We start from the raw sequence: 143374 nt of genomic DNA on the forward strand, positions 1-143374 counted from the left end.
CCTCGATTCAAAAAGGGTTATCCTATTGGGACAGCCAAAGAACCCTTTCGGAACCCTTTTTTTCTGAGTGTAGCATGTTACATGTCATCTGTGTGGCACACTTTTGCGGGACCCTCGACTTTATTTTATACACAACAGTCATCCAAAACGGGTCTGGTCTGTTCCACAACTCAACTGTTTGGGCAGCCAGGTGAGTTAGGGGATCTCTCTTACAGTGTTTGGCTATCTCTCTCTGCAGCTGTGCTCATATATTGATTTTGTGTGTGACTGTGTGTGTGTGTGTGTGTGTGTGTGTGTGTGTGTGTGTGTGTGTGTGTGTGTGTGTGTGTGTGTGTGTGTGTGTGTGTGTGTGTGTGTGTGTGTGTGTGTGTGTGTGTGTGCGTGTGCGTGTGCGTGTGCGCGTGTGCGCGTGTGCGCGTGCGTGTGTGTGTGCCTACCAGACAAGACATCTTGTCATTATCCCCAAAATGAAAACAAATCAGTTAACTGAAACCAATCAAAACATGACAGATGAATGTATATGCAAATGTGGGCATTTTGGATACTAAGAAATAGAAAAGTCTATTTGAAGCTTTGGATGAAGTTAGATGGGATAGGAGTGAGACTATTTTCTCAAGGTCAGCATGTCCTAGTTGCACAGTCTGCTCTACTTCTCGTTTGTTCATTGTTGTCGATGTGATGTGAATATATTTCAAACACCTCAACTTTTCTGTTTCACTGTCATAACAGACACCATACCCACTGATACAAATTCAGTATAGGCATTCTCAGTGTCGCCTTGATGCAATTTTTCCCATAGTTGTGATCTCAAAGGAAAAAACTTGCAGTTGCATTCTAAAATTACATGGTTTCTGCCCACATTGTCAACCTGTTTTGTCACATGATGATATCCTCAGGCACCAAGTGAAAGAAATACATAGTCACCTTGACAGTACCAGTTAGCAATGACCAAGATATACTGTGTAGTCAACCCCAACTTCTATCTTCTAATTCAGTCTGTATTACATTCAGTGAGTTTGTATTACATTCAGTGAGTCTGTATTACATTCAGTGAGTCTGTATTACATTCAGTGAGTCTGTATTACATTCAGTGAGTCTGTATTACATTCAGTGAGTCTGTATTACATTCAGTGAGTCTGTATTACATTCAGTGAGTCTGTATTACATAGGTTATGGAGTGTTTGGTGTCAATAAAGGGAAATTGTTGACTTTAGGCTACACATAAGTTATTGCTCTCATTCAAATTAAATAACTTGGATCTAACAGCTAAGTATTGAGCTATACATGTTAAAAGTTCAAACTTTACACTACAGCGTTTGCTTTATTTTATTCATTGCAATGGCTGGCAGTCACGAGACGGTTCTGCTGGTTACCTTAGCAACCATTTTATCTCCACGCCAGATTGTTTTCAGTTAAAGGATTTAGATTTGTGGAACGGGGAGTTAGGCGAACCAACGCACGCACGCACGCACGCACGCACACACACACACACACACACACAAACACAAACACACACACAAAGGCTCTCCTTAAACTTGTTACAGCGCGAGAGTTATAAAATCACTACCTACTACAGAAAAACTGAAAGGCCTTCTGTTATATCTTGCAGTAGCACGTGCCTCTTTGATGTCGACTTCCATGTTAATATGATGACTGTACAGAGTACAGACTAGTGTTTCCATGCACTCCATCTCCATTACAGAAGAGATAGATTCAACGTGGAGGAGGATGCCTCGTCTAATCAGAGGCATTTCTCAATGAGAGATCCCCTGAGCATGCACCTTTGATATGACTGACTCGCAGACAGAGGGAAGGAACACAGAAAAAGGGAAAATAGAAGTGAAAAATGGAGACGGGTGGGTGGTGGAGGTGTGGTGTGGTGGGGTGGGAGGGATAGTGAGAGGCAGAGAAACAGCACAGAACAGAAAGTCTCTGTACTATCCATAGTCAGTGTACTAAACTAACCTGGGGTGCCGTGGCCGCTCTCCTGTCATATTGTATATCACATGACATATGTCAAGCGGACCACGTCCCTGCCCAGGGCACAACTCACAGGATGTGGTTATGAGGAGAAAAGCATGGAAGAGGAAAATGGGTTTTTGACACTATTTAGACAGTTTCCATCTACTGCCCTATTAAAGAATACGCTTCCTTCAGCTGATCACTGATGAATGAATGAACGAACAGGACACATAAGTACAGTACTTATGTACTTGATACATTCATGAAGGTCAAAATTCTCCTTCGATTCAAGGTGGATTGAGTACTATTCTATCATCTGATCTTAAAAACAAAGAAACGAGGCCAATAGGAGGATTGTTATGAAACTATAACAGGATTGCCTATGAGTTGTATAGATAGACAATGGATTGTATTTAGAATATTGAGAATAGCATGGGTTTGTCTGAGTGTCACTAATCCTGATGTCAATTTCCATTGATGTGCTTTGATGTTGTGGTTCAATACAGACCCTTAGCTAAAGACACAAGGTGAAACAGCCTGGGAGTTCACATCACAGTGTGAGGGAGTTCTCTGTGTGGGCAAGGGATTTATCTTCCTGGACTCTGTACTGTTAAAATAGAAAGACTCAAAACACTATCATTGTGTAGTAAAACCATAGATAGTGCACTTAAACTGAGATCTGGGGTTTGGAGGGTGTTTGAATGTAAACGCAATATAAGTGTTCTGATACAATTGATTTCAAAACAGAATGGAAGCACCCTGAAACACCCAAAGTGGTTCTTCAATCTGAGTAATTGTGTTTAAGAGGGTTTTGTTGTGTTTTTAAGAGTGTTGTGAAAACCCTTTTTTGTGTTTCAGTGCATGTAAAAGGCAGCATTAAAACCGAAAAATAATGTTTTGTTAGACTGTGTCTCTCATTCAATCAAATAGTTTTACATGTTTAATTTGTTTATAGCATAAATATTGACTGATAATTTTCAGTCAATATTTTGTTAACATTTTAAAGAAGACTGTGAAATGAAAATTGTTCCTATATGGTAGACTTTGGGACTTGTTATAGGCAATAGTTGCCAGGCCCATTGTGAGATTATAAATAATGTTACAATCAAAATGTTTAGGACTGTCACGCTCGTCTGATGAAGAAGGAGTGTACCAAAGCGCAGCGTGGTACGTGTTCATGATAATTATTTAAAACTGAACACTAGAACAAAAATAACAAAGCGAGAAACGAACAGTTCTGTAAGGTAACTAAAACTATACAGAAAACAACTACCCACAAACACAGGTGGGAAAAAGGCTACCTAAGTATGATTCCCAATCAGAGACAACGATAGACAGCTGCCTCTGATTGAGAACCACACCTGGCCAAACACAAAGAAATAGAAAACATAGAAATAAAGAAACTAGAATGCCCACCCTAGTCACACCCTGGCCTAACCAAAATAGAGAATGAAAGCCTCTCTATGGCCAGGGCGTGACAGTACCCCCCCAAAGGTGCCTGACTCTAAAGGGGAGGGTCCGGGTGGGCTTCCTTTACGGCGGCGGCTCTGGTGCGGGACGTATACCCCCCTCCGCCTCTGGCTCCCCCCCACTTTGGTGGCGCCTCTGGTGCGGGGACCCTCGAGTGTGCCCCGGACTGGGCACCCTCGTAGCGGGCCCCGGACTGGGCACCCCGGACTGGAGACCGTCGCTGGAGGCTCCGGACTGGGGACCGTCGCTGGAGGCCTGGTCCTTGGAGGAGGCACTGGATGGACCGGGCTGTGGGGGAGCACTGGAGATCTGGTGCGTATCCCTGGCACCACTCCTCCCGGCTGAATGCCCACTTTAGCCCGGCACCTCCAGAGTGCAGGCACAGGTCGAACCGGGCTTTGGGGGAGCACTGGAGATCTGGTGCTTAACACGTGCACCTCTCCTTTTTGCTGCATGCCCACTTTAGCCCGGCACGTGCGCGAAGCTGGAAGCGGCCGCACTGGGTTCTCCTGGAGAACAGGGGATCGTAGAGCTGGCGCAGGATAACCCGGGCCGAGGAGGCGCACTGGAGACCAGGTGCGCTGAGCCGGCACCACCCTACCTGGCTGGATACCCCTCTTTACGCGGCAGGTACGGAGAGCATGTACTGCACGCACCGGGCTGTGACTTTGTACTGAAGGCACGGTGCGTAAAACCGGAAAACATGGCACTGGAACCGTGACCAACTTCGCTCGCCCCGCTCGCCAACCCGTGTGCCCCCAAAAAAATGTTTGTGGGGCTGCCTCTCGTGCCTGCTTCGAAGACTTGCCTGCTCATACCGTCGCCTCTCAGCTTTAGCTGCTTCCAGTTCCTCTTTCGGACAGCGATATTCCCCAGCCTGCCTCCAAGGTCCTTTCCCGTCCAGGATTTCCTCCCAAGTCCAAGAATCCTGAACACGCTCCACCTTACCACGCTGCTTGGTCCGCTTGTGGTGGGTAGTTCTGTCACGCTCGTCTGATGAAGAAGGAGTGTACCAAAGCGCAGCGTGGTACGTGTTCATGATATTTATTTAAAACTGAAAACTAGAACAAAAATAACAAAGCGAGAAACGAACAGTTCTGTAAGGTAACTAAAACTATACAGAAAACAACTACCCACAAACACAGGTGGGAAAAAGGCTACCTAAGTATGATTCTCAATCAGAGACAACGATAGACAGCTGCCTCTGATTGAGAACCACACCCGGCCAAACACATAGAAATAGAAAACATAGAAATAAAGAAACTAGAATGCGTGACAAGGACTATGTAAGTTATAGCAGAGGTAACACTGATATTCATGTGAGAAGGTAGATGTGGTAGAAGGTAGATATGAAACACTGCCTTAGTTAATTTTAACAGTGTGGGAGGTTATATGAGATCAAAGCAGGAGGACTGTGGGTTCTTTCAATGGCTGCAATGAACCAGGAATGTCATTTTATTGTGGTTGTTGGAAGGTTGTTTTTGGTTTGGAGGGGACACACAGAATAAGTGGCTCAGTGGTTGGGATAAGACTCTTTCACCCTTCATTTATTTTTCTCTCATCCTCTCCATCTTAGTTTCACAATTATTACATGTGTCACGCCCTGACCTTTGAGAGCCTTTTTATGTCTCTATTTGGTTTGGTCAGGGTGTGATTTGGGGTGGGCATTCTATGATCTTTATTTCTATGATTTGTGATTCTATGTTTTGGCCGGGTATGGTTCTCAATCAGGGACAGCTGTCTATCGTTGTCTCTGATTGGGAATCATACTTAAGCAGCCTGTTTTGCCACTTTAGGTGGTGGGATGTTGTTTTTGTTAGCTCTGTGTAGCCTTCAAGACGTTACGTTTGTTGTTTTGTTTGGTGTTCGTTTTTTTAATAAAGATGCACGCTGCACCTTGGTCTTCTTCCGACGAGCGTTACAACATGATTCCACTTCTTTAATTTGCAATTTAAGTAATAGATCTCAAACCAATATAGGAAAATAACACAGCCATCTATTCATCCACAATTACTCTGGGATGAGCTAATGAGTGACAGATTTGATCAGCTCCCTCTTTGCCTTTGAATGTCAGTTCAAACACTTTCTCTGATGCCTGTTTTCAAACTAAAGTCATCTCTTCTGCAAGCAGAAGTCCACCTCCACCTTCACCCACACCCCTCCTCCCTCCCACCGCTCAGGCTCAACCATGACAAACAACCCATGTTAATCACACCCTCTCGCCATGTTTCGGAGGGTGCTTACAGTTCACACACACACACACACACACACACACACACACACACACACACACACACACACACACACACACACACACACACACACACACACACACACACACACACACACACACACACACAGAACCAGAAGACAAACAATCACACAGCATCAGAGAGAAAATGTTCATCCTCTGTGTGACTGGATAGAGGAGAGGATGCTGTGGGTGGAAGGTGGTGGGGGGGACTGGTCGGTTCCCACCTATCAAAAGGTGACCTTTTGGGGGACGGCCATGTGATTCACATCCACGTCAGCCATGCTGAGAAGTGGCGGCATCGGCGCAGGCAAGAAGCAATCTCACACCATCTTGGCTCCCAGAGTCCAATGAGGAAGGGCCTGATCAGTCTCTGCCTGTGACCATTGTTCGGAGGGTCTGATAAGTGTGGTGTTATTTCCAAGGCCTATTTCACGTCGACAGCCCCTCAGCAGGCGCCCGGCCGGCCGTGCACTGTGTCCTTCATTGATCTTTTCCCGGAGAAGACAAATATAGAAAAAGAGGAACACGGTGGTAGGGTGAAGACGGACGGTTCTGAAAGGCAGAAGGAGTAGAATTGTTAGTTAGAGACCATAGAAACGTCGGGGACATCGACATCCAAGCTCATTACCATGTCAACTGTAACATTTCCCTTGGTGTTCAAGCAAGTGTGTTAACTATGACCCTGGTGTTCTTATTTGTCAGATGGAACAGCAAGATCAGTTCTATTTTGAGAACGATTACTTCTCAGAAGCATTGTTATACAGTTTCTTACTTTTCACGAACAGTGGTATGCATTCTGACAAACCATCATAGTACTGTAGTAAGAAACTGCATAACAATAAACTCAAGATACAAACTTAACAAAAAAGTAGTTTGGTATTAGTGCCTATACGTCACGTGCCAATACATGACTTTCTAATCAAATCCATAATTTGCCCCAAACAATATTGCCCCATACTAACCCATCCAGCCCACAACAACCACTGAATCTCCTGAGAGGGCCTTATTAAGAAACACAGAGACATTATAGTTGGTATCGTTCCTCTGATCTTTCCCATGCCATTATAACAGGTTGACATGGGAGTTCAGATTCACATCGTCTTGTTTTAATTAAGTGTCTTGATGTTGTGTGTCTAATAAACTGTGCTGCTTTGCCTCATCAAGGCTGATAGTTCTGTTTCCTGGGAGAGAGATGAGCACTTCCACATACAGTACATAACACAACGCTTCCTTCCTTCCTTCGCCCGCCATCCCGCACGGCTCCTAACAGGACTCCTCGGTAGTTAATGCTACTAATTAGTGCTCCTCTCTCCTGTGGATCCCTCTGCAGTCTCACAGACACGGGGGGTAGGGGGAGGGAAGATTGTGTGTACCCTGATCTCTGCAGATCGAAACATTTTGTTACTCACCACAATCACAATATATATTGGGTGCATTTGAGTCCGCCTGTCCAACACTCAATCTATATTGTAATCCATTTGATTTGATTTGTTTATTTGTATCCCCATTAGCTTTCACAGGGGCAGCAGCAATTCTTCCTGGGGTCCACAAAAAACACAAAACATGATAAATAAGAAAACACTGCTACACTAATAGACAAGGACAGTCACACAAATGTAAAATACATCGATATACAAACAATACAACAACAACAAAAATAATGTATGTGTTAGAGTGTCTGTGTGTGTGTGTTGGTGTGTCAGTCCCCTCATTTATAGTGGTGTTGTCTCTGTTGTTGTTTTTTAAGGCATATACAAATGTAATCATATCAAACTTCTCATTCACTGTATGAGTACACACAAAACCACTCCAGCCACATTGTCTCACGTCAGATGGCGTCACTTCTCCGCGACGCTCGTCCCTCAATCCGTGCAGGTGGAATCGACGTGCTATCTGATGTAAGACAATGCACCAGACATGCAAGTAGCTATAGAAACTAACATAAACCCTAACCTGAACACACATCCTACCCAGAGGCACTTTTCAAGTTTCTCCTAAAGATAGAATCAAATGGACATTAATAATATAATTCCTCTCTAAATCTCTCCACTTCTAAATTGTCCCTCATCTCAACCAATAAGTAAAGGTCAGCTGGTTACCATGGTGATGGGTCAGGGGACTTGCCTTGCCATTGTTGGAATGAAAAGGAACAGCAGAAGTAAGAAGAATCAAGGGACTCAGTCACAAGGCTCAGATCCACAAAAGGAGTGAGAGCACGGAGGATGTGAAGACAAATGTATCCAATAGCCAATATCTAATGTAACAGGTTGTCTGTGTGAGCCTATAGTACAGAGAAATAGTGCCTGTCTGCTCCTGCACAGTGAGAGTGGATGGAGGAGAGACCAGAAGCCACGAACAGGTCTCTTTTTAGATACATTTTGAGAAAATTAATCTTTTATACATTCTCCTTTGGCACAAGAGAGACTTATCTCTGTCCCATTAGCATTTTTGGCGCTGAAGCAATTTACATTTTTATAGCATAATTAATGAACAAGAAAGTAATTTACATTTTCGCTCCATTCGCCGGGCACAGTCTGGAGCATATTTGATATTTGGAGGGGGCCAGTATTTGGGAATGTGTGGGCGAGTTGGTGTGTCAGTGTCTCTGTAATTGTGTGTTTCGATCAGTGTGTCAAGCAGTGCGTGTGTGTGTGTGTGTGTGTAGTGGAGGAGGAGTGTGTGTGTGTGGGAGTTTTCAAGGAAAAGATGGAACAGAATAGGACCTAATAAACAACAGGGGAGGAATAAAGGAGGAGAGGTGTTTTCAGGTGCAAATTGAGGCCAGAGGCGACCTGTCTTTTACTTCAGCTAGTGCTCACATCAAAAGGCTGGAGGCAGTCCTTCACAGCAAATTAAACCATTCAAGCAGTTCAAAGGGAAATATAATTCATACAAGTGTCATACATATTCCCGACAAACATAAAAAGAGAAACTGTGTCATTATTGTTTTGCTTTGTTCTCTCTCCAAGTTGATGACCCTTGTGACAGTTAACCCTGTAAAGCCTGGCTCTTATCTTTTGAAAAGGGCTCTCACGTTGATAGTGGTTTTCTGGCTTAAACATTAAAGGGAAGTTAGAATAAGGAATATCCCATATGACATTAGTGTATATCAGTAAAAGACAGTGATCCGGCTCCAAGTATTTTACTGGTTTGTGACTCACTGACATCGTCCCCTGGTTAGAGGGGAATAAAGCAGCCCAAGAGTTAACACACAGGAACTTTATTTAAACACACTGAGGAAGATTAATATGGGGATGCACATAAAGTGGGAAAGATAGTGAAATGGTACACTCTTAGAAAAAAGGGTTCTAAAAGGGTTCTTCGGCTGTCCCCATAGGAGAACCCTTTTGGTTCCAGGTAGAATCCTTATTGGTTCCAGGAAGAACCTTTTGGGGTTCCATGTAGAACCCTCTGTAGAAAGGGTTCTACATGGAACCCAAAATGGTTCTACCTGAAACCAAAAAGGGTTCTTTAAAGGGTTTTCCTATGGGGACAGCCGAAGAACCCTTTAAGGTTCTAGATATCAATTTTTTTTCTTAGAGTGTAATGGTTCTGTAATGGACAGAAACAGGGGTAATTAATACACACATACCGAATGAATACACCAGGGCACAAATGCATAGATATAGAATATAGCAGTAGTAAATGTGAAAGGACTGTATAGATTGCATATGCCATCTGCAGAGTATCACACAGCACAGTAAACTCAGAGGAGTGACATACAACAGACAATCATAGCAACTAACTATGAAGAACAATATACAAATGTCACACAACTCACTTTGGACACCCACACCATCCCACCAGTCCAGAGATATGAGTGAGTCCAGTTGTTGATGGGCAGAGACAGATGTTGCTCTCTGCCACTGCTTGAGGGAGACTGACAGTATAGTGTAACCTGCAGAGTCAAGACGATGGGCAGATGTCCGGACCTCTAGTAACCTCCCTAGCGATCTATCAGGGCACAGGTCACACAGGTCATACAGGTCAGAGATAGTTTGAGGGGCAGGTTTTTGTTACCCCCTAGAGTCTAGACTCTCAGGCTCCGGTCATGGGGGATGGGGAGTGGAGTGTGGAGCTTAGAGTTGTGAGTTGCTGATAACAGTCACCGGCAGGGAATTCGTAACAATCATCTTTAGTTTATTTGACCCTGCAATGAATGTGATTTATGCATACCTGTGGTCTAAATTATGAAGTGTTTTGTGGGGTAAATTCTCTGTTTTGAAACTGTCAACTGCACCAAGACAAGCAGCCAGGATGTGTTATTTTCTCTTCAGCCAGGCTTCAAGCCAGACATGTGATATAGACGTCCATGGGACGTCTTCCATTGAACTCTGTGACACTGCTATGTGTGTGAGCGTAATCTAATCAGATCTATACAAAACCTGAAGGCACAGAACAGAACAATAGCCTACATGGTGGCAGAGGAGAGGTTTCGGACAACCTTGATTAAAGAGCCCTGCCAACACTGCAGCCAGCTCTGTCCCCGTACTGTGGCTGTAAATCTAATCAGGTTTCCCCACTCACAAAATGGAGGTGTTCCTAACACATTGAGGTTCTGTCAACGATGGGTGTAGCTGGTGCATAGAAGTCAGGCGCAGGAGAGCAGAGATGAGTGAACACGAAGTACTTTACTGAGGCAAGTAGTAAGACCAGAACGCAACAGCGTCACCAATGCCAAATGCCCAAAACAAGTAGGACAGCACACAGTACCACAAACAAAGTATAAAGTACCGGCTGCCACAAAACACAGGTAATACATAAAACCTGGCGCTAACCAGCCGGCAGCGTGCCAACCTCGACAATAAACAATACCCCACACAGACATGGAGGGAACAGAGGGCTAAATACACATAGTAATTATGAGGAGATGTAAACCAGGTGTGCAGGAAAACAAGACAAAACAAATGGAAAATGAAAGGTGGAGCGGCAATGGCTAGAAGACCGGTGACGTCGACCGCCGAACGCCGCCTGAACAAGGAGAGGGACCGACTTTGGCAGAAGTCGTGACAGGTTCATTGTATTTTCCAACATCAAATACAGTCAAAAAGTAATCCAATGTGTCACAGAACAGCTGAGTTACTCTCACAAGGTGCCCTACCTATGCTTATAGAGAGTGACAGAGGTTTACTGATGTGCCTGGCTACCCTTGAGTGCACCATAGCTACTCCATAACGGCTGTCTGTCACAAACTGTATATAGCCTCGTTATTGTTATGTCATTTTGTTGTGTTACTTTTAGATTACTTTTTTTTAAACTTTAGTTTATTTAGTAAATATTTATTGAACTGCAGTTGGTCATTCGGCGCATGTTGCAAATACAATTTGATTTGATTTGATCCCAAAAAATGGCATTACTGAGTCTGCTGGTGGTAACACATCTAAACATGCACTCTAAGCAGTCTGACTGGGGCTGAAATATAATTAATTAAGACTAAATCCATTATCATAAAGAGAGAGAATCTAACTTGATTACTTCCCCTTAAGGCAATTCATCTCCGGCACCTGCTTTGATTTGATATGCCTTGCTCCTGGCATCCTAAGGGGGATTTCATTGCCATCTTATGCTTGTGTAATTACCATCAACTGGTGTGCACACAGACTCACCCTGAAGAGGCATTTGAGGATAATCAATGGATTGACTGGTTCTGTTGAATGAGCACCAATTATGGGATTATTATACCTTCTCATAGAAAGGATGAGGTAGCGACAGGCCAGGAATCACTGATGGTGTGGCCGGGATTTAAAACATTTTTTTGTTGTTGTTTATTTGCAGATTTATACCCAATTATTTACTATAATATAGGTTTATTGTTTTAAATATGGCTGAACAGTCTAGCATGGGAGCCTTCCCCTTCAGGACTTCTTCTTAGCAAGGCCTTCTGGTTTGTAGGGCTTCTTGGAGTAGGGGCGAAGACAAGTTGGTCCTTGAGGCTGATCTGGGAGAGTTTAGCATTTTCCCCATTAATGGGGTCGGGGGAGGGGAAACTGATCCTAGGTCTGTACCAATGGGAAATGTCACACTGGAAGGGAATTCTCCCAGTCCATTGTCCAGCGGTGCTGAACTGTGGAGTTCATGGGTTGCTTTCCGGTTCAATGGTGCTGAATCTCGAAACCGCTTTAGCACCATTGAACATTTTACTCTTTTGACAAAGTCCAAATTTGAGTCATAAGGAGACATATTTTCCTGCATCACAATTCATATTAGAGGCTTTGGGCATAGGGACTCAGTTGGCCAAATAGAAAGCAATAAGGATGATATGTTTTGACACAATCATACATTACACAATAACTTATCCGTCCCAGGGTTGCAGATATCCTACAGGGAGGGAGGAAGAGGGGAATGCCTTGTGTTTGCGCACAGCATCTTCCACCCACCCTGTCCCTGAAGCCGCGTCACGCATTAAGTAAAGAGAGGCGCTAAGGTTGCTGTGCATGTTCCCAGATAGGGCGACTCCTGCTTTTCTTCCTCACACACCTGAGAGAGCGAGAGAGAGAGAGAGAAACTACCAGGGTCCTCACAGCACACCACAGCCTATCTCTTGCAAAGTAGCGCCCAGGAGCAGTTTGGCAAGAAGCCAGTTACTTTCAGAACCAAATCGAGGGAGGGGGCGCACACGCACCGTGTGACGGGCAACTGACGTTTCCAACTGTCCTCTCCGGCAACGGAAGATGCACACTATGGATGTTTGTGTACGCGCTGGAGACGGCCGTTTTCTGCATTTTATTAACGACGGACACGCCTCGTCAGTTGCCTTGCATCCCCAAGGAACATCATGCGAGTAGGAGCAACGCACCCAATGCCATGCTGAGCAACTCCCCGACTTTTCTGCTGGCCCTAACCACGGTTGCCGGACTACTCCAGCGGTGCCACGGCTGGAGCGACGAGGACCTCCTGTTACCCCCCATCAACTCCACCAACAGATTCTTGGCCAATTTGGAGGTAGACGTGCACTACTCGAAGAGATCCGTGGAGGAGAGCGAAGCCTCCTCGTCAGACACTTCGTTACAGCCGTTGCCACAGTGCAACGTCAGCGTGCAGAGACTTTTCCCCACCTCGCTGGTGGCTCGTTGGGACAGCAACTTCGGTTTCCAGTGCGATGTGTTTATATATACCGCCAATAACAATGGAAGGGCTTTTTTCTCTGCTGCTATCAACAGAGCCATCTCACCTGTTCTCATCGAACACCTCGGAGTCACCGGCGGCCAGCAGGAGTTTAGACTGTGTGTTGGATGTGGCATGTCACGATACCGGCGATTCGGCAAGTCAAAGGCTCAGCAGACGGGGGATCCCATCAATTTCTGCTGTGTTGACTTCAGCCTTGACGAACTAAATGGGGACAAAAGTTGGAGATTGAACCGTAAACCCATCGAGTCAACTCTAGTGGCTTGTTTCATGACTCTAGTGATAATAGTGTGGAGTGTGGCTGCCCTCATATGGCCGGTGCCTATTATTGCAGGATTTCTGCCCAACGGAATGGAACAGAGAAGGCCGAGATAAAGAATTCTGGAGATAAGCCCCCAAACCAAGAGGCAAAAAATACTGTAGAATACATATTTAAAAGTTTTTTTCACATTCTACCCGTATGAAAGAATGTCCGTTTCCAATTTTACCGTTTAGAATGAAAGAGTGCTTTTTGGTTTTGGTCTATTTCCTATTTATAGGCCTTCATTGTAAGAAGACCAATAGTTTTAAAGGTAGGCTGTGTTATTGTATTACATTGGCTATAGAATAGGTGCATATGTAGAGTGTGTTAACAACATTTCACTGTGAACAGTGTTTGTATGGTTTTACATATTTGTAGGATTATTGCCTATAGGCAGTGGTGTAGTGGTGCCTGAAGAATAGGTATACTATTCATTTTGGCAAAAATGTCCCAAACGGCCTGCCCGGCGAAGGAAAGGCGCTCTGTGTGAAAAATTCTATGAGAAACAGTGACATTCAATCTGTATTACCTAAAATTATAAATCCCATATTGGTCTTTCACAGTCAGGCCAACCCAAGCTGTACTGTGCAAGTAGGCGAATAGTAGGCGTACTATTGAAACAGATAAATTAGGCTGTCAACTAAATCAGAAATTCAAAAGTTTCAGATGTATTTTTTCAGATTTTCACTTTCAAAATCATACTTTGTTTTATAGAAAAACAACCAAATTGGATGTTCTAAGTCAATAAAAATCCTTAAACCACATCAGGTCTGGGAAAAATCTAAGATAAAACTATTTTTGTGTAGTTACTCTTTAATTCCAGTGTGACGGCACCTAGCACTGTTGTTTTGTCAGTGGTGTTTCTGTAGCACATGAGATGGAGTTTGCAAGACAAATGGCCACTGGATTAATGCAAAGAATCATGATATCATTCTTCCAGGTAGGCATTGGCTACTTTGTAGCTAGTTAACATTTAATTGACAAGGTTTTTGGGAAAGCCTTTCCATCTACCAGAAGACGGTTAGGCCTATCATTAGCATCACTATATTTTTCCTGTTCCTTAATTGTTTGAAACCTGGACATTTTACTTCATATTATGAGGCATGTCTTACCATTGCATAGAAACATGGAGGTAATAATTTTATAAAGACTTCCTCATATGCGTTCTCCTGTTCTACTGGTTTTCTTTCAACTTTATTTATTTGTCTAGCAGCCAAATGCATTATCCTATTCATATTAGCAACTGATGAAGGTTGTTGCATCTTTAGATCTCCCTCATATCTAATTTCCTTATGGATATTTCAATCGCCATCCATCAAACCTCTCACATATGCTGTGCACATTTTAGAATGGTGTTTTCCTGCTAATTGCATTTTGGAACATAGGCCTACCGCCGTGTGCCCATTGCTGCATCTAAAATGTGAAGAAATAATAGTTTATCAACATTTAAGCTAAACATTAAGAAATACACGCAATGCCCACTGAAAAAGAAGTGGGTGTACGGTGTAAACCTGCGCATACCCTCCGCTACACACACCACTGAGGCCTGCTATTTGTTGTGTTTATGTAGAGAGAAATTGCAGTTTTTCTCATGAACTTGAGTTAAAAAGTGTGCTGTAATACGTGGTGGGTATATCTTGTCAAGAATAAATGCATAAATGTCATAGGCCTACCTGAATTTATTTTGGATGTTGTATCAAATATTTTGACGTATTGGCAACCCCTCTCTGATATTGTTTAATATTATTTATAATGTTAGATTTAGATATATAACACAATTAAAACTAAGCTGATAACATATTTGTATTTATTTGTATGAAATAACATGAATGAATAAATAAATAAAATGTATTTGTTTTATATAATACGGAGGTGAGGAGACCTATTTATTTTTAACTAACTGCTTAGTGACCAATTATGCAAATAGACTGGGTCGGTGAAATGAGCTATGGCCTGTAACTGAAAGAGAAACGATAAAGCTCCATTCTCTGTTTGAGAAAGCTTCAGGGAATAGCAGCTGGGAATTTGTATTCATCTTTCAAATGTGAGTAGGCAATGAGAATATTTAGGTAAGCAAGTTGATGTGCTTATGTGTTTCTGAGTAACACACAAACCACTGTGTACAAACTGGTTGAGTTTGTCAACATATGGTGACATGGAATCTACAGCTATTGTTTCAATTCAACTCAGGGTTCAACAAAAAATAGACCATACATATAGGCCTAGGGTTTCAAGCTTTGGTTGAGTTCAAATTTTATCTTCAAGTTAATCATTGAAATGTTGGACTCACGTCTCCATCTCAACCAAAAATCATGGTTAAAGAATAGGACTAAATCAAACTAAACTTTATCTAAAGTGCATTTAAACTTTGATTAGATGAGGTCTTATTATTTAACTTAGATTTTTGTCTGAGATGGAGACATGAATCCAACATATAAATGATAAATGTTTATACAAACTGGGCATTGAATTGTGTTTGGTTGTCAACGCAACCAAATATCACCATTTGAAGGAGATGTATCTTCTACTTGGATAGTTCCATCTGTGCCACTGAATAAGTCTGCATTTAATTCCAATTTGTCTAAAAATTAATCATTGATATGTTTGATTCAAATCGTCATCTCAACCAAGAAAAGTTAAAGAATAGGACTAAATCAAATCAAACATTAAATGCACTTTAAATAAAGTTTTATTTGATTTAGTCCAATTCTTTAACTTTGATTATTGGTTGAGATGGAGACGTGAATCCAACATATAAAATATTAATCTGTAGACAAACTGTAATTAACGCCAGACTGTCAGGGGCACAAAATATACATCTCCTTCAAATAGTGATATTTGGTTGCGTTGACAACAAAATACAATTCAATATCACTTTTGCGATACAGTAAATAGCCTATTAACTTGTCGACAAGTTAACAAATTGTTTGTTGGATTCACGTCTCCAACTAAACCAAAAATAAACGTTAAAGAATAGGATTAAGCCACTGGCTCAGATGAAACTATCAAAGCATTCGATATCCTTTAAATTTTGATATTTGGTTGCGTTGTCAACCAAACACAATTCAATATTATTTTGTAATAGAGTAAATAGCCTACAATTAAGTATATCTTACAAACTAATGTAATTCAACCTTAAAATGAGTAACACATCCATGGTCACAACGTGAAGTTAGCCTACTGTAGCTATAAATGGCTTCTTATGTCATCATAGAAAGTGTGCATGTTCAAGATAGCATGCAAAGGTCGCAGGTCTGTGGAGATCTTCACAACTGCTATAATAATCTGTGCAGAATCTCGAAAAGCATTGATCACTTGCACTATGTACTTTCATGTAATCTCAACTGCAATCCAGGTAATTTGGTTGTGCTATGAGATTAAGCATATAAATGTACTTTTAAATGGTTGAAAGTGCAGTGATAACACATTTAGATGACAACTAAATAACTCATTGGAGTTTGGTTGTGCTTTTAAAATGTTTGAAAGCACAGTGATACATTGGGAATTCAAACAAATTATGGCTGTCATTTTGAGTGGGTGAATAAAGATTGAAATCTCATTGATCAACATCTCAAACAAATATGACCCACATTTCCACGTTGAAATGACATGGTGTGCCCAGTGGGAAGCATCCTTGTGTTAAATTATGTTTGTGAAAGGAGAGAAGAATCTCTCTCAACAAGCTCCTCGCAGCCCCTTTTGTTGATCCTCCTTGCTGCTCCTGTTCACAGTCATTATCCCCGTCATTGCTTATCCTCGCAGGGAACAGTCCTGCATCTCAGGCCCTCACCACCATCTATCTCTCTGGTGAATTCACGGATGGTCCATCACATTGTTTGTTCAATCTTGTTTCTTTCACTGTCAGTCCCAATCCCCAGAACTTTAGCTATTGCATTGTCTTGGTGAGTCAGGTAAATTCAGCACATGGCTCTAATGCGTAAATGGTATGTGTGCTATATTTGCCATGTGTGCTTGGGTGTTACAGAAAAAATGGCTTCTGCTCTGCTGTACAATCTAAAATGGCATTATTGAGTTATTACATAATAACAAGTCATTGATTTCGACTTTTGAGCACCAAGTAGTCTAATGATGAATCACCCTATTTTCAGTTAAGTTTAACTTGTTTGGTAAAGAAAAACAACAGTTCATGGTGTGTCCAAATGATATGTGCCATTGGTCCAGGGAAGCTTGCTACCGAGGTCTAAAAGGCTAGATTTGACTAAATACCTATCAGACCCCGGTCTGTTCATTTTGAATTACAGTAAAGCTTATTTTCCTAGAAACGTTTTAAAAAACGTCACTGAGTTAAAATATGTTGCAATTCTTCAAGCAACAACTCACCTGTCAAAATGACTGCAAAGGGGAACGCCTTACCTGAGAAGTGATGTCACACAGCAGGACATAAAATGTAGGTGTAACCCATTTTACTCAAAGCGAAAGAACTACACGGAGGTCCAAGGCCATAAAGTCGTGACAATTTTAGTTCCGTTAGATAGCTTATCGTTTGAGATACCGACGCTGAAAATCAAGGCATGACTTTATCAACGGTCGGCTGTGCTCTGCAGCTTTTGGGGATCGCGTCCGCCGTTTTCGTTCTATCAGGTAAGTCAGTGCTTAGCCCTTGATCATACTTTCAGTTCCATTACATCACACATAATAGGGGACTTTTGTTCATTAAGAGCCGCGATGCTCGATTTGAACATTAACAAGCGTCGCTTGCGGTATGGTTTTGGAAGCATAAGGACCTTGTCTTTCATTTCGGCTAAATTGATACTCATCTTTATAGGGTTAGGATTCCCACACAGTCATACTTCCCTGTTATAGATTGAAGACATAGTGGACTACCTGTGCTAATTAACTATCTTCTCTGAACACCTGTGTGTAGATGGAAGACAGATGCCACAAACATGTTGTCATTTAAAAATACTGTCTGCTGCAACTGTGTTTAAACCAATGAAAACTGTGTACAGTACAGTAACTTTGTATTTTGCATTTGTGAAATTATTTTAATGTGATATGAAATTAGAGGGATTTATGTTTCTAGAACCGTACCGTAATTGAGATTCGATTCACGTTTAGATGGAGTATTTGGCTGTTTTTGCTTCCAGAGCCAATTCACCCATTAAACAGAACATGTAAGGTTCTTGAACTAAGGAGTAATGTTAGGCTCCTTTAGTCCAATATAGGGCTAGTCACTGTTGAGTGTCAGTAAACAGAATTATAATTTTAAGATTTTGGTAATTTGGTAATAGTTTTAAACATTTAGAAGTGAACCCTAATACATTTGTGATTATTATGATTCTGTAAAAAAAAAAAAAAAAAATGAAGAATAGGGAAATTATTTGAATTCCTTTTTATTTCATGACTAGGTCATTGCAATTGTCTATAAAGATTGAATTGTAGATATGTATACAATGATATGTTCTATGAAATGTTGCCCATGATAACACTTACTGATAGACACTAACAGTATTATGAAGTTGCAGGGATATTCTTGAATTGGAAGAGGATGTATTCTATAGGTAGACTGTGCATTAAATAATTGTTGTTGACACTGGCACAACCACACACAGACCTTTGAAAGGCCAGTCAGTTTCCTAAAAAAAAAGTGTGTAGATGGGATTCAAATGACAGACAACATAGATGTTGACTGGCCCATGTTGTGCTTTATGAATAAACATAGGAAAACATCTTTAATGCATCAGTCTGGTTCAGTGGATAAATAGGAATGATGGGAGGACTGTTGATGCATTGGTTCTATCCAAAGGCCAACTAACTCTTGAAAGAACTTCCAACTCATCTAATATTTTGTTAGGAATCAGGTGGAACAATGGCTTATCAATTTCTATATGTACACCAGGGCCACTGAGCTTGCATTGAAGATTACAGGAGGGAGGGCAGTATTTGCATAGGTCAGACAATACTGTAGGATCAGCATAAAAAAACAAGGAGGACGAGGACCAGGCACTCTTCATATATTTAAAAGGCCTTAGAGTGCCTTGGTCCTCCTTGTTTTCAGGATGACCAATTAACCCCTTTATCAAGAGCACCTTCAATTTACAAATAACTACTATTGTATTCTAGCAGCACTTCCCTTTGTTCTTTTTTCTACAATCTGTAGTAGCAGTTTGGTTTGTAATGATATAGCTAGGTAGGCAGAATAATGTTTAGTCAAGCACCCAGAAGTTGTGTCTTACACATCTTATCCCAGTGTCAACAGTGACAGCTGGACTGTAATAGCTGTACATGTAACAGCGAGGGACAAACAGGGCTTCCCAGTAACATCTCCATTGTCAAACAGTCACACAATCAGATTATATCTCGGCTATGTTACTAGGTAAGGTTTTGGGGAAAGCATAAGTCAGACAGATAGAAGGAGAGGGAGAGAGCGCTTGTGTGTGTGTGTGTGTGTGTGTGTGTGCTTCAGAGAGAGAGGAAGAGGAAGAGAGTGATTGTCTAAAGATAAGGACATTTATGGATACAGCATCACAGATATATGGCAGTTTGAACTGTTGAACGGCCAGGCCTATGTTTGTTCAGTAGGCCGTAGCTCACAGACGTGGAAGTGGAGTCAAGCTGTTGACATCGACCATCTCCCTACCCACTCCCTCAGTCATAGGAGTCTTTTCACACTGTGGTAAAAAAGGACTTCTGGTCAGGCTGAGAAAAACATCAGTTGTCTTTTCTGTCTGCTGAGTAGTAGTCTTCATTGACAGTCAGAGAAAAAAAGGACATTGTTTTGTATTCTAAGACTCTTGTCTATGTTTTGTACAAATGAATATAGTTTTGACAGAGGTGTGGTTATGTAAAATACCCATGTGGTATAGAACAACCCTGCCTCCTCAACTGATGCCACTCTTCTACCATAATTCATCAATCCCTTCCTTGGTTGTTGTTCTTTCAGAGGGTGTGACACTGACCCTCACCCCTGACCAGGGCACTACTCTCAACATCAGCCAGAGTTCAGAGCGCAGCAGGGGGTCAAAGTGTACTGTATGCACCGGTACAGGCTTGATGAAGTCCTGCTCCAGGGCTGGAATTGATTATGTGGTGCTGCTGACAGACCCCAAAGCTGCTGTGAACATGGAGCTCACCTGCCCCAAACCAGAGGAAGTCTTCACTGTGGAAGTGGTCAGGGAAATAGGTAAGAACTCTATGAAATATATAATGGTTGTGGTCCCATGGTATTTAGAATGTCCATAGTGTCCTTAGAGTGTCTATAGCTTGTCCACATGGTACAGAAATACAGTGTCATTACAGTATAGGCACATTGTGCACTGTAGTTATATTGCTATTACATAGTGTTTACAAGTGGGATACCTGTGTGCATTTTCAAAATACATAGTCCATATGTGACTTTGTGTGTGAGCATACCTGTGTGTGTGTCTCTGTATTGACTTCCTCTAACTCCTACCCTCCTTCCATCCGATTGTACCACAAGGTCCTGTAATGGAGACATCACCCCCATTGAGTCTAGAACCGGAACGCTTCCACTCCAGAACTTCAACCGTACCTTTATCTGGAACCTGAAGGCCCCGGTACCACGGGCGTTCCATTTGGACTTCACCCAGATGGGGCTGAGACAGATCCTGCCCTCTGAGAGATGTCCAGACCAGCACTTGCTAGCCCTCCAGAGGACAGGGGAGGCTGCCATCGGGACGTACTGCAGGATTGGCAGCGTCTCTGGGGCTCAGGTCTTGAACCAGGGCAGGCTCTCTCTGGAGGTCACCGGAGGACGGAAACTGAACCCCACCATGTTCAACGTGTCTGTTGGAGAGGAAATCAAATGTGAGTTGGTCAGACAGTGGTTTCAGACAACTGACGTGAAATCACATTGTTTTCATTAATATAAATGGATTACTTATGTCTGTATGTTTTTAGTCATGGCCACAGACATGATTTAATGGACCTGGTTAACCTTGTATTTTCTGACACTTCATCAACATATCATTGTCCCTCAGCACTTGCTGTCCTCAAAGTGACTTTACCGGAAGGGACGTCGTCTTCGGAGTTGCTCTCTCCAAACTACCCGAATAGTTTCCCTGACGATGACCTGATGGAGTGAAAGTTTGTGGTCCCTCCCAAACACAACGCTACGGTTGTCTTCCTGGGTCAGACCCAGCCGCAGTGCCTGAAGAAGGAGCCGGCCGTGGAGTATCACCATGGTAACAGGCGGTTCACAGTGGTGAGGAAGCTGTCGGACCTCCAGCCGGCCAAACGCCGGGACTCCTTCTCCCTGATCCTAAGGAACTGTGAGATGAACAGGATCGGAGAAGGCTCCACTGGTCTCTCCCTCCGCTTCAAGGTTTCAGCCAAGAGGAAGAGTCTTCCAGGTCGGTACAGGACACTGATTACAATAAACTAGATGGCTTTAGAAAAGTTTTTCCAAAACCATCCTTGAGTATCCCCAGCAATTTGACTGATTTGATATTTTCCATTACCAGCATGCCTGATTCAATTGGTCAACTACATCAAGCTCTTGATTAGTTGAATCAGGTGTGCTGGTACTGGAATAGGGAAGTGGAATGGCTAGGTGTGCTCCAGGAAAGGTTTGTAAAACACAGCTTTAGTAAAAAAGGGAAGAAGCTGAATCATACTGTATGTGAGTTTGTGGAAAGCCCTGCTCTTTCCCTCTCAATTCCTAACACAAATGAACACAGAAGGAAATCTGGGTTAGGAGATTAGACATGGTATGACTGCAATCCATGCTTTGGTTTAGTTTCCCTTGCTCTGTTTTTAAATGCTAACGTTTAAGCATGTGTCACAAATCCCATGCAAGTCATGCAGAGGAGACTGGTGGGAGGAGCGATAGGAGGATGGGCTCATTGTAATGGCTGGAATGGAATAAATGTACCAGTCTAAAACACAAACATATGGAAACCAAATGTTTGACTTGTTCCATTTTTCCATTCCAGACATTACATTGAGGCAATCCTCCTATAGCTCCTCCCACTGAGCCTCAACTGAAGTCATGGTACCTACAGTGCATTCGGAAAGTATTCAGACCCCTTCACTTTTCCCACATTTTATTACATTACAGCCTTATTCTAAAATTGATTCAATTGTCCCCCCCCCCCCCCTCATCTATCAACACACAATACCCCATAATGACAAAGCAAAAACCGGTATAGGCGATTACAGCCTTGAGTCTTCTTGCTGATCCTCTCAAGTTCTGTCAGGTTGGATGGGGAACATCCAACCTGAACAGCTATTTTCAGGTCTCTCTAGAGATGTTTGATCGGCTTCAAGTCCGGGCTCTGGCTAGGCCACTCAAGGACATTCAGAGACTTGCTCCGTTCATCTTTCCATCAATCCTTACTATTCTCCCAGTCCATGCCGCTGAAAAACCTCCCCACAGTATGATGTCTCCACCACCATGCTTCACCCTAGGGATGGTATTGGCCAGGTGATGAGCGGTGCCTGGTTTCCTTCAGATGTGACGCTTGGCATTGAGGCCAAAGTTTCATCAGACCAGAGAATCTTATTTTCATGGTCTGAGAGTCCTTTAGGTACCTTTTGGCAAACTCCAAGCAGGCTGTCATGTGCATTTTACTGAGGAGTGGCATCCGTCTGGCCACTCTACCATAAAGTCCTGATTGGTGGAGTGCTGCAGAGATGGTTGTCCTTCTGGAAGGTTCTCCCATCTCCACAGAGGAACTGGAGCTCTGTCAGAGTGACCATCGGGTTTTTGGTCACCTCCCTGACCAAGGCCCTTCTGCCTCGATTGCTCAGTTCAAGGCAGACCGGTGGGACCTGACATAGACAGGTGTGTGCCTTTACAAATCATGTCCAATCAATTGAATTTCCCACAGGTGGACTCCAATCAAGTTGTAGAAACATCTCAAGGATGATCAATGGAAACAGGATGCAGCTGAGCTCAATTTTGAGTCTCATTGCAAAAGGTCTGAATACTTATGTAAATAAGGTATTTTAAAAAATGTAAAATGTACAAACCTGTTTTTGCTTAATCATTATGAGGTATTGTGTGTAGATTGATGAGGAACACATTTATTGTAACCATTTTAGAATAAGGCTGTAACTTAAGAAAATGTGGAAAAGATGAAGGGGTCTGAATAGTTTCCGAATGCACTGTATATTAGCATTTTTTGCTCATCTTGTCCAAATTATCATAAAGTATCAAAGGGATGGGTGACTATCCCTTTAAGGCCAATTGTTGTGTAGGGTCACAGGTATTTAGATTATGTAGTAGTAGTGGTAATAGCTACTATAGTTGTACAGATCCAACATACTACATACTCCACTCTCAAATCAAATCTTATTAGTCACATGCGCCGAATATAACAGGTGTAGACCTTACAGTGAAATGCTTACTAACGAGCCCCTAACCAACAATGCAGTTGAAAAAAATGTGGATAAGAATAAGAAATAAAAGTAACAGGTAATTAAAGAGCAGCAGTAAAATAACAATAGCGAGACTACATACAGGGGGGTGCCGGTACAGAATCAATGTGCGGGGGCACCGGTTAGTTGAGGTAATATGTACATGTACTGTAGGTAGAGTTATTAAAGTGACTATGCATAGATGGTAACAACAGAGATTAGCAGTGGTGTAAAAGAGTGGGAGGGGGGACAATGCAAATAGTCTGGGTAGCAATTTGATTAGGTGTTCAGGAGTCTTATGGCTTGGGGGTAGAAGCTGTTTAGAAGCCTTTTGGACCTAGACTTGGCGCTCCGGTACCGCTTGCCGTGCGGTAGCAGAGGGAACAGTCTATGACTAGGGTGGCTGGAGTCTTTGACCATTTTAGAGCCTTCCTTTGACACCGTCTGGTATAGAGGTCCTGGATGGCAGGAACCTTGGCCCCAGTGATGTACTGGGCCGTACGCACTACGCTCTGTAGTGCCTTGCGGTCGGAGGCCGAGCAGTTGCCATACCAGGCAGTGATGCAACCAAATCTTTTCAGTCTCCTGAGGGAATAGGTTTTGTCGTGCCCTCTTCACAACTGTCTTGGTGTGCTTGGACTATGTTAGTTTGTTGGTGATGTGGACACCAAGGAACTTGAAGCTCTCAATCTGCTCCACTGCAGCCCTGTCGATGAAAATTGGGGCGTGCTCAGTCCTCTCTTTCATGTAGTCCACAATCATCCACTCTGTCTTGTGGTTAATGTTTACAACCACAAAAGGGGATTACTGTAGATCACATATACAGCTTTTAACAATGCAAATTGTCACTGGGGCAGACTCTTGGTAGTCTTCTTCCTAAATGTGAAATCCTTGTCTTAATTTTGCTGTGGGCCTGCATGAGTTATAGTAAGTGGAAGTGGATGTGCAGCTACAGTTGAAGTCGGAAGTTTACATACACTTAGGTTGGAGTCATTAAAACTTGTTTTTCAACCACTCCACAAATTTCTTGTTAACAAACTGTAGTTTTGGCAAGTCGGTTAGGACATCTACTTTGTGCATGACACAAGTAATTTTTCCAGCAATTGTTTACAGACAGATTATTTAACTTATAATTCACTGTATCACAATTCCAGTGGGCCAGAAGTTTACATACATTAAGTTGACTGCCTTTAAACAGCTTGGAAAATTCCAGAAACTTATGTCATGGCTTTCGAAGCTTCTGATAGCCTAATTTACATAATTTGAGTCAATTGGAGGTGTACCTGTGGATGTATTTCAAGGCCTACCTTGAAACTCATTGCCTCTTTGCTTGACATCATGGGAAAATCAAAAGAAACCAGCCAAGACCTCAGAAAAAAAATTGTAACCCTCCACAAGTCTGGTCCATCCTTGGGAGCAATTTCAAACGCCTGAAGGTACCACGTTCATCTGTACAAACAATAGTACGCAAGTATAAACACCATGGGACCACACAGCTGTCATACCACTCAGGAAGGAGACGTGTTCTGTCTCCTAGAGATGAACGTACTTTGGTGCGAAAAGTGCAAATCAATCCCAGAACAACAGCAAAGGACCTTGTGAAGATGCTGGAGGAAACAGGTACAAAAGTATCTATATCCACCGTAAAACGAGTCCTATATTGACATAACCGAAAGGCCGCTCAGCAAGGAAGAAGCCACCGCTCCAAAACCGCCATAAAAAAGCCAGACTACGGTTTGCAACTGCACATGGGGACAAAGATCGTACTTTTTGGAGAAATGTCCTCTGGTCTGATGGGAAAAAAATAGAACTGTTTGGCCATAATGACCATCGTTATGTTTGGAGGAAAAAGGAGGAGGCTTGCAAGCCGAAGAACACCATCCCAACCGTGAAACACGGGGGTGGCAGCATCATGTTGTGGGGGTGTTTTGCTGCAGGAGTGACTGGTGCACTTCACAAAATAGATGGCATCATGAGGTAGGAAAATTATATGGATATATTAAAGCAACATCTCAGGACATCAGTCAGGAAGTTAAAGCTTGGTCGCAAATGGGTCTTCCAAATGGACAATGACCCCAAGCATACCTCCAAAGTTGTGTAAAAATGGCTTAACGACAACGAAGTCAAGGTATTGGAGTGGCCATCACAAAGCCCTGACCTCAATTCTATAGAACATTTGTGGGCAGAACTGAAAAGCGTGTGTGATCAAGGAGGCCTACAAACCTGACTCAGTTACACCAGCTCTGTCAGAAGGAATGGGACAAAATTCACCCAACTTATTGTGGGAAGCTTGTGGAAGGCTACCCGAAACGTTTGACCCAAGTTAAACAATTTAAAGGCAATGTTACCAAATACTAATTGAGTGTATGTAAACTTCTGACCCACGGGGAATGTGATGAAAGAACTAAAAGCTGAAATAAATAATTCTCTCTACTATACTTTGCAGTGTTGTGCAACGTGGACCTGAGGAAAGAGCAGAGTCTTTCTCTCCATATTGAGAAGACCACCCCATGTCTGACTGTGAGCTGAAGCTGAACTCTGTCATCCAGGAGAAAATCAATGTTCCCTCAGGGAAAAACTCTCAGCTGTCCTTCCAGGACTGCCCAAGTCAGGAGCTGCTACTGACCGCCATCAGAATCATAGGTAACTAAGGCCTAACTAGTAACTAAGGTAACTAAGGCCTAACTGCTCTGCTCTGAGTTATATAACCATAAGCATTATTATTAACACTATGCTGCTCGCCCAGTCACTAACCTCTCATTGTGTTGGTCTGGCTTGATGTCGCGGAAGAATAACATGATATACCGTTCAACATGTGTGTGACTGTGGCCTTAAGCCCTAACTAAACAATCACTGCAATTCAATGCTACATTTTTGGCTTCCCTTACACTTGAAACAATATCTGGAGTGTGATAATTAGGATGAACAAATACTTTGTCCTTCTTTAGATCCTAAGGCACCACAAACTCATGGTATATATTCAACTATATTTTGGTTTGTATCCTTTACCTCTTCTCCATTTCTCAGAGTGCCGTCACTGGAGGGGCTGCCCAGCAGCAGCAGCCCCTGTCCCTCTGACGGCGCCCGTCCTGGAGAGGTGTCTTCCCGCTCCCCTGGGCAGTGTCACCTGGATCCTCCGTCCCCCTCGGCATGGCACGGTAGAGCTCCTGCCCACTACTGGCAGCCTCAGGCAGTCCCTGCCAGAACAACCCTGCAACGGCTCTGTCACTCTCACCGTGGCCGAGGACGATGACGGCACCACCGTGGGTCAGTTCTGCCCTCAGTGAGCCATACCCAAAGTCCAGGTCCACACCAACGTGTCCATCACAGCTTCAGCCTCGACAATGGGAGGGAAAGAGAGGTGGCCATTCTCTCACCCTTTACTCAACATCTTCACCAGGGAGATTGCAGGTAATATGTTTTAATTAAAGGTGTAACTGTGCTGTTATTGTGAAGTGGAAACGTCTAGGAGCAACAACAGCTCAGTGGTAGGCCACACAAGCTCACTGAACGGAACCTCATAATGCTGAAGCGCGTAGCGCGTAAAAATCGACTGTCCTCGGTTGCAACACTCACTACCAAGTTCCATACTGCCTCTGGAAGCAATGTCAGCACAAGAACTGTTCGTCGGGAGCTTCATGAAATGGGTTTCCATGGCCGAGCAGTTGCACACAAGCCTAAGATCACCATGCACAATGCCAAGCATCGGATGGAGTGGTGTAAAGCTCACTGTCATTGGACTCTGGAGCAGTGGAAACGCGTTCTCTGGAGTGATGAATCATGCTTCACCATCTGGCAGTCCGACGGAAGAATCTGGGTTTGGCGGATGCCAGGATAACGCTACCTGCCCGAATGCATAGTCCCAACTGTAAAGTTTGATGGATGTTGAATAATAGTCTGGGGCTGTTTTTCATGGTTCGGGCCCCTTAGTTCCAGTGAAGGGAAGTCTTAACACTACAGCGTACAATGACATTCTAGATGACACTGTGCTTCCAACTTTGTGGCAAAGTTTCAGCATGACAATGCCCCGTGCACTAAGCGAGGTCCATACAGAAAAGGTTTGTCGAGATTGACGTGGAAGAACCTGACTGGCCTGCACAGAACCCTGACCTTAACTCCATCGAACACGTTTGGGATGAATTTGAACGCCGACTGCGAGCCAGGTCTAATCGCCCAACATCAGTGCCCAACCTCACTAATAATCTTGTGGCTGAATGGAAGCAAGTCCCTGCAGCAATGTTCCAACATCTAGTGGAAAGCCTTCCCAGAAGAGTGGATGCTGATGGTTCAGCGAAGGGGGGACCAACTCCAAATGAATGCCCATGATTTTGGAATGAGATGTTCAGCAAGTGGGTGTCCACATATACTTTTGGCTATAAAGTTACATCTTTAATAAATTGTTTTATATAAAAGTAGTACTGTAACTGCAAATATGTTATTCTCCCCCTGATGTACACACAAGAGATACATCGTCACGGTATGCCCAAAGCAAGGAGTACCGACTCTCCTGGCCACCCCTAGTTGGCCTGTGGGTCCTACTACACTGTGTCCTAGATCGTCGATGTCCCCTCCAAGCTGGAAGCCCACCTCATGTTCGACAACATCAGCCAGCCCAAGTGCAGCAACCGCCACACGGGCATCAGGTAAAACCAGAAGAGGATGGGGTACCCCTCTGAGACGTCCTCTCTAGGTTTTTTCATTCTAGGGAGTTTTTCTTGGTCACTGTGGTCCTGCTTCTTCCTTGCTTGGTCTTGGGGTCCAGGCCGGATTACTGTAAAGCACTTTATGACAAGTGCTGTAAATAAATGAATGTGATTTGATCAGGGTGCAGATCCTGGGCTCCCTGGAGGAGATGTACAGCCGGCGGGAGGACGAGGAGGCAGGCAGGAAGATCACTGTCTCAGAGAGCTTCTACCTCAAAATGTCCAACTGTATGCCTGAGAGAGGAGACTTCAGCGTGCTCACACAGATCACACTGCACAAGGACAAGAGTGAGTGACAGACCGTGTGGAGCATTCATCATGATAAGCAGTGTTGTTCTATCTCCTCTCACTCCCTTCTTCCTCTGGCCCTCTCCATAGGTTGTTTGTTTAAAGTGAATTTGAAATTGCAGTGAAAATCTAACGCTCCATGTTTCTCAGCATTTCTCTATACCATTCTGAAATTTTGTTCATTCTGGTCTTACTACACTGAGTATACCAAACATTAGGAACACCATCCTAATATTGAGTTGCACCCCCCCATTTTGCCCTCAGAACAAACTGAATTCATTGGAGCTTGAACTCGCTCATTAGGTAGGATTAGGCAGCTGCCTATGGCGACAGATTGACGAGGGTGGCATTTTCTGAGGTAAACTGACCATTTTATGAGCTAAACTGACCAAACAATTACCATTTTTCTCAACCAGTGGCATATGGGATTTTTAGGTGAGCGTTGATGCCACCCTGTGATAAGCAGTGCCCACTTTGCTTGTCCATTCCCAGTGAGTTTCTCCAGGGTTCTTTTGGAACCCTGGAGGCTCTGCATCATCATTCCGTCAAAAAAATTATCTGACATGAGTCATGTAGCAGATATAGGATATGGTAGAAAGAGTATGTGGCCTTTTCTGTAGCCTACAGACTGGAGAGAAAATGTATGATAATGTAATGTGACGGACACTTTTTACATCATGCAGGTATCTCCCATCAAATAGCCTAACCTAAATGGCTCTCAATCAACAACAAAAATGCGCTGTAATGTTAATTAACAACATATCCTAAAAACAGGACAGGTCAAAGTTAAATGGACAATATGAAATGGACAATCACAACTGTTTTCCAGGAGTTTCAACCCATTGTCGTGATCAGTGGTTTCAAGTTTGTATCCCTCCATTTTTGACAAGCTGATCATAGCGAAAAAGTACTTTTGCATTTCACGCTGATATTCAGAGCTTGCATAGCCAAATTGATTAGTCACAGGAATCCGTACTAATAAAGCCAATGCAACGGCCTGTTTTACAAACAGTGGGCCTAGTACATGGATGGGAATTCATCAAATTCCATTGGGGGCCACATGGTAGGCTACACCCCAGTAAGCACGAGCCGCTGTCTTTTGGAAGTCTTTTTTTTGGTCCTGTCGTCCTTTTTTGTGTTTTACAAACGGTAGGCTTACCACAGATGGGCATTCATAGAATTCAATTTCAGGCAACACCTCAGTGAGCATGGAAGCACGGACCAGCGCCTTTTGGGTGTCATTTTTTGTTGCAGTCTTTAAAAAAAAAAAAAAAACACTTACTGGGAGTATTCTAGTTTTGCGGCAGCAACATTTTTTGGTCTCGCCTAGGGCGTGTGGTGGAATTATTCTAATCAAAGGAGAGACTTTTAGATTTCTTCAAACAAATTTAACTTTATTATTTAATTAGTGCAGTAATGGAGTTGGTCAGTAACCACCCTGGAGGTGATCCCTGAGAACTCAACCAGCGGGACTAAGCCACAGCATTTCATAGAAAAGTCCATCCACCTGGATGTTTATGACAAATCACAGATGAGAGAATTTATACAAAGGTACATTGTGCTCTCATGCAACAGACATCACGATTACATCGCAACAGGTTTCTGTCTCAAGGTCGTTTACTGCTTGTTTATACAGAAATACTAATGTAACATAGACACCAGGTCATTCCCTCAAATGATTAAGTTCAGTGTTCATCTGCCATATGGGAGAGAAAAAGGAGATTGGGTCTCCCTGGCACCGACAGACAGGCACACAGACACTAATCATGGAATGGAATGTCTTATTACCAAGCCATCGTAAATATACTGTCAGCGTTAAAATCTCAGCGGCTCCTCTCAGACTCAAGAGTTCTAAGAACACTATTCTGTTGCCTATTAGATATGACAGTCTGAATGTACTAATATAGGGATACATTCTAATATAAAAGTAATGTGATTAAGATGTTGTAATTCTACGACAGGCGGCAAGGACCGGCCCTGGTTGAGTCAAGTTGGCTGGATGTCCTTTGGGTGGTGGACCATTCTTGACAAACAGGGAAATTGTTGAGCGTGAAAACCCCAAGCAGCGTTGCAGTTCTTGACACAAACCGATGTGCCTGGCACCTACTACCATACCATGTTCTTGCCCAAGGCTTAAAAATCCTTCTTTAACCTGTCTTGCCCCCTTCATCTATACTGATTGAAGTGGATTTAACAAGTGACATCAATAAGGGATCATAGCTGTCACCTGGATTCACCTGGTCAGTCTGTCATGGATTGTTCCTAATGTTTTGTATAATAAGTGTTATCAGCCTCCGGATTTGAAACATTATTATGTGAGTGGGTTGATAATGGGATATCAGTGAATACTGACCTGTGTGTGTTCCTGTTCCTAAGACCTGCTTCTGACCAGCATTCTGAGTGCGGTGGCAGCTCTGCTGGTTCTCATGGTGGTTGTGTTGGCTGTGGTTTGTGTGGTGATCAAGTAAGTGAGCTACCTTTTCTCTAGCCATTCATGATAAATGTTGGGATGGTTTCTCAGACAGATTCATCTCCAAGAAAAAGAAGTAGCAGGAGCGTATTCCAAAACAACCACAAGTGCTCTTGCAGAGGAATGTTAATGCAAAAGCAAAAATTATAACCACAACTAGGGGCTAAGGACACCCTGATGAAGGCCTAAACCAATACGCGTTGGTGTATTTTAATGTTTTAGCCCACATTGAAGGCTTTTTAACTTTCAAAGTGTCTGGACTTAGATTTTTTTATGCCACTTAGCACATATTTGTGGATATAATTTTTCCTTTTAAAATAGAGATTAATATCAATTGAAAGTGCTTTTTAGTCCAGGATTAGGCTTAATCTTTGTCTGAGAAACCAGCCTTTTGAGTAGATATGGTAACTATGCATTAGAAGGTACACTCTCCTTTCAATAGTTTATTTGATATAAAAAAAGAAATTTCCGTATACACAGACTGCATTGGGCCTCACTCAGGCTTCCTTTACTAGGATATGGAACTGGAGCATTTTATCAGAGTGATTTCTTCAGCAAAAACTGCTGTAGTGTTTTAATGAAGTTTGATTACGACAATATAGGCTACTTCTCTCTCACGTTCACATTGTTTTTACAATTTCAAAATAAAAAAGACTGCTTGTAAAGGCTCAGGCTGCAGGTCATAGGCCCAGGTCAGGGCAGTCTTCAATTTTCAATACTGATCAAGAGTACTGGTGTGAGTCCTCATATGCAATGTCAGACCCTGGCGAGTATCGAAACGTTCCTTACACCCAAGACAGCGATACAGTTTCAGTTTGTGATTTCTCATATGCTCTTCCAGCAAAACCTCCTCATTCTCTGTGAAACATATACCACAGATGTAACAAGAAAGTGATCCTGTACTTGCAACATGAAAATGTAGATGTTCTTTCAAACTTTCTACAGACTCAAAGGTTCTTCCGCAGATACCACACCGAGATAGCTGTCTATGTCTATGGGCATGAATCACTAGACGTCATCGTGATAAAAGGTTTTGCACATATTCTACAATGACGAACAGCATTACTGGGGATAGGGGATTTCAAATGGGACAACTCTGTGGATTCTCTGACATTAGTACAGGCATGGAAGCTTGGTCCAACTTCTGTCTGTGTTCTCTTTGACTTGAGTGGAGGTTCTTCACTCTCCATCCAATCAACACTTTCACCACTCTCACTCTGAGTTTCAGACCAGTCTGAATTGACTGCAGATGGGGGCTGAGAGTCACTGTTATTGACATTTTCTGTTTTAATCTGTTCAATTTGCATTGTGGTGCTGGGTAGCTCATCCCTGTCTGTGTTTACTTCACGTTGGGTTAAAATTTGGTAATGATGTGAGGACTGACTTGGGTTCTGATTACAGTCACCTTTTACTCTGGCAGTAGATATGAAGGCTTCTGTATCAGCAGAATCATCAGTATAATCAGTATCATAATCCATCGCTTGAAGCTGCTCTCGTCTCTGACTGATGACCCATAGTTCCTCCTGTTCCTCTTTAATCTGGGAAGGGTCCTCCTGCCCCAGACCGGGACTACACTCCTGCTGCTCAGGAGAAACCTCTTCAGAGATGGAGAGAGTGAGCTGCTGGAGGTCTGTGGGGAAAAAGAGCATGATATATTTAGCTAGTACATTCTAATGCTGAGATGCTGGCTTACAAGAAATGTGTTCTAGCCAGATGTAACTTTTGAGCTACATAGTAACCACATTTCCAGACAGTTTTATGCAAGTCATATCATATATATAACACGATAGCTGTGATGGAAACTGGAAGTTTCGGTACAGTTGTATAAATGCCTACAGATAATTTGTTCGTTCGACATAGTGTGATATTTTTGTGTCGGTAAAATAAGTGATGCGAGAAAAGGCGATGCAAACACTTTAATGCGCAAATATTGATATAATAAACATCACATCTATGTAAATTTGGAGTCACGAGATTATATGGTGTATGGTCGTCTATGACTCGTGAAACCATGCAGTTTATTAGGCAACAGATGAAATAAATTATGAATTTCACAGGGTGGTGTATAATATCGAAGATCTTATTCTGATGACGGATGCTTGACAAATAAAAATATTCTCTCTATTTTTCATAATAATCTCATGTAGACTATATGAACTGTTGGCTAGAACACACGTGCCAAGACCAAAGTAGGCACATTTGCTATTTAACATGACAATGTTTGTGACGAAACTATTGGTAGAGTTGAAAATGTGATGGAAACATATAGAACTTTTGATTTGTATTCGGTACATGAAACCTTAAACTAAAAAGTACATTATATGCACTACGTCGCCACACACTCCGTTTGGTGGAAACGCTACTGGTGGGGAAAAATCGAATTTTCTTCATGCGGATTTTTGAATGAAAAACGCATGAAAATCTGTCTCCAATTGAATTAAATTTTTGCTAATTTAAATGACCAACATGCATTAGGTATCTGTAAAAAATGATGGTTGTTACGGGCTTAGCTAATAAGTAACATACCTTCTAGTCTCTGTAACTTTATTTCTGGTTTAAGAACGACATCCAGCAGCCTCTGTAGCCGGGCGTTCTCTTTTTCCGAACGGGACATTTTTTCCTGGTACTCTGCTACCGTTCGGTCTTTCTCCTCTTTTGAACGGCATAATTGTTGCTGGTACTCTGCTATCGTTGTTTCAACTGCCCCGAATAGCTCGTCGACAGCCGCTTTTAATCGCCTGTTAAGCAACATTCTCAATGATTTTATGTTAGGCAACATTTTTGTTAGTTATCTAGCTGAGTAGCTGCTAGCAAGTGTTGTTTTTCCTGTTCCACGCGCTCTTTTTCGAAACACATGTTTACACTATCACCACCTGCTGGAGTGGAGTGCTGTGGAGATAACCAGGTAGGCCAGTTGAGAACAAGTTCTCATTTACAACTGCGACCTGGGGCCTGTTGCACAAAAGTAGAATTAAGACATCCGGGATAAATGACTCAGCTGAGCTCAATGAAGCCAAAACATGTGCGTCCAGGCTTAATTGGTTGCACAAAGACCAAGCCAGGATGAGCAGACACGGATTCATTAAGCCAGGTGAAACCAATCCTGGATAGGTGCGCGCTCACGGCTCACTCAAATAGACCCCGCCACAGATCACAGATTAACTGATTTACCATGGCAACTAGAGCCGCGTACTTTTCCCCGTCGGAAGCACAAATCCTCATGGAGGCATACGAGGAGGTAAAAGATATAATTAAGAAGAAAGGCAACACCGCCACAGTGATAAAGCAAAGAGAAAAAGCGTGGCAAAGTATTGCAGACCGCCTGAATGCGTAAGTAGTGCACAATTACACACTCACCGCTCCGCTGAAACATCACAATTACAATTCAAATATTTAATTCACATCTCCAAAAATGCAGTGGTACTGTAATTATGAAACGGTTAAATTTTTAATTGAAATGCACTGCAGATATGAGTGAAATTGTGTAAAGTAACTCCATCACACTGTATAAAGCTATGATAAATTTTTTGATATTTTTACTGAAAACAAGACAAAAATACCAAGTAATTTTTTGCAGTGTGACTCCATTAAATGTGTGTGTGTGTGTGTGTGTGTGTGTGTGTGTGTGTGTAGATTAAACATGAACGGGCCAAAACGGACATGGCAGCAGGTCAAAATCAAATACAAGAACATTCTGCAGAATGGTATGGTCCCTGACTAATATTTAACAAAGCACAAGCATATATTGTACCCAGAAGGTGCCTGCTCACACATTGTCTGTACTGTTTTAGCAGTGAAAAAGAATACCCACAGACAAGGCACGGGTGGTGGGTCACCAAAGGCTGACCTTACCCCAGCAGAGGACATGGCCTTGGAGCTAAATAAAGGCAGGCCCGTCTTAGAGGGGATCCCTGGAGGGAAAGAGACGAGCATAGGTTCCTCCCAAGATGCCACCCGCTTCATTCAAGGTATGTCCTTCCATCTCTACATGGGATACAACCACATTCATATTGAATCAATTTGGACTGTCTGACTTTGGTTTACCTATTGCCTTGCAGTGTCTGGCAGCACTGTGTTCCTGTTAGAGCCACCAGCACAAGCACCAGACGATGCTGATCCAGTGAGTACTCCATCAAAGGCATACTGTAGGCCTGGCATGTCTTGTCTACTAGCTTCAATATGAATCCGATTAAATGTGATAGGGTGAAGGCCCCAGTGCAGCAGCAACAGCACATGATGGAGACGATGATGAGGAGGAGACCATCTCTCTGGATTCCAGAAGGCATGAGGTATCATGTTAAGACTGTGAAAGTACTATTTACTCTACAATGGTGAGGAGTCCTCATCAAAATCAAAAAATCTAATTTCTTTTACAGGACCCAGATGCTATACAGTGGGAAAACCAGCCTGGCAACATAGTGCGTATTAATAAAAGGACACCACATCCTGCCAAATTCCAGCTGCGCTAATTGTATTGTGTTCACAGAGCTCACAAGCTATCAGAAAGTTGTATGGCAACCACCTCAGGCGCCAAATAGAACTGGCAGACATAGACATTCAGTACAAGAAGAAAAAGATGGAAAATCTTGCACTGGAGTCCGAAATAAAAAAGAGGACAATTAGGAAACTGGACCTTGAAATAAAAAAACTTGAGAGGGAGGTGAGATATGCCTTCAATGTACACTGTATGCTAACTGTAACACAAATGTATTAATCATTATTTTTCTTTCCTCCCCCAGCTCCAAGAAGATGACACAGCTCAAAATAAAAAATTAGGTATATTCTCGTAAAGTCAAGTGAGCCATGACATATGAGCTCTTATTGTGAGCACACAGGACGGTGGCATCTTTCTAAGGTTTTTTTTATTTTCCCAGCAATCAGTACAACCAAGTCATCGTTATAAGGCATCGCCCTCTTTTGCCCACCCCCCCAGCACCAGGTGTGGCCACTAGCCTATATGAAGGCCCAAAATTGTGTGTTCCTTTCTGCTCTGACAATGGCATGCCCATTCGTGCGAGATGTGGTGGATGAAGAAGCACTTGTGCTGAGGAGAGCCTTCAGGCGAGAAAGGGTCTTCAGGGACCGGTTGGACCCACTGGCCTTCCCTGATGACCATCTATATGAAAGATACAGGTTTTCTGCAGATGGCATCAGGTATCTATGCAGACTACTGGGTCCCAGGATTAAGCACCGCACTGCACGGAGCCATGCACTGAGTGTGGAGCAAATGGTTTGTGTGGCCTTGCGCTTTTTTGCTAGTGGAGCCTTCCTGTACTCAGTGGGGGATGCAGAACAGCTGAACAAGGCCACAATTTGCCGCACAATAAGGAGTGTGTGTCTGGCTATCAAAGCATTAGCAGATGTCTTCATCTCCTTCCCTGGCCACAGAAGACTGTGACATCAAAGAGGAGTTCTATAGGATTGCAGGTAAGAGGATCTACAAATTACAGGACAACTGTTAACACATAGTAGGATACTCATTACTTTGTGTGACAGGTTTCCCCAATGTCATTGGTGCAGTGGACTGCACACACATAAGGATAAAAGCCCCCTCAGGTGCCCATGAGGCCGATTTTGTGAATAGGAAATCCTTTCACAGCATTAATGTTCAGGTGAACATAACTTTTTGATATTGTCCATTGACGAACACTCTGCATTGCCAGTGATGTGCATTGATTGGTGTAATATTCCTCATCTTATGATTTCAGATGGTCTGCAATGCTGACTGTGTGATCAGCAATGTTGTGGCAAAATGGCCTGGCTCAGTCCATGACTCCAGAATCTTTCGGGCCTCTGAAATCTATCAGTGCCTATCACAAGGTAAGCCACACAACCCCTATTTATAACCATCATGGCTGTGTCAAGAATATCACTGTGTTTATGAGGTAGTAATGATGAGATTTTGTGTTGACAGGTGAATTCTCTGGTGTGTTGCTGGGAGACAGGGGGTATGGCTGCCAGCCTTTTCTCCTGACACCTTTCACAGACCCCCAGGAAGCACAGCAGGCCTACAACCATGCCCATGCCAGGACCAGGGCCAGAGTTGAAATGACCTTTGGCCTCCTGAAGGCACGCTTTCACTGCCTTCACAAATTAAGGGTCAGCCCTGTTAGGGCATGTGATATTACTGTGGCTTGTGCTGTCCTCCACAATGTGGCCTGCCTGAGGAAGGAGAGGGCCCCCAGAGTGCCACCAGCCATGGACTGGGACAATCCGGCAATCTTCCCTGATGACGACAGTGGTCGGCTGCTGAGGGACCAATATGTGTTGAATTATTTTAGTTAGTATGTGTGCTTTAAATTTTGGTTAAATATGTCCTGCGGTGGCAGAGGAATTTGGGTTTTTTTGGGTTCGTTTTTTGACGAATTTGGCCTCTTATGATGTTTGTGCGGTATACTGTGTGTAATACAAGGCTGCAGGGAGGCTACTGCATCCATTCATTTGTCTGTTCAGTTGATGTGTATGGATTTGTCCTGCATTTATTTTAGTGTGCAGACATGCAGGGTGTGTTATATACAGACCTTTGAATGTGTATGTATCATTTTGTATAATATGCTTGGATTCTGTGCTTTCCATCTTGTAGAGTCACTGTGACTTCAGTTTCGAAAGGAGCTGATGGTTTACCTGCTTTGTTTTGTCCTTATTCAATAAAGGAACATAATGTTACACATTGTGTTTTTATATTCATATGGAATGTGTATTTGTTTATATGACAGAGTACTAGGGCCACACTGAAGAAAAAGGATAAAGTCATAAATTTATGAGGCTGGTTCTTTCTGCAGAAAAGCTACATATTGTTTTTACAGTTTTGATACTTATGACAATGTGATACTTAATATTCTGGCACATCAGCATGTCTTTGTTTATGAAACCATACTGAAGTACAATTTCACGAAATGCCCCACATCTGTCATTTTAACAACTGTCCTCCTTTAAAACAACTGGTTACAATATTATGACTTGTGTTTTTTTCCCCTCTGTGGCCCTAATATTCTATCATTTTATATATAGCCTTATAGTCTATGGGAAACTGTAAATTATCTAATGATAGCAACATCATCTAAAAATCATTTTTTATCCAAAATCATTGAAATTAATGATCACAAACGTTTAAATAATAACAGTGGGTCTAGTTATATGTGATAACAATGTATAGTGAGCAGTGAAATAACTATTGGTTTCCATTTGTGGTGACTGCTGACTGACATTAGGGATGAGATTAAATAGATCCTGGAATTTAGCCTGGTCTGGAGCAGGCTAGCTCCACAGAATAAATCTCCATGGTAATTTATACCATAACATATCCTCCTGCCCCCTATCCATCTTTAGTGCAACCGGATTACGGATCAATTGAGCCAGGATCACCAAGATATCCTGGCTTAATCCCTTATCCTAGTTTTGTCCAACAGGCCCCTGGCCACGGTAAAGCAAAGCAGTGCGACACAAACAACAACACAGAGTTACACATGGAATAAACAAACATACAGTCAATAACACAATAGAAAAGGATATATACAGTGTGTGCAAATGAGGTAAGATAAGGGAGGTAAGGCAACAAATAGGCCATAGTGGTGTAATAATTACAATTTAGCAATTAAACACTGGAGTGAGAGATACTGGGGAGCAAAACAAATAAATAACAGTATGGGGATGAGGGAGTTGGATGGGTTATTTACAGATAGGCTATGTACAGGTGCAGTGATCTGTGAGCTGCTCTGACAGCTGGTGCTTAAAGTTAGAGAGGGAGATATGAGTCTCTAGCTTCAGTGATTTTTGCAATTCGTTCCAGTCATTGGCAGCAGAGAACTGGAAGGAAAGGCGGTCAAAATAGGAATTGGCATACATAGGGACTTTATATCATTATGGGACTTAATAAGTGTGACTATTTAAGACAACATAATTTTCTCTCTTTACAGTAGCCTACTTTGCGTGTGATAATGTGTTTTGATCTCCCTCCTGTTGAGTAGGAAGAAGAAGAGACAGCTGTCTCACCAAGTGTCCATCTACAACCCCAACGGGACCAGCTTCCTGCCAGAGCACAACGGGAGGTTCCCCAAATCACGAAAAGACAACGAGTCCCATATCTATGCCTCGATCGAGGACACACTTGTATACAGCCATCTCCTGCGAGACGGGGCAGAGATGGGTGTCTATGGAGACCAGGCTGTGGATGTGTACCAGAGCTTTACTGGGCCCACAGAGACAGAGCCCCTCTCTCTGGGGACAGTCACTGAACGTCCAGAGGTGGGCATCTACCAGCCTTTTGTGCCCCCATCCCATATTGCCCCACCCGTCCCCAATGGACCCTTAAGTCAAGCCCAGCAGCCTATGGTGGACAACGAGCTGCATGGCTCCAGAAACAATGGTGACACACATGCACAGTCTTAACCTAACAATATGAACACAGAGCTTGCTCCAATGGTGGAGCCTGAGGCTCACGACTGAAAGGGAGAGAACTGTACGTTGGGGGTATATGCCAAGCACAGTACCATAGCCCTTCTATTCAAAATTTTATCAAATTTCCTGGCATGTACAGTACCAGTCAAAAGTTTGGACACACCTACTCAATCAAGGCTTTTTCTTTATTTTTACTATTTTCTGCATTGTAGAATAATAGTGAAGACATCTAAACTATGAAATAACACATATGGAATCATGTAGTAACAAAAAGTATTAAATACATTTTAGATTGTAGATTCTTCAAAGCTACCTTTTGCCTTGATGACAGCTTTGCACAATCTTGGCATTCTCTCAACCAGCTTCATCCTCATCGGCAGACTCGACAGCCTTGGTTTCTCTAATGATTGCCTCGCCTGGTTCACCAACTACTTCTCTGATCGAGTTCAGTGTGTCAAATCGGAGGGTCTGTTGTCCGGGCCTCTGGCAGTCTCTATGGGGGTGCCACAGGGTTCAATTCTTGGACCGACTCTCTTCTCTGTATACATCAATGATGTCGCTCTTGCTGCTGGTGATTCTCTGATCCACCTCTACGCAGACGACACTATTCTGTATACTTCTGGCCCTTCTTTTGACACTGTGTTAACAACCCTCCAGGCGAGCTTCAATGCCATACAACTCTCCTTCCGTGGCCTCCAATTGCTCTTAAATACAAGTAAAACTAAATGCATGCTCTTCAACCGATCGCTGCCTGCACCTGCCCGCCTGTCCAACATCACTACTCTGGACGGCTCTGACTTAGAATATGTGGACAACTACAAATACCTAGGTGTCTGGTTAGACTGTAAACTCTCCTTCCAGACTCACATCAAACATCTCCAATCCAAAGTCAAATCTAGAATTGGCTTCCTATTCCGCAACAAAGCATCCTTTACTCATGCTGCCAAACATACCCTTGTAAAACTGACCATCCTACCAATCCTCGACTTCGGTGATGTCATTTACAAAATAGCCTCCAAAACCCTACTCAATAAATTGGATGCAGTCTATCACAGTGCCATCCGTTTTGTCACCAAAGCCCCATATACTACCCACCACTGCGACCTGTACACTCTCGTTGGCTGGCCCTCGCTTCATACTCGTCGCCAAACCCACTGGTTCCAGGTCATCTACAAGACCCTGCTAGGTAAAGTCCCCCCTTATCTCAGCTCGCTGGTCACCATAGCAGCACCTACCTGTAGCACGCGCTCCAGCAGGTATATCTCTCTAGTCACCCCCAAAACCAATTCTTCCTTTGGACGCCTCTCCTTCCAGTTCTCTGCTGCCAATGACTGGAACGAACTACAAAAATCTCTGAAACTGGAAACACTTATCTCCCTCACTAGCTTTAAGCACCAGCTGTCAGAGCAGCTCATAGATTACTGCACCTGTACATAGCCCATCTATAATTTAGCCCAAACAACTACCTCTTCACCTACTGTATTTATTTATTTATTTTGCTCCTTTGCACCCCATTATTTCTGTCTCTACTTTGCGCTTTCTTCCAATGCAAACCAACCATTCCAGTGTTTTTATTTTTTATTTTACTTGCTGTGTTGTATTCACTTCGCCTCCATGGCCTTTTTATATTTTTATTTATTTATACATATATTTGTTTGCCTTCACCTCCCTTATCTCACCTCACTTGCTCACATTGTATATAGACTTATTTTTTCACTGTATTATTGACTATATGTTTGTTTTACTCCATGTGTAACTATGTGTTGTTGTATGTGTCGAACTGCTTTGCTTTATCTTGGCCAGGTCGCAATTGTAAATGAGAACGTGTTCTCAATTTGCCTACCTGGTTAAATAAAGGTTAAATAAAATAAAAAAATTAAAAAATGAGGTAGTCACCTGGAATGCATATCAATTAACAGGTGTGCCTTATTAAAAGTTAATTTGTGGAATTAATTTGATTCTTAATGCATTTGAGCCAATCAGTTGTGTTGTGACAAAGTAGGGGTGGTATACAGAAGATAGCCCTATTTGGTAAAAGACCAAGTCCATATTATGTCAAGAACAGCTCAAATAAGCAAAGAGAAACTACACTCCATCATTACTTTAAGACATGAAGGTATGTCAATCTGGAAAATTTCAAGAACTTTGAAAGTTTCTTCAAGTGCAGTCGCAAAAACCAACAAGCGCTATGATGAAACTGGCTCTCATGAGGACTGCAACAGGAAAGGAAGACCCAGAGTTACCTCTGCTGCAGAGGATAAGTTCATCAGCCTCAGAAATCAGTAATTAACTGAACCTCATATTGAAGTCCAAATAAATTAAGTTCAAGGAACAGACACATCACAACATCAACTGTTCAGAGACTGTGCGAATCAGGCCTTCATGGTCGAATTGCTGCAAAGAAACCACTACTAAAGGACACCAATAATAAGAAGAGACTTGCTTGGGCCAAGAAACAAGAGCAATGGACATTAGACAAGTGGGAATCTGTCCTTTGATCTGATGAGTCCAAATTAGAGATTTTTGGTTCCAACCGCCGTGTCTTTGTGAGACGCAGAGTAGGTGAACGGATGATCTCTGCATGTGTGGTTCCCACCATGAAGCATGGAGGAGGAGGTGTGATGGTTGGGGGTGTTTTGCTGTTGACACTGTCAGTCATTTATTTAAAATTCAAGGCACCCTTAACCAGCATGGCTACCACAGCATTCTGAAGCGATACTCCATCCCATCTGGTTTGCGCTTAGTGGGACTACCATTTGTTTTCCAACAGGACAATGACACAAAACACACCTCCAGGCAATGTAAGGGCTATTTGACCAGGAAGGAGAGTGATGGAGTGCTGCATCAGATGACCTGGCCTCCACAATCACCCGACCTCAACCCAATTGAGATGGTTTGGGATGAGTTGGACTGCAGAGTGAAGGAAAACCAGCCAACAAGTGCTCAGCATTGGTGGGAACTCCTTCAAGATTGTTGGAAAAGGATTCCAGGTGAAGCTGGTTGAGAGAATGCCAAGAGTGTGCAAAGCTGTCATCAAGGCAAAGGGTGGCTACATTGAATAATCTAAAATCAAAATCTACTTTGATTTGTTTAACCCTTTTTTGGGTACTACATGATTCCATATGTGTTATTTCATAGTTTGTAGAAAATAGTAAAAATGAAGAAAAACCCTTGAATGAGTAGCCACCCTTTAATTCAAGTGTGCAGGCACCTAGCACTGTTTGGCTAGCTTGTTTTTGTAGCAAAACAAATGGCCACTGGATTTATGCAAATAATCATGATATCATTCTGCCAGGTAGGCATTGGCTAATTTGTAGCTAGTTTTTGGGAAACTTTTCCATCTACCAGAGATGGCTAGGCCTATCATTAGCATCGCTATATTTTTCCTGTTCCTTAATTGTTTGAAACCTGGACATTTTACTTCATATTATGAAGCAGGTCTTACCTTTCTTCAAAGTAGCCTATAGCCAAAATCCCACCATAGAAACATGGAGGCAATCATTTTATAAAGACTTCCTCATATGTCTAGCAGCCAAAGGCATTATCCTAGTCATATTAGAAACCCATCCCATGATAGATGCTGCATCTTTAGATCTCCCCTCTTTCTAAATATCTAATGGATATTTTCATCTCTGTCCATGTGCGCATTGCTGAAAGGTGTTTTCCTGCTAATTGTATTTAGGAACATTTGCGTGTAGGCCTTACTGCTGTGTGCACATTGCTGCGCCTAAAATATTAAGAAATAATAGTTTATCAACATTATAAGCTAAACATTCTGATCTGTTCCATCAGCTTTATTAATTGATACGGCGTATCCCTCCATTACTTTGTATACCCAATGCCCACTGAAAAATAAGTGTGTATATGGTAATACAGCGTATACCCTCCACTACACCACTGCAGAGGATGAAGGAGAGAGGATGCAGGACTTGAGCAAACCAATTGCAAAAAGGCCAATGACTACAGTATGAAGGAAAAGGCCAATGTCGATGGCCCTTTAAGAATTTACTAAACTAAAAAATATATTGAAGAAAAGTATAAAATATTTCATACATGATACCGAACGAATAATACTAATGAGTAGATAATAGCCTAAGAGTTTGACCGGAAAATGTATCCATATCTAATAGATATAATTGCATAATTAGTCATTCGATTAGTAAACTTTGGCAAACCAACCTTCTGCGATTCAGAGTGAGAACTAAAAAGGATTGCCGATGTAGTCGATCAACAGTTGGCCCACAGACAGATATTTCAGTGCATGCATAAATGTGAAGCATCCGGTTGGCGTTTCCACTCACTACCAAATGTAGTAGTGAGAGAAAGCCCACTGGCGCGCAGTGGGAGAAGATGGAACGAGATGTATTTTGGCCGACATTCTGCAAATGTTCTCATCAATTAAACATTTGATCTCAATGCAGTTTTCTGTTCCCAAAACTAGAATATGTTATGAACATAACTGATTAAGTATTGTAGACTTCGCCCTTTGTTTGACAAAATCACGCTGTTTAGAAGCAGTGCAAAGGCGAATTGAGGTATTGCACACGTGCACTTCACAGGGTAGGCGTTCCCTAACGGAAATATGCAAAAATATATTAGAATGCGCCAATAGGATTTCGCTAGCGCGTGCTTGGCTCTACCCACCTCCTTGCTTGTTCTGCCCACTACGACTCATTTGTTCCCATTGGAAACGACAAGCTGTGGTCTATCTCGGTTTTATAACCATCTTTGGTGGCCCTTCTGCTTCGAGCACACACACGTCTGTGCCCAGTTGGATAACTTTGCTAGCTCATTGATGGACCATAGTAGAAGAAAATGACAGATTACGCAGAGGAGCAGCGAAACGAGCTGGAAGCTATAGAGTCAATTTACCCGGACTCGTTTACAGGTGAGTTTTCTGCGAGTCTGTCTCGGTTGGTTTCCAGGCTGGAGAACGATAGCTAGCTAACTCAGGTTAGCATTGTGGTGCCAATTTAGCTGGCTAGCTAGTTAGCAAGCCTCAACATCTAGGAGAAATTGTCTTAGCTAACGATCACATAATGAAACGCCCTCGATCACCACATACTCAAAGTTAGTCAGTGCCACTGCACTGTTAGCTAGCTAAACAAACTCAACTGCACTGACAGTGTCACACATCTTACCATTCAGGCTCTCCAGTAGGTGAGTTGATCATAGTTAACATCTTCCACTTTTCAATAGTGAAATGATTTTAGAGCAACGGGATCCACTTTCTGTTCGAACTGTTTGCGTTTCATTCATTTGCATAACAATGATGTGACTGCTGTGCTGACTTTAATATTTGTTTTGGCCCTCCTGTAGTGCTATCAGAGGTGCCCACCAGCTTCACCATCACTGTGACATCAGACGCAGGGGAAAATGATGAAAGTAAGCAGTAACCTAACCTATCACTCTCTTGCCCGAGTCTTGTGTAGATCTGTTGGGCTATACTAGCCTGGTCCCATATGACATGACAAGTCAGTCAAGTTGGCTAATTAAAGCATTTACGGATCTGGGACCTGGCTAGGGTTTTATTACATTATTGTTTGTTTATTTGTTAACCTAATGCCTCTGTGTTATTGTAGCGATTGAAGTGACGCTACAGTTCACCTATGTGGAGAAGTATCCAGATGAGGTGCCACTGTGGGAGATATACTCCCAGGAGAACCTGGAGGATTCAGACGCAGAGGGCATCCTCACCTTACTGCGGCAGCAGGTCTGTTACACGCATGTGCACACACACTCACTCATAGGGCTGTTACGGTGACCGTATTACCGCAACACCGAGTCATGATGGCAGTCAAATTCCATGTGACTGTTTAGTCACTGTAATTAGGCTTTTCCAAGCTATGATGCTGCTCATGGTCATTAGTAGCCTATCAAACTTGCTAACTGCCTGGTACTCTGCACTCTATTGTCACTCTGACATCAATGCAAATGTAATCGGAAATCAAATCAAACACTTCATGAGACCCCATGAGCTCATGTTGCGCCACATTTCTATAGGCTATGCATTTGCATGAGAAAACAGAGTGATGGCCTCTTAAATAGAGGATCCCATCAACTTTCTATAGGCTAGGACTACTATATTTATTTCTCAACCTTCCTAATATTAAGCACATTGCTTCTCATTAAAACAGGAGTATAGCCTACCTGGGTGGCATAGAAATGAACCACGGGAAAAGCGTCCTCCATTCGCTATTTAAATGCATAGATGACATATATTTTTTTCCCGCTGCCCCTGTTTCGAGAGAGGTGCATAATTCCAAATCAAAACAAATTTCACATATGTAAACACTAGATTAAATCAAGAATAGTGTGATGGGTGACAATATTAGCCTATCACTTGTGAATGATATTATCACTTGTGAATGATATTATCACTTGTGAATGATATTATCACTTGTGAATGATATTATCACTTGTGAATGATGTGGTAAGATGGGTGACGTTTTACATGCCTGTAACCAATTGTGCTATTTTATTTGTATTTGTTTATTTATTTTTGTTCTTATTTTGTACATAATATTGCTGCTACTGTCTCTTATGACCGAAAAATAACTTCTGGACATCAGAACTGGGATTACTCACCATGAACTGGAAAAAGCTTTTTCCTTAAGGAGTCCGACAAGAAAGATATACTACTCTCCCGGAACAGATCCAGATCCCAGACATTTGTGTGAAGAAAAGACAGAGGAAAAGAGGACGCAGATCGAGCTGCCTTTTGAGAATCTGTAGGCAAGCGAGTAAACTCCCACTGCCATCAATTGTACTTGCTGACATGCAATCATTGGAAAATAAAATTAATAACTTACGATTATCCTTGACATTAAGAACTGTAATATCATATGTTTCACTGATTCGTGGCTGAACGACGACACGGATAATATAGAGCTGGAGGGATTTTCAATGCACTGGCAGAACAGAGAAGCTACGTCTGGTAAGACGAGGGGTGGGTGTCTTTTTGTCAATAACAGCTGGTGCGCGATGTCTAATATTAAAGAAGTCTCGAGGTATTGCTCGCCTGAGGTAGTAGAGTACCTTATGATAAGCTGTAAACCACACTATCTACCAAGAGTTCTCATCTATATTTTTCAAAGCCGTCTATTTACACCACAGACCGATGCTGGCACTAAGACCGCACTTAACCAACTCTATAAGGCCATAAGCAAACAAGAAAATGCTCATCCAGAAGCGGTGCTCCTAGTGGCCCGCGATGCAGGCAAACCTAAATCAGTTTTACCAAATTTTTACCAGCATGTCACATGTGCAAGCAGAGGAAAAAAAAAACTCTAGACCACCTTTACTCCACACACAGAGATGCATACAAAGCTCTCCCCAGCCCTCCATTTGGCAAATCTGACCATAATTCTATCCTCCTCATTCCTGCTTACAAGCAAAAACTAAAGCAGGAAGTACCAGTGACTCACTCAATATGGAAGTGGTTAGATGACGCGGATGCAACGCTACAGGACTGTTTTGCTAGCACAGACTTGAATATGTTCTGAGATTCATCCAATGGCATTGAGGAGTATACCACCTCAGTCATCGGCTTCATCAATAAGTGCATCGACGACGTCGTGCCCATAGTGACCGTACGTACAACTCCCAACCAAAAGCCATGGATTACAGGCAACATCCGCAACGAGCTAAAAGCTAGAGCTGCCGCTTTCAAGAAGAGGGAAACTAATTTGGACGCTTATAAGAAATCGCGCTATGCCCTCAGACGAACCATCAAACAAGCAAAGCGTCAATACAGGATTAAGATTGAATCCTATTACACCGGCTCTGACGCTCGTTGTATGTGGCAGGGCTTGAAAACTACAAAAGGAAACCCAGATGCGAGCCTACCAGATGAGTTAAATGCCTTTTTATGCTCACTTCGAGGCAAGCAACACTGAAGCATGCACGAGAGCACCAGCTGTTCTAGATGACTGTGATAACGCTCTCGGTAGCCGACGTGAGCAAGACCTTTAAACAGGTCAACATTCACAAAGCCGCGGGGCCGGATGGATTACCAGGACATGTACTCAAAGCATGCACGGATCAACTGGCAAGTGTCTTCACTGACATTTTAAACCTCTCCCTGACCTAGTCTGTAATACCTACATGTTTCAAGCAGACCACCATAGTCCCTGTGCCCAAGGAAGCGAAGGTAACCTGCTTAAATTATTACCGCCCCTTAGCACTCACATGTGTTGCCATGAAAGGCTGGTCATGGCTCACATCAACAGCATCCTCCCGGATACCCTAGACCCACTCCAATTCACATACCGCCCCAACAGATGATGCAATCACACTCCACACTGCCCTTTCCCACCTGGACAAAAGGAACACCTATGTGAGAATTCTGTTCTTTGAGTACAGCTCAGCGTTCAACACCATAGTTCCTAAGCTAAGGACCCAGGGACCAAACACCTCCCTCTGCAACTGGATCCTGGACTTCCTGACGGGCCGCCCCCAGGTGGTAAAGGTAGGTAACAACACGTCTGCCACACTGATCCTCAACACTGGGGCCCCTCAAGAGTGTGTACTTAGTCCCCTCCTGTACTCCCTGTTCACCCACGACTGCGTGGCCAATGACGACTCCAACACCACCATTAAGTTTGCTGACGACACAACAGTGGTAGGCCTGATCACCGACAACGATGAGACAGCCTATAGGGAGGAGGTCAAAGAACTGGCCGTGTGGTGCCAGGACAACAACCTCTCCCTCAATGTGAATAAGACAAAAGAGCTGATCGTGGACACAGGAAAAGGCGGGCTAAATAGGCCTCCATTAATGTCAACGGGGCTATAGTTGAGCGGGTCGAGAGTTTCAAGTTCCTTGGTATCCACATCACCAACGATCTATCATGGTCCAAATACACCAAGACAGTTGAAGAGGGAACAACAAATACTTTTCCCCCTCAGGAGACTGAAAAGATTTGGCATGGGTCCCCAAATCCTCAAAAGGTTCTACAGCTGCACCGTCGAGAGCATCCTGACCGGTTGCATCACTGCCTGGTATGGCAACTGCTCGGCATCTGACCATGAGGCGCTACAGAGGGTAGTGCGTATGGCCCAGTACATCACTGGGGCCAAGATCCCTGCAATCCAGGACCTCTATAATAGGCTGTGTCAGAGGAAAGCCCATAAAATTGTCAGAGATTCCAGTCACCCAAGTCATAGACTGCAAGAGGTACTGGAGCGACAAGTCTAGGACCAAAAGGCTCCTTAATAACTTCTTAAAATTAAGCACATTTATCTGCTTTACAATGGGTGTAGACCCTAACTGGCATACATACGCAACGCATGAGTTTCAGTTTTGGGGAAGATAATTTTCACCATAAAAAATGCACCTTTTATAATAAAAGCATTACATGCATGATTGCATTTGTGTTCACTTTTGGGAGTTTTTTTCCTGTTAATGGAACATTTGCCGTGTGCATTGCTGCGCTTATGTGGAGAAATAGCCTTTTTAAGCTAAACGTTCTCATTTGTTGCGTTAGGCTCATTACTTAAAACAGTTTTTTTATGCTAGTGGTTGTATTAATTTGGGCTCTATTGCATCCCACAACTGTCCCGGACTATGTTTGGAATATATATTTCTCGCACAGAATAGGTCAACTTTGTACTATGGGGGATAGTAGATTGACATAGGCTAGTGCTTTTGCTGTTTGTTAGGCCTACTCATCTTGTTGGCTGACAAAGTAAATGTGGACAGTTCTTCCAATATCTTCAATATGCTTCTCGGAATTCGATAAGGATGCGTGCAGTTGCGTCCCAGATGTGTCTGTCTTCACTTGTAGCGAAGAGGTGCTTCGGCACGCAGCAGGTAAAAGGGAATTATAATTATTATATGCAGCCCAAGGGTATAACAGCCACTGGCCACAAAAGGCATGGATTTCTTTAGGGGCATTATGGCCACACGGGATGCAGCTGGGAAATTTGAGGCATTATCAAGTGCTTGTCAAATTGTGAAAGAGACTGAAGTGTGTACAGCCTACGCAAAAAACAAAGTGGAGCTCATGCCTTTCATGCGACCTTTTTCAAATCATCATTAGTCGTGTCATGCAGCCTTAGAATGTATTAAAAAAACTAAACATATAGCCAACATTTGTATCACAACTAGTTACATAAATAACTCTAAATTAAGCATATAGGAGTACCTGTTTCTTTTGTTAAACGCCCATCACAGAATAGCCGCATGTGCGCGCTCCCTCAAATCATTTGGAGAAAATATCCTGTTTTTATTGAGCTTTGTTCAATTGTATTCTTCATACTATAAAATAATGCCACGGAATTCTTAGCAAATGCTAAATAAACTAGTGTAGCCCACAGCCATATGGCATAGCCAGATCAGGGCCTACATAAGGACAATGCAGAGTATGCTATTCTGTTCTTCTGAAATAGACTACATTTTCTTCATATCATGTTTCTTTAGACCTGTCTAAAATTAATGGATTTATTGTGATGGTGAAGGCTATAATAAATGGATTTATTATACTTTTTAAAATGTTCCGAAGGTTTGCATCAGTAGATTGTAGGCTATGTGTGGAAGACAGGAGATGCTAAATGTGTTAATTAACAGTCAATTCCCGTGAGTGAGACCGGCAGTTATTTGCTTTACAATCACGGGCTGACAGCCCTACTTACTCTCACACAGTCTGTCTGTTCCACCATCCTCGCCTTACTGCGGCTCTGTCCGTCTGTCTCTCTCGGCCTGTCTTCAGCCTTACTCTGCAATGAGAGGGCTTACATCTGTGTTTTTATTTTTCTAGGCTGAGGAAAACCTTGGAATGGTGATGATATTCACCCTAGTTACAGCAGTTCAGGACAAACTGAACGAATTAGTCGACGAGATAAAAAACAGAAGAGAGGAAGAGAAGAGGCGAAAAGAGGAGGCGGCAGAGGAGGCTGAGAAGGTGCTCTTCCAAGGAACAGTGGTCACCATCGAGAATTTCCTGTCATGGAAAGCCAAGTTTGAGCTGGAGATGGCTGAGTTGAGGAGGAAACGGCAGAAAGAGGAGGAGCAGCAGCAGGCTGGAAAGATTAAACTCACAGGTAAGTGTATACCCCCCCAAACCCCTCTTCATCCCCAACCAAGAGCCATCTGGATTAGGGTTGAATAGTGGGAACCTGGTTACTAAGACATACTGGGATTTACAGCCCAAAACCACTCCCTTTTCCTAGGATAAATAACTGCGAGACCCTGGTACATTATATTAAATTATTTATATGAACAGCTTGGTGTGAAATGGAACTTTTAAGTGATATGCGAAGTCTAAATCTGGCTTCTCTATGGCCTCTGTATGATAATTCATCAGTGCTCAGGGTGGGGACAGACAACCCATCTCCGTATGGAGCGCAGTTCACAATGCATGTAGTAGACCAATCATCTCATGGTAACTTTTCTTCTAGTGATAGGTAGGCCTTCATTTGCTGCAGCATAGTCTATGCTACAGTAATATAAAGATCTAATTTACCCATCAACATCTGGCTTTCAGGGGTCACCCTATTTTTTAAATATTTTTTTCAGCTGCTGTTTTAAAACAGCCTATCACTTGAATATCATTGCTTTAAATCAGTGCACTCTCTCGCAGTCTTTCTCTCTCTCTCTACATGAACTTATCCAAAATAGATAATCCTGTTCTAGATGTACTAGCCTACCTTTTTCTGGTCATAAATTCAATGCAGTATTAGCCTTATATTTAGCTAATTAATGATGGGGTATACATAATAATCTTCTAATTTATAGCCTCTTGTCTCTTGCACAATAAGCATGCATCGGTCCGCCCCTGGCCCCTCCTTTCCCATGCAGGAAAAGCTAGACTAGAATAGCTTGCTGGACATGATTTTTCATAGCATTTCTTATACCAATAGACTATTTGAAGAGGGACGCAAGCTCTCGTTTGCTGAAAGTTGAATACAGCAGCCAATAAAACTCACGGGTAGTTTGAAATAAGTCAATGTGTGATGCCAGTAGAATATAGCAGTTATTTGTTCAGACCCATAACCATTCAATCTTTGTTAAGAGAAGTGAAAGCCTTCTGCATCTAATTCTAGTCCTGTATTGTTCAAGGATGTCTTCAGAATGATGACAACTTATTTAACTGTTGATTCATTCCTTCCTCGCTTTAAACAATAGAGAAAGAGGTAGGTTAACATTTGGGGAAATATTATGAAAAGGTATATATGCGTCAGCCTACTAATTATACAAACAGACCCTATTATATTTCAATCAAATTTGCAACTTTGTAGGCCACGTGCTGCTCATTAAATGTATTTGCATGTATCAGGCTCAGGTAGCATCAGGCTTGAATTTTAAATCAAAGCTCTAAACAAATCCAGACAGGCCTATTTATATGCTTTATGATGTTTTTGAATGGCACTTATGGTTTTGGTGGGAAATACTGGGTTACTGGAAGTAAAGTGATTTATTCTCGCGATGGAACATTTGTAAAATACCAGGAAAATATTCAACCCTAACATGGATGCTACATCTCTGACATCATGTACAGTCAGAACATAAACCCAAGTTTCTGCATTTCTTTTATTGAACCAGAATAAGTCCATTGAGTCTTTTGCCAGGGAGACCTGGCCAAGAAAGCGGAAGCAGTCAATACAACATTACAAAATGTAAAACACGATCCGCCCTACAGGAAACATTTACACTCCTCCTGAACATAGTTAGTTAATCACATGCCTCTAGTGCACAGTAGGAAAAGGACTAACTTGGTAATGGCCCTGGGGACTTTAAGTAGCAACCACCTTGAAGACTATGTCTGGTAACTGCGAGTGGTGAAGGAGAGCATGCTACAGAGGTAGAGGGAGTTTGCCCAGAAGGACTTTACCAATGTAGCTGTCAGTGCATGTAAAATGGTGGGCTGGACAAGGTTCAATGGTTGAGCGTCTTGGCATTTGTACACGATTAACACTTTTCTTTTTCTCTCTACCAGGAAAAAAGCTATTTGAGACCGATCACAATCTAGACACATCAGATATACAGTTCCTGGAAGATTGTAAGTATAGCGGAGTGATACAACTGTAGTGTGCATGTCTGATTTAAGAGAAGTATGGTGATTAGCAAGGGGGATCTGTAAAAGGTTGTACAATAACTTTGCTCTTCCCTCCCGTTCAGCTGGAAACAGTGTTGAAGTGGACGAGTCCCTCTTCCAGGACCTTGAGGAACTCGACCTGGATGAAGACGACCCTGACTTTGACCCTCTGGCACTGGGCAGTGATGAGGACTGAATGAGGAAAAAGAGAAGGCAGACGTGTTTTCAAATACTATTTAAAATATTTTGAGCATTTGCCATAGCCTGCCCGGAGTGCCAGATCGGTGGGGATTGCAGTGTTGTGACTATTTTATTGGTTCCATTGCGCCTGGTAAGCACAATCAAGCCCAGAAGAAAGCATTTGAAATTATTTCAAATAGTATTTGAAACCAGGTCCGGTCCCAGATCATCTTTATTGCAGTCACGTTGTGCTGCACAGATTCAGATCCCTCAACGCCTGGAGAAGTATTTAGCATCTCAGGAACGACATCAATGTGATATAGAATTCTTCTGAGATGCGCAGCACGACTGTAATATTTACGACTTTGAACGCAACCGATACTAACAGGAGGGGATCATCACAGGAAGGGAAGTCACTGTATGTAACCAAGCCCAGAGAAGAAAGACATCCAATAACACCCACATTTATGTTCTAAACATGAACTATAACTTCAGTTGGCTGTAAACACAGAATCACCTCAAGGCATTTATACACCCTGGTCAATGAATTGATTTATACCCTGATGCCATTAAAGATGCACTATGCAGAAATCTCCGCCATTTCCTGGTCGCAAAAATTCTAGTTTGCTTAATTTCAGTTTGTGACAAAGCAAGTATAGTGTAGAGAATCATTGTACCATCTAAACTGCTGTGAAATGTCTCTTCCATAAACTGGTGTACAAAACTGAAAGATGCAATAATTAAACTTAAACACGAAGCATAGAAATAGCGCACATAGAACAGATCTACTGCCTCATAGACTTGCTTTCAATGAGAATGAAAGGTCTATAATTCGTATTTCTGTGCATTTTGTGTTGAGTACTTTTCTTGGCTGTGGGGGACTAAGGACTTTACATTGCCATCACGTCATCTAAATAATGTGAAATAGGGAATAAGTGCTTGCCGGCTTGGAATTCACAAGGCAGTTGTAGAAACCCTGACTGGCCCACAGAGGGCAGCAGCTCATTGTTACGGAACATAACCTTCAAGACACTGTTTGAATTCACCGTTTCCTTATTCAATACATTTTTTAATATATTTAAATTCTTTAAACTTTGAATACTTCTTTATACACATTCAAAACTGACTGAAACCATGTGGGTACAGCGCATGAGAAGTTACTGTACACTTGCCAAACTATTTTTCCCTCCTTCAAATAGAAAACAATTTACATATTGTTTTTTTGATACATTTTGGATTGATAGCTACTACAGTGAACCAAAATATAAATGCAACAATTTCAAATATTTTACTGAGTTACAGTTCATAAGGAAATCAGTCAATTGAAAAATTAATTAGGCCCTAATTAATTGATTTGCATGACTGGCTATACTGATATGCATCTGTTGGTCACATACCTTCAAAAGGTAAGGGCGTGGAGCAGAAAACCAGTCAGTATCTGGTATGATCACCATTTACCTCATGGAGAGAATCATGAAGATGGAGAGCAACATCTCCTTTGCATAGAGTTGATCAGGCTGTTGATTGTGGCCTTTGGAATGTTGTCCCACTCCTTTTCAATAGCTGTACAAAGTTGCTGGATATTGGCAGGAACTGGAACACGCTGTCATACGTTGATCCAGAGCTTCCCAAACCTGCTCAATTGGTGACATGTCTGATGAGTATGCAGGCCATGGAAGAACTGGGACATTTTCAGCTTCCAGGAATTGTGAACATCCTTGCAACATGGGGCTGTGCATTATGCTGAAAATGAGGTGATGGCGGCAGATGAATGGCACGACACAATGGGCCTCAGAATCTCCTCACGGTATCTGCATTCAAATTGCCATCGATAAAATGTAATTGTGTTTGTAGGCCAAAGCGTATGCCTACCCATACCATAACCCCGCCATTGACGTTGGCGAAGCCCACACAACGCCATACACGTTGTCTGCCCGGTACTTTTGAAACTGGGATTAATTTGTGACGAGCATACTTCTCCAGTGTGCCAGTGGCCATCAAAGGTGAGCATTTGCACACTGAAGTTGGTTATGACGCCAAACTGCAGTCAGGTCAAGACACTGGTTGGGACAATGAGCACACAGATGAGCTTCCCTGAGACGGTTTCTGACAGTTCGTGCAGAAATTCTTTGGTTGTGTAAACACAGTTTTATCAGCTGTCCGGGTGGCTGGTCTCAGACCATCCCACAGGTGAAGAAGCCAGATGTGGAGGTCCTGGGCTGGCATGGTTACACGTGGTCTGCGGTTGTGAGGTCAGTTGGACGTACTGCCAAATTCTCTAAAACGGGGGAGGTGGCTTATGGTAGAGAAATTAACATTCAACACCTCTGGTGGACATTCCTGCAGTCAGCATGCCAATTGCACACCCTCAACTTGAGACCGACCGGTGGATAGATAGGAAAAATGCTCAAAAAACAGGGATGTAAATACATCGTGTACAAAATTTTTGAGAAATAAGCTTTTTGTGCCTATGGAAAATGTCATTTCAACTCATGAAACATTTTTGTTCAGTATAGCTTACAACTAGTTTATTAAGTTCTCTAGGGTAACTCTAAGGCAGGGTTTTTTCTGGATCAATAATAGGCTTAGGTGGTGGGCGTGACAGAGGTCTGAATTTTAGAAAACATTTTAGAGGCCCTGATCTTTGCCGTTTTAAAAGCACATTCCCTGTGATTCTACATATTCTGCCATGGAGCTGAGAAACATTTTCAGTATTAAAGCAAATTTCCTGCAATTCTATGGATTTTGCAATGGCTAATTCTGTGTTCTTTTGCTCAAACATAAAATCTGTACTGCTAAATTAATTGTTTGGGGATTTCTCAATTGTCCCTGACTGTCTAGCTTTTATTTAGGTGATTGTTAGTTCTCAAAGATTATATTATGTAAGGGATAAATGCCCACATTCTGTACATTATAAACAAGTATTCAACAATGCTGTTGAAAAATAAAAAAATACAGGTAATTTAGTCATTTATTTCACTCTGAAAGCGTTTTTCAATCCTGAAAAAAAGCTCTTATTTTTACACTGTTTGAACTTAGGTGACCCCCAAAAAATGCTCAGGGGGCCCGCACAAGGATTTAAAAAATCCCTGAAAGACGTGACTATGATGTCATCATGTGGCACTATTGATGTCATTTATGTCCCACGTAAAGGAAAGGGGCAGGTCCCTCATCTTCTCCTGGAAGACACTGTCAAATCTCTCACTCTGTGCAACAGTGAAATGGTTCTTCCAGTCCCCAATGGTCCCTGTCAGAGTGTGGATGGAAATCAGTCAATAATGTTAAATAGTATTAAAGGGCAATTCCACCACTTTTCAACGTCATTTTCATTATCTCCAGCACAATACCAGTGTACATATGTGAAAATGGCACATTTCTACATTTCGTATAAAAACATCTCAAGTTAAAAAGTTCTACCCGATAACATCAAACACTATGAGATTCGCAGTGACGTGGGGAGTAAGAAAATACCCTCCCTCTGGCTAGAAACTTATTGTAAATCACAGTTTTTCTTACTTTTAATCCTACCCTGTGATGTAACATAAAAGAAACAATAGGACCTTAGCTTTGTAACGTGCCGTTTTCACATATGTAGACACTGGTATGGTTCTAGAGATCATTAATATGAGGTTGAAAAGTGGAGGAATTGCCCTTTAAGATAAATTATCAATTTAAATTGTCCTTTAGGTTTGCACAAATTATAATCCAGATGGTTATATATCTATCGGAACATTGGTTCAGTGTAAATGTGTGGGGGCCTGTTACAAGTATAGTACTGTAAGCCCTTTGTGATTGCCCTTAATAATATGCAGCTTGTGCAATGGTCTCTCTGAATCACACACAAAAAAAATTCCTCATACCAATGTGTATTGATAAGGACACAGGCGACCATTCTGTTATCACGTTATATTATGACTTACAAGGTGTGACGTGCATTCCTTTCCTCATAAACGTGCCCTTGTGGTCAAGCAGGGAGTCGGGCACTGTCTTGTAGTTAGCCTGTGGGTTCTGTTTCATGGTCCTAAGGGTGCTGTGTTCCACCACACTGGCCATCTGCTCCTCTCTCAAATCCTTCCCTAGAAACCTGCACATCCTCTCCACCATGGAGCGCAGGTCCTGCAACACACACACACCGTTCATGCTTTGAGACTCATTTAAACGCACAAGCCAACTCCGAGTACAGAACAGGATGGACAAGTAGATGGACAGGTAGGTTTTGCCACTGTTGGTACCTTGATCATCTCTTCATATGTGATGTAGAGGAAGTTCATGTTGTCTCTATTAGCGTACCACGTCTTGATGTGCTCAAACCAACAGTTCCCAAAAACTGCAACAAACACAGCAAAGACTCAAATGGATACTTCATACACAGCCTACCACCATGAAAGCACAGCTGAACCTAAGGATAGTACAAGCAAAAGTGTTTAGAAGGCTTTCAACATCATTCATTTCAAAATGATCACAATTAAAGCGTTGTTGGCTAGTGCCAACTCCCCATAGAAAAAATACTTGGCTTTGCACATCATGTACGAAATGCATAGTCCTTAACACACATTCTACTTACCTTTCCCTCCATGAATTTCTCAAAGAAATCATTGAAGTCCTTCGGCATCTCCAGCATGGCTGCATATTTGTGGAAGTGGTAATAGGACACGAGAACATCCTTAGGGTTTCTGGCCACATAGATCACCTTAGGGAAGCAAGGTCATACTGCATATCAATAGATTGACTATAAAAAACGATCCATCAATATCAGTAGTAATACCTTAATGTAAGTAATCCTGAAGGTAATGACAAATAGTGATAGACTTCGGGTAACACTTAAAGCCTGCAGGTATTATGCATTCTAAGACTTATAATAAGCATGTATACCGACCATTTAGAGTATTTTGATACATAGAGATATATAATATATTAAAAGCCTTAAGGCATTATAAAGGCTCATACATAACAAGTAATAAAACATTATACCTGCAGGCTAACACCAATACCAAAGTGCTAATTATGCTAAGTGCTAATACCACAGAATAATACCCAAGTGTTACCAAAATGATCCATGCACTCCACTGACCTTTCCCCTCTTTTGTCTGATGGCGAGAGGCATGAACTTGCACTGCAGGTGGGTGACCCGTAGCCTGGGGGAAGGGGTAGCGTTAAACTCCTTCTCACTGCCAATCAGCTCGATCCATGGGACGCGCTGCGCGTTGAGATGCTCTGTGTTTGGAGTGACATCACCTTTGGCTTCTATCGGAGTCAGAATCTGCTGCATCCAGATCGTCCCTGTCAATCACAGCAGAGTGGACACTGCAGGTCACCCAGAGGCCATTTCAATTCAATTTAAACATGAATTGTCCATGCAGGGACAATATGGCAAGTCAGTCCTACCATACAATGTACAATACTGGATAGCTTGGCCCTTTCACCTCACTACCTTGATTTGATAACACCCACACACTGTTTAACTGACAATTTAGGGGTTATTTTGATGGGGGAAAATGTAGTGAACTTTTGTTTCTCAGGGATTCTACACTACATGACCAAAAGTATATGGACACCTGCTGGTCGAACATCTCATTCCAAAATCATGGGGCATTAATTTGGAGTTGGTCCCCTTTTGCTGCTATAACAGCCTCCACTTTTCTGGGAAGGCTTTCCACTAGATGTTGGAACATTGCTGCGGGGACTTGCATTCATTCAGCCACAAGAGCCTTAGTGAGGTCGGGCACTGATGTTGGCCGATTAGACCTGGCTTGCAGTCGGCGTTCCAATTCATCCCAAAGGTGTTCGTTGGGGTTGAGGTCAGGGCTCTGTGCAGGCCAGTCAAGTTCTTCCACACCGATCTTGTCAAACTATTTCTGTATGGACCTCACTTTTTGCACAGGGGCATTGTCATGCTGAAACAGGAAAGGGCCTTCCCCAAACTGTTGCCACAAAGTTGGAAGGCACAGAATTGTCTATAATGTTATTTTATGCTGTCGCGTTAAGATTTCCTTTCACTGGAACTAAGGCGCCTGGCCCAAACCATGAAAAACAGCCCAATACCATTATTCCTCCTCCACCAAACTTTACAGTTGGCACTATGCATTGGGGCAGATAGTGGTCTCCTGGCATCCGCCAAACCCAGATTCGTCCGTCAGACTGCCAGATGGTGAAGTGTGATTCATAACTCCAGAGAACGTGTTTCCACTAATCCAGAGTCCAATGGCGGCGAGCTTTACACCACTCAAGCCGACGCTTGGCATTGTGCATGGCAATTTTAGGCTTGTGTGCCACTACTCAGCCATGGAAACCCATTTCATGTCGCTCCTGACGAACAGTTTTTGTGCTGATGTTGCTTCCAGAGGCAGTTTGGGACTCGGTAGTGAGTGTTGCAACCGAGGACAGCATTTTTACGTGCTACGTGCTTCAGCACCCGGCGGTCCCGTTCTGTGAGCTTGTGTGGCCTACTACTTCGCAGCTGAGCCGTTGTTGCTCCCAGACGTTTCCACTTCACAATAACAGCACCAGCAACTCTAGCAGGGTAGAAATTTGACGAACTGACTTGTTAAAAAGGTAGCATCCTATGACAGTGCCACGTTGAAAGTCACTAGGCTCCTCAGTAAGGCCATTCTACTGCCAATGTTTGTCTATGACGGTTGCATGGCTGTGTGCTCGGTTTTATACACCTGTCAGCAATGGGTGTGGCTGAAATAGCCAAATACACTAATTTGAAGGGGTGTCCACATACTTTGTATATATAGTGTATTTGAATGTGGACATTGCCTACCGTCACTGTGCTACTCCTGCCCTGATACGGTGCTTATGGGACATGGTGTCTGTTACACTTTAATCTAGCCTGGTTTAACCATTGTTTTCAGCCAAGGGGAGAATAACTGGGCATGCAGCATTCCACTTAATATAAGGACGCAGGCAAGGTTCTGCGCAGGAAGATTAGCGAAAATACCAGTTTTTTGGCTTAAAAACTGGGACATTTCTTTCACTTATCTGGGCTGCTGGACTGATATAGGTCGAGAACAGAGCCCACTAACAGATAAGCAAAGTAAACTCACTGAACGAGATCTCCTCAGTTGAGCTGATAAACTGTGTTAGAGGACCTTATAGGAAGAGATGAAAAGAGCTATGTAGGCATGTTTTAAAAGCGGTAAACATCTGGGTATTCTAGGTAAGTATATCTGTGCTGTCTCCAGTACTCACCTGACTTGGGATAAGTGACGGCGAATATGTCGGAGTCTCGGATCTCATTGATCAGGTTGAAGTTCCGGTGAGGAACCAGCATATAGTCCAGAACCTGGGGATCAGTGGAATCCAAATGATCTGAGAAGACAAGACAGAGTCAAAGGCCCACTCATTCAAACAATCTGGATCTATGTATGTAAGCATTAACACACAACAGGGAATAACCATACACCTCCAGCCGTGTGAGAAGGCACGAGGCCGAAGTCCTACTCATCTAGAGTTGAAACGCTCAACTCATCTAGAGTTAAAATAAGGTTGTTATTCCAAACAAATGTTTATATAGCTATCAGATCCCAGGGAGCCAGGAGGAAGCCAAGTGGAAATGTTTAAAGGGGAAATTTGGGATTGGAAAAACAACTGGTAAACAGCTGAGGGTTGGGGCTGGAGAAAAGTAAACATAAACAGAGCCATGGATGCAAGGACTGACCATTAATGATATCAAAATGATAGTTATGAAACCATATAGGGTTTGTTTAGAAAAACATTGTTTACAAACAAGATTCTATTTTGGGTTCTGGTGGGGTAAAACAGTTGACCAAAGCTCATGAGGCATTTAAAAGTTATATTCTTCATGAAGCAACTGCTACATGCCATTAACTCAAAAGTCCTAAAATGTATGTAACAATCCCAGATTGCCCCTTTAACAAAAGGTGACATTTAATTACATTCAAGTACCTATAAACAAAGCCTGGGCACAAAAAAAGTATTCCTATGAAGGACTAGCAAATATTGCAGTAAATATAAATGGTGGGTTTGCTGTGCAACAATGCATTTATATCTGTAAATCCCAGAGGGGCAGAGAGCATGTTGTTCTGTTCACAGGCTGGTCTGAATCACAAATGAAAAAAGTAGCCTAGTTTGTGTCCATCAAGCTCAAGCATTGTCCACCATTCATGGTCCTCTACAATCCTTTCTATGCTTAAAGGGTGAGACAGATCTTGCATGCAACAGTGCATAATACACTGCTCAAAAAAATAAAGGGAACACTTAAACAACACAATGTAACTCCAAGTCAATCACACTTCTGTGAAATCAAACTGTCCACTTAGGAAGCTACACTGATTGACAATAAATTTCACATGCTGTTGTGCAAATGGAATAGACAAAAGGTGGAAATTATAGGCAATTAGCAAGACACCCCCAATAAAGGAGTGGTTCTGCAGGTGGTGACCACAAACCACTTCTCAGTTCCTATGCTTCCTGGCTGATGTTTTGGTCACTTTTGAATGCTGGCGGTGCTTTCACTCTAGTGGTAGCATGAGACGGAGTCTACAACCCACACAAGTGGCTCAGGTAGTGCAGCTCATCCAGGATGGCACATCAATGCGAGCTGTGGCAAGAAGGTTTGCTGTGTCTGTCAGCGTAGTGTCCAGAGCATGGAGGCGCTACCAGGAGACAGGCCAGTACATCAGGAGACGTGGAGGAGGCCGTAGGAGGGCAACAACCCAGCAGCAGGACCGCTACCTCCGCCTTTGTGCAAGGAGGAGCAGGTGGAGCACTGCCAGAGCCCTGCAAAATGACCTCCAGCAGGCCACAAATGTGCATGTGTCTGCTCAAACGGTCAGAAACAGACTCCATGAGGGTGGTATGAGGGCCCGACATCCACAGGTGGGGGTTGTGCTTACAGCCCAACACCATGCAGGACGTTTGGCATTTGCCAGAGAACACCAAGATTGGCAAATTCGCCACTGGCGCCCTGTGCTCTTCACAGATGAAAGCAGGTTCACACTGAGCACATGTGCACATGTGACAGACGTGACAGAGTCTGGAGACGCCGTGGAGAACGTTCTGCTGCCTGCAACATCCTCCAGCATGACCGGTTTGGCGGTGGGTCAGTCATGGTGTGGGGTGGCATTTCTTTGGGGGGCCGCACAGCCCTCCATGTGCTCGCCAGAGGTAGCCTGACTGCCATTAGGTACCGAGATGAGATCCTCAGACCCCTTGTGAGAACATATGCTGGTGCGGTTGGCCCTGGGTTCCTCCTAATGCAAGACAATGCTAGACCTCATGTGGCTGGAGTGTGTCAGCAGTTCCTGCAAGAGGAAGGCATTGATGCTATGGACTGGCCCGCCCGTTCCCCAGACCTGAATCCAATTGAGCACATCTGGGACATCATGTCTCGCTCCATCCACCAACGCCACGTTGCACCACAGACTGTCCAGGAGTTGGCAGATGCTTTAGTCCAGGTCTGGGAGGAGATCCCTCAGGAGACCATCCGCCACCTCATCAGGAGCATGCCCAGGCGTTGTAGGGAGGTCATACAGGCACGTGGAGGCCACACACACTACTGAGCCTCATTTTGACTTGTTTTAAGGACATTACATCAAAGTTGGATCAGCCTGTAGTGTGGTTTTCCACTTTAATTTTGAGTGTGACTCCAAATCCAGACCTCCATGGGTTGATAAATTTGATTTCCATTGATAATTTTTGTGTGATTTTGTTGTCAGCACATTCAACTATGTAAAGAAAAAAGTATTTAATAAGAATATTTCATTCATTCAGATCTAGGATGTGTTATTTTAGTGTTCCCTTTATTTTTTTGAGCAGTGTATATATATATGCCTGTGGACAGTAATGTACACTTCAGATATGCAAACATGTCTCACAGAGGTTCCAAATATGAATACAACAACAAATAATTACGCACCTATGTATTACACATAGAAAACAAAATAATGACTTGTTTCTAACTATGCCACTCAGATTCTGGTATAAAATTCAATTAACATGATAAAATGTCAATACAAGGGTATGCACTGTATTCTGCAATGGGCAATATAGCAATCTCTTTGAACTCCAACTATAACTCCACGCACTGCACAGAGCGCGCAGCATACGGGTGGAAGTTGTCATTGTATGCCAATGTCAAAATCCACAGTCGATGTAGGCTACTATGAAATCCCTGGCCCCAGGGAGTGTCTTGCAGTCAATTCACAACTACTCTCAAAAATAAGGGTTTATGATGAATATCCCCTACTGTCCCAATAGAAGACACTCGGAAGACAAACACATGTTTCCGCGTTTTTTTTTTATTCACGTCGTGCTCGAGGAATACTGATGGTTTAAACAATTTAAGCGCGTTCGCAGCAGTAGGGAATTTTTGTTGTCCCCGGGACCAGGCTGCGCGGGCGCACGTCAGATTGATTTGCGTTTTTTAAACACAGCGTTTCAGAGTCCATGCAATGTGGCATATTTTACATCCCCCATGACCGATGAGAAACGGGAAAACGATTTTGATTAGGCTACAGAGGAAATCCGGTATTCTTAACTAGTTTGTTTTACTGAGAAAATTAACTGAGAAACATTTGTGTGAGGCCAAATTAATATTTGTTTTGTCAACATGTTGCGCACTCACTCTCACACACACACTTTCCACCCCTGTGCGACAGAGGTAGCACCACATGTCCTAGAGTCGTGTGGCGAAAAATAATTTTGGGGCTGTTGTCTTTCCTGTTCTGGTAACCTAACCAGGTAAAACTCAGGACCTTATACGGTATGACGTGATTAATATGTTGTAAAAATGTTTAATATGGGCTTTGATGGGACCAGAGTTTTTATAATCAGGTCACATGGTTTAAAAAGAACGAATGTCCTTGGGGAAGATGAAAACACTATCAAACTGCAGCAATCTTGTACTTTACATATTAATTATATTTTAAAGAAGGACTAGGGTTGTTTCCCATACACAGAGAAAGCAACATGATTGGACAAAGCTTTCTGTATGCGGGTTTGTTGCATCATGTAGTCCTAGGCCTAATTAAAATTTTACTCAGTCTGTTAGGTTTATCGATTCATTCCAGTTAATCATTTTGGATTGAAAAAGTCTAGGTAGTCTAGTCAGTCCAAGTTTGAATATAAACCACATTTGATCCAATTCACATTTTCTCACAAACAAATTGATTATAAATACACAACGTTACCGCTTCCTTTACCCTGGCCAGAGAGACAGGGCGCATAATAAGGCTAGATTATGCAGCTGTAGCCTACAGTTGATCAGACTGAAAAATTATATTGTTTCCATGCAATACAATATGTCAGATCGCTAATGTTTAAGTGTATAGGCTGATTCATTTATGGAAGAGTTTTTGCTTGTGTCTGTCTGGTGTGATGTGTTATCAGGCTTGCTAAATAAATACCAGAGGAAAGTGGAGACTGCCATAAACTTTGTGCCTTGTGCCCAGTCCGCGTGACCTGCGATTTCTGTGAATGTGATTGGTTAAGGCATGCAAAGTGCCTGTAGCAGCACTCCAGCGTGAAGGATAGAGAACTTGTCAAGTTGACGAATCATGAGGCAAATCAGTCTAAAATACAGTACTTTCCCCCTCTTTTTAACATTTTGCGTTGATATATTTTATTAAACTAAATCAAAAATGGTGATTGAAAAGTGTTGTGGTAAATGCCATCTCTCCACGTTTTCTGGCGGCCAGGCCATGCATGGACCCTAATAATGCTGATGGATTCATATTTTGTTAGAGGACAATAAACCATAAAAATAACCTTTCACCAGTTTGTGCAATTTCTCTAATATGACAGTACTATATGTCCAATACATACCTATACAATACATATTTATTCTCAGTAGAACTGATAAGGACATGCATAGTCGCAATCCACACAACTGTCAGTTATCAGTGAGCTGTCACATTGCTGAGGGGGCATGGACAGGAATCAGGACAGAGGCTTGGAGGAAAGAATGTACCAGAGAAGAGTTCCTCCAACCAACCCACAGACTGCGGTCCTAACAGTTCAATAGTAATTAGAACATTCCAGTCAGTGGCCTGGGAATAATATGTATTACAGAATGTCCTTTTCACCAGCAACTTTGTTTTATATATCTGTCCTATTCTCACAGTAGTGATCGTGTTGCCAGGTGACTTTCCAGGAGGGTGTGAGTGAGAGTGTGTGTCATCTGTGTTTGTGAGAGAGTATATGTGTGTGTATCTGTTCCACTGAAGCCGCACGTACCCAGAGGGCCCTGGCCCCCAGATACTGTAAGAAGATAAAAGCTGCGGCTGCGGAATGTTCCTCCTCAATTGGAACAGGACAGAAGGATAAAGCGTGACTCAACACTAAATCATCAGTGGTCTCTATGTCTCCCCATGTAACCTGACTCATGTTTGAGAAAGGGGAGAACTACTTGGTCTTGTTTTCTGATTTGACAATACATGAGGAGAGGCTGGTCTATTCCTACTTCTAGTGAAAGACAGTGTGGGGCAAAGATTTACCAGGCATCTCTCCATGGATGCACTCCGTTTATGATATATATATATACATTATACACACACACACACACTACCATTCAAAAGTTTGGGGTCACTTAGAAATGTCCTTGTTTTCCATGAAAACATACATGAAATTAGTTGCAAAATGAATAGGAAATATAGTCAAGATGTTGACAAGGTTATAAATAATGATTTTTAATTGAAAGTGTCCTTCAAACTTTGCTTTCGTCAAAGAATCCTCCATTTGCAGCAATCACAGCCCTGCAGACCTTTGGCATTCTAGTTGTCAAGTTGTTGAGGTAATCTGAAGAGATTTCACCTCATGCTTCCTGAAGCACCTTCCACAAGTTGCATTTTCTTGATGGGCACTTCTTCAGCTCAATAGGGTTGAGATCCGGTGACTGCTAGCCACTCCATTATAGACAGAATACCAGCTGACTGCTTCTTCCCTAAATAGTTCTTGCATAGTTTGGAGCTGTGCTTTGGGTCATTGTCCTGTTGTAGGAGGAAATTGGCTCCAATTAAGCGCCGTCGACAGGGTATGGCAATGGCGTCCACAGGGTATGGCAAAATGGAGTGATAGCCTTCCTTCTTCAAGATCCCTTTTACCCTGTACAAATCTCCCACTTTACCACCACCAAAGCACCCCCAGACCATCACATTGCCTACACCATGCTTGACAGACAAGCCCTCCTCCAGTATCTTTTAATTTTTTCTGCATCTCACGAATGTTCTTCCTTGTGATCTGAACACCTCAATCTTAAGAGTCGTCTGTCCATAACGCTTTTTTCCTCTGTCCAGTGTCTGTGTTCTTTTGCCCATCTTAATCTTTTCTTTTTATTGGCCAGTCTGAGATATGGCTTTTTCTTTGCAACTCTGCCTAGAAGGCCAGCATCCCGGAGTCACCTTTTAATGAAGCTGCCAGTTGAGGTGAGGCGGCTGTTTCTCAAACTAGACACTACTTGTCCTCTTGCTCAGTTGTGCACCCACTCTTTCTATTCTGGTTAGAGACAGTTTGCGCTGTTTTGTGAAGGGAGTAGTACACAGCGTTGTACGAGATCTTCAGTTTCTTGGCAATTTCTCACATGGAATAGCCTTCATTTCTCAGAACAAGAATAAACTGACGAATTTCAGAAAAAAGTTATTTGTTTCTGGCCATTTTGAGCCTTTAAATCGAACCCACAAATGCTGATGCTCCAGATACTCAACTAGTCTAAAGGCCAGTTTTACTGCTTCTTTAAAATCAGCACAACAGTTTTCAGCTGTGCTAACAGAATTGCAAAAGTGTTTTCTAATGATAAATTAGCCTTTTAAAATTATAAACTTGGATTAGCCAAGACAATGTGCCAGTGGAACACAGGAGTGATGGTTGCTGAAATGGGCCTCTGTACACCTATGTAGATATTCCATTTTAAAAAATCAGCCAACTCCAGCTACAATAGTAATTTACAACATTAACAATGTCTACACTATATTTCTGATCAATTTGATGTTAATTTAATGAACAAAACCATTTCCCCCCCCCAAAAACAAGGACATTTCTAAGTGACCCCAAACTTTTGAATGGTAGTGTGTGTGATGTGTGTGTATATATATATATATATTTTTTAAACAGTTAATCCTTGTCATTTACCAGTAATCTATGTTTGGTTACAGTCATTTCTGGTAGTTCAATAAATATGTGTCCTTACGCCTTCTACAAGGTCCCAATTCTACACACAGGAATATGTTGAGGATTTGAACAGAACAGAGAAAAAGGCAAATGTTAAAATACATAATTTATTTAAAACGTCCAAGAAAATTCAACATGTGTTTTTGGCAGTTATACATTTGCAAAACTGCATTCCTGCATCAAGGGATCCTCTCGGCTCGCAGTGTTCTTGAGTTGAGAATGCGGGTCTGACAAACAAAAAACAAATCAATATAGAATAGTTGATTCCCAGTTCAGGGCACATCGTAGCAAAACACTTTACACATGAAAGTCAAAACCTGTGTTCTTACTGGAGAATTTCAGGTACAACCTTCCTGCTTCACTTTGTTTCAAATGTTTTTAACCCTACGGAACACCATCCAGACGACCAAATACTGTACCTGTATGCAGTTAAGAGCCACTCAGACTCACCTGTTTCTCCACGGGGGAGAGCACGCCCTCTACAGCCACCACCTGGTACTGCCTATGTTTCAGGTTGCCAGGGAACTTCCTCATGCGGCAGACAGCTGTGCTAACAGTGGAGCCATCTTGGCTCAGCAGTTTCCTCACATCTCCAGGTGAACAGCCAGGGTCCAGGAGCAACAGGCACAGGCTGCCATTCTTCTTCTGTTCCACTCCTACTATAGAGCGGCTATGGCCTGAGGATGTCGATAGAAGACATGGAGGAAACACACTAAAGCCTTGTTCACACTGCAGGTCTTAATGCCCAAATCAGTTATGTTTTTCAAATCCATTTTGGACTACTGACTTTCAAAACAGCATGTTACAAGTGAGCAAATCAGATGTGTGTGTGTTCAGACAGCATTCATTTGCTGACATGGCTACGCTAGTTGTCATAGTAACTACGGGTGTGTGCACAGTGGTGTAGGCTGATTGATTGGTGGTGGTGCTCATGCTTCCTATCACTCAGAAGTTATGTAGCAAGCTAAGGTGACAACAATGCCTGCCATGAATGTTTCCCCAGTTGCTTTGCATGTTCAAAATCATAATGTAAGAATACTTAAAGCCTCAAAAGGATAAGATGATCCAACTTTCAAATGGAATATTTTGGCTAGCCACAGCAGTCAACTAGCTAGCTAGGTAGCAGTTTAGCTTTCTAGAACATTCACTCATTTGTTTGTAAACAATTAACAAGCAAGTTACTACCAGATGTTCTTGTCAAACTGTCAACGGAGTAGCTAGCAAGCAACAAGACATGCCAAATAAGTCTACTAGGGCAAATAAATCTGATTTGACCGTTCACACAAGTCACATGGCCGGGATTCAGATTTGTATCTGACTTTAAAAACACCTACGGTTTGAAGTGTGGCTTGAAATATCAGATTCCATGTTATTTTTGGCAGTTCCGACTGCAAGAAACAGAACAGATTTGAATCGGATATGCAAATAAATAGGATTTGAGTCACTTCAAACTGCCAATGTGAACACGGCTTTAGAGATAACGTAGACGTCAGATGTACACACAGATGAAACAAACAAATCTCCCTCAAACACACTAGTACTGAGCGATTAACCACCATTTAAGTTATTTTTCAGTTTTTAATCAATAATTGATTGATTTAATCACTAATTGACCGACAGATTCAATTATTTTAATTCCATTTCATTCGTTTTTGTTCTATGAGCTCGATGTGCAGTTTCTCTAGAGATAAATCAGATCAAGCCCAAACTGTGCGATGTAGTAGTGAGTTGAAGTTTCCAACAGGCCATTTTTCGACATATTTTAGTGCAGAAAACGTGGTAATTAACTACAATGACTATAATCCATTGCACACCCGCCTACTTGTCCGGTCTGTGTGGCGCAGACACGATAACTACAATGACTATAATCCATTGCACACCCGCCTACTTGTCCGGTCTGTGTGGAGCACGCGTGATCGAGCGAGATAGAAAGCAGTTGCTTCGAGAGGTATCTCTACCTGAAAATACATGATCTAAGTGATTGATAGTTGGTATTCAGCAGTCATAAAAGTATGCTTTATTTACTTTGAAGAACAACTAAAATAGTGATTTTGTCAGACAGCAGCTCTATAGAGATGATGACTTAGAATGAAATATAGTCATCAAATAAATCAAATGTAATATACACAACTCAAATATTTTATTCAAGTAAATGTGAAAAAGTGATAAGCAGTAATGGGCAGTCACTACCATCATGGGACTTTTGTTTTATTATGTGTTGTTACAGCATTCAACCCACAAAATGTATAGTGCATTTAATGTAAAAAATTATAATATCGAAACCCGTTATTATTTTTGAATGATCGAACCAAAACACAACCGACCTCAAAAAGCACTAATCGCTCAGCACTAAACGACACACAAGAAAACATAAAATAGACACACGCCATAAACAAATTCTACATTGGATATCAGTAAACCATCATCAGCTAATCCATCCAATCCACTAAACCCATGTTAAGACTACCTTGGTGCTGGAGGTAGAGGGGCGGCTGTGTGGTCTGCACCACCCGGGGCGGTAGTCTGGCGCCTCTGGTGGCAGTCTGAGAGAAGTACTGCTTCACCCAGTCAAAGAGGCGGGGGTGGGTGTCCCCTGGGCCCGTGGCCTGGTGGAAGTCTAGAACACGGGCACTGTGGGGACACAGGTTAGAGGTAACTGACTGAGAACAGACTCCATTTTCCACCATGTACATTCTATAGTGACTCTGTGTGTATACACTGAGTATACCAAACCCATAAGGAAACCCTAATATTGAGCCCCCCCCTCGTTTTTGCCCTCAGAACAGCTTCAATTCGTCAGGGCATGGACTCTACAAGGTTTCAAAAGCATCCCACAGGGATGTTGGCACATGTTGACTCCAATGCTTCCCACAGTTGTGTCAAGTCGGCTGAATGTCTGGGTAGTGGGCCATTCTTGATACACACAGGAAACTGTTGAGCAAGAAAAACCCAGCAGCGTTGCAGTTCTTGGCACACACCGGTGCGCCTGGCACCTACTACCATACCCCGTTCAAAGTCACTTAAATATTTTCTCTTGCAGATTCACACTGAATGGCACACATACACAATCCATGTCAATTGTCTCAAGGCTTGAAAATCCTTCTTTAACCTGTCTCCTCCCCTTCATCTACACTGATTAAAGTGGATTTAACACGTGACATCAATAAGGGATCATAGCTTTCACCTGGATTCACCTGGTCAGTCCATGTCAAGGAAAGAGTAGGTGTTCTTCAATTTTGTATACTCGCTGTGAGAGTCCATTCAGGTGTCTAATTCAAATATAGCTGGCTACACAAATGTGTTATGTTCTAATGCGTGTAGTATGTTAACATTCTGTGTGTGACTCTCTGGGCTCTAACCTGACTCTGAGGGAGGTGCAGAGAGCGTAGATCTCTGTAGCTCCTATCCAGGCCCGTGTGCCCTGTAGTCGCTGGTTAAAGTGGGTGGCGCCCTGTGGGTCTAACCCCTCCCGCCACGCCCCCTCTATCAACACCTGCACCCGGGGGATGCTGGGTACTGACCCCTCTGGGAGAGGAGGGAGAGAGAGAGGGGAGGGGGGCAAGGAAAAGATGCCATGATAGAATATTTAAGAGAGAAAGTTAGTTTAGGAGATTACATGGTGAAACGGCTTTTTGAGAGGGCTGCATTCAACCGTTTCATTAAGCGATCCAGACAGCTACTGGATTTGAGAGAATGGTAAACAATTGTAGAATGTGATGTTTTGATATATGTCTTTCTGTCTGTGTGCACCTGAGAGACTGGTACTGTAGGGCGCCATTCTTTGCAGAGAAGACAGGAGCATCTGGAAGTTTCTGTAGCCACATCCCCAGCCCTTATCCCCCTCTGATGAGCAGTAGTGGTCTGTGTCAGCACTCAGCCACACGTGGACACAGTCTCTGGCCTCCCTCTGATAGTAAACATACAGAGCACCCAGCACACCTGCCAAAATGAGAGGAATACAATAAGCAAAGAGAATGACAAAAACAGAGAAAAAGAGAGAGCGCTAAGGTGGAGCTGGCATTTAGTTTTTTATCAATTGAAGGAAGACAGTTATTAATGACATACATACCTTGTAGGCTAAATAAAATGTAGGCAAAACATTGAGAGATGTAGGTGGTGGATAGACAGCCGTATAAACATAACATGTGATCTAAACAACTCAGTTTGAGAACATAGTAAATAATGAGGGAGCTATGTTAGTCAAGATCCGGATAAGAAATTGAATCTCACACACACCCTGCGTTCTGGTCCTGCCATTGTCGACCCTTGAGGTCAGAGCCTCCATCATCTCATCTCTCTTGTTGTGGAAGTCAGCAGGCACCATGACACTTCGAGACACGGCTTTCTCCGTGGTCCTCTCCATCTGTTTGCGGTAGCCCCCCCTCCCGTCCACACCAAACTGCCTCTAAACACACGTATACTGTAAATCTTGTTGACGTGCAGAAACACAAATAAACCAAACACTTCCTACATAAGCCATGTGACAAAGCACAGGCGCGTCATATGGTGCATCATGCAGCAAGGTCAAATCCACTACTCCAGGGTTATTATGGTTGTGCTTTATAAGAACCTGCAGCTTCTTGAACTCCTCTGCCTCCTGCTTCGCCTCCTGTTCCTTCCTCCTCTGCTTTTCCTCCTCCTGCAGCCGTCTGGCCAGCCTCAGGTCTGAGCCAGGGCTCACTGCAACACACACAGCGTCAGTCACAATTCCCTCTCTCGAATACACCATGGGAATCAACCCTGTACACACAAAACTGTTGTGAGGACAGCTGCATGTGAGCTCAGCGGTATGAACTGGCAGGTTGTAGAAGTTCAAACTTTATAGTCCTCAGAGGGAAATTCATAGTTCAAAACCAATCACAAAGGACAAATTACACATTATATTGCAACTTCAGGAGTTGGCTGGCAATAGAGTGCATGTGCAAATCAAATATGGGGTACTACACCATTCTCTCTCTCTCCTGAGACCCTGTTTATGGTAAAATAACAGTCATAACGTTGTTATAACATGGCTACATCTAAGCAGGAAATAAAACGTGTTGGAAGCATAAGTGGGAACTAAATAGATTTCTCATTAACCCTTTACACTCGTACCCATATGCAGGTAGAACATAGCAGATTTGGGCACTAATAAATGCGTAAATTGGAACGTACTGGCTGTACAGTACATGCTATACATGACGTCAGAGCTCTGGCTCTGCGCTTCACAGCACTGTATGGTTTTGCCTGACAGCAGTTCTGAACTTGAGCATCTCGCCCTACAAGAAGTTGTGCCCATATCTCCCGCTAATTGGGCAACTTTTGCAAATGTTTTGTTGTCTGAGTGAGGGAAATGCTGTAAATTAAAAAGGACTCCATGCATTTTGAAAGATCAGACGTTGAGAATTATAATAAATCTCGCTTTGATGTCATACAAACAAGCCAAACACCTGTGTGTCCAAATGTGCACTTTCATATCATAAAACGTGTGTCATATACAGTGTCACCATTTATGATCACTATGTTTGATGTACAAGATGACTTGGCATAATATCCTGTGTTGTTCTGAACAGAATGAGCCCATGTTTGTTAATTGTGAAGATAATTTGCAGAGGCACACGCACCTGAATGCACTCATGACTCATTTCTATGCTCACCAAAATGATGATCTGGTTCTCTGAATTGCATTGTGAAAGCCTATCACTGTAATATTGTATTTTATAACTTAGCTAGTCATGTTGGCAATATAACAGGCTTTGAAATGATGCCCATCTGACCCAGATTGCGATTTATAATGGACAATTTTGGGATTGTGTAAACAACAACAGTAATTGTGTGATGGCGGGGACGCAGGGCTGTGTTCCAAACAAAACAACTACAAGTGTGCTTGCTCTAGTTCCTCAACAGCACAGCTAGGAGAGATCAAAAAAGCAACTTATAGTTTAAGACTTTTCTTTGAGTCAAAAGTTAATTGAAATTACTTAGGAACTTAGCACACTTTGGAGAGGAGTGTGGCCACTAGGAGACACCAGTTAGTCCTCTCACTCAAACGCTTATTTATTTTGTCTTATGTTGCACCTATGCCCACATTTTCCAGGAATATTCTTATCATGTTACTGAATGTATCCAGAGTATTTTCAGATTTTGTTATCAACAAATGCAGAAAAAAGTACAGTAAATGTAAAATGCACATACAAACAACAGTGTAATGTTTGGATTCAGTCTTGGGTCAGGTGAACTGTTGTGTCCTCACCTTTGGCAATTATGGGGAAATTATTAGACTAAACTCTTCCCCTTCAATTGCTACCAGGGTTTTTCATCTGCTTTTCATATTTCTTCCGTAAGATACACTTCGAATTTAGCCCTATCCCGTTAGGACAATTCCCACAAGTGTAAACACAAAATCCCAATGAAACCTGTGTTCCCATCACATTTGATTGTTTAAATCAAGCCATACCTGCACTATTGGCTGTACCATAGTCAAGATGCAGCTCCACATGTTCCTGTAGGGAGTAGCAGTCTCCACACACCACAGAACACAGGGGACACACATAGCTCTTCCCACCTGAGAACGAGGTCAGGGACACACACAGTGGTTAAAAGGGATATCGATGGGGCATTTTTATTTAAATCATTATTCATCCAAGTTATTCTTGTTGAGATAAAACCTCTCTTGCAAGTTCATTTTGCTTTTTGGGGGAATATTAGACCTTAATCAGTAAGACATGGGCAGAGAGAGAGCCTCAACCTCTGTCATAGGCAGGCTTCTTCCTTTGTTTGGTTGAACTATATTTGTTCCTATGATGAAAGGAATGAGACGAACCTGAGCTGTTGCTGGATGATGCTGCCTCGGTTGATGATGTGGCCCCCAGGACAGCCTCTGAAAAGTCAGATACAGATTATGTCAGAGTCAGAGACTTAACACAATGGATTGGGCCTCATGTTCTGTCTGTGATGAACTGTGTAGACTCAGACTGTCATGAGTTTGTACAGTCACAGTGTGTTCTGTGCTGAACTGTGTGGTCTATATGTTCTGAACTGTAGATCCTGTACCTTCAGCTGGGCTCTCTTCTAGTAAGTGCAATTCAACATGTTCCTGTAGGATGAAGGCGTCGGTGCAGACCAGAGCACACATAGGACAGGAAAACCGCTTCTCTACGACAACAGAAACACAGTACATAACAATGAGACAAAGGATGACGACAAGACTAATTCAATCCATAGCGAGGAGTTTTTCAACCCACTCCACACATCACTTGAATGCCACACAGGCGCAGCTTTGGTAGCAGGTTCATCCTGCCCAGAAGCTCCACAGAGCAGTTCAGAAGGCCATTTTTACCCACAGCCATGAGGCTTTTTAACGAGTGTAAATGACTCATTTATGGTGCCTTCTTTATAGAAATGTTATTGCTTGTTTCCCAGCAGAAGGATAGACAACAGTATTAATCTTAAACTTGTCTCCATCGTTTATGGCTATTAACATGCAGGTGCCTTGATGCTGAGTGAAAACTATTTCCCAAGTTGGGATCAATAAAGTACTACTCTACTCAAACCAACAGATATCAGTCAGTACAACCAAAGATTATGGATATACTGACAAGATACATGTCTCCCCGCCCTAACGGTGGGAGTTATTGTCCACAAAGCGGCAATGCAGACTGACTAGCTCCTGCCTATCTTTGCTTTGGATTGGTGGATTATTGTAATCCTTTTTTGAATATTCGATGAGGGTTGTGACGTTAACCGCCTGTATTCAATGGAGAGAGATGCTGCTAGCCTCATCCCAAGAATATGCATAGCCATCTCCAAGATAGTGTTTTTTCTCAAGTGACAACGATGTCATGTGTCCTACTTATATCAGTACACTCATAACTTAAGCATTACAAAACTTCTATTATAAATAAACCTCATGTAGCAAATAAGCCATTCATTTTATTGTTGGCTAAATTCAACACTCTCTTGCTTTGTGGGCGAAACAACAAAAAACAACACCTGATGGAGGGAGACAGATTTTCTGATGAGTTGGGCCTCTCTCTTCCGCTTCAGTACAACAAACCAACTAGGCCTAATATTAGTCAGTACAAAAAACTAACTGATGAGGTTTACAAAATAGTGATGCAATTGACAACTGATTAAAGTGAGGCAGAGCCCGCGAGTGCCAGACAGCATGGACTGTTAATGGAATGCATTGACAGTTCATCAATAGGCAATCAACCCAACTAATAGTCAGTATGACAAACCAAATCATATCAGTCAAAATACAAAAAAACAAGTAATACCAGACAGTACGACAAACTAACTAATTAGTCAGTACGACAAATTCTATCAGTCCGTACAAACAACCAACTAACAACAGTCCGTACGACAAACCATATCTGTCAGAATAAACAACCAACTAACGTCAGTCAGTCAGTGCGGCAAAACCAACTAACGTCAGTGCGGCAAAAACCAACTAACGTCAGTCAGTCAGTGCGGCAAAACCAACTAACGTCAGTGCGGCAAAAACCAACTAACGTCAGTCAGTCAGTGCGGCAAAAACCAACTGACGGCAGTGCGGCAAAAACCAACTAACGTCAGTCAGTCAGTGCGGCAAAAACCAACTGACGGCAGTGCGGCAAAAACCAACTAACGTCAGTCAGTCAGTGCGGCAAAAACCAACTACCGTCAGTCAGTCAGTGCGGCAAAACCAACTAACGTCAGTGCGGCAAAACCAACTAACGTCAGTGCGGCAAAAACCAACTAACGTCAGTCAGTCAGTGCGGCAAAAACCAACTAACGTCAGTGCGGCAAAACCAACTAACGTCAGTGCGGCAAAAACCAACTAGTGTCAGTCAGTCAGTGCGGCAAAAACCAACTACCGTCAGTCAGTCAGTCAGTGCGGCAAAACCAACTACCGTCAGTGCGGCAAAACCAACTACCGTCAGTGCGGCAAAACCAACTACCGTCAGTCAGTCAGTGCGGCAAAACCAACTACCGTCAGTCAGTCAGTCAGTGCGGCAAAAACCAACTACCGTCAGTGCGGCAAAACCAACTACCGTCAGTCAGTCAGTGCGACAAAACCAACTACCGTCAGTCAGTCAGTGCGGCAAAACCAACTACCGTCAGTCAGTCAGTCAGTGCGGCAAAAACCAACTACCGTCAGTGCGGCAAAACCAACTACCGTCAGTCAGTCAGTGCGACAAAACCAACTACCGTCAGTCAGTCAGTGCGGCAAAACCAACTAACATCAGTCAGTGCGACAAAACCAACTAATGTCAGTCAGTACGACAAAACCAACTAATGTCAGTCAGTACGACAAACCAGTAAAGATGTAACAACATGTTGAATAAACAAACACATTTCAGACACTCTAAAATAAACCTTTAAGTGGGGAGGAGAAACGCTTCTGTTTGACTTTGGTGTGCTCTGCGGATCCCACTCCCACAGACTCCTCAGCATTACAGTGTCTGCTACTAGGCCTACTGGAGTCCTGAGCTGATCTCAGAAAGCCTGTAGACACTGAAGAGGTGGGTTCAACAATGGCCACTGCTCGCCCTCCACCGGACTCCCCCCCAGCTTCAGTAATTTGCTCCTTAGACTCCAGTGTGCTATTGGATGTCCTGGGTGAGACCCCTCCTCCAATGGTGTCAAACATGTTCCCATTGGCTACTCCTCCTTCAGAACCCTCAGACCTAGACAAACCAATGGCTTGTTTGTAGTGATTGTCCACTATGGTGGTAGTGGGAGTAGGACTTGAGCTGGGCCTGACAAGACTGTGAACACCTCTACCCTCTGCTCCTCCTCCATCATGGTCCTGTTTCTCTTTGTGTGTGGTATTGATGTGGAAGCGGAGTTCGTCGTAGGCGACTCCGGACCAGGAACAGAGGGGGCAGCCCATGTCATTCTCCGGGTGGCTCAGGAGGAGATGGGTCTTCATGTCCTCCTCCAACACCAATTCCTCACCACAGAACTCACACGTCAGCATGGCCAATTGTTTCTGGTGCTCAGCTGGACACTGAAATGAAGATAAATTATGATAACATTAATTGTCAGTAAATAAATAGGAATTAACAGGAAGGATGTCAATCCAATGTACACCAAATGTACCCAATAACGAAACAACGCAATTCCCACCTTTGTCAGCCAAGACGCAACAACGGAAATCCCATCTTTGTCAGCCAAGATAGCTAGCCAAATTCTAACTCAGCTAGCATAGTTCATTCAGAATTTGTTTAGTCAACATGTCAGGCTATGGGCTAAAACGTGACTTCAAAACACAGAGATTGTTAGCTAGCTAACCATCATGTTACTCACCGATTTCAAGAATATGGACGATGTGCCGTACTAATGCTTGACTTACGTGACTACTTTCAAAATAAATGTGTTTCTGTTTCACTTTTCATTCATATGCCAGTTTAGCAATGCTAACTAACAACTTCACTTTACTGGCCCAGTTGGCTACTCCTCCTTCAATTTGAGCTGATGGATTTGACGTCACTGGTTGTTGATCCAAGGAGGGTTACTGGGAAATTTTAAGCGATACAAGACGCCATATTGCTCTCAGCTGGACTCGGGAGTTTGCGTGAAGGAAATAATAATACCTAGCTACACCTAGGCGTTTCTGACATTATTCATCTTAAATGGGTAAGTGCAATACAATCGTCACAACTTTTTTATTGTCGTTTTCTTTTTTTGTCACGTATTATCTGATAACTTGGCATGACGATGGTTGCTAAACAAGAGGGGACAGGAGAGGGGTGTGAAGGAGATAGTTAGCTAGCTAACGATGTAGGGAGCTATCTAGTTTGATAACGCTAGCTGTGTTATTAGCAAGCTCAATCTTAAAAAGCTGTGATTTGGGTCTAATGGCAGTTTTAGCTACCAATGCCTATTATAATTGGTTTTACAGTTGATTTTAAGTATTTTTTTTGCTAACGAAACGAATACGGTAGAAGGTTTTTGAACACCATGTAATTTAATTAACACGAATAATGTATTAGCTAGGTAGCCAGCATGCTACATGCTAGTTGCTGTGTGCTAGGCCAGTGGCTCCCAACCTTTTTTGGTTACTGTTCCACCAACTGAATTTTGCTCTGCCCGGAGTACCCCTGAAGTACCCCATGTGTATTTTACCAGTAAGCCTAAGGTCTCGTGAGTCTTCTCAAGTACCCCCCCGTGGATAGGCCAGGTACCCCTCCCAGGCCAGGCGTCCTACTAGGTAGTACCGCTGGTTTGGAACCACTGTACTAGGCCGTACTATACTACTAGCTAGAGAGGAACCCGGTTTCTTGCGATTGGAGATATCCAGCCTGGAAGACCACTGATTCCCCCAGAAAATACAACAAACAATGTCAATGTGACGCTGTCAGCAAGACCGTGGTTAATGTTAGCTAACATTCATTAGCTAGCTAGCTAGCTGATGCGCTTGTCATCTTTATCTAGCGAGCCAGGAATGGCATTCTTTGACTCACTAGCTAACACAAAGATTACAGCTGATGACAGCGAGGGAGAAACATTTGGTATTGTTACTTTGATCACCAGTCTTCTTCATCAGCTATCAAACTGTCACCCCAACTGCTGTTTTCGTTTGAGGATGCACATGGCAGGGTTTGTGTTCAAATCCCCTTTTGGCCAACATCCAAATTCACATCGAGAGTGATTTAATTTATTTGATTTTCCATTCGCGCCTATGTTAACATCAACATTAGCTAGCTAGTCAGTTAAGTTTGGCTGGTTGTGGCTGCTGTGAATTCACAAGTTTGTATATTTGATCGTTCAGTATAACGTTATGTTTATCCTTATTTCCCCAGACGAGATGGCAAGCCCAGGGAATGACCGAATGAAGAGTTACAAGAACAAAGCGCTGAACCCACAGGAGATGCGCCGGAGGAGAGAGGAGGAGGGGATCCAACTCCGCAAACAGAAGAGAGAAGAGCAGGTAGGGTGCTTCTAGTTCTTACGCCTGGACCACTGAATCAGCTACTCTCATTCTGTGGAGACAACCCTAATCTCATCCAATTTGACCATGTAAATGCCTTTTGAATGGTAAATCTTCTCCAGATATGAGTCATTTTTTTATTGACCTGTTATAGTTGTCTTTGGTTTGTTTGTGTTGTAGTGAGTCAGTGTCCTACTAACACTTACCTCTCTCTCTTCCCCCAGCTGTTCAAGAGGAGGAATGTGTGTGTGCCCTCGGGCGATGAGTCTATGTTAGAATGCCCTATCCAGGACCCCGACATCAGCTCCACTGCACCAGTCTCAGGTGTAAGTGACCATTACTCCAATTGTCCCATTGTCTTGCTCTCATGGGCTACACTCTGCACTGAAGGACTAGTTACCTGTTGAAAGACAATGCCATTACTCCATAAAATAAGTACAAATAATTTTGGGGGAAACAGAAGATTCTGAAAGCCATGGTTAGTTAAGTCTTTGCTCTCCAGTATCCAAAAAAGACAAGAGGTTTTGGTTTTCGAATCAATCTGTGATTAAAACTAGATGAAGGTCATTAGACCTAAGTGCACTTTATGTGATAAACTGGTCAGGTGTAGCACTACATCGCTTGCTCTGCATTATGTGTGTATAGTGTCAGAGTACATGGTTTTGTATGTCATTCACGTCTTTATGTATGTTGACTTGTGTAGGAAGGTGTCATAACTCCAGAGATGATCCAGATGATCTTCTCTGAGGACCCAGACCAGCAGCTGATCGCCACACAGAAATTCAGGAAGTTACTCTCCAAAGGTCTGTGTGAATCATGCAATTCATAACACCCCAATACAGGGGTCATGCCACCTGTATTATTTAGGATATGTCTCCATTGGGACCCAATTCCCTATTTAGTGCACTACTTTTGACCAGGACCCACTATATAGGGAATAGGGTTCCGTTTGGGACGGGACATAGTTTGGTCTTTGTATAGTATGTTTCCTCAACAACAAAGATGGATTGTTCGTGCCAAATGTCTGCAAGTAATGCCTTTGTTGGACCTGATGCTATTCCTTTAACACCGTATTGGAATGTGTCAGCATCACACGTTTTCAGCCATGAACCACGATGTTTTTAAGCTAGTAGTGTGATGTCATTGTCATGCTCTCTTCTCTCTCCTCATCAGAGCCCAACCCTCCCATCGATGAGGTCATTCTCACCCCAGGGGTCGTCAATAAGTTTGTGGAGTTTCTCAAGAGGAGTGAGAACTGCACTCTTCAGGTTGGTCAGGTGGCTGGGTCTCTGTCTGTGTGTTAGTTGGATGTGCTGGGAATTCTTGGTTTGGTCTGTTAGAAATTGTAAAATGTATTCACTACACAAAATTACACTAACAGAAAGCTGTTGGAATATAGGAAATTAAGTCAGATTCTGTAATATTATATCACATCCTGTTGGCATTAGTCAGTCTGCATGACATCTGCATTGTATTTCTCCCTGTCAAAAGACATAGCTAGGGAACTTTCCTCTGCCTCTTTATGACACTCAGTCAATCATAACTCTTCACCCTGTGTATCTGTCTATGAGGGCTTGTACTATGCTCCCCATGTGACCATGGTGTGAAATGTGTGTGTGACACAGTTTGAGGCAGCCTGGGCCCTGACCAACATTGCCTCTGGGACCTTCCTGCACACCAAGGTGGTTATCGAGACGGGAGCCGTGCCCATCTTCATCGAGCTGCTCAACTCGGACTACGAGGACGTCCAGGAGCAGGTGACTGAACAGCCTGGGTGGGGGGGGCAAGGCCCCGGGGGGAGGCTGAAGCCCTGGGGAAGAGTTGTAGCATGATGGGACACTAACACATGGGTTACAGGGATGTCTAGCAGGAATGGGAATAAGATTTCATGGGATTTGTCCTGCCAAGGAGATCCTATCTGAATAGTAAACCAGCTATTTTTGCATTCCCTAAATATAAACGCTATGACTGCATTCTGATTCTCTACCCTTCTCCCTGAAGTGTTCTCTTATTCACTCTCCTTCCATGGGTTTTAACATAGCCAAATACTAAGCAATCCCAGCCCGATATGGTCCTAGCTGTGTGGTTATATAGCTGTAGCAGTATATGGTATGGCCCTCCAAGCCCAGCTCTATATGGTGCTGATGTTTGTGTGGAAATATAGCCTAGCTGCAGCACTGTATAATATGGCTCCTAGCTGCATGCAATATAGCTGCAATGTTACGGAATGGCAATATGCATGGCTGCTGGTTTAGAGGTGACGAGTGATTGGTGTATTTCAGGCCGTGTGGGCCCTGGGGAACATCGCCGGGGACAACGCAGAGTGCAGAGACTACGTTCTCAACTGTGGCATCCTGCCCTCCCTACAACAGTACGTGTGTGTGCGAGCTTGGTTTTATCAGTCTGTAGGCCCATGTCGTTTTAACAAGGAGAAGTAGAGTTTCATACCATTACCTAATACATTGTATAATCAGATTAGTCAGGTTTAACAGTTTAATTGCGGTCAGAGAAACAAGATGTACTAAAAACTGTTCTCTACCCCCGCAGGCTGCTGGCTAAATCCAACCGTCTCACCACAACTAGGAATGCTGTATGGGCTCTGTCTAACCTGTGTAGAGGGAAGAACCCCCCTCCCGACTTCACCAAGGTAATGGGGTCTATTCCCACATTGCCCAATCAGAGGACAGTTCTAACAGTCCAACAGATCTCTCCTGTCAAATGCACAAACCACTCTGGGATTTTGACTAATTTCTCTCAAAGCCATTCTCTTAGCAAAACTTAATGTTCTCCTTTCACCATTATCCCTCTTTCTGTCTTTCTTCCTCCTTCTCGCTCTTTTCTTCTTTGCTCTCGCTCTCTCCTCCCCCAGGTGTCTCCCTGTCTGAGTGTGCTGTCCAGGCTGCTGTTCAGTAGTGACCCAGATGTGTTGGCAGATGCCTGCTGGGCCCTCTCCTACCTGTCTGACGGACCCAATGACAAGATACAGACCGTCATCGACTCTGGGGTCTGCCGCAGACTGGTGGAGCTACTCATGTAAGTACTACTCAACACACACACAAGAAATTGAGATGTTGGTGCACACTGACTGTGGTGTTTTTGGTCTTCCCCAGGCACAGTGACTATAAGGTGGTCTCTCCTGCGCTGCGTGCTGTGGGAAACATAGTGACAGGCGATGACATTCAGACTCAGGTAGAACTAGTTTTTATTTTCTTGCTACCTCCCAATGGCTTTGTCTCTCGTCACCCTGATGTGTGTGGAGTTTTGATCCTTCACATGGTCCTAGCTGTGTGTGTGGACTGGTGTGTAATCTTCACTGTGTGTGTGTGTGGATTGTTCCAGGTGATTCTGAACTGCTCGGCGTTGCCATGCCTATTACACCTGCTCAGCAGTCCCAAGGAATCCATCAAGAAGGAGGCCTGCTGGACTGTGTCTAACATTACAGCTGGGAACAGAGCACAGATCCAGGTGTGTGTGTGTACCTGTGCTTGATAGTAGCATGGTGTTTTAAGTAGTTATCTGAGGGCTTTTATCATTGAGTGTACAAAATATTAAACACCTTCCTAATTTTGAGTTGCACCCCCTTTTGCCCTCAGAACAGCTGTCATTCGTCAGGGCATGCACGCTGCACGGTGTCGAAAGCGTTCCACAGGGATGTTGGCCCATGTTGACTCCATTGCTTCACACGGTTGTGTCAAGTTAGCTGGATGTCCTTTGGGTGTTGGACCATTCTTGATACACACAGGAAACTGTTCAGTGTGAAAAACCCAGCAGTGTTGCAGTTGTTGAGACAAACCGGTGCGCCTGGCACCTACTACCATACCCTGTTCAAAGGAATTTATTTTGTCTTGCCCATTCACCCTCTGAATGGCACGCATGCTCAATCCAGGGGTCAAGGCTTAAAAATCCTTCTTTAACCTGTCTCCTCCCCTTCATCTACACTGATTGAAGTGGATTTAACTAGTAACATCAATAAGGGATCATAGCTTTCACCTGGTCAGTCTGTCATGGAAAGAGCAGGTGTTCATAATATTTTGTACACTCTAGGTCATTATTGCTAAAATGTCACAAGGTGCAGAGCGTTCAATTTGCCTGCTGGGGGCCAAGGAGACCGCGAGCTCTGCTAAAATCATTGACAACTACATGCTGTTTTCAAGGGATTGTTAAATAAATGTTAACTATTTGGTTGTAATATCATCCTATTAATGGTGGCCAATATTGCGAGATATCGGGAGGTGGTTACTTGTTTAACTCTGAGAGCTAAATGTGGAATAATCTGAACTGTAGTTCTGACTATGCTCTTCTAGAGGTTAAGATATTACAAACGGCATGAAAACGGCATGTAGTTGTCGATGGTTTTAGAGGAGCTGGGGGTCTCCTTGACCCCCAGCAGGCAAATCGAACAGTCTGCACCTTATTGTGATGTTTTATTGACAACAACCTATTTGTTTGTGTGTGTATAATGTCATCTCACTGTTCTATCTCTCTGTCTTGGTCAGACGGTGATAGATGCCAACATCTTCCCAGTGCTGATAGAGATTCTTCAGAAGGCAGAGTTCCGCACCAGGAAGGAAGCAGCGTGGGCTATAACCAACGCTACCTCTGGGGGCACTCCTGAGCAGATCAGGTAATAACGCGCGTCAAATTCTTAAATAGAACCGGAGCATCATTTTGGAGACTCGCTGCTTACGCCAAGAATTCATGAAATTAATGGGAGTAGTCGCATGCTCGGCAAAAGTTTTGTCCCAGTGTAGTAGGCCTGTATAACCGTATCTCTGCTAAACCAAATTAACAAATGTGAAAAAATGTCAATCTAACACTGTCTTGCTGTCCCGGTAGGTACCTGGTTAGTCTGAACACCATCAAGCCCATGTGTGACCTGCTGACAGTGATGGACAGTAAGATAGTGCAGGTGTCACTGAACGGCCTGGAGAACATCCTGAGACTGGGAGAGCAGGAGGCCAAGCAGAACGGCACTGGCATCAATCCTTACTGTGCCCTCATAGAGGAAGCCTATGGTATGTTTTACACACACACACACACACAACATAAGAGAGTGGGACAGGAATCAACCCTAAGATGTACGCTCAATTCTGTTTCTCCACATTCTCCCTGAAATAGCAAATGTCTCGTGGATTTATAAGGTATGCACTGACGTAAGGAGGCAGAGGGAACGATTGCACTCTTCAGGGAGAAGGAGAAATGTCATTAGGCTATGGATAATCACTTAGCCAGTGGAATGCACACTGTTCCACTAGATGGCAGTAGATATGTTGCTGTGAAGTGAATAGTGTACTCTGTAGTTCTTATCTAATAAGATGCAAGGACACATGCTGCCAAATTTAAACAGCCGTTAGTTAGTGATTATGACTCAGTATTGTCATGTGAGTCACTAAGGCCTGATATTAATTTGTGTGCGTGTGTGTCCACTGGCTTTTCTTACTAGCACTGATTTAGCTGATGGCTGCTTTATTGAGGAAAGTTGTATTTGTGATGACTGTGTGGATGTCGTACCTACCTTCGTTGAATGCACTGACTGTAAGTCGCTATGGATAATAACATCTGCTAAATGTAAAAATGTCCACGGCAGGTCTGGACAAGATAGAGTTCCTGCAGAGCCATGAGAATCAGGAGATCTACCAGAAGGCTTTTGACCTGATCGAGCACTACTTTGGTGTGGAGGAGGAGGACGCTAGCATCGCCCCACAGGTGGACCAGAACCAAGGCCAGTTCATCTTCCAGCAGCAGGACGGGCCCATGGAGGGCTTCCAGCTCTAACCACCACTTGACCTTTGACCTTCACCCCTCTGAGTATCTACTACTACTACCCCCCCCCCCCATCACCCCAGAGAGTCCAGTCTCCATAGGGCTGTTTTAGACCTGAACAGATGACACTACCCCATCTCTCCTCTCTCACTGGACCCACCTGCTCCACCTCTCTCTCCAAATCTTCCTCTCCTGCAAGGCTAGCCTTGCCACGCCACCCTATCTGGAAAGAGCGAGAGCGAGCACGAGAGAGCCTGACTGACTGAAAGACTGACTGACTGAGGACAGCTCATTCTTAGTGTTTGAGACTTCCTGGAGCTGTATGAATATGAAAGAAAGAGTTGGCTGATATTTTGTCTTACTCCCTAAAATGTTTTTATTTTATCATTATTTCCTGTGATATTATTATAATACATTATTATTATTATTACGACACTGGTGTCTCAATCGTCCTCCATATCTCCTTTTTTAAATGTGAAATGACCTCTTCAGTCTTCAAAAATATAACAAAAGATATGAACACATGAAGCATTTGACTGAGGATTCTCTGGATTTCACCAGATAGTCCAAACTATCCCTACTAGTGTCCGGAAGAGGTTTAGTGACTGTATCAGCTCATTTCCTCACTTGTACCCTTTGACCAGAGCTGAGAGAACGGTAGGCTACAGACAGCCTACTGTTTTCGTTGGGAGGATGTACATTGTGTCAAGATGATAATGATGATGTGTGTATTCCAGTGGCATATTATTTAAGTTGGAAAGCAGCTGCACATCTCTTTCTCTGGGGTCTCTCTTCAGTGTTGAAATGGACTATGGTTGACCTGGAGATTCCTAATCTTATTTATTCTGTTGAAATGTCTTTCTGCTAATTTGAGAGAAAGATGGTCAAAAACTGTCATTATCATCTTCTCTCCACTCCTTGGCCCTGGCTGCAATATTAACGTTAGAATAACATCAGGACACCAGTTGCATCGAACTGACTGCAGTAATGTAGATGCATTGTGTAGGGCAGCACTGCATGTAACTTGCTGCATTAGTCAGCATAGCGTTTAGCCAGGCTTATGCTTATCTGTAACAACGTCACGGTAGGATTGACACAACGTTAGGGCAACGTTGAGGAGTGTTCTGCTTGTGTGAGTGCTCCTTATTGAAGCGCCGCCAGCAGGCCACAGTACAGGACCAGACGGGTTAGGTTCAGTGACTAGCGTCTGTCGTGTGATGCAGTGTCTGTAACAATCTCCAGGTGAATAAAAACACAGGCTCTCAGAGTTCTTTTGTAGTTTTTTCCTTCATCTCACCATGAGTTATTATGATGTCATTACTTATTTGTTTTGCTGCAGTCTTTTTGTTTAATTGGTGGTGGTTAACTTTGCATTGGACTTAACGCTATTGGACGTTGATAGAAAATGCTCAGTTGAACTCTAGTGCTTTGTATATTATATATACATGTAAGAAATTATATAGGGGAAAGAAATACCTACTAATTGGAAGGGGTGATTTTATTAATTGCAGTATAATGTGTTTTCTGACAGATGCAGTAGTGTTGTACTTATGGTTGAGTCTTTGCACACGTACCTGTTGCTGCTTTATTCTGATCTTCTGTTGGTCATGTGTTTGTCTCCTCTGGTTCCCATCATTTTTAGAACAGCTTCTAGAAAATGTTTTGTTTTGAACGGCTTCCAGAACATGTTTTGTTTAGAACTCCTTACGTTTTTTAAAATCTTTTTGTAAAAACTTTACATGAACTCTTGATTGGTGGAGGAAACCCAACCTGGCTACACTGAACTGCTGAGCTTTTATTAGCGTGTGTGACTACAAGCACAGTATTTCAGCATTCTACTTTTCTTTTAGTTTTAAACTCATCACTCCTGAATCCTGGCTCCTTACTTTTGGCATGTTATGTTTTTGAAAATTGTAGATGCTGTATACATTTTGAGTACCATATTAATTGATCCTAGGACTTGGAAATTATATATATATTTACTTGAGATGGAAACAGTTTGTAGTGCTACATTTTGTCATGCACATTCAACAATTTATAGTTTTCTAGTATTTCTCATGTTTGTACGATTGGATGATATTATTTTTATGTTTTAGGTTGATTTATTTGTCCTTCATTTGGGAATTGTTTTGTTTTGGTTCTGAAACCGAGGCTAAAAGAACTGCTGTGGTATTCTGTCCAGAATCCTCTAGTTTAGGTGGTTACCATATCATGTCGCCGTTGTGGTTCTGTTTACTTTAACCCAATGGACCACAGAGGGCTGTGTGTGAAGCTGGACTCAAAAGCTCCTCTCTGTGTTACTCATGGAGCTGTTGTCTGGCTCTCTTTTGATGGGTTAATGTGGACTGTAAAATATTGAAGAATAAAGAAATGAAATAAAATGATCTGTTATACAAGGCCTCTTGTCAGCTGGAATATTGGGGATTTTGTCTTCGATTATGGTTTTAACGGAACTTATCTGTTCAATTCTTATGAATGAAACACACACACAACCTTACAATAGACCTTGTCTAGCCTGTTACAGTTCCTAAGGGGGACTATTAGTGACACTGACTTTGCAGCTGATTTTAGAAGACTGGTCCTGGCCCTGTTATCAGAACTTCTTTGCGGTAACAGTGCATACACTACATGGAGGCATTAGTCCTATGTGTGACTGCTGGAAGTACAGTGCCTTCAGAAAGTATTTACACCCCTTGACGTGTTACACACTGAATTTAAAATGGATCCAATTGAGATTTTGAGTCACTGGCCTACACACAATGCCCCAAAATGTCTAAGTGGAATTATGTTTTTAGAAATGTTTACAAATTAAGAATGAAAATCTGAAATGTCTTGAGTCATTAACTATTCAACCCCTTTTAGTTCTGGCAAGCCTAAATAAATTCAGGAGTAAAATTTGCTTAAGTCACAAGCATGGGCTCACTCTGTGTGAAATACACTGCTCCAAAAATTAAAGGGAACACTTAAACAACACAATGTAACTCCAAGTCAATCACACTTCTGTGAAATCAAACTGTCCACTTAGGAAGCAACACTGATTGACAATAAATTTCACATGCTGTTGTGCAAATGGAATAGACAAAAGGTGGAAATTATAGGCAATTAGCAAGACACCCCCAATAAAGGAGTGATTCTGCAGGTGGTGACCACAGACCACTTCTCAGTTCCTATGCTTCCTGGCTGATGTTTTGGTCACTTTTGAATGCTGGTGGTGCTTTCACTCTAGTGGTAGCATGAGACGGAGTCTACAACCCACACAAGTGGCTCAGGTAGTGCAGCTCATCCAGGATGGCACATCAATGCGAGCTGTGGCAAGAAGGTTTGCTGTGTCTGTCAGCGTAGTGTCCAGAGCATGGAGGCGCTACCAGGAGACAGGCCAGTACATCAGGAGACGTGGAGGAGGCCGTAGGAGGGCAACAACCCAGCAGCAGGACCGCTACCTCCGCCTTTGTGCAAGGAGGAGCACTGCCAGAGCCCTGCAAAATGACCTCCAGCAGGCCACAAATGTGCACGTGTCTGACCTAAGCTAACCTCAGTGTGATCACAAGAAGAAACTAGTAGGAGTCTACCTGAGTGCGTCATACATGATTGGAGGCATCCACTGTAAAACAACAACGACAACTTCACTTCACACTGTTTACCACAGCTTGACAGACACAGACTCTGCGTCTCAAAATCCTCTTGCCTCTTGTCAGATGGAATTTAGTGGATTTTGTCTACAGGACGTCTGTCTATTCTTCTGCACAAAAGCAATGATGATTTCGACAGAACTTGTTAAATTCCTATGAAACACACACACACCTACAGACACTTTCTGTATGTGGGTGCTGTCTATGCAGCTGATCCAGTTCCACCCCTCAGCCATTTCACCTAACCCAACCTCTGTGTGATCACGAGAAGAAACCGGTAGGAGTCTACTTGAGAGTGTCATACGTCACAGGACTGGAGACATCCACTGTTAAACAACAACGAGAACTTCACAACACTATACCGCGTCTGTGATTTGGTCCCATCAAAGGAAACTGTGTTGTTTATTGTATTTTTATGTGTGACATTGGAAGCATATTTTTTGTTCACATCATGATAGCAGGTCTACAGAGCTTACATATTTTGCCTTGCTGTTCTAACTGTTGTGATCCACACAAAAAAACACCTAAACTATCCCTATTTATAACACATTGTCACCTTTTCTCACTAACAAGTTGATTAGCAATCCAGAATTAGGATTGCTGTCATAGAATAGTAAAGTATTAACACTCCCCAGTTAAAGCTGTCTCTTCCTGCTCAAGGGCGATTATTTCCTCAGAGTGTCAGTGACTAGGCATTCTAAGAGAAGAATTCCATCCACATCCTATTTCAGTGTAGTATTTGTCCAGTATCAGTTAACCAGAATTTAGTTTATGGTCTGTTGAGATGGGTTCAAAGTGTGAGAATGGTCTAAACTGACTTTTTGTGGAACTCTTCATGAAATATTTATTTAGCTCTTATGTACTTAGTGATGGTATCATCATCATGAAATGATGAGGACAAACATTCTTGATAAAGATTTTCTTGACATAGAGAGATCATGGTTTCATTTTGATGCTACCTCTAATCTCAAGGCTATCACATGGAAATATCCCGAGGGACACCTGTCACCCTCTCTCCAACTCACCAACTCTCTGTCTCTCTTTCTCTCCCTTTCTTAATCTTTCTCTACCCCTTCTCTCTCTCTTTCTCTCTCCCTGTCTCTCTCCTCACGGTGTCATTGTGTCACAACCAGACAGGCAGGTTCAGAATGGGGAGTTCTCTAAGTAGAAGAAACTAAATGACAGATTTCCCAGAAGCTGTTATCAGCTCACTCTAGCAAACACCATTATGATCTGTTATTATCTTTCGGAATCTTTGTATCCGTGTGACTCTTTGAATGCCTATCGGTTTGCATGCATGTCTGAAAAAAAATCTGACATTGTAAATAGTTTGTTTCCTCGTTCCAATGATTTTGCAGTCATTATCACCTGTTGTTTGGTTGAATTTTGGAAAGACTTAATTTTCAACATCTCCTCGATGACTCACACCTCAAAAACTTGGTCAAGTCAAAGCATTGCAGTTAACTTTGAAGGCGAGTCGAGACAGACTGATCTACAAATCACCTTGTATCATAAATAACTACTCATTATTATATCAGTATATCAGTCAGTCACAATTTACCCATGATACACAGTGTTGATGCTCTTAACATGGCCAAAGTCAACATCAGCCTGAAATGATTGATAAGTCTGGTGACAATGGCAGGGACAGGAGTGGAAGTTCACTGGAGTTACTGATGAGAAGGAGACAACAGAGATGAGATGAAACATATCTTCAGATGTGCGCACTTAATTCAAACTTATTGTTAATAATGCACTGATGTCAATGGAAGATTTTTGTGAATTCTTGAGTTACAAGCATGGATTTGGGCCTATCCGTTTGCACAGAAATGCGTTCTCTGGTCTACAAACAGCCCTTGTACCACAAAGACATAGAGATATAGAGCAGATGTGCTGTTCTCAGCAGTAACTAGGGTCTAGTTTCAATTAGGGACTCTTTTGGCATAGAAGAACAGCGTCACTGCCTAGGTCCCTACCCTATCTGCCTGAATATAATCTAAAATAGCTTTGGTGGTGGCCCTGGTGCATGGACCTTCATTGGGGGAACTGGGCCGCAGATCATCGCCGGAGGAACCAGGACACCGATCATCGCCGGAGGCTCCGGACTGGGAACCGTCGCTGCAGGCTCCGGACTGGAGACCGTCGCTGCAGGTGCCGGACTGGGGACCGTCGCTGGAGGCTTAGTACGTTGCGCCGGAACAGGTCTCACCGGACTGAGGAGACGTACTGGCAGCCTAGTGAGTGGAGCTACCACAACACATCCTGGCTGAATACCCACTTTAGCTCGGTGAGTGTGGAGAGGACACACTGGACCGTGGAGGCGCACCGAAGGTCTGGAGCGCAGCGATGACACAACTCGTCCTGGCTGGATACCCCCTGTAGCCCGGCAATTGCGGGGAGCTGGAACAGGCCGCACTGGGCTGTGGATGCGCACTGAAGGCATGGTGCGCAGAACCGGATAGCATGGTGCTTGACCGGTCACTCGCTCCCCACGGAAAGCACGAGGAGTTGGCTCAGGTCTGAACCCTGACTCTGCCAATCTCCCCGTGTGCCACCCCAATTTTTTTGGGGGGGGCTGCCTCTCGTTCCTGCCTCGCTGCTCCAATTCCTCGTAACGTCGCCGTTCCGCCTTTGCTGCTTCAATCTCCTCCTTCGGACGGCGATACTCCCCGACCTGCGTCCAGGGTCCTTTTCCGTCCAGGATCTCCTCCCATGTCCACTCGTCCCTTTTTCCACGCTGCATGGTCCTTTGGTGGTGGGTAGTCCTGTCACGGCTCTTGTCAGAATGAGTGGACAAAAGCGCAGCGTGGTAAGTGTTCATGATAAATTTATTACTCAAAACACTCGAACAAAATAACAAAGAGGGAAAACCGAAACAGTCCTGTCAGGTGCAGACACTAAACAGAAAACAACTACCCACAAAACCCAAACGAAAAAGGACAACGTATATATGATCCACAATCAGAGACAACGATAGACAGCTGCCTCTGATTGGGAACCACACCAACATAGAAATAATGAAACTAGAATGCCCACCCTAGTCACACCCTGGCCTAACCAAAATTAAGAATAAAAACCTCTCTATGGCCAGGGCGTGACAATGGACGTGTATTTAGAGCATGGAAACAGCAAGTGAAAGTCAACTGCACATTCAAACTTTTAATATAATGTACACAAAGTAATGTGAATATATATACATTTCATAATATACATAAATAATGTGGAAATAGATTTCAAGGTATTTAGAATTATGTAAAAACTTCAAGAATGTCAACTGACACTAGATATTTTAACATTAATGTTAAGAAACTGCTTGTCTCAACCTTGATTCAGTGTCATTTTTATAATGCCTGCTCAGCTTGGTATAGTGGACTATCAAAAAATCTGAAAAAGACAAAATCATGTTATCAGGTATATGCTGAATGTCCCCCTAGGACCCACATAGGGGTACAGGAGTTCCAGGAGGTGGGCTTGTTACCTTTGGAGTCCAGAGTGGACCAACTTAAATTTAGTCATATGTTCGACATCTTAAATGATTGTGCCCCAAGTTACATGAAAAACCACATTGATATGGTCTATAACCAACACAGTCACAATACCAGAGCTAGTGTTATGTCTTGTAAAATCCCAGGAGTAAACAGTACTGCGAGGAGCACGTTTTTCCATACAGGTATTTGTTTATGGAATAGCCTTCCTTGGAAAATAGCTTTAAAAAGAGGGCAAAGTTTTTCATTTGTACAAGGTTGTCTAAGTAAGGGAAACCACTCCACTGCCCCTTGTGCCTCCTACTGCTGGTCAGGTGTATTTATTTGAAGGATCGGTATGATATGCAATTAATAGATTAATAGATTGTTGATTTTAAGGTTAGGGAGAAGCGCAGTGAGTAGTGTCACTTTTTAGGATGTCAATATAAATGAATGTATTTATGGTTGTTTGTAATTTTGTCTTGTCTTTTAATCATTATATGTGTTATTGTTTTTACCATCGAGGACCACTTTGGAAACAAGCGTTTTAATTAATACTTTCAAGTGATATCCTCTGGGTTCACATTGTACATTTTGTTGTATATGTCTGTTGCCCAAAACGAATTAAATTCTATTCAATTCAAACCAATCATGCATTAAGAAACAGTGACAGAAATTCCAACTATAGCGTTCATTGTATACATGTTGTAACGATTCTTGTCTGGTGAAGGAGAAGAGGACCAAAATGCAGCGTGGTAAGTGTTCGTCATAATTGAAACTGAACACTACACAAAAATAACAACGAGGAGAAAACGAAACAGTTCTGCAAGGTGAACAGACACTAAAACAGAAAATAATCACCCACAACTCAAAGTGGGAAAACAGGCTACCTAAATATGGTTCTCAATCAGAGACAACGATAGACAGCTGCCTCTGATTGAGAACCACACACGGCCAAACACAAAGAAATAGACAACATAGAACACCAGACATAGAATGCCCACCCAAACTCACGCCCTGACCAACCAAAATAGAGACATAAAAAGGATCTCTACGGTCAGGGCGTGACACATGTTTTCAATATATCTAATTTGTGTCCTGCTGCATCAGCTCCCATAATAGATAGAAATGCTGTTTGTATTACACATAGAAACGGACTATTCAGGGATCCAACACACAACATATCCACAGCAAATACCAACATCCTCCATGATACTTAGTTAGAACATTTCACACAGTATAGAAATTGTATTTATTACTTATTCATATTTTACCTTTATTTAACTAGGCAAGTCAGATTTTCGATTACGGCCTAGGAACAGTGGGTTAACTGCCTTGTTCAGGGGCAGAAGGACAGATTCTTACCTTGTCAACTCGGCGATTCAATCTAGCAACCTTTCAGTTACTTGTCCAATGCTCTAACCACTAGGATACCTGCCGCCCCATATGCAGTTCAGAAATAAATCAACCCTGTACACCATTGACGCTTAACCAATACAACTATTGATAGATGAACATAACACCGTATGACAGAGATTGTTTGTTTATGACACTGTCATGTACATATCAGTGTCAAATAAAGTGTTACCCAAATTGACTTGAATGTAAAAACAACCCACTTGGGAAAAAACATACCAGTAGACTAAGCAAAATGGGAACAGTCAAACCAAAGAGAGGATCACAGAGACACACCGTGTGATGTACTGTAAGAAGTAAAAGTTCCAGACACTGGTCCACTCCACTCATAGGCTCATGCTTCTCCTCAGACAGTGTGGTCGAGTCAGCTAACCTGTGACAAACACTCCATGGTCTACTACAGTGCAATGGGTTGCAGTGTCAATGCTCTGAATGTTCTGGCCAACGGACCAGCAGTTCTGAGGTGCTGTGGGTTCTATTGGTGGAGGAGACATGAAGAAGGAAGGTGAACTGATGGAGTAAGGGTGACTGGTGCACTTGCCTTCTGTCTGAGAGACTGAAGTCTCAGAGACAGAGCTAGAGTCAGTAATGCTCTTAACTTCTTATGGCTGCAGGGGTAGTATTGAGTAGCTTGGATGAAAGGTGCCCAGAGGTGCCCAGAGTAAACTGCCTGCTCCTCAGTCCCAGTTGCTAATATATGCATATTATTACTATTATTGGATAGAAAACACTCTGAGGATTCTAAAACTGTTTGAATGATGTCTCTGAGTATAACAGAACTCATATGGCAGGCAAAAACCTGAGAAGAAATCCAAACAGGAAGTGGGAAATCTGAGGTTGGTCGATTTTCAACTCATTGCCTATCGAATACACAGTGGGATATGGGTCAGTTTGCACTTCCTACGGCTTCCACTAGATGTCAACAGTCTGTAGAACCTTGTCTGATGCTTCTACTGTGGAGTGGGGCCGAAGGAGACGGGAATGAGTAAGGTCTACCATGACCTGACCATGCTCTGACCATGCACGTTCACATGAGAGGGAGCTCTGTTCCATCGCACTTCTGAAGACAATGGAATTCTCCGGTTGAGAACTTTATTGAAGATTTATGTTAAAAACATCCTAAAGATTGATTCAATACATCGTTTGACATGTTTCTACTGACTGTTACGGAACTTTTTGACATTTCGTCTGCTTTTAGTGAACGCGCTTCCTGACTTTGGATTTGTTTCCTAAACACGCTAACAAAAATAGCTATTTGGACATAAATGATGGACATTACCGAACAAAACGAACATTTCTTGTGGAAGTGGGAGTCCTGGGAGTGCATTCTGACGAAGATCAGCAAAGGTAAGTGAAGATTTATAATGCTATTTATAACTTTTGTTGACTCCACAATTTGGCGGGTAACTGTATGGCTTCCTTTTGTGGCTGAACGCTATTCTCAGATTATTGAATATTGTGCTTTTGCCGTAAAGCTTTTTGAAATCTGACAAAGCGGTGGCATTAAGAAGAAGTGTATCTTTAATTCTATGTAAAACATGTATCTTTCATCAAAGTTTATGATGAGTATTTCTGTTATTTGATGTGGCTCTGCAATTTCTCTGGATATTTTGGAGGCATTTCTGAACATGGCGCCAATGTAAACTGAGGTTTTTGGATATAAATATGAACTTTATCGAACAAAACATACATGTATTGTGTAACATGAAGTCCTATGAGTGTCATCTGATGAAGATCATCAAAGGTTAGTGATTCATTTTATCTCTATTTCTGCTTTTTGTGACTCCTGTCTTTGGCTGGCAAAATGGCTGTGTTTTTCTGTGATTTTGCGGTGACCTAACATAATAGTTTGTGGTGCTTTCGCTGTAAAGCCTTTTTGAAATCGGACACTGTGGTGGGATTAACAAGAAGTGTATCTTTAAAATGGTGTGAAATACTTGTATGCTTGAGGAATTTTAATTATGAGATTTCTGTTGTTTGAATTTGGCGCCCTGCACTTTCACTGGCTGTTGTCATATCAATCCCATTAACGGGATTGCAGCCATAAGAAGTTTTAAAGGAGAACTAACACACATTCTTCATGAAGGCACTCTTGGTGTTGTGCTCCTTCTTGAAGAGGATGACGTAGCACTTGGGGAAGAAATGACAGCTGAGGATGCCATAGTTGGAGATGAGGATGACCACCATCTCCACTGCTGGCAGGTACTTCCCAGAGGTGGTCACATAGACAGGCACGAATATCAGCCAGGACATGAGGTAGAGGAGCATGCTGAAGGTGATGAACCTGGCCTCGTTGTACTTCTGTGGCAGCTTGCGGCCTTTAAACGCGCAGGCAAACAGACAAGAGCCAGGACAGCGATGTAGCCCAACATTGCACCAAACGCCACGTAGGGTCCCTTGTCACACTCGACCAGCACGGTGGTGGCGAAGACGGTGGCCTTCTCCCGGGGGCTCTGCAGGACCAGCCACAGGGTGCAGGTGAGGACCTGTAGGGCCACGCAGAGACAGATGATGGCATAGGGTTGGTAGAGGCGGCGGAGAACATCCTTCAGGTCAGGGTTGAGCTGGAAGGCCAGCAGGATCTTCAGGGACCTGAAGAACAATACACACACAATAAACCATGAATTCACAAAAAAGCACTGGTACATTCAGACAACGTCACCGACAGTGCATTACAACAGTGTTTCCCAAAATGTGTGTACCGTACATACCTTACACTGTAGGCTGCTGGGATGACCTACAAAAAACACAGCACTAACAAAACTTCCCACTAGAGAGAGCAGGATGATCTGGGAGAGAGGCCCCCCAGCAGCCTTCACAACGGGGGTCTGGTGGTGGTGTAGGAAGAGTGCATTTAGAAATATGTGTGTTGTGGCCTAGTACTAACAGTGTTGGATAAGGACAGTGTTGGAAGACTGTGTGAACTGAGCAGACATAGAGTACACTGGTGTGTATAGAGAGACAGTACAGGAGAACTGCGCTGCAACTCCCGTACGGACTCAGGAGAGGCGAAGGTCGAGAGCCATGCGTCCTCCGAAACACAACCCAACCTAGCTGCACTGCTTCTTGACACAATGCACATCCATCCCGGAAGCAAGCCGCACCAATGTGTCGGAGGAAACACCGTACACCTGGCGACCTGGTCATCGTGCACTGCGCCCGGCCCGCCACAGGAGTCGCTAGTGCGCGATGAGACAAGGATATCCCTGCCGGCCAAACCCTCCCTAACTCGGACGACGCTGGGCCAATTGTGCGCCCGCCCCATGGGCCTCCCGGTTGAGGCCGGTTGTGATAGAGCCTGAGCTCAAACCCAGAATCTCTGGTGGCACAGCTAGCACTGCGATGCATTGCCTTAGACCACTGCACTACCCAGGAAGCCCACAGCTCAGTTCTTTATTATTTTATCAACCCTTTTGTTACATCAATCGTCACTCTGTGGGTGGGATTGGACTGCTTGCCTGAGGAATGAGCTCCAGGTTGAGTTGCCGGGCAACAGCGATGGAAATCTCAGAGGAAGAGGCCCCAATGACGGCCATGATGGGTGGGGGACAGGTGGAGGTGTTGGCCCCTCCCCCACAGTCCGTGGTTGGCTCCTGTGTGAAGTAAAGAATGTACAACCTTTATGTGAGGTGCTGACTAATGGAAGATAAACTATACAAATAGTTTATCCTTGCTGTGGATTGATCTGACCAACGTTTTGGCTAAAGAGCCTTTACCTGTGTGAAGTCAGCTGAGGCCCTCAGAGCGGTGGTGACATCAGAGCAGGAGTCGTGGATACGGTACCCCAGAGAGATCCCTAGTGCAGTCAGGACAGGGGATCTGTTGGCCGACTCTACAGCGTGGATCATAGCCAATGCCTGGATGAACCCGTCTGTGTTGAACCTGTTTGTGTGTGTGTGTGTGTGTGTGTGTGTGTGTGTGTGTGTGTGTGTGTGTGTGTGTGTGTGTGTGTGTGTGTGTGTGTGTGTGTGTGTGTGTGTGTGTGTGTGTGTGTGTGTGTGTGTGTGTGTGTGTGTGTGTGTGTGTGTGTGTGTGTGTGTGTGTGTGTGTGTGTGTGTGTGTGTGTGTGTGTGAAAGGTACATAAAGGATAGTTGGATCATCACACTGTCTGTGGTTAACCTGTCAGAGTAAATAGTTCTCTCACGAACACTTAGTCATACATGTGGATAAAATCACACACACAAAGAGAGAGAGAGAAAGACACACTATGATGCATGGGGTGCTGAGAGGCTGGAGGATTCCTCTACTCCCTCATGGATGAAAAACAGCCCTCCAATGATGATATCTCCTGGTGTTTTGAAGTCTCCCACTTTGGCATTGCCTGTCTCCAACAAGGACAGGATGACTAACAGGTGCAGAACATCATCCATGGGTGCCATCACCTCTCTGTTGGTACTGTCCAATTCTCAATTTTGGTGTCTCTCCTTGCAGTTTCTCTCACACTCCCTCACACACCCTCTCTCTCACTGCCCCATCTCTCTCTCTCTCTCTCTCTCTCTCTCTCTCTCTCTCTCTCTCTCTCTCTCTCTCTCTCTCTCTCTCTCTCTCTCTCTCTCTCTCTCTCTCTCTCTCTCTCTCTCTCTCTCTCTCTCTCTCTCTCTCTCTCTCTCTCTGCCTCTGCCTCCATCTCTCTCTCTCTCTCTCTCTCTCTCTCTCTCTCTCTCTCTCTCTCTCTCTCTCTCTCTCTCTCTCTCTCTCTCTCTCTCTCAATTCAATTTCAATTCAAGGGGCTTTATTGGCATGGGAAACATGTGTTAACATTGCCAAAGCAAGTGAGGTAGGTAATATACAAAAGTCAAATAAACAATAAAAATGAACAGTAAACATTACACATACAGAAGTTTCAAAACAATAAAGACATTACAAATGTTATATTATATATATACAGTGTTGTAACAATGTACAAATGGTTAAAGCACACAAGTTAGAATAAATAAGCATAAATATGGGTTGTATTTACAATGGTGTTTGTTCTTCACTGGTTGCCCTTTTCTTGTGGCAACAGGTCACAAATCTTGCTGCTGTGATGGCACACTGTGGAATTTCACCCAGTAGATATGGGAGTTTATCAAAATTGGATTTGTTTTCGAATTCTTTGTGGATCTGTGTAATCTGAGGGAAATATGTCTCTCTAATATGGTCATACATTGGGCAGGAGGTTAGGAAGTGCAGCTCAGTTTCCACCTCATTTTGTGGGCAGTGTGCACATAGCCTGTCTTCTCTTGAGAGCCATGTCTGCCTACGGCGGCCTTTCTCAATAGCAAGGCTATGCTCACTGAGTCTGTACATAGTCAAAGCTTTCCTTAAGTTTGGGTCAGTCACAGTGGTCAGGTATTCTGCCACTGTGTACTCTCTGTTTAGGGCCAAATAGCATTCTAGTTTGCTCTGTTTTTTTGTTAATTCTTTCCAATGTGTCAAGTAATTATCTTTTTGTTTTCTCATGATTTGGTTGGGTCTAATTGTGCTGTTGTCCTGGGGCTCTGTGGGGTGTGTTTGTGTTTGTGAACAGAGCCCTAGGACCAGCTTGCTTAGGGGACTCTTCTCCAGGTTCATCTCTCTGTAGGTGATGGCTTTGTTATGGAAGGTTTGGGAATCGCTTCCTTTTAGGTGGTTGTAGAATTTAACGGCTCTTTTCTGGATTTTGATAATTAGTGGGTATCGGCCTAATTCTGCTCTGCATGCATTATTTGGTGTTCTACGTTGTACACGGAGGATATTTTTGCAGAATTCTGCATGCAGAGTCTCAATTTGGTGTTTGTCCCATTTTGTGAAATCTTGGTTGGTGAGCGGACCCCAGACCTCACAACCATAAAGGGCAATGGGCTCTATGACTGATTCAAGTATTTTTAGCCAGATCCTAATTGGTATGTTGAAATTTATGTTCCTTTTGATGGCATAGAAGGCCCTTCTTGCCTTGTCTCTCAGATCGTTCACAGCTTTGTGGAAGTTACCTGTGGTGCTGATGTTTAGGCCGAGGTATGTATAGTTTTTTGTGTGCTCTAGGGCAACGGTGTCTAGATGGAATTTGTGGTCCTGGTGACTGGACCTTTTTTGGAACACCATTATTTTGGTCTTACTGAGATTTACTGTCAGGGCCCAGGTCTGACAGAATCTGTGCAGAAGATCTAGGTGCTGCTGTAGGCCCTCCTTGGTTGGTGACAGAAGCACCAGATCATCAGCAAACAGTAGACATTTGACTTCGGATTCTAGTAGGGTGAGACCGGGTGCTGCAGACTGTTCTAGTGCCCGCGCCAATTCGTTGATATATATGTTGAAGAGGGTGGGGCTTAAGCTGCATCCCTGTCTCACCCCACGACCCTGTGTGAAGAAATGTGTGTGTTTTTTGCCAATTTTAACCGCACACTTGTTGTTTGTGTACATGGATTTTATAATGTCTCTCTCTGTCTCTCTGTCTCACTCTCTCTTCCTCTCTCTCTCGCTTCCTTTCTCTCTCTGTCTCTCTCTCTCACTCTTTCTCTCACTCTTTCTCAGTCTCTCACTCTGTTTTCTCCTCTAGCAGACTGACACAATGACCTGTCAGCATCTTCAATAAAAACACACCTGTTGCTTCCTCCTAATCCCATCTAATGTCTGCATAACCCTGCCCCCTCCCGCCCAGCCCACTCTGACATACATCCACACTGACAAAAAAATGTTTTGTTCAAGGTGAACGATGCAGTGTGGTGACACCTCTTTCCAGAATTGTTTTCATAATACCCAAGTTTTTTTTCACACATGCGTCTTTTAACACTTGAATGACACTTGAGTGTTCATTGAGTCACAATGTTTAAGTCTCCTGTTAGCCACTCCTTCATCATCAATGCATTGATTTCACAAGATATCCAACCATTTGTCTTTGCCCCCTTTTTAGTTAATCCACAGTAGAATACATTCATAAAAAACAAGTGGTAGAAATAGTTTTAGCTTTGTTTAAAAATTACTGTATGAGGTCATGTATCATATCCAATTACAGTAGTAACAACACAATGCAAACACTATAATAAATACATTGACCATGCTTTTCCAAGAAGACTACTAGAGGGTGCTAAAATGTTGTACTTATGGTAAGTAATAACCCTCATATAGGCTATGTAATTAAAACGCTTCAAAGGTCTAATAGGGGTGGTTATATTTGTCCTGTTTCACACATGTGTGTAACCTATTCATTGTGTGGTGAAATGGACATGAAACTGGCTGCAGTATTGTAGAAACATAGTGTAGGACAGCGAGGCATGTAACTTGCTGTCATCAAGGCAAAGGGTGGCTACTTTGAAGAATCTCAAACATAAAATCTATTTTGATTTGTTTAACACTTTTTTGGTTACTATATGATTCCATATGTATTAATTCCTAGTTTTAATGTCTTCACTGTTATTCTATAATGTAAAAACAAAGAAAAACCTTTAAAGGAATAGGTGTGTCCAAACTTTTGACCGGTACTGTATATAATATACATTTGAAGTCAGAAGTTTACATACGCTTAGGTTAGAGTCATTAAAACTCGTTTTTCAACCACTCCACAAATGTCTTGTTCACAAACTATTGTTTTGGCAAGTCGGTTAGGACATCTAGTTTGTGCATGACACAATAAAATTTTCCAAAAATTGTTGACAGACAGATTATTTCACTTATAATTCACTGTATCACAATTCCAGTGGGTCAGAAGTTTACATACACTAAGTTGACTGTGCCTTTAAACAGCTTGGAAAATTCCAGAAAATTATTTCATGACTTTAGAAGCTTCTGATAGGTTAATTGACATCATTTGAGTCAATTGGAGGTGTACCTGTGGATGTATTAAGGCCTACCTTCAAACTTGACATCATGGGAAAATCAAAAGAAATCAGCCAAGACCTCAGAAAAAAAATTGTAGACCTCCACAAGTCTGGTTCATCCTTGGGAGCAATTTCCAAATGCCTGAAGGTACCACGTTCATCTGTACAAACAATAGTATGCAAGTATAAACACCATGGGACCACGCATCCATCATACCGCTCAGGAAGGAGACGTGTTCTGTCTCCTAGAGATGAACGTACTTTGGTGCGAAAAGTGTAAATCAATCCCAGAACAACAGCAAAGGACCTTGTGAAGATGCTGGAGGAAACAGGTACAAAAGTATCTATATCCACAGTAAAACGAGTCCTATATCGACATATCGACATAAGCTGAAAGGCCGCTCAGCAAGGAAGAAGCCACTGCTCCAAAACCGCCAGACTACGGTTTGCAACTGCACATGGGGACAAAGATCGTACTTTTTGGAGAAATGTTCTCTGGTCTGATGAAACAAAAATAGAACTGTTTGGCCATAATGACCATTGGTATGTTTGGAGGAAAAAGGGGGAGCCAGCCACAAGCCGATCTTGCAAGCCAAAGAACACCATCCCAACCGTGAAGCACGGGGGTGGCAGCATCATGTTGTGGGGGTGCTTTGCTGCAGGAGGGACTGGTGCACTTCACAAAATAGATGGCATCATGGGGGAGGAAAATTATGTGGATATTTTGAAGCAACATCTCAAGACATCAGCCAGGAAGTTTGGTCGCAAATGGGTCTTTCAAATGGACAATGACCCCAAATCATACTTCCAAAGTTGTGGCAAAATGGCTTAAGGACAACAAAGTCAAGGTATTGGAGTGGCCATCACAAAGCCCTGACCTCAATCCCATAGAAAATTTGTGGGCAGAACTGGTAAAGCATGTGCGAGCAAGGAGGCCTACAAACCTGACTCAGTTACACCAGCTCTGCCAGAAGGAATGGGCCAAGATTCACCCAACTTATTGTGGGAAGCTTGTGGAAGGCTACCTGAAACGTTTGACCCAAGTTAAACAATTTAAAGGCAATGCTACCAAATACTAATTGAGTGTATGTAAACTTCTGACCCACTGGGAATGTGATGAAAGAAATAAAAGCTGAAATAAATCATTCTTTCTACTATTATTCTGACATTTCACATTCTTAAAATAAAGTGCTGATCCTAACTGGCCTGTGACAGGTTATTTTTGCTAGGATTGAATGTCAGGAATTGTGAAAAACGTAGTTTAAATGTATTTGGCTAAGGTGTATGTAAACTTCCGACTTCAACTGTACATACTAATTGGAAGGTGTGAATTATTAAATGCAGTATAATGTGTTTTCTGACTTAGATATGTAGTGTTGTACCTATGGTTGAGTCTTTGCACACGTACCTGTTGCTGCTTTGTTCTGATCTTCTTTTGGTCATGTGTTTGTCTCCTCTGGTTCCCATCATTTTTAGAACAGCTTCTAGAATGTTATGTTTAGAACGGCTTCTGGAACATGTTTTGTTTAGAACGGCTTCTGAACATGTTTTGTTTAGAACGGCTTCTGAACATGTTTTGTTTAGAACGGCTTCTAGAACATGTTTTGTTTAGAACGGCTTCTAGAACATGTTTTGTTTAGAACGGCTTCTGAACATGTTTTGTTTAGAACGGCTTCTAGAACATGTTTTGTTTAGAACGGCTTCTGAACATGTTTTGTTTAGAACGGCTTCTAGAACATGTTTTGTTTAGAACGGCTTCTAGAACATGTTTTGTTTAGAACGGCTTCTAGAACATGTTTTGTTTAGAACGGCTTCTGAACATGTTTTGTTTAGAACGGCTTCTGAACATGTTTTGTTTAGAACGGCTTCTAGAACATGTTTTGTTTAGAACGGCTTCTAGAACATGTTTTGTTTAGAACGGCTTCTAGAACATGTTTTGTTTAGAACGGCTTTTGAACATGTTTTGTTTAGAACGGCTTCTGAACATGTTTTGTTTAGAACGGCTTTTGAACATGTTTTGTTTAGAACGGCTTTTGAACATGTTTTGTTTAGAACGGCTTCTAGAACATGTTTTGTTTAGAACGGCTTCTAGAACATGTTTTGTTTAGAACAGCTTCTAGAACATGTTTTGTTTAGAACGGCTTCTAGAACATGTTTTGTTTAGAACGGCTTTTGAACATGTTTTGTTTAGAACGGCTTTTGAACATGTTTTGTTTAGAACGGCTTTTGAACATGTTTTGTTTAGAACGGCTTTTGAACATGCTTTGTTTAGAACGGCTTCTAGAACATGCTTTGTTTAGAACGGCTTTTGAATATGTTTTGTTTAGAACGGCTTTTGAACATGTTTTGTTTAGAACGGCTTTTGAACATGTTTTGTTTAGAACGGCTTCTAGAACATGTTTTGTTTAGAACGGCTTTTGAACATGTTTTGTTTAGAACGGCTTTTGAATATGTTTTGTTTAGAACGGCTTTTGAACATGTTTTGTTTAGAACGGCTTCTGAACATGTTTTGTTTAGAACGGCTTCTAGAACATGTTTTGTTTAGAACGGCTTCTAGAACATGTTTTGTTTAGAACGGCTTCTAGAACATGTTTTGTTTAGAACTGCTTCTAGAACATGTTTTGTTTAGAACAGCTTTTGAACATGTTTTTTTTAGAACGGCTTTTGAACATGTTTTGTTTAGAACGGCTTCTAGAACATGTTTTGTTTAGAACGGCTTTTGAATATGTTTTGTTTAGAACGGCTTCTAGAATATGTTTTGTTTAGAACGGCTTCTGAACATGTTTTGTTTAGAATGGCTTCTAGAACATGTTTTGTTTAGAACGGCTTTTGAACATGTTTTGTTTAGAACGGCTTTTGAACATGTTTTGTTTAGAACGGCTTCTAGAACATGTTTTGTTTAGAACGGCTTCTAGAACATGTTTTGTTTAGAACGGCTTCTGAACATGTTTTGTTTAGAACAGCTTTTGAACATGTTTTTTTTAGAACGGCTTTTGAACATGTTTTTTTTAGAACGGCTTCTAGAACATATTTTGTTTAGAAGTTCTTCTAGAATATGTTTTGTTTGGAACGTCTTATTGAAAATGGTTATTAAATGTTTTATTTTAAATGATATGAACTCTTGATTGGTGGAGGAAACCCAACCTGGCTACACTGAACTGCTGAGCTTTTATTAGCGTGTGTGACCCCAAGCACAGTATTTCAGCATTCTATTTTTCTTTTATCTTTAATCTCATCATCAAACCCACTCCTGAAACCTGGCTCCTGGTTAAGATTTTTTTAAATTGCAGATGCCTTGTACATTTTGAGTACCATATTAATTGATCCAAGGAGTTGGAAATGATATATACATACACAAAATATACAAAAGTAGGTGGACACCCCTTCAAATTAGTGGATTTGGCTATTTCAGTCACACCCGTTGCTGACAGGTGTATAAAATTGAGCACACAACCATGCAATCGCCATAGATTAACATTGGCAGTAGAATGGCCTTACTGAAGAGCTCAGTGACTTTTAACGTGGCACCGTCATAGGATTCCACCTTTCCAACAAGTCAGTTCGTCAAATTTCTGCACCGCAAGAGCTTCCCCGTTCAACTGTAAGTGCTGTTATTGTGAAGTGGAAATGTCTAGGAGCAACAACGGCTCAGCTTCAAAGTGATAGGCCACACAAACTCACAGAACGGGCTCTTTACTTTTGACATGTTAAATTTTATGAAAATTGTAGATAATGTGTACATTTTGAGGACCATGTTAATTGACCCAAGGAGTTGGAAATGATATATATGTCACGAATCCCGCTTCCTGAGTCTGTTTTTGCTGGTGTTCTGTCCTGGAGTGTTTTTCCGGTGTCCTGGAACGTACCCTGTCTGGTTGCCGGGCGACGTAGCTAGTTGGGAGATCTCTGATTACCCGCACCTGTATCCCATCAGCTATCTGCACACCTGGTCCTGATCATCACCCCTCCACTTCATAAGCTCTGACCTGCCATCCATTCCCTGCCGGATCGTTAGCCATGAACAGTATGTTGTGCCAGCGTATCAGCCTCCAGTTTGATAGAGTTTGTTTTGTTGTTTTGTACGTCTTGCTTGCCTTGAACTTACCTTCGTTTGTTCTGTCTACAGTCATTCACCCGGAACACTTACCCCATCCCTGCCTGGTCGTCGGTGGCTTCTGTTACTCCCTTGGATCTGCCTATTCACTCCCATCAACTCACCTCCGCTGCCTGCTCCGCCACCTGGATCTTTCTACCTCTACGTTTAAACTTGTAAATAAATACTCACCTTCGTCCTACTCTCCTTGTCCTGGTCTGCTTCTGGGTTCCACTTTAGAAAACCGTGACAATATATATATTTGAGTTGGAAATTGTTTAATGCTACATTTTGTCAGACACATAAAAAAATTGTGTTTTCTAATATTTATCATGTTTGATCAATTGGATGAAATAATTGTAATGTTTTAGGTTGATTTATTTCTCTCCCATTTGGGAATGTTTTTTTGTGTTTTCGTTTCAGCTTTGATACAGAGGCCATAAGAACTTCTGGGGTATTCTGTCCAGAATCCCCTAGTTTAGGTGATTAGCATTGTCACACCCTGATCTGTTTCACCTGTCTTTGTGCTTGTCTCCACCCCCCCACCAGGTATCTCCCCGCAGTATCCCCTGTGTATTTATACCTGTGTTCTCTGTTTGTATGTTGCCAGTTCATTTTGTTTGTCATGCCTACCAGTGGTTTTCCCCTTGCGCCTGTCTTTTCTATAGTTCCTGTTTTCTAGTTTTCACGGTTTTGACCGTTCTGCCTGCCCTAACCCTGAGCCTGCCTGCTGTGCAGTACCTTTTTTTTTCAGAGGCCTGCCCTTGACCTGTCGTTTTGCCTGCCCCCTGTTCTAGTAATAAACTTGTGTTATCTGCATCTGGCTCTTCCCTAAAACGTGTTAAGTGTATCATGCCACCATTGTGGTTCTGTTTCCTTTAACCCAATGGACCACAGAGGGCTGTGAGTGAAGCTGGACTTACTCATGGAGCTGTTGTCTGGTTCTTCTATGAGGGGTTAATGTGGACTTGACTGTAAAATAATGAAGAACAAATATATTAAATTCTATCTTAGACAGAATGTAAGGTCTCTTGGTGGATGGAATTGAGGGGATTTTGACTTGACCTCTGTAGGGTTATTCTGCACAAAAGCAATAAAAAAGAATACTAGTATTAATGCTATTTAAGTACACTATACTACTTTTTCATGACGGACAACTTCATGTAAATAAATTGTACAAAGTCAAGTGAATGGAAAATCTAAGGAAATGGATTTTACAGAATTCCGCGGCAAATTTTACAGGAAGAACCACTATGTTATTGTGTGTTTGTATGCATGTGTCTGTGCCTATGTTTGTGTCGCTTCACAGTCCCCACTGTTCCATAAGGTGTTTTTCTATCTGTTTTTTTAAATCAAATTTTACTGCTTGCATGAGTTACTTGATGTGGAATAGAGTTCCATGTAGTCATGGCTCTATGGAGTACTGTGCGCCTCCCTTAGTCTGTTCTGGCTGTGAGTGAAGCTGGACTTACTCATGGAGCTGTTGTCTGGCTCTTCTATGATGGGTTAATGTGGACTTGACTGTAAAATAATGAAGAACAAATATATTAAATTCTATCTTAGACAGAATGTAAGGTCTCTTGGTGGATGGAATTTAGGGGATTTTGACTTGACCTCTGTAGGGTTATTCTGCACAAAAGCAATAATGGTTTCCACGGAACATGTCTGTTTAATTCCTATAAAACAGACACACACGCACACACACACACACACACAGAGGACCTTACAATTGACCTTGTCTAGCCTGTAAAACAACAACGACAACTTCACTTCACACTGTTTACCACAGCTAGACAGACACAGACTCTGTGTCTCAAAATTGCTCCCATCAAAGGAAACTTTGTTGTCTATTGTGTTTACTGCGATAGTGGAAGCATATTTTTGTGCACATCATGACAGTAGGTCTACAGAGATTGCATATTTTGCCTTGTAGTTCTACCTCAAGGCTACCACAAGACACTATCCCCAGGGACACCCGTTATCCTCTCTCTACCTCACCAACTCTCTCTCTCGCTCTTTCTATCCCTCTCTTGCTCTGTCTCAACCCCCCCCCCTGAAATTCTCAGAGTAGAACAAACTACATGACAGTAGATTTCCCAGAAGCTGTTATCAGCTCACTCTAGCAGACCGACCATAATGATCTGTTATTATCTTTATGAATCTTTTTATCCGTGTGACTCTTTGATTGTCTGTCGGTATGCATGCATGTCTATGGGTTTCAGATGTTTTTTGAGATAGTGAATAGTTTGTTTCCTCATTCCAATGATTGTGCAGTCTTCATCATCACCTGTTGTTTGGTGGAATTTAGGACAGACCGAAGTTTCAACATCTCCTCAATGACACACCTCAAAAACTTGGTCAAGTGAAAGCAGGCGTTTAACATTGCAGCCAACTTTGAAGGCGAGTCGAGAAAGACTGATCTACAAATCACCTTGCGTCATAAATAACCACTCATTATTATATCAGTGTATCAGTCAGTCAGTCACAATTTACCCATGATACTCGGTGTTGATGCTTTGAACATGGCCAAAGTCAACATCAGCCTGAAATGATTGATAAGTCTGGTGACAATGGCAGGGACAGGAGTGGAAGTTCACTGGAGTTACTGATGAGAAGACAACAGAGATGAGATGAAACATATCTTCAGATGTGCGCACTTAATTCAAATATTGTTATTAATGCACTGACGTCAATGGAAGATTCTTCAGTTACTATCATGGATTTGGGCCTATCCGTTTGCACAGAAATGTGCTCTCTGGTCTACAAACTGCTCTTTTACCACACCGACATAGAGATGTAGAGCAGACATGCTGTCCTCAGCAGTGACTAGGGTCTAGTTTCAATAACGGACTCTTTTTAAAATCTAAAATAGCAGCTAGCAAAATGGGGATAACAGAGGATATTTTGAATAAGTTCATTTTGCAAGTGGCTAGTTTGGATCAACTACTTTCACTAAAACCCCTGCAAAGGATTTTCCTGCAAACTTTGGTTTCAAATCTTGCCGTTCTGGCATGTCTTCCTCGTGATGTTGAGAGGGTTGTCTGTCTGAATTTGTTTTTCACCTTATCGAAGTTGCCAAAAGAGTTTGTCATTGAAACCAAACCTTAGCCTGTACTGTTGCCTAGGGTCAGGTTTCTGAGACTACTGTTCAGCAGCAGAGCAGCAGCCCAGAGTTCATTCATGGAATATTCTACTACTGTAGAGCCCGGGATATTTGAGCTTTGAAGGACAGGGCTCCAGACTGTGGAGGAAAGAGCTCAGTGTATATACAGTTACTACAAGCACATGTGTTTGGGCACTGGGAAAATGCCAGCAGCACTCTCTCTCTCTCTCTCTTTCTTCCTGTGTCACCATGGCATTAGACCTGCAGCCTAAATAGACAGCATAGCTCATCAGGTGGGCTCTGCAAACAGAGCAGACAGTGAGAAGAAGCAGATACGGTGTCAAGATGTCAACAGACACAGAGAGAGAAGTTACACGTGCTGAAATGGGTAAGTAATTGAATGGACGTGTATTTAGAGCATGGAAACAGTGAAAGTCAACTGCACATTCAAACTTTTAATATAATGTACACAAAGTAATGTGAATATATACATTTCATAATATACATAAATAATGTGGAAATAGATTTCAAGGTATTTATAAATATGTAAGAACTTCAATAACGTCCACTGACAAACCAGGCATGCATTAAGAAACTGACACAAATTCCAACTATCGTGTTCATCGTAGACTTATATGAAATGTAATATCTCATTTGTATCCTGCTGCATCAGCTCCCATAATAGATAGAAATGCTGTTTACTGTACACATTACACATAGAAACAGCCTATTCAGGGATCCAACACACAACATGATGGTATATCTATAGCAAAAACCAACATCCTCCATGATGCTTACTTAGAACATTTCCCACAGTATAGAAATCATATGCAGTTCAGAAATAAATCAACCCTGTACACCATTGACGCTTAACCAATACAACTATTGATAGATGAACATAACACCGTATGACAGAGATTGTTTGTTTATGACACTGTCATGTACATATCAGTGTCAAATAAAGTGTTACCCAAATTGACTTGAATGTAAAAACAACCCACTTGGGAAAAAACATACCAGTAGACTAAGCAAAATGGGAACAGTCAAACCAAAGAGAGGATCACAGAGACACACCGTGTGATGTACTGTAAGAAGTAAAAGTTCCAGACACTGGTCCACTCCACTCATAGGCTCATGCTTCTCCTCAGACAGTGTGGTCGAGTCAGCTGACCTGTGGCAAACACTCCATGGTCTACTACGGTGCAATGGGTTGCAGTGTCAATGCCCTGAATGTTCTGGCCAACGGACCAGCAGTTCTGAGGTGCTGTGGGTTCTATTGGTGGAGGAGACATGAAGAAGGAAGGTGAACTGATGGAGTAAGGGTGACTGATGCACTTGCCTTCTGTCTGAGAGGCTGAAGTCTCAGAGACAGAGCTAGAGACAGTAATGCCCTTTCTGGAATACTCATACACATTCTTCATGAAGGCACTCTTGGTATTGTGCTCCTTCTTGAAGAGGATGACGTAGCACTTGGGGAAGAAATGACAGCTGAGGATGCCATAGTTGGAGATGAGGATGACCACCATCTCCACTGCTGGCAGGTACTTCCCAGAGGTGGTCACATAGACAGGCACGAATATCAGCCAGGACATGAGGTAGAGGAGCATGCTGAAGGTGATGAACCTGGCCTCGTTGTACTTCTGTGGCAGCTTGCGGCCTTTAAACGCGCAGGCAAAACATACGAGCGCCAGGACAGCGATGTAGCCCAGCATCACACCAAACGCCACTTGGGAGCCTTCGTCACACTCGGCCAGCACGGTGGTGGTGAAGATGGTGGCTTTCTTCCGGGGGCTCTGCAGGACCAGCCACAGGGTGCAGGTGAGGACCTGTAGGGCCACGCAGAGACAGATGATGGCATAGGGTTGGTAGAGGCGGCGGAGAACGTCCTTCAGGTCAGGGTTGAGCTGGAAGGCCAGCAGGATCTTCAGGGACTTGACCAAGATGCAGGAAACACACAGGGTGAAGCTGAGGCCAAACAGCACCTGACGCACCTTGATGATGAGATGAGAAGATATGAGACATTGAGACAGAAATGTATAATCACTTTGTATTTAGATTTTCTTTCCGTTTACAAACTAAATTCCTTACCACAAAGTTACAAAAGGTTCAGAACAATACACACACAATAAACCATGAATTCACAAAATAACACTGGTACATTCAGACAATGTCACCGACAGTGCATTACAACAGTGTTTCCCAAAATGTGTGTACCGTACATACCTTACACTGTAGGCTGCTGGGATGACCTACAAAAAACACAGCACTAACAAAACTTCCCACTAGAGAGAGCAGGATGATCTGGGAGAGAGGCCCCCCGGCAGCCTTCACAACGGGGGTCTGGTGGTGGTGTAGGAAGAGCGCCCCCACCAGGAGAACCAGGACGATGCCCAGGGCCGCCAGCGCCAGCAGCACCACCGCGAAGCCATCCTGCCAGGAGAAGAACTCCAGGGTCTTATGGGTACACCCAGAGCTCCCTTCCAGGGACCACTCTGTCTTTGTATCACAAGAGAGACACTGGTCCATGTCTGGAGAGGAGGGTTGGAAGGGAGGATAGTGCATTTAGAAATATGTGTGTTGTTGCCTAGTACTAACAGTGTTGGATAACGACAGTGTTGGGAAATCTGAGGAAAAGTATTGAAGAAATGGAGGAAGATTGTGTGAACAACAGGGCAACACCAGTTTACTGAGGAGAGATAGAGTACACTGGTGTGTATATGTAACAGTATAACTTTCGTCTGTCCCCTCGCCCCGACCCGGGCTCGAACCAGGGACCCTCTGCACACATCAACAACTGACACCCACGAAGCATCGTTACCCATCGCTCCTTAAAAGCCGCGGCCCTTGCAGTGCAAGGGGAACAACTACTTCAAGTCTCAGAGCGAGTGACGTCACCCGATTGAAACGCTATTAGCGCGCACCACCGCTAACTAGCTAGCCATTTCACATCGGTTACATTTAGAGAGACAGTACAGGAGAACTAACCAGTGTTGTTGGAGTAGTGGTTCTCAGTGCAGTTGATGCATTCATAGCAGCAGGTGTGCTGACCCTCAGCAGTTTTCTTGAACTTCCCAGGTTCACAGCTAGGCGAGCACACAGACACCACATCCTGCACCGGGACACAATGCACTAATTTAAATGGCTGACCCAAGAAAACTGTGACTGAAATCTATTAATAGTAGTATTCAAACAAGCCTTTACATGTAAGGCCAGTTTCCTGGGCACAGTTTAAACTAGCTCTGGATTTAAAACCGTGTTCAACAGACCAGGTGTATTCAAACTATTCAACCAATGATTATATGCTCTGGTAATTATGAGTTTTGTGTTTTTTGATTTTTAGATCATCACTGAGATCTAACAGGAACGTGTGATAACAGACAGGTGTTCCCAGTATGTGCCAAGGTATGTGGTTTTCACATTCAAACAGTGCCCATTGTTTCACTGATTAGGAGTTATTTAATTTCCATCTTTACTTGTTTTACAGTTTGGCTGAGAAGTCTGTCAAACAGGTATGTTTAGTTTTCTTTAGTCACTTTGAGAAAGAAAAAGTAGATTGTTTGACATTCCGGCCTGTTTGTGTTTGTGTCTCTCTATGTCAAGTGGGAATAACAAGTTAATATGGATGTGTACTTGAACCTTTGTGTGGCAGCCTAGCAAACAGACTAAAAGAGATTGAGACCTAACCTTAATCCTCACCCTAATCCTAACCCTAACCCTAACCCTTACCCTTACCCTCAGGTCAGTGAGATTTTTGGTGTTTCCGCTGGTGTAGCTGAAGCTTTTGTTGATTGGATGGTACTCAGCTACAACGTCATGGACGTTGATGACCCCTCTCACAGACCTCCACACGGTTACATCATAGCCCAGGTTGATGTCTCCTTTCTGGTCAAACGTGTAGCTTTTCCCCTCCAGCTCAAAGTGACTGTCCTTCAGGGCTCCAAGCACCTGAAATGAATGCAAATGCATTTTCATATGTAAGTTCACATACCATAGACCCAAGCCATATCCAAAATACACTGTGTATAAAAAACATTGAGAACACCTGCTCTTTCCATGATATCGACTGACCAGATGAATCCAGATAAAAGCTGTGATCCCTTATTCATGTCACATGTTAAATCCACTTAGATGAAGGGGAGGAGACAGGTTAAAGTAGTATTTTTAAGACTTTAGACTATTGAGTCATGGACTGTGTATGTGTGCTATTAAGTGCCTTTGAACGGGATATGGTATTATGTGCCAGGTGTCAAGAACTGCAACGCTGCTGGGAATATTATGCTCAACAGTTTCCTGTGTGAATCAGGAGTGGTCCACCACCCAATGGACATCCAACCAACTTGACAAAACTGTGAGAAGCATTGGAGTCAACATGGGCCAGTATCACTGTAGACCACTTTCGACATCTTGTAGAGTCCATGCCCCGACAAATTGAGACTGTTCTGAGGGCAAAAGTGGGGGTGCAGCTCAATATTAGGAAGGTGTTCCTCATGTTTGGTATATTCAGTGAATATTAGATGAGATACAGTATATAAGTAAAGTTTGATGTGCTGTAGACATGAGGAATTGTGCAGTAGCTACCTCCCAGGGTTGGACCGTGCCTGGTGTCTTACAGTCCTTTTTGCTGCAGATATCAGCCACTGCATGGGCGATGGCACTCACAGCCATCTCCACATTGAAGACTACGTTCACATGGCTGTTGTTTAGCAGGATCTCTGCTGGAACTGTGGAGGAGGACAAAACCCCAGAGTTTTCTGACCTGTTTGGCAGTGAGTAGAACTCCTTTAGGAAGGAGTTGTTTCCTATGACATCATTGATGTCACTCAGGTTCATCAGGTAGTGATGGAAAGGAGCCAGGTTCCCTCTTTTGAAGGAGAAGCCCACCACATTGCCAATATCTGGGAGGTCCATTTCTCCCAGGACCTCCTTGGACGAGGACCAGCTGTCACTGGCCACCCACACCCTCTCCCCCAGCCCCGACCCCAGACTCCTCAGCTTCTGGTATAGGTACATCATCTGAGTAGGCTTGGCGAATGACACCACCACCTTGACATTGGGGTTCGATTGGAGGGTGGCGGCGGCTTGGCTGATTGCTGATTCGCCGTCAGGACTGGTTAGCGAATTAGGGAGGATCTCCTTGAAGGCCACACAGATCCCTGAGGCGGTTGCCTGGGAGACGAAGCTGTCCAGGGCAGAACGGCCGTAGTCTCCATCCGTTGTGACCACGCCCACCCAGGTCCATTTGCTGTCGCTAAGCAACTGGACCATGGCCCGTGTCTGGTACACGTCGTTAGGTACGGTCCTCAGGAAAGCAGGGAAACGGTTCTTGTCACTCAGGATGATGGCGGTGGAGGCGTAACTGATCTGTGATGATTCGAAGAGAGAATGAATTTCTGTCTACATTGTGTTGGATTGATTTGGTCATTCATCTGTATCATCATTGCTGTTTATTTCATTTATTCAACACAACTCAGTTCTTTATTATTATTTATTTTGTTACTGTCCATCAACCGTCACTCTGTGGGTGGGTTTTGGCTGCTTACTTGAGGGATGAGCTTTAGGTTGAGTTGCCGGGCAACAGAGATGGAAATCTCAGAGGAAGAGGCCCCTATGACGGCCATGATTGGCGGGGAAGAGTTAGAGGTGTTGGCCCCTCCCCCACAGTCCGTGGTGGGCTCCTGTGAAGTAAAGAATGTACGTCATTTAAATGAGATGCTGGCTAATGTAAGATAAACTATGCAAATGAAGAAAAGGTCACACACTCATCTATACTTGCTGTGGATTGATTTGACCACCGTTTCGGCTAAAGAGCCTTTACCTGTGTGAAGTCAGCAGAGGCCCTCAGAGCGGTGGTGACATCAGAGCACGAGTCATGGAGACGGTACCCCAGAGAGATCCCTAGTGCAGTCAGGACAGGGGATCTGTTGGCTGACTCTACAGCGTGGATCATAGCCAATGCCTGGATGAACCCGTCTGTGTTGAACCTGTTTGTGTGTGTGTGTGTGTGTGTGTGTGTGTGTGTGTGTGTGTGTGTGTGTGTGTGTGTGTGTGTGTGTGTGTGTGTGTGTGTGTGTGTGTGTGTGTGTGTGTGTGTGTGTGTGTGTGTGTGTGTGTGTGTGTGTGTGTGTGTGTGTGCGTGCGAGAGAGAGAGAGAGAGAGAGAGAGAGAGAGAGAGAGAGAGAGAGAGAGAGAGAGAGAGAGAGAGAGAGAGAGAGAGAGAGAGAGAGAGAGAGAGAGAGAGAGAGAGAGAGAGAGAGAGAGAGAGAGAGAGAGAGAGAGAGAGAGAGAGAGAGAGAGAGAGAGAGAAAAGGGCAACCAGTGAAGAACAAACACCATTGTAAATACAACCCATATTTATGCTTATTTATTTTAACTTGTGTGCTTTAACCATTTGTACATTGTTACAACACTGTATATATATAATATAACATTTGTAATGTCTTTATTGTTTTGAAACTTCTGTATGTGTAATGTTTACTGTTAATTTGTATTGTTTATTTCACTTTTGTATAATATCTACCTCACTTGCTTTGGCAATGTTAACACATGTTTCCCATGCCAATAAAGCCCCTTGAATTGAATTGAATTGAATTGAATTGAGAGAGAGAGAGAGAGAGAGAGAGAGAGAGAGAGAGAGAGAGAGAGAGAGAGAGAGAGAGAGAGAGAGAGAGAGAGAGAATCCTCAGGAATCTCTTTACAACACCCAATCTTATTTTGGCACTTACTGTACCTGACACACTGTGATACATGGGGTGCTGAGATGTTGGGGGATTCCTCTACTCCCTCATGGATGGGAAACAGCCCTCCAATGAGGATATCTCCTGGTGCTGTAGCTCCTGCTGCTTTGAGGTCTCCCATTTTGGCATTGCCTGTCTCCAACAAGGACAGGATGACTAACAGGTGGAGAACATCACCCATGGGTGCCATCACCTCTCTGTTGGTACTGTCCAATTCTCAATTTCGGTGTCTCTCGTTGCAGTTTCTCTCACACACACTCCCGCTCTCTCCCCGACTGTGTCTGTCTCTCTCTCTCTCTCTCTCTCTCTCTCTCTCTCTCTCTCTCTCTCTCTCTCTCTCTCTCTCTCTCTCTCTCTCTCTCTCTCTCTCTCTCTCTCTCTCTCTCTCTCTCTCTCTCTCTCTCTCTGTCTCTCTCTCTCCCTTCCTCTCACTGTCTCTCTCTCTCTCTCTCTCTCTCTCTCTCTCTCTCTCTCTCTCTCTCTCTCTCTCTCTCTCTCTCTCTCTCTCTCTCTCTCTCTCTCTCTCTCTCTCACTTTGTCCCTGTCTCTCTCTCTCTCTGTCTCTCACTCTGTAAGCTCCTCTAGCAGACTGACACAGTGACCTGACAGTATCTTCAGTAAAAACACACCTGTTGCTTCCTCCTAATCTCATCTAATGTCTGCATAACCCTGCCCCCTCCCAGCCCAGCCCACTCTCTCTGACAGACATCCACACTGACTGACTCACTTGCTCCAGCTAAAGATGACAGACAGACAAGTCACACAAATGTAAGTCACAGCTGATCTCTATCTGAAGTGCAATATAAACATTTATTGTTGAAGGGGAAAGACTTGTGTGTTGACTCAATGCTTTTCCTGAAATGTTCTCACAATACCCAAGTGTTTTTTTAACACTTGGATAACACTTACAGTGTATTCGGAATGTATTTAGAACCCCTTGACTTTTTCCACATTTTGTTACCTTACATCCTTATTCTAAAATTAATTAAATATTTTTTTCCCTCATCAATTTACACACAATACACCATAATGACAAAGCAAAAACAGTTTTTTTTTAAATTTTTGCAAATGTATTAAAAATAAACTGAAGTATCACATTTACATAAGTATTCAGACCCTTTAATTAGCACTTTGTTGAAGCACCGTTGGCAGCGATTACAGCCTCAAGTCTTCTTGGATATGACGCTACAAGCTTGGCACACCTGTATTTGAGGAGTTTCTTCCATTGTTTTCTGCAGATCCTCTCAAGCTCTGTCAGGTTGGATGGGGTGTGTCGCTGCACAGCTATTTCCAGGTCTCTCCAGAGATGTTTGATCGGGTTCAAGTCCGGGCTCTGGCTGGGCCACTCTCAAGGACGTTTAGAGACCACTCCTGCATTGTCTTGCTGTGTGTTGTGTGTGACCCTATCATTGTCCTGTTGGAAGTTGAACCTTCTCCCCAGTCTGAGGTCCTGAGCGCACTGAAGCAGGTTTTCATCAAATATCTCACTGTACTTTTCTCCATTAATCTTTCCCTCGCTCCAAATCAAATCAATTGTCATTTGTCACATGCACCGAATACAGCAGGTGTAGAGACCTTACAGTGAAATGCTTACTTACAAGCCCTTAACCAACAATGCAGTTTTAAGAAAAATAAGTGTTAAGTAAAAAATAGAAAATAAAAGTAACAAATAATTAAACAGTAGCGATGCTATATACAGGGGGTACCGGTTAGTTGAGGTAATTGAGGTAATATGTACCTGTAGGTAGAGTTAAAGTGACTATGCATAGATAATAAACAGAGAGTAGCAGCAGTGTAAAATAGCCACTTGACATGCGGTAGCAGAGAGAACAGTCTATGACTATGGTGGCTGGAGTCTTTGACAATTTTTAGGGCCTTCCTCTGACACCGCCTGGTATAGCGGTCCTGGATGGCAGGAAGCTTGGCCCCGGTGATGTACTGGGTCGTACGCACTACCCTCTGTAGCGCCTTGCGGTCGGGGGCCGAGCAGTTGCCATACCAGGCAGTGATGCAACCCGTCAGGATGCTCTCAATGGTGCAGCTATAGAACCTTTTGAGGATCTGAGGACCCATGCCAAATCCTTTCGGTCTCCTGAGGGGGAATAGGCTTTGTCGTGCCCTCTTCACGACTGTCTTAGTGTGTTTGGACCTTGATAGTTTGTTGGTGATGTGGACACCAAGGAACTTGAAGCTCTCAACCTGCTCCACTACAGCCCCGTCGAAGAGAATGGGGGCGTGCTCGGTCCTCCTTTCCCTGTAGTCCACAATCATCTCCTTTGTCTTGATCACGTTGAGGGAGAGGTTGCTGTCCTGGCACCACACGGCCAGGTCTCTGACCTCCTCCCTATAGGCTGTCTCATCGTTGTCGGTAATCAGGCCTTCCACTGCTGTGTCATCGGAAGACTTGATGATGGTGTTGGAGTCGTGTCTGGCCATGCAGTCATGAGTGAACAAAGAGTACAGGAGGGGACTAAGCACGCACCCCTGAGGGACCCCCATGTTAGGTTCAGCATGGCGGATGTGTTTTTACCTACCCTTACCACCTGAGTGCGGCCCATCAGGAAGTCCAGGATCCAGTTGCAGAGGGAAGTGTTTGGTCCCAGGGTCCTTAGCTTAGTGATGAGCTTTGAGTGCACTATGGTGTGCACTATGGTGTGCACGCTGAGCCGTAGTCATAGAATTGCATTCTCACATACAGTAGGTGTTCCTTTTGTCCAGGTGAGAAAGGGCAGTGTTGAGTGCAATAGAGATTGCATCATCTGTGGCGGTATGCAAATTGAAGTGGGTCTAGGGTTTTTGGCATAATGGTTTTGATGTGAGTCATGACCAGCCTTTCAAAGCCCTTCATGGCTACAGATGTGAGTGCTAAGGGTCGGTAGTCATTTAGGCAGGTTAACTTAGTGTTCTTGGGCACAGGGACTATGGTGGTCTGCTTAAAACATGTTGGTATTACATACTCAGTCAGGGACAGGTTGAAAATGTCAGTGAAGACACTTGCCAGTTGGTCAGCGCATGCGAATTATGTGAATGTTGACCTGTTTAAAGATCTTACTCACATCGGCTATGGAGAGCGTGATCACACAGTCGTCGGGAACAGCTGATGCTCTCATGCATGTTTCAGTTTTACTTGCCTCGAAGCGAGCATAGAAGTATTTTAGCTTGTCTGTTAGGCTTGTGTCACTGGGCAGCTCGTGGCTGTGCTCCCCTTTGTAGTCAGTAATGGTTTGCAGGCCCTGCCACATTCGTCGAATTTACCAGGTGGACTCCAATTAAGTTGTAGAAACATCTCAAGCATGATCAATGTAAACAGGATGCACCTGAGCTCAATTTCGAGTCTCATAGTGTTACGGGATTTTTGTGTTTAATGACTAAAATATGTATACATTTGACTTATAACTCATAAATGTTGAATGTTATGTGTTCTTTGTTAGAAAGAATGGGTTTATCTTCAGACAGGCTAGAATGATGTCTCTACCCAGGGAGGGGAAAGACCTTGAGTTGGTTGTAGATAGTTGAACAGGTGGCAGACAGTAATGTGAACTCGAACTGTATTGCCATTGTATCCGAGAGGAGGTTGGACATTAAAACCTATGACATCATCTTTATTATATAACCTGATGTAAAATGTATTATGATCAGTACTCTCGAGAATAAACGCTATTGATTGATTGATTTTAAGACTGGTATCTGTCCATTTTATGCAGATAATTATCTTACAAATTCTTATTTATGGGCAGAGTGTTTTAATTGAATTGGTTAATAAACAGGAATCAAAATTCCTTTAACACATAGCAAAGGGTCTCAATACTTATGTAAATAAGGTATTTCTGTTTTTTATTTTTAATACATTTGCTAACATTCTTAAAACCTGTTTTCACTTTGCTATTATGGGGTACTGTGTTTAGATTGATGAGGAAAAACATTTATTTAATCCATTTTAGAATAAGGCTGTAACGTAACAAAATATGGAAAAAGTCAAGGGGTCTAATCATTTCCCAGTTAGTTCTGGTAGTTTTCCATAGTTAGGCTTTTATAGATGCCCTTCAATAGAGTGGTCATAAATGTTAGCTGTAGAGATATTGGATTTGAAATGACTTTATTATTTTGGAACTTTTGTGAGTGTAATGTTTAGTGTACATTTTTTATTGTTTCTTTCACTTTTGTTTATGATCTATTTCACTTGCTTTGACAATGTAAACATATGTTTCCCATGCCAATAAAGCCCTTAAATTCCTCTACTCCCTCATGGATGGGAAACAGCCCTCCATGGTGCTTTGAAGTCTCCCACTTTGGCATTGCCTGTCTCCAACAAGGACAGGATGACTAACAGGTGGAGAACATCACCCATGGGTTCCATCACCTCTCTGTTGGTACTGTCCAATTCTCAATTTTGGTGTCTCTCCTTGCAGTTTCTCTCACACTCCCTCTCTCCTTCCCTGACTCTGTTTGTCTCTCTCTCCCTCTCTCTCTCACTTGCTCTGTTTCTTTCTCTCTCTCTTCCTCTCTCTGTCTCCCTGTATCTCTGTCTCTCTCTTTCCCTTCCTCTCACTGCCTCAGTCTCTCCCACTCTCTCTCTCTCTCTCTGCATGCTGGGAGTGTTGGTGCATGCTGGGAATTGTATGAGCGAGTGCGAGTGGTGTCTGGAGTTACACGGCCTGTGTTTTTTTTCTCTGTGGTTTTCCTTCTTTCTATTTATGATTAAGGGTTTTTTCAGTGGTAGAATTAGGTATATTGTATTTCTTGTTGGAATTGCCCTGGTTATGGTGGGGATGGCGACCCACATTGGGACGCCGTCCCTGTCACTTCGGCCCAGCTTCAGGTGTGTTACTGAAGTTACTGTCACTGTGGAGGAGTTTCTGGTCGTCGTAGTAGTGTAAGGTACTGGGTGTCGGGAGTGTGAAGTCAGGCGCAGGAAAACAGAGAGTTCAATATAATGCTCTTTTAATGCATTCACGGTGAACCACGGCCACCCCACTAAACACTGGGTGCTCAAAATAAACTGCCCCAGACACGGGGAACGAAAACAGTCCAGTACTATACACGAACATAAACAAACATGTACGTCTGAAACAAACACCAGGCTTACAATAATCAATCCCGCACAAAGAAACGGGCGGGCCGGCTGACTAATAAAGCCCAACTAATTACAACAAACTGTAAACAGGTGTAATCAATAAACACATAAGGAGGGGGAGAAAAGAATCAGTGGCAGCTAATAGGCCGGTGACGACGACCGCCGAGCACCACCCAAACGGGAAGGGGAGCCTGCTTCGGTCGGAGTCGTGACAGTACCCCCCCCCCCCCTGCCTCGAGGTCGACCCGGAGGACGAGGCGCAGGGCGATCCGGATGGAGGCGATGGAAATCCCTCAACATTGACGGATCCAAAATATCCCCCACCGGTACCCAGCACCTACCCCTCCCAGTCCACGAGGTACTGCAGGCCCCTCACCCGGCGTCTCGAGTCCAGAATGGCCCGTATCGTATACGCCGGGGACCCCTCGATGTCCTGACAGTGCGTCCGCCTTTACGTTCTGGGAGCCCGGTCTATAAGATAATGTAAACCGGAATCGGGTGAAGAACATGGCCCACCTTGCCTGACGTGGGTTCAGTCTCCTAGCTGCCCGAATATACTCCAGATTTTGGTGGTCGGTCCAGATGAGAAAGGGGTGCTTAGCCCCGTCAAGCCAGTGTCTCCACATCTTCAGAGCACTGACCACCGCTAACAACTCCCGGTCCCCCACATCATAGTTACGCTCCGCTGGGCTGAGCTTCCTCGAGAAGAAAGCGCAGGGGTGGAGTTTTGGTGGCGTACTCGAGCGCTGTGATAGCACGGCACCCACCCCAGCCTCGGACGCGTCCACCTCCACTATGAATGCTAGAGAGGGGTCCGGATGCGCCAACACGGGTGCATCCGTGAACAGCGCCTTCAACCTGTTGAAAGCTCCGTCCGCCTCTGCTGACCACCGCAACCGCACCGGCCCCCCTTCAGCAGTGAGGTAATGGGAGCTGCTACCTGGCCAAAACCCCGGATAAACCTCCGGTAGTAGTTGGCAAAACCCAAAAACCGCTGCACCTCTTTTACCGTGGTCGGAGTCGGCCAATTACGCACGGCCTTAATGCGGTCACCCTCCATCACCACCCCCGAGGTGGAAATGCGATAACCCAGGAAGGAGACGGTTCGTTTGGAGAACACACACTTCTCAGCCTTGACGTATAGGTCATGCTCCAGCAGTCTACCATGCACCTTGCGTACCAGAGACACATGCGCGGCGTGAGTGGCTGAGTAGATCAGAATGTCATCGATATAAACAACCACTCCCTGCCCGTGCAGGTCCCTGAGAATCTCATCTACAAAGGATTGGAAAACGGCTGGAGCATTCTTTAACCCATACGGCATGACCCGGTACTCATAATGGCCCGATGTGGTACTAAATGCGGTTTTCCACTCGTCTCCCTTCCGAATACGCACCAGAGACACATGCGCGGCGTGAGTGGCTGAGTAGATCAGAATGTCATCGATATAAACAACCACTCCCTGCTGAGAATCTCATCTACAAAGGATTGGAAAACGGCTGGAGCATTCTTTAACCATACGGCATGACGCGGTACTCATAATGGCCCGATGTGGTACTAAATGCGGTTTTCCACTCGTCTCCCTTCCGAATACGCACCAGACTATACGCGCTCCTGAGATCCAGTTTTGTGAAGAACTGCGCTCCGTGAAATGATTCCACCGCCGTAGCGATGAGAGGTAGTGGGTAACTAAACCCCACTGTGATGGCATTTAGACCTCTATAATCAATACACGGACGCAAACCTCCCTCCTTTTTCTTCACAAAAAAGAAACTCGAGGAGACGGGTGAGATGGAGGGCCGAATGTACCTCTGTCCCAAAGACTCCGTAACATATGTCTCCATAGCCAACGTCTCCTCTTGGGACAATGGGTACACGTGACTCTTGGGAAGCGTAGCGTTTACCTGGAGATCTATCGCACAATCCCTTCCCGGTCGATGAGGTGGTAATTTAGTCGCTTTCTTTTTACTGAAAGCGATTGCCAAATCGGCATACTCGGGGGGAATGCACACCGTGGGACCCTGGTCTGGACTCTCCACCGACGTGTCACCGATGGAAACTCCCAGACACCTTCCAGAACACTCCTCTGACCACCCCTGGAGAACCCCCTGTCTCCACAAAATTTTAGGATTGTGCCGGGCCAGCCAGGGAATCCCTAGCACCACTGGAAACGCAGGCGAATCAATAATATAGAGACTGATACGCTCCCTATGATTCCCCTGCGTCACCATGTCCAGGGGAACCGTGGTCTCCCTGACCACCCCTGACCCTAATGGCCGGCTATCTAGGGAGTGCACGGGAAAGGGAGAATCTATCGGCACAAGCGGAACACCTAACCTAAGGGCGAGTCCGCGATCCATAAAGTTCCCAGCTGCGCCTGAATCGACTAGCGCCCTATGCTGGGAAGAGGGAAAAAATGTAAGAAAAAAAATCAAGACAAACATGTGACCAACAGGGGGTTCTGGGTGAGTTTGGTGCTGACTCACCTGGGGTGATCGAGAAGTGTTCCTCCTGCCATCTCGACTCCCAGACGGACCCCCCCAGCTCCGATCGGCCGTGTGTCCTCTCCGACCACAGCTGGTGCAGGGGGGGCCTCCTCCTCCGGTACTCCTCGGCACGGCCCCTCCCAACTCCATCGGAATGGGAGCAGAGGTGCTGGGTGGTGGAACGCACAGGACCCTCTCCGAACGCCCGCGGGCAGCCAGCAGATTGTCCAGTCGGATGGACATGTCAATCAGCTCATCAAGGGAAAGAGCGGTGTCCCGACACGCTAGCTCCCTGCGGACGTCCTCCCGGAGACTACACCGGTAGTGGTCGATAAGAGCCCTGTCGTTCCACCCAGATCCTGCTGCCAGGGTCCGGAACTCCAGCGCGTAATCCTGGGCGCTCCTCTTCTCCTGCCTGAGATGGAATAGTCGTTCTCCCGCCGCTCGGCCCTCTGGAGGGTGGTCAAACATGGAACGAAAACGGCGGGTAAACTCCGGGTAGTGCTCCTTCGCTGAGTCTGGGCCATTCCAGACTGCGTTCACCCTCTCCAGAGCACGACCCGTGAGGCAGGAGACGAGGACACTCACCCTCTCCGCTCCCGAGGGAGTGGGTCTTACGGTGGCCAGGTACAGTTCCAGTTGGAGTAAGAACCCCTGGCACCCCGCCGCCGCTCCATCATAATCCCTCGGGAGTGTAAGACGGAGAGCGCTGGAGCCAGGGGATGGGGAGTCCTGAGCTGGGGGAGCCGAAGGTGGAGAGAGGAGACCACTCCTCTCCCATCGGTCCATTCTCTCCATCATTTGATCCATAGCCGATCCGATACGGTGGAGAACGGTGGTATGGTGGAGCACCCGTTCCTCCATCGATGGGAGAGGGTTGGCCGCTGCTCCTGCTGACTCCATTTTCTTGGTGCGGGATTCTGTAAGGTACTGGGTGTCGGGAGTGTGAAGTCAGGCGCAGGAAAACAGAGAGTTCAATATAATGCTCTTTTAATGCATTCACGGTGAACCACGGCCACCCCACTAAACACTGGGAGCTCAAAATAAACTGCCCCAGACACGGGGAACGAAAACAGTCCAGTACTATACACGAACATAAACAAACATGTACGTCTGAAACAAACACCAGGCTTACAATAATCAATCCCGCACAAAGAAACGGGCGGGCCGGCTGACTAATAAAGCCCAACTAATTACAACAAACTGTAAACAGGTGTAATCAATAAACACATAAGGAGGGGGAGAAAATAATCAGTGGCAGCTAATAGGCTGGTGACGACGACCGCCGAGCGCCACCCGAACGGGAAGGGGAACCTGCTTCGGTCGGAGTCGTGACAAGGAGAGAAGGTAGGCTATGAAAATGTTGCTTATGCGTCGCGGATGAATAAAGTGGTGGTGGTTTTTCTTAATGATCTTGTCGATTGGATGGTTGAGCATGGCATACTTCTCAAAGGTACAGTATGTTTATTCAAGTTACAACGCTTTTTTTTCTGTCAAGAATCTTGACTGTACCGCCTTTTATTTCCAATGAGCTATTGGAGAGCAAGTTATTGCAGTTTGGGAAGTTTGCAAGTTCAATTAAAATTGTCCCGCTGGGTTGCAAACACTCGGCTCTGAAACAGGTTATGTTGGTTCGGCGACAGGTGTTTATGTTTTTGGACCGGAGCAGACTTTGGAGTTATCGTTTAAAGTCAAGAATGAAGTGCCTTAGACTGCTGCTCCCGAGTGCTTGAGGCGTCACTCCAGACACCCTGGTTCAAATCCAGGCTGTATCATAACTGGCTGTGATTGGGAGTCCCATAGGGCGGTGCCCCTCACACCACATACCCCCGTCAAGCTCATTAGCCTCTTCACTATGTATCTCCTGTAGAAAAACTACATTAAGCCTTTTCTGTTTTATTACTTCTCATACCGAAGCCCTCTTATTCCTGTCCCTTCCCCCAGTAATATTGAGAGAACCTAACCTTAGTACCTCCATATGTAAAAGAGAATGGAAAAACAGAAGAAACCACAAAGAAACCAGACAAAGAGAGAAAATAACCCTATGAGGCATGATAATCATCATTGTTTTAATTTTCTCTTAACCTTACCACGTTTCCCACTACCTTTTGTTGTCGTGACAGCAGTAACACATTTCCTCAAGCGGAAACACAATTTTAATTGATAGGGATTGATTGAATATGTCCGTAAACACACCAGCCAGTTGATCTGCGCATGCTATGAGGACGCGGCTAGGCATGCCGTCTGGGCCGGCAGCCTTGCAAGGGTTAACACGTTAAATGTTTTACTCACGTTGGCCACGGTGAAGGAGAGCCCACAGGCTTTGGTAGCGGGCCGTGTCAGTGGCACTGTATTGTCCTCAAAGCGAGCAATGAAGTTGTTTAATTTGTCTGGGATCAAGACGTCGATGTCCGCAACGGGGCTGGTTTACTTTTTGTAATCCGTGATTGACTGTAGATCCTGCCACATACGTCTCGTGTCTGAGCCGTTGAATTGCAACTCCACTTTGTCTCTATACTGATGCTTTGCTCGTTTGATTGCCTTGCGAAGGGGATAGCTGCACTCTTTGTATAAGGGTGCCTTGATTAGATCTCGCTTTGCTACCCTCAAGGATATGGATGCTCCTAAGGCCTTTTGTTTTTACCTAGGGCAGTAGACATTGCAACGCAAACAGATGGTCTGCTTTCGTTTCCCTGATGGGAAGGTGACCACGGATGATGGTGAGATGCGCCAACATGCCGTGGATTTCTACTCTGCCCTCTATAAGGCAGAGGATTGTGATCCTCTGTGTCCTGAACAGTTGTTACATGGACTTTCTCAATTGGGACCGAAGTGGAGAGCTGCTTCCTGGCATCGATGGTTTACCATCTGATTTCTATAAGCATTTTGGACGTGGACATGGGCATGCTGGAGGGGATGTTGGCAGCGAGACTGAGGGTTGAGTTTGCCTATTACAAATTGGTTAATAACATTGGGCTGTTTATGAGTATGTGGGGTATTCAGAGGTTGTTGTGTTTATTTACAGTGGAGGAAGTTTTGGTGTTGTGTTTTTAATTGATGTTTAACCATGTTTTTGTTTGTTTGAGTGTTTATTGTGTTGTGTGTTCCCAGACCCCAATTTTTTTTAAACTCTCTCTCTCTCTCTCTCTTTTCCTCTCTCTGTCTCTCTGTCTCTCTCCCTTCCTCTCACTGCCTCCGTCCGTCTCTCTCTTTCTCGCTCTCTTTTCCTCTCTCTCTGTCTCTCTCTCTTCCTCTCGTTGTCTCCTTGTCCTTGTTTCTTTCAATTTCTATTTCAATACAAGGGCTTTATTGGCATGGGAAACATATGTTAACATTTCCAAAGCAAGTGAAGTAGATAATAAACAAAAGTGAAATAAACAATAAAAATGAACAGTAAACCTTACACTCCCAAAAGTTTCAAAAGAATAAAGACATTTCAAATGTCATATTATGTGCAAACAGTTAAAGTACAAAAGGGAAACTAAATAAACATAAACATGGGTTGTATTTACAAAGATGGTGTGGCAGGTAGCCTAGTGGTTAGAGCGTTGGGCCAGTAACCGAAAGGTTGCTGGATTGAATCCCCAAGCTGATAAGGTAAAACTCTGTTGTTCTGCCCCTGAACAAGGCTGGTAATCCACGGTTCCCTGGGCGCGGTTCTTGCTGCTGTGATGGCACACTGTATTATTTCACCCAGTAGATATGGGAGTTTATCAAAATTGGGTTTGTTTTCAAATTCTTTGTGGGTCTGTGTAATCTGAGGGAAATATGTGTCTCTAATATGGTCATACATTTGGCAGGAGGTTAGGAAGCGCAGCTCAGTTTCCACCTCATTTTGTGGGCAGTGTGCACATAGCTTATCTTTTCTTGAGAGCTCGGTCTGCCTACGGCAGCCATTCTTAATAGCAAGGCCATGCTCACTGAGTCTATACATAGTCAAAGGTTTCCTTAAGTTTGGGTCAGTCACAGTGGTCAGGTATTCTGCCACTGTGTACTCTCTGTTTAGGTCCAAACAGCATTCTAGTTTGCTCTGTTATGTTGTTATTTCTTTCTAATGTGTCAAGTAAATATCTTTTTGTTTTCTCATGATTTTTGTTGCTGACCTGGCTCTGTGGGGTCTGTTTGTTTGTGAACAGAGCCCCAGGACCAGCTTGCTTGGACAGTCTCTCTCTCTCTCTCTCTCTCTGACTGACACAGTGACCTGTCGGCATAATCAATGAAAACACACCTGTTGCTTACTCCTAATCTCATCTAATGTCTGCATAACCCTGCCCCCTCCCAGCCCAGCCCACTCTCTCTGACAGACATCCACACTGACTGACTCACTTGACTCCAGCTAAAGGTGACAGACAGACAAGTCACACAAATAAGTAATGGATGATATCTATCTGAAGTGCAATATAAAAATGTTTTTGTTCAAGGTGAAAGACACAAGTGTGGTGACTCCCCTCTTTTCTGGAAATGTTCTTTATTTTTTTACATTTGGATCTTTTAACATTTGGATAACACTTAAGTGTTTATTGAGTCAGCCACTCCTCCATCACCAATACATTGATTTCACAAGACATGCCACCGTTTGTCTTTGCCCCCTTTATTAGTTAATCCACAGTAGAATACATGCATAAAATACAAATAGTAGAAATAGTTATTCTAGAGGGTGCTAAAATGTTGTACTTATGGTAAGTAATTAACCTCATCCAGGCTATGTAATAATAACTGTTCAAAGGTGGTTATATTTGTCCTGTTTCACACATGTACAAGTGTGTAACCTATTCATTGTGTGGTGAAATGGACATGTGGTTTTTGCATATCACACTCCCCCTGAGAAACCCTGGGAGAGTTGAGTCTCAGCATGGGATCAGCCATTATTGATGGAAACCCAGGCACTCAACTAGCACAATACTGTCACCTACAGCATAATTATCATGGTCACAGCTTGGATGGAAATATATCCTGCATCTTCTGTAGTAGTGAGATCTCATAAAAATAAGCAGCTAACCGCTTCGTCCCCTCAATGTAGTTGTACCTAAGAGAGAAAAACAAGATTCAGTATTTTACTGAAGATGACGTTTGCCATGATTAATCTGCCGTGTAAAAAAATCTAAAACAAATTTAGGGGAGAAACATCTGGAATCGTATCTCTTCTTTTCTCATCTCCTCTTACCTACTGATCTTCTCGTTCTGAGAGTGCTCTCCATCATCATGGCCACCTAGGGGCAGCATCATCACACTCTTGCCTGTCTCCTCCTGGAAGTTCTGAGCGATAGGGATGGTGGAGCCCTCACGGATAACCTCCGGGTCCACTCCAAACACTAGCACAAGGGTAAACCGCATCTTAACTTAAACAATGAAGTTAGACATGGTTTCAAATGAGAGAGGTTATGTAAATGGCCTCTACAACTGACCCTCTCTGACTGCCCTTTGTCCGGCAACGTACTGTGGGTCCTTCAGGTTAGCCACCCATGGTTTATCCCCAACAGTTGCGGTCACCCTCAGCCTGTTAGGGCTTTTTAGAGTGGAGAAGACCTGCTGAAGGTGCTCCTTCACCTGTGAAACATGGCATTGTGACAGGGGAGAGTTGGACATGGAGGCTTGAAGAGGGTGGCTATGTTAGGATTGGTCTCGGGGTTTTAAATATACATATTGACTCTTAGAGTGACCAAGATAGAGCGAGCCAACTTTTCTATACTGTACACTTACTCAGAGACCAATACATTTACATTTTGGTAATTTAGCAGACGCTCTTATCCAGAGCAACTTATAATCACTTACTACTCACCCACTGGTTACGGGGTTACAGGGTGTCCGTGCTTGTATTTTAATCCTTAAAGGATTTGTTATGGGTATTCTCCTGTCCCAACCCTGGTACACCTGTCATTCAAACCATGACAGGTAGATACTCTGTACCTTCCTCTCCACATCTGGAGGGTCCATGTTGGAGACCTGTCGGATGGAGAACTTCCCTGTGACCTGTTTGGGGATGACAGTTTTGGTGACTGCTTCTGAGAAGGCCCCTTTCTCAGGGTTACGCAAGGATGGACAAGGATGGGTTACGCCATCGAGCCATGAGGACTTCCTCCTGTATATATATTAACACACTTTGTTTGTATTTTAAAGATATATATATTTTACCTTTATTTAACTAGGCAAGTCAGTTAAGAACAAATTCTTATTTTCAATGACGGCCTAGGAACAATGGGTTAACTGCTTTGTTCAGGGGCAGAACGACAGATTTTTACCTTGTCAGCTCGGAAATTCGATCTTGCAACCTTTCGGTTACTAGTCCAATGCTCTAACCACTAGGCTACCTGCCGCCCCATGTTATATAGCTCAGATAGTGTGTATCCCAAAAAAAGTAAGCACACTCTGTCAAACATCGACTTCTACAGTACTCACTGACAAAACATGTCTTCCTCCTCACGCCCAGATGAGTTTAGTATAGCCAACTCCAATGGTTGTTATGCCAATTTCAATGTTTGGCATGACAATGATAGCCACACTTTTCATCTCCTCCAGGTCAAAGCTGATGTTGTCATAGAGCTTCCTCTCATCCTCAGTGAGGGGCGCGACATCATCAGTGACCCCAGGAACCAGGATCTTACCTGTGTGATCTAACAGACTTCCGGTTTGGGAGGAATAAGAAATAATGAAAACATTTTGGAATGAAACATGTTTTAACTAGAACTGAGTTTGGGTAAGCACCTTAGCACACATACACCTTTATCTTATTTTTTTGCTAGGCGCAGGGACTTCTGACCTGAACTATAACGGAATGAAATGATAATTTTTACTATCAGACAAGAGAGGCCTATCTTTTCTTGACAATTGGATAGAGCTGTCACTCAAACGCCTCTGTATCTCACCCAGTAATGCTATCAGATCTGACATGGGCTCCTGGATAGAACCCCCATACACTCCAGAATGGAAGTCCATTTTAGGGCCATCAACCTGAAACACATAACAGAGGAAGATACTGAACAAATGGTGCCCTGGTAGAGTGTGTCATATTTTTATTTGACCAATCAAATGAGCTATATCATCACCTCCACAAAGAAATAGCTGCTCCCTCTGGCTCCATAGGTCAGGGCTGGGGTTCTGCTCGCCCACACGTTGTCAGAGATCACTATGAAGTCCACATCTGCAAAGAAGCTGTCGTTTCTCTTCCTGGTCAACTCCAACAGACCGTATGAGCCCACCTCCTCCAGACCCTCAATGATGAGTTTTATATTCACTGGTATCTCCTGAAACCAATAGATCCAGGCAATCCTACCAGTCAGTGACCCTTCTCTTATTCACATACTGTTTGACTCCACTACAGTCCCACAAATTGTTTTATATTCAGACTCACAGATTACCCCAAACATTGAGGTTATGATACATACATTACAGAATCCCTTTAATAACCATTGCTATGTAAAGCAACACTGCATGGGTTAGATCATTTCTGAAAACTAACTAGAGACTGCAAGCAGAACATTAAGATTCAGATTTCAGCTGTGCTGTTTCAGGGCAAATCCTAACCTTCTCGGTGGCCTGGTAGGACTCCACAGCATGAAGCCAGGCCAGGACCGGCCCTTTGTTGTCCGTGGCCCCTCGCCCATACAGGTTACCTAGGGAACCAAAACCATGAGCCACCTTCATCCTCATATTGTCACATTTGTAATACCAGGGTACATTAGCTAGCTGAAGCTGGCCTATGAATAGCAGGCAGGCAACCTGGTTGTGATTATATCATCTAAGGTTTATTAAAAGATCCCGTATGGGAGCAGCAAAACAGTGAGTGGACATTCCTCTTCTCTAAGTAATCAAACTTTGATTTGTTTAAAATATCCCATTTTGGCTCAGTAAAACAGTGAGTGGACATTCCTCTTTTGTAACGGCAGTCTATTTCGTCCTCCTCATCGGACGAGGAGAGGCGAGAAGGATCGGAGGACCAATGTACAGCGTGGTAAGTTTCCATGATTTAATAACATGAAAACAATATACAATTACAAAATAACAAAACAAACTAACCGTCACAGTCCCGTGTGGCACAAACACTGACACAGAAAACAACCACCCACAAAATCCCAACACAAAACAAGCCACCTATATATGATTCTCAATCAGGGACAACGGTTGACAGCTGCCTCTGATTGAGAACCATATTAGGCTGAACACAGAAACAGACAAACTAGACACACAACATAGAATGCCCACCCAGCTCACGTCCTGACCAACACTAAAACAAGCAAAACACATAAGCACTATGGTCAGGACGTGACATCTTTTCTCTAAGTAATCAAACTTTGATTTGTTTAAAATATCCCATTTTGGCTCAGCAAAACAGTGAGTGGACATTACGTTCACTCAATTTACTTTTTTGTCCAGCTCCTGTTATTATTTTGGACATACATCAAACCTCTCCATTCATGGCATGTGACATGCAGCAATACCTTTGATTTCTGTTAGATTGAAGGGGTCTGTGGTCCAACCGTCCGCCATCTTGGCTGGCTGGACATCCACATGGCCGTAGATACAGAGAGTAGCTTTCTTTGGGTCCCTCTCAAATTCAGCCAGTATCACCGGTGGAAGCGGCACAGTCTCCCCACTGGGCAGCTTATGTGATAGACCTGAAAAGTACATTCTTTAAGACAAACTATTACACCCAATTGTGTGACATTATCTGGAGAATAATAGGCATGAATGATGGTGTGTATTGTAGCCTACCTGATGAGTGCCTACATCTGCAAAATCCACTGTGCCTCCATATCTCTTGGCTCCTCACTGCTGTAATGTTCAGGATACTTTCAACTTCTCCTCATTTTGTGTGATCTCCTGAGTCACTCTGAACAGCAACCCACTCCTTCAGCCTCTGAGTCAGGCACCAACCAGGAAAGGGTCAGACTATTGCATAGATTGTATAATAATAACTAGACACAGCCATAGACTGTCTAGGGCAGGGATACGTGCAGAGAACACTGCAACAGCCCCGCTGACCCACATTCAGAATCATTTTGATGACTTTATCAGAGACCACAGTATTTATCATGAAAGTGTTAAACCCCTTCCCATTTATTCTCTCTCTCTCTCTCTCTCTCTCTCTCTCTGATTCTCTCTCTCTCTCTGATTCTCTCTCGCTCTCATTATTTTGCTTCGGTTTCTCTCTATTCACCTCGCTACAGCACAAGAACATGTATATTTGTATCATTGTACAGTTCAGTAACAGAGAGTAGGTATGAGTCCCAACTCCAAGTAGAATGTCATAATAGTGCTCATTCCTCACCTGAACAAACTGATTTTGGTGGTCATCTATGTATTGAAACAGTGGTTCCAACATGCCTGCAGCTCCAGGAGAAGAGGAAGAGGAGGAAGAAGAGGAAGCCGATGTGTGGAGTAACAGGAACGCAACATCAATGAACTTCGTCTGGGAGGGAGAGTAAGACACCACAGGAAGCCAGTGATGATAATAACCAAGTAATAACTTACTCCATACCGTACATTCTAGCAATATTTGCCTCAATCTAGTTCTACTGGCTTCTACTTGTCTCTAGCTACTGACTTATATACTTGTAGAGGTGTGGGTGGTTTGGTGAGTGTAGATTTCCATGTTCCTCCTGAGAGTGTGGGGGCATAGAAATAGAATTCCAAAACAACACACAGCAGTGACTTGAATAGAGTTGTCTGTTCTAGTAATTCAATGTCTATGGTTGTAGGTAGTCTCTGGTATCTGATTGACTTGATTGGACTCTGCCAGGGCTTGAGGATCAATGATCAGGGTCAGTGTGAACCAACACACGACTTAGCACTGTCTCAACTGGGATTACTGTTTAACTTTCTAACAGAACTAATACAGAGGATGAAAGATGATAACAGAAGTTACAGTTGGTGATGCCATAATACTGTCTTAACAATATCTAGGCTACAGTACACTACACCAGCAAGCTTAGCTGCTCATGCAAACCATGTTATGCATACACACTCACGACCCCACTCAGGTCGTCATACAATCATATTGATGTTCAATATCACACACACACTTTTCTGTTATGTTACAAGTAATTGCACCCTTCTTCTTCATCATACCATCTATGAACATGCAGCCACTTCTGTTTTTCCATGACAAAGTCTTTGTAGTGCACTTAATTAAGGAAGTCCATGAAAAAAATGTATACATGTTTTGCTAAAATAGTAAAGACTCACCATAATGCTGAAGAAAATAGTGTTTCCATGTGCCAAACATAAGGAGAGAACTGCAATTTTTGCTGCTCTTTGTTTTTGTGGCTGCTCTTATGTCTTGGAGTCAGGGATGGTATTGTGAAACACTTCTTTATGTCTTGGAGTCAGGGATGGTATTGTGAAACACTTCTTTATGTCTTGGAGTCAGGGATGGTATTGTGAAACACTTCTTTATGTCTTGGAATCAGGGATGGTATTGTGAAACACTTCTTTATGTCTTGGAGTCAGGGATGGTATTGGGAAACACTTGTTCTTTATATCTTGGAGTCAGGGATGGTATTGGGAAACACTTGTTCTTTATATCTTGGAGTGGTGGATATTGGTTAACACTTGACAATGTTCTTTCTAAAGAATCCCAGATGAAAAGGATTATGAAAACATATAGTGCGTCAAACCAGTTTTATTTGCTGTATCAAGTAGATATTTGTATGTGAATGAGAGAGAAATTGAGAGAGAGAGACATTGAGAGAGAGAGAAAGGAGGAACGTGAGGGAGGAGGAAAGATTCAGAAAGAGAGAGAGAGAGCGAGAGAGAGAGAGAGAGGCAGAGTGTTGAGGCTATATCAGATGCCAAGAACTCACAGGGTTTCTGGAATGTTTTGCTTAGAGGGAAAGAAACAAGAAAAGTTACAAAGCCAGACTCCCCTGATGGGATCACATACAAGCTAAACATTATAGAACTGTCTTTCAACAGTGGTGATGAAAAGAGGTGCTCTCAGTCCTTCTTGAGATGGGCCACTTCATGGAGGTACGCGATGAACAACTTGGTCCCCTCTATGTAGTTGTACCTGGGAAAGGAATGGGTGAGAGAAAACAACATGTCCTCAACCAGTCCTATAAACAGAAATAAGACACGGTTGATACGTCTATGTGTGTGTGTTCGTGTGTGCATGCGTAAAAATCTATAAATGTTCATCGTCATTTTTTAAATACATACTGTATTAGGAGATTGAAGGGCTAACCTGCTCATCTTCTCGTTCTGGGAGTGGAGGCCGTCGTCGAAGCCTCCGATGGGCATCATGATGATGCTCTTACCGGTCACGTCCTCAAAGGTCTTGGCGATGGGGATGGTTCCCCCTTCACGGATCAGGTCTGGCTCCACGTTAAACACTAGAGGAAATCAATGACAAGTCTGACTGCGTCATAATGCATTATACCTGCAGTAGAGGAAAACAAACTGCAACCAGTGGGATTAGAAGCCAGGTCTCCTGCTCACCAAGTCAATTTCTTAACCGTTAGACCAAGAGTTCATCCGCAAGGTCAAAGGGTGTCATTTGGGAATACAAGCCTCAGACAGGGCTACCTCTTTGCGAGATTGTCATTCCAAGTCCTTTCTGCTACACAAACATTACAATACCGCTGCACTGTCCTGCCTTAACCACTGATAGGTCTACAATACAACCACAGCACACTGGCTTCTTTTAGTGATAAGGATATGTATCTATGTCTGGTAACTCTAAAGACTACAGATAGGCCTATCACTGTGAATCTACTGTTGTGCAATACATGTCCACAGTCAGCTACCATACAGTAATCATTACCCCTATGACCACTGTTCATACAAACACACACACAGACAGCATAATAAATGTCCTTTGGTTTGTCCAGAGCAGAGTTGTCTAACTGTACCTCTCTTCACGGCTGCTTTCCCTGCATCGTACAGGGGGTGCTTGGTGTCTGCTAACCAGGGCTTAGCCCCGATGATCATGGTCACCTTCAGCTTGTTGGGGCTCTTTCTCTTGGCAAACACAGAGTTCAGGTAGTCTGTGACCTACAACAGAACAAATATGTAACAGGCATACATGCAGTCTTCACGTCTATTTCATTAACTGAAACCAAACTGAAATAGTGAATAACTGAATAGTAAATGAACTGAATGAGCAGAATGAGGTACATTATAATAGTGTAACCTGGATGAATGTTTCCTGATCTTGGATGTATTGTATAAAGAGAGTCTGAAGGTTAGAACAATTCCAGAAATGTGTGTAACTGTGTGTAACTGCATGTAATTGTGTTGTCATGCAACTGTACAATGCACTGGGTGAGAGGCGTGTACCACCTACCTGTTTCTTGACCACTGCTGGGTCCATGTTGGGGACCTGTCGAATGGAGAACTTGGCAATGACCTTAGCAGGGATGACCGTCTTGGAGCCAGGGCCAGAGAAGCCCCCCTCGATGCCGTGGATGGTAACGGTAGGGTAACGCCAACGATGGGCCAGCAGATCTACCTGAGAACTCAAATTAAACTCTTATTTGTCACATACACAGAGTACAACAAGTGCAGACTTTACCTTGAAATGCTTACTTACGATCCCTTTCCCAACAATGATAGATAAAATACAAAATAACACAATAAAAAAACATTATAAAAAATAACAATAACGAGGCTATATACATACAGGCTAAACACAGAGAAACAGAGATAGGAGGAGTGAAAACCTAAAAAGAACACATTAAAAACGTTTTCTTTAACATATTGCTTTTTGGAAAAAAATCCACTCCCCAGTGAATCACCTTGTTGCTGTACATGAGTTGGCTGACGCCAATCTTGGACTTAAAGCTCTCAATGTCAAACTCAATGTCCTGGTACATCTTCCACTCTTCGTCTGAGAGTGGGGCGACGGCCTCTCTGATGCCTGGAATGAGGATCTTTCCACTGGGGCTGATCAGTGTGTCTGGGTGTGGGAGAGATAGGTCAACACACAAGCAGTCCTTATGGACACACATTTGTAGGGATATCTAAAACTGTATTATTTCTGCCAATAGAGAGCTCACACAGACACACGGACGATAGCTTTGCATGCAAACATGAGCCAGAGATACCTATACAGTAGGTGTTAAGATAGTATTACAAACTGTCACTCAAAGAGGTTAAAAACTCACCCAATATGCCGATCAGATCTGTCATAGGCTCTATAACAGTGCCTCCATACACCCCTGAGTGTAGGTCCTGTTTTGGGCCCTCTACCTACCAAACATACAAATTCACTATGGCTATTCATTAGTGATCTTGAAAAAGTAACGTCCCACAGAACTGGAAATGCCCCCAGCCCATCCTACCTCAGCAAAGAAGTAGCAGTTCCCCCTGGTCCCGTAGGTGAGGGCGGGGCGTCGGCTCAGCCAACCACAGTCTGAGATGATGATGTAATCGACGTCGGAGAAGAACGTGTCTCTCTGCGCCACGATCATGGCATCCAGGCCATTGGACCCGGTCTCCTCCATCCCCTCGATGACGAACTTCACATTGACTGGCAGGTCCTGCATGGGGAGAGGGCAGGGGGTGGAGAGGAGGAGAAGGGGAAAAAAGAATAATTATTATAACAAAGGAAGGCTCACTAATAATGGTCAGTTAGACTGCAACTTAACTTGTTTCACCACATCTTGTCTCTACATCTCCTATGAGTTCACTCTGATATCTCTTCTTACTGGACACTCACAATGCTGAGGGCCTGATAGACCTCCACTGTATGGATCCAGGCTAAGACAGGGGCCTTGTTGTCAGACGCCCCTCTGCCGTAGAGGTTTCCTTAGGGGTAGAATCAAAGTATTTATTTTCAAATAAATGTCCATTATGTTCAGCTCACATTGACATTTAACATGCATGTATCAATTGCATCAGTTATATTTCATTGGTTCAAAATATGTATGGTTAAAAATCATCCCACACCCAAGTACTTGCTCCATTCCTTCACATTAGCTACAATATCTAATGGCTGTTAGTTGTAGATAGATGTTTCTATGCGTTGGGTCGAGAATGGATTACTGTAAAGCACTGTAAAAAATCCTTATAATACATTTGATTGCTGTGACTGTGAATGCCTGGAATCCATAGTTTACAGTTGGAACCCGTAACCTACCCTTGGAACATAGTCTACTGTTGCAACCCATAGCCTACTGTTGGAACCCATAGCCTACCCTTGAAAGATAGCCCACTGTTGCAACCCATAGTCTACTGTTGGAACCCATAGCCTACCATTGGAAGCTATACCCAACCGTTGGAACCCACAGCCTACCGTTGGATACCATAGACTACTGTTGGAAGCCATAGCCTACCATTGGAAGCTATACCCAACCGTTGGAACCCACAGCCTACCGTTGGATACCATAGACTACTGTTGGAAGCCATAGCCTACCATTGGAAGCTATACCCAACCGTTGGAACCCACAGCCTACCGTTGGATACCATAGACTACTGTTGGAAGCCATAGCCTACCGTTGATGTCTGTCAGGTTGTAGGGTTCAGTGGCCCAGCCGTCCTCTAGCTTAGCAGGCTGGACATCCACATGTCCGTACACACAGACTGTATGCTTACTGGGGTCACTGCCAAACTGGGCTGTCACCACCTTGGGTAAGGCCACTGTCTTGCCATCAGGCAGCTAAGCATGATGATAAAAGACACGGTAGATGCAGAAAATGACCTGAATACAGTTTGCAAGGCAGGGAGCATTTCTGTTAACACCCAACTTTTAGTATTTATTTCTGCAAACCAGTCTGATCTGCTACCAAAGGACTTTAAAGACTAAGCTAAAAGCAAACAAAAAGATCCTATAACATAATCATTAAGTTGACCACATTTCAGAAAACTGACCTCTTGTACGCCGATGTCCACTAGTTCCACCTTCCCTCCCATGGCTTGTAGTTTCTCAGCCGTCATATCCATCATGCGATGGCAGTCTGGCCTCCTCAAGACATCACTGGAGTCGCTCTCTACAGCAACCCAGTCCCTCAGAGTCTAACACTCACACACACACACACACACACACACACACACACACACACACACACACACACACACACACACACACACACACACACACACACACACACACACACACACACACACACACACACACACACACACACACACACACACACACACACACACACACACACACACAGTATTTATTTATAATGAATATTGTATTATCAGATAATAAAACAGACAAAATCATTATTCTGTTTAGAAACTTGCCTGTACATATTCCTCCTGATGGCTGTCAACATACTGGCTCAGCTCATCATACTCAAATAAGTGATGAGGATGAGGAGAGACACTTGATATAACAACAAGGAGCATGGAAGGCAGTTGCCAGATCGTCATCTCTAAAAAGAATAGAAGGATTTATTCACTGAAAATTAAGCAATGATGAAAGCAATTTAAGAAGAGACATTAATAATAAACAAATTATTACATTCTTAAAAAGCTAATTGTTATATCTCATTATGTCTCACTACTCTTCTGTTCTTCAACTTTTAAACTATAACGACAAATAAAATAAGTCTTACCGTAGCCTTGTAAGTTTGGTACTTCTTTAATGTTGCCCTTGTCTTCAGAACCCACTGGACTGGAGTCTCCGGGGACACACAGGGTTTTTATACCTCCGGTAACTGGCTCACCTCCTGATGGGAAGGGTCGCGAGGTCAAGCCTTTCCTGGAGAGAAGCCAAGCAAGCTGACAAATGACATTTTCTCGCTGACAAGCACAATTGTGGCACAATTGATCCAACTCCAAGAAAGAATGCATGCTGTGTCCCCTCGACATGAACAACATTAAGTAATGAACAAAATACAGTGAAGGACTTAATAGTCCGGTAATTTGTGGGGCCTTGCCTAAGTAGGCTTTAAAAAACAGATGGAGGCTCCTCAGAGGAGGAAGGGGAGGACCATCCTACTCAGTGAATTTCATAAAAATAGTGAAACATTAACAAATATATCCTTTTTAGATGAAACTCTAAAAACTCTAAAACTATATACAGTGCATTCCGAAAGTATTCAGACCCCTTCCACTTTTCCACATTTTGTTACTTACAGCCTTATTCTAAATTGGATTAAATAAAATAATGTATCTCATCAATCTACACACAATACCCCATAATGACAACACGAAAACAGGTTTTTATAAATTTCAGCTAAATTATTAAAAATAAAAAACAGAAATACCTTATTTACATAAGTATTCTCTTTCCTTTGCAATGTGACTCGAAATTGAGCTCAGGTGCATCCTGTTTCCACTGATCATCCTTGAGATGTTTCTACAACTTGATTGGAGTACACCTGTGGTAAAATCAATGAATTGGATATGATTTGGAAAGGCACACATCTGTTTATATAAGGTCCCACAGTTGACAGTGCATGTCAGAGCCAAAACCAAGCCATGATGTCAAAGGAATTGTCTGTAGAGCAACGAGACAGGATTGTGTCGAGGCACACATCTGGGGAAGGGTACAAAAAAATGTCTGCAGCATTGAAGGTCCCCAAGAAAACAGTGACCTCCATCATTCTTAAATGGAAGAAGTTTGGAACCACATAGACTCTTCCTAGAGTTGGCCGCCCGGCCACACTGAGCAATCGGGGTGGAAGGGCCTTGGTCACTCTGACAGAGCTCCACATTTCCTCTGTGGAGATGGAAGAACCTTCCAGAAGGACAACCATCTCTGCAGCACTCCACCAATCAGGCCTTTATGGTAGAGTGGCCAGACGGAAGCCACTCCTCAGTAAAAGGCACATGACAGCCCGCTTGCAGTTTGTCAAAAGGCACCTAAAGACTCTCAGACCATGAGAAAAAATATTATTTGGTCTTATGAAACCAAGTCTGAACTGTTTGGCCTGAATGCTAAGCGTCACGTCTGGAGGAAACCTGGCACCATCCCTATGTTGAAGCATGGTGGTGGCAGCATCATGCTGTGGGGATGTTTTTCAGCTGCAGGGACTGGGAGACTAGTCAGGATCGAGGGAAAGATGAACGGGGCAAAGTACAGAGAGATCCTTGATGAAAACCTGCTCCAGAGTGCTCAGGACCTCAGACTGGGGCGAAGGTTCACCATCCAAAAGGACAACGACCCTAAGCACATATCCAAGACAACGCAGGAGTGGCTTTGGGACAAATCTCTGAATGTCCTTGAGTGGCCCAGCCAGGACTTGAACCCGATCGAACATCTCTGGAGAGACCTGGAAATAGCTGTGCAGCAACGGTCACCATCCAACCTGACAGAGCTTGAGAGGATCTGCAGAGAATAATGTGAGAAACTCCCCAAATACAGGTGTGCCAAGCTTGAAGCGTCATACCCAAGAAGACTCGAGGCTGTAATTGCTGCCAAAGGTGCTTCAACAAAGTACTGAGTAAAGGGTCTGAATACTTATGTAAATGTGATTATTGGGTATTGTGTGTAGATTGAGGGGGGGAAACTATTTAATCCATTTTAGAATAAGGCTGTAACGTAACCAGGGTTGGGTAGGTTACTTTTGTAAATGTAATCTGTTACAGTTACAAGTTACCTGTCCAAAATTGTAATCAGTAACGTGACTTTTGGATTACCCAAACTCAGTAGCGTAATCTGATTACATTCCGTTACTTTTAGATTACTTTACCCTTAAGAGTCATTAGAAGAAGAAAAAATGTATGTTACCAATTGAACGACGTCTATTGCAGGATAATTCAATGTTAAAGTTTACTTTATGGGTTGGTTATGTAGGCTTCTTCTAACCCATCACTTTCTACTACATATAATAATAAGATTAAATTATATCTTTACATTAAAAACCAAAGTCTATCAGAATCACATTCATTCCAATAAATGTTATATCCCTTGATCTTCAAGATTAGGACTTGGAAATATGGAAGTATAGATTAGCCAAATTGTTTTACTTGAGCATGACCCCAAAACGAAGAACTTATTAGCCAGCCCTACTCTGTTGTTTATGATTTTGTTGTCATGGAGGACTGATTGGGCTCATTGATTCGAGTTGAAAAATAAATGCTGCACTCATGGAAGGGCATGCTTTGCCAAGAGTGTGCAAAGCTTTCATCAAGGCAAAGGGTGGCTACATTGAAAAATCTAAAATATTTTTTTGATTTGTTTAACACATTTTTGTTGCTACATAATTCTTTGTGTTATTTCATAGTTTTGATTATCTTCACTATTATTCTACAATGTAGAAAATAGTAAAAATAAAGAAAAACCTTTGAATGAGTAGGTGTCGCCATCACACTGCTCACTTCCCTATCCCATCTGGACAAAAATAATACCTATTTAAGAATGCTGTTCATTGACTACAGCTCAGCATTCAACACCAAGCTCATCATCAAGCTGGAGGCCCTGGGTCTCAACCCCGCCATGTGCAACTGGGTCCAGGACTTTCTGACGGGCCGTCCCCAGTTGGTGAATGTAGGAAACAACATCTCCACTTTGCTGACCCTCAAAACTGGGGCCCCACAAAGGTTTGTGTTCAAACAAAGGAGATGATTGTGGACTTCAGGAAACAGCAGAGGGAGCACTCCCCTATCCACATCGAAGGGACAGCAGTGGAGAAGGTGGAACGTTTTAAGTTCATTGAAGTACACATCACAGACTAACTGAAATGGTCCACCCACACAGACAGTGTGGTGAAGAAGGCGCAATAGTGCCTCTTCAACCTCAGGAGGCTGAAGAAATTTGGCTTGTCACCCAAAACCCTGACAAACTTTTACAGATGCACAATTGAGAGCATCCTGTTGGGCTGAATCACAGCCTGGTACGGCAACTGCACCATCCTCAACCACAAGGCTCTCCAGAGGGTGATGCGTGGTGCACAATGCACTGTCGGAACTAGAAGCACAAGCATTTTGCTACACTCGCATTAACATCTGCTAACCATGTGTATGTGACTAATAACATTTGATTTCATTTTATTTGATGTGAGATGTGTCCAAACTTTTGACTGGTACAGTATATATGATGTATACGTCCAAAAATAGATAGCAACTACAGACCGCCCCTTTAAGTCTATCAAAAGTGTGCAAGTTTGAGCAGGTGTCCATTAGGCCTATGGATTTTCTTTTTCAGCATGAATAAGATTGAACAATGAAAGCCCCACTATTATTCCATAGGCTGGGATCCGCACTATGCAGCTGTTGCAAGACCACATTTTTCACTGGCTGTCCACTTGTTTCGAAAACAATGATGTATAGGCAGCTTAAACTTCTTGAATTCAAACATTATTGGGTTCAAATACACATTTCGATTTGTGAACAGCCATCTGCAACAACCGCAATACATAAGGCGCAAATAGCAGCAGTGTGATTCACATCAATGCGTTTGTAGATATCATGAATAATTGATATCCGTATGTCGTAGACTACACCACTACTGTCATCCTTACCTCCAAGCGTTTATTCAAATTGGATAATCTTTGGATGCCGACAGCAGTCGCACTATTGGAAGACATAGATTGGACTGTAGCCTACAAAAGCCTACTTCTGCTCTTTTCCCGAGATCCATCAAACACATTTGGCGTGTTGTCATAGTTGTCTCAGGTGGAACAAACTTAAACTTGCGCCTTTTTTCAATGCTGATTCTATGTAGTTTTTCAAAAGTATCGGTAATCTGATTACAATATTTTTGCTGGTAACGTAACGGATTACAGTTACTGTTTTTGTAATACCTTACATGTAACGGATTACATGTAATCTGTTACTCCCCAACCCTGAATGTAACAAAATGTGGAAAAAGACAAAGGGTCTGAATACTTTCCGAATGCACTGTACATGTCACCAAATAATTCATGAAAAAAAACAGTTTTGCAGTGAAAGTCTACAGTAGCCTCAGCAGCACTCTGTAGGGTAGCACCATGGTGTAGACCAGTGTTACTCATTATTTTTTTTAAGGGGACCACTTTGGGTTGAGACAATCATTCAGAGTGCCGCACATATCTTTAATTTGTTGTACTTTTTCTTCCAATATTATCAATTATCAATTGAGAGCAAATTCAGTGCAATAGAGTACATGCAATTGATTTGATGTACAGCATATCACAAATATATACATACACACATCAAATAGGCTACATCACATGTATAAGACCAATATTCAGGGTTACCTCAGTAGCTGGATGAGCGAAAATGTCCCTTCTGCTCCTTGACTGAATTCCTTCTAAATGTATAGTCTGTTGTTGCTATCCTTGTGAGGCAATCCAAGTGTGCATTGATCAGTCTGTTTCTCTGTTTTTGTTTCACAATGCTCATTGTTGAAAATGTTGCGCCACATGAAAAAGTGCTGACAAAAAATGTCACCTTTTGCACATACTGCTTCAGAAGTGGATACTCTGTGTCTGACACAAGGCTCCAGAAATGGGTAACACCAGATCTTAGTAATTTGCCTGCAGCTCCACTATCTTACTCTCTATTCCAGCACTGTCAGGACAGAGTGCTGTGATAACTGGGGTCAGAAATGACACTGGCACGTGAAAGGGGTTCTCAGTGATGTGGTAACTGCTCTTAGTTTTGGGAAATAAATAAACTGTCTGTCAGGTATGAACAGTGTGGTGATTTTATTTGAAATGCTGTGACCACACGCAGCATTTTTCCCGTAGTTTTAGCTTTCCCTCTTCCTAGCTAGTTTCCGTCCTCCTCTGGGTACATTGACTTCAATATAAAACCTAGGACGCTCATGGTTCTCACCCCATTCCATAGACATACACAGTAATTATGACAACTTCCAGAGGACGTGCTCCAACCTACCAGAGCTTTTGCAGCATGAACTGACATGTTGTACACCCAATCAAAGGATCAGAGAATGAATATAGTACTGAAATCATAAGATACAGCTAGCTAGCACTGCAATGCATAAAATGTGGTGAGTAGTTGACTCAAAGAAAGAGAAAGACAATAGATTAACAGTTTTGAACAAATTCATTTATTTCAAAATGAAGGAGAAGCAAGAGAAAAAGAGAGAAAGATAGCTATATTTCGTTGTATTCTTCTCTCACGTTCACTTAGCTAGTGAATGCAGCTAGCTAGTTTAGCCTACTCAAACAACTGGCTCAAACAGAAATGGAAGCTATGTTAGCTAACTGGCTATCCAACACTGGAACTCTTCCAAGTCAAGGTAAGATTTTGGTTTTATTAATGTATTGCCATTGGGGCCTGCCAGTGTAACTGCTAAACGGCTGGCAGCCTACACTGTACTGCATGATTGTAGCGGGTTTACCAACACATTAGTTCTAGTAGCTACGATTATGCAGGTAGGCTGATTAGCGGTTAGTGGTTATGATATGTAGGTTTGGCTTGGAAAGAAATTTTTTGTCTGGT

At 43.2% G+C, this 143374-nt stretch overlaps 7 protein-coding genes and 3 pseudogenes across 19 annotated transcripts; 4 read left to right on the forward strand and 6 right to left on the reverse strand.

Moving 5' to 3' along the window:
* Positions 1 to 12084: 12084 nt before the first annotated feature.
* LOC139564413 (transmembrane protein 158-like) lies at positions 12085 to 14979 on the forward strand. The gene has a single exon (XM_071383925.1). It carries the CDS (start codon positions 12371 to 12373, stop codon positions 13184 to 13186), a length of 816 nt encoding a protein of 271 aa, XP_071240026.1. The 5' UTR covers positions 12085 to 12370; the 3' UTR covers positions 13187 to 14979.
* A 2665-nt stretch (positions 14980 to 17644) lies between these two features.
* Positions 17645 to 37601, forward strand: LOC139564082 (CUB domain-containing protein 1-like; annotated as a pseudogene).
* A 6255-nt stretch (positions 37602 to 43856) lies between these two features.
* On the forward strand, positions 43857 to 53123 carry LOC139564136 (RWD domain-containing protein 1-like). The gene is made up of 6 exons (XM_071383353.1): positions 43857 to 44199; positions 44631 to 44696; positions 44894 to 45024; positions 50072 to 50354; positions 52250 to 52312; positions 52432 to 53123. Exons 1-6 carry the CDS (start codon positions 44127 to 44129, stop codon positions 52542 to 52544), a joined length of 729 nt encoding a protein of 242 aa, XP_071239454.1. The 5' UTR covers positions 43857 to 44126; the 3' UTR covers positions 52545 to 53123.
* Positions 53124 to 55487: 2364 nt separating this feature from the next.
* Positions 55488 to 59966, reverse strand: LOC139564137 (amine sulfotransferase-like). The gene is made up of 6 exons (XM_071383354.1): positions 59723 to 59966; positions 57600 to 57808; positions 57089 to 57218; positions 56761 to 56855; positions 56449 to 56644; positions 55488 to 55775 (listed from the first exon to the last, which is right to left on the reverse strand). The coding sequence occupies exons 1-6, from the start codon at positions 59802 to 59804 to the stop codon at positions 55642 to 55644; spliced, it is 846 nt and encodes a 281-aa protein (XP_071239455.1). The 5' UTR covers positions 59805 to 59966; the 3' UTR covers positions 55488 to 55641.
* Positions 59967 to 66751: 6785 nt separating this feature from the next.
* On the reverse strand, positions 66752 to 77117 carry LOC139564684 (zinc finger-containing ubiquitin peptidase 1-like). 11 transcript variants are annotated; one of them, XM_071384430.1, is made up of 13 exons: positions 76931 to 77073; positions 75998 to 76631; positions 73691 to 73792; positions 73461 to 73517; positions 73095 to 73202; positions 71229 to 71398; positions 70895 to 71063; positions 70409 to 70597; positions 70018 to 70183; positions 69126 to 69289; positions 67993 to 68046; positions 67109 to 67335; positions 66752 to 66885 (listed from the first exon to the last, which is right to left on the reverse strand). In XM_071384430.1, exons 2-13 carry the CDS (start codon positions 76599 to 76601, stop codon positions 66838 to 66840), a joined length of 2058 nt encoding a protein of 685 aa, XP_071240531.1. In that variant the 5' UTR covers positions 76602 to 76631; positions 76931 to 77073; the 3' UTR covers positions 66752 to 66837. The 11 variants fall into 11 exon arrangements, 9 of the variants coding, with proteins under 9 accessions (XP_071240531.1, XP_071240534.1, XP_071240532.1 ...); XM_071384433.1 differs by having other exon boundaries at positions 71229 to 71338; positions 76931 to 77072; XM_071384431.1 differs by lacking the exon at positions 76931 to 77073 and adding an exon at positions 76751 to 76903.
* A 1-nt stretch (position 77118) lies between these two features.
* On the forward strand, positions 77119 to 86715 carry LOC139564685 (importin subunit alpha-6-like). 3 transcript variants are annotated; one of them, XM_071384441.1, is made up of 14 exons: positions 77119 to 77260; positions 78427 to 78554; positions 78779 to 78880; positions 79258 to 79357; positions 79728 to 79822; positions 80180 to 80311; positions 80837 to 80925; positions 81102 to 81201; positions 81424 to 81587; positions 81665 to 81743; positions 81894 to 82019; positions 83051 to 83178; positions 83391 to 83569; positions 84142 to 86715. In XM_071384441.1, exons 1-14 carry the CDS (start codon positions 77257 to 77259, stop codon positions 84327 to 84329), a joined length of 1614 nt encoding a protein of 537 aa, XP_071240542.1. In that variant the 5' UTR covers positions 77119 to 77256; the 3' UTR covers positions 84330 to 86715. The 3 variants fall into 3 exon arrangements, with proteins under 3 accessions (XP_071240542.1, XP_071240543.1, XP_071240541.1); XM_071384442.1 differs by lacking the exon at positions 77119 to 77260 and adding an exon at positions 77861 to 77966; XM_071384440.1 differs by lacking the exon at positions 77119 to 77260 and having other exon boundaries at positions 78405 to 78554.
* A 5467-nt stretch (positions 86716 to 92182) lies between these two features.
* On the reverse strand, positions 92183 to 97206 carry LOC139564083 (G-protein coupled receptor family C group 6 member A-like; annotated as a pseudogene).
* Positions 97207 to 108233: 11027 nt separating this feature from the next.
* LOC139564444 (G-protein coupled receptor family C group 6 member A-like) lies at positions 108234 to 115153 on the reverse strand. Its single transcript, XM_071383966.1, has 8 exons — positions 114526 to 115153; positions 113614 to 113779; positions 113339 to 113473; positions 112377 to 113159; positions 111531 to 111743; positions 110784 to 110907; positions 110022 to 110326; positions 108234 to 109789 (listed from the first exon to the last, which is right to left on the reverse strand). Exons 1-8 carry the CDS (start codon positions 114720 to 114722, stop codon positions 108923 to 108925), a joined length of 2790 nt encoding a protein of 929 aa, XP_071240067.1. The 5' UTR covers positions 114723 to 115153; the 3' UTR covers positions 108234 to 108922.
* Positions 115154 to 126662: 11509 nt separating this feature from the next.
* Positions 126663 to 132577, reverse strand: LOC139564150 (beta-Ala-His dipeptidase-like; annotated as a pseudogene).
* Positions 132578 to 132692: 115 nt separating this feature from the next.
* LOC139564149 (cytosolic non-specific dipeptidase-like) lies at positions 132693 to 142260 on the reverse strand. The gene is made up of 13 exons (XM_071383374.1): positions 142165 to 142260; positions 137596 to 137741; positions 137282 to 137412; positions 136898 to 137041; positions 136523 to 136685; positions 135747 to 135835; positions 135370 to 135567; positions 135193 to 135277; positions 134824 to 134984; positions 134373 to 134537; positions 133939 to 134080; positions 133272 to 133419; positions 132693 to 133097 (listed from the first exon to the last, which is right to left on the reverse strand). Exons 3-13 carry the CDS (start codon positions 137408 to 137410, stop codon positions 133025 to 133027), a joined length of 1497 nt encoding a protein of 498 aa, XP_071239475.1. The 5' UTR covers positions 137411 to 137412; positions 137596 to 137741; positions 142165 to 142260; the 3' UTR covers positions 132693 to 133024.
* Between the last annotated feature and the right edge of the window lie 1114 nt (positions 142261 to 143374).

This window comes from Salvelinus alpinus, chromosome 35, assembly GCF_045679555.1.
Source record: "Salvelinus alpinus chromosome 35, SLU_Salpinus.1, whole genome shotgun sequence".
In the NCBI taxonomy this organism is placed as follows: Eukaryota; Metazoa; Chordata; class Actinopteri; order Salmoniformes; family Salmonidae; genus Salvelinus; species Salvelinus alpinus.

Excerpts from the sequence above, each read along its gene's own strand:
- LOC139564136 (XM_071383353.1), top strand. The coding sequence starts at position 44,127 with ATGACAGATTACGCAGAGGAGCAGCGAAACGAGCTGGAAGCTATAGAG. Across the intron at positions 44,697-44,893 it reads CGCAGGGGAAAATGATGAAA|CGATTGAAGTGACGCTACAG; the intron begins GTAAGCAGTAAC and ends GTGTTATTGTAG. Across the intron at positions 45,025-50,071 it reads TCACCTTACTGCGGCAGCAG|GCTGAGGAAAACCTTGGAAT; the intron begins GTCTGTTACACG and ends TTATTTTTCTAG.
- LOC139564685 (XM_071384440.1), top strand. The coding sequence starts at position 78,405 with ATGTTTATCCTTATTTCCCCAGACGAGATGGCAAGCCCAGGGAATGAC. Across the intron at positions 78,555-78,778 it reads AACAGAAGAGAGAAGAGCAG|CTGTTCAAGAGGAGGAATGT; the intron begins GTAGGGTGCTTC and ends CTCTTCCCCCAG. Across the intron at positions 78,881-79,257 it reads CCACTGCACCAGTCTCAGGT|GAAGGTGTCATAACTCCAGA; the intron begins GTAAGTGACCAT and ends TGACTTGTGTAG.
- LOC139564137 (XM_071383354.1), bottom strand. The coding sequence starts at position 59,804 with ATGCTGGTTCCTCACCGGAACTTCAACCTGATCAATGAGATCCGAGAC. Across the intron at positions 57,219-57,599 it reads TCAGACAAAAGAGGGGAAAG|GTGATCTATGTGGCCAGAAA; the intron begins GTCAGTGGAGTG and ends TGCTTCCCTAAG. Across the intron at positions 56,645-56,760 it reads CATATGAAGAGATGATCAAG|GACCTGCGCTCCATGGTGGA; the intron begins GTACCAACAGTG and ends TGTGTGTTGCAG.
- LOC139564149 (XM_071383374.1), bottom strand. The coding sequence starts at position 137,410 with ATGACGATCTGGCAACTGCCTTCCATGCTCCTTGTTGTTATATCAAGT. Across the intron at positions 135,568-135,746 it reads TCTATCAGGCCCTCAGCATT|GACCTGCCAGTCAATGTGAA; the intron begins GTGAGTGTCCAG and ends CTCCCCATGCAG. Across the intron at positions 134,985-135,192 it reads AGATCTGATCGGCATATTGG|ACACACTGATCAGCCCCAGT; the intron begins GTGAGTTTTTAA and ends TCCCACACCCAG.
- LOC139564413 (XM_071383925.1), top strand. The coding sequence starts at position 12,371 with ATGTTTGTGTACGCGCTGGAGACGGCCGTTTTCTGCATTTTATTAACG.
- LOC139564684 (XM_071384430.1), bottom strand. The coding sequence starts at position 76,601 with ATGCTGACGTGTGAGTTCTGTGGTGAGGAATTGGTGTTGGAGGAGGAC. Across the intron at positions 73,518-73,690 it reads AGAAGAGAGCCCAGCTGAAG|AGGCTGTCCTGGGGGCCACA; the intron begins GTACAGGATCTA and ends CTGACTTTTCAG. Across the intron at positions 70,598-70,894 it reads TGGCAGGACCAGAACGCAGG|GTGTGCTGGGTGCTCTGTAT; the intron begins GTGTGTGTGAGA and ends TCATTTTGGCAG.
- LOC139564444 (XM_071383966.1), bottom strand. The coding sequence starts at position 114,722 with ATGGCACCCATGGGTGATGTTCTCCACCTGTTAGTCATCCTGTCCTTG. Across the intron at positions 113,474-113,613 it reads CCTCTGCTGACTTCACACAG|GAGCCCACCACGGACTGTGG; the intron begins GTAAAGGCTCTT and ends TTTACTTCACAG. Across the intron at positions 113,160-113,338 it reads ACCTAAAGCTCATCCCTCAA|ATCAGTTACGCCTCCACCGC; the intron begins GTAAGCAGCCAA and ends GAATCATCACAG.